General features: G+C 39.8%; 1 protein-coding gene across 1 annotated transcript; it reads left to right on the plus strand.

Moving 5' to 3' along the window:
- The first annotated feature begins 36989 nt into the window (after positions 1 to 36989).
- Positions 36990 to 102507, plus strand: LOC136877096 (uncharacterized). The gene is made up of 9 exons (XM_068228584.1): positions 36990 to 37106; positions 58286 to 58402; positions 62354 to 62489; positions 64731 to 64843; positions 66112 to 66228; positions 76720 to 76848; positions 86028 to 86081; positions 93373 to 93484; positions 102362 to 102507. Exons 1-8 carry the CDS (start codon positions 37049 to 37051, stop codon positions 93477 to 93479), a joined length of 831 nt encoding a protein of 276 aa, XP_068084685.1. The 5' UTR covers positions 36990 to 37048; the 3' UTR covers positions 93480 to 93484; positions 102362 to 102507.
- Positions 102508 to 103997: the final 1490 nt, after the last annotated feature.

Genomic DNA, 103997 nt, shown 5'->3' on the forward strand with positions numbered 1-103997 from the left:
CATGCTCTATGGTAGAGTATTGGCCTAGCAAATAAATAAATAAATAAATAAATAAATAAATAAATAAATAAATAAATAAATAAATAAATAAATAAATAAATAAATAAATAAATAAATAAATAAATAATCAATCTTGGCAATACACAGTATTGCCCTTAACTTACGTCGTAGACTGTTGTAACTTAGCTGGCTTGTGGTGCCAATTTGATCCCAAGGTTATTGTGAAGGCCAAGAGATAAATGACTAGTCCCATTTTACTCGAGCTACACTTGTGAGGTTGTTATGAGATAAATATATTGTATTACATATTTCAAAAATCGAGAAAACATTCACGTTGATAAGCATTAGTTTAATTTTCTGTAGATATATAGTATAAAAAGGCGTACTGTATGATCTTATAACGTTGTAAGCACAAAGAATAGAGCTTCAAAGAAAGAAATAAGTAGAAACAAATGAAAGTTCGAAATAGCCTATCTACAAAACTACCAAAAGTGAAGTAAAATACTTTTTTTCTTATGGAACTTTCCATTCTGACAGAAACTTAACAAGGAGGAGGAGCAGGAGGATTCTTGGACCATTTAAACCTATTTCATATAAAATTAAAAGCGTCTCGTCGGTGCCATCCCCACATCCACATTGCGCTGAATATCTTCACTCTCCAGGTCTTGTTGCACTCCATTTGGCTTCGTCCATCACACAATACGAATTTCGTTCATTCTCAAGTGAAAATTAGACATCTCTGTCAACTTCCGTATCAGTGTAATTAATTTCTGCTTCGTCTGTCAACTTACACATCGACACTTTGCAGTCTGAATCATCGACAGTAGTAGTTTCAGAACCGACTTTATCACCAAAAAACAAAAAACAAATTGGCGTCGTGGTGCCACGTAGTTCCCACTCGAAGTTAACTCTCGCGTAACAACTCTAGTTCTTAATCAACAATGGCTACTGGCAATCTGTCGTTGCAAAGTTTAGTGAAGTAAAGGTAGATTAGACTGTGTAATAATTGAGCATAAAAACATTGATAGTAATTATATTGCTACATTTTTAACGCCGCATCAACACATCGAAGGTTTTGGCGACGGAAGGAAGAAAAAGATCAGGAAGGTAGCGGCCGTGGTCTTAATTGAGTTACAGCCCAGCATTTTCCTGGTGTGAAAACGGGAAACCATGGAGAACTATCTTCAGGGCTGAAAACGGTGTGATTCGAACCCACCGTCTCCCGAATACAAACTCATTGCTAAGCCACCATATCCTGACGGGCAACTCGATCGGTTGTCAAAACCTTGGATGAGTCTATGTGAACCCACAACAACAGTTGAGGGATAAGTGAAATTTCTTTGGTGCCAGTGTTAGTACTGTTACCCATCATCAGGTCAATATACAGGAAGATCAAAAAGTGCCGCACGTGGAGGTCGTTATGCGGTTCCTCGTCGAATTTCATGACAAAAGTTTATCTTGCAAAACCTAGTCCCACCTATAGGTTTAATAGAAATGCGAGTTAAGGAACGATGCTCTGGCAACGCTGTAACGGCGTACATCGTGGCCAAGTATAGGTCTCATGAACTCGGCGCTCTGCCGGAGCTGTTTCATTAGCTCACTGAGACGGGATGTCATAAATGCCGGTTGTGCGGACGCGCCGATGTTCAAGTCAATGTTTTTCAGTTAATGTATCAAATTGTATCGAATGTACACCTCCACAATGCAGTATACTAATGTTCTGTCTTACCGTTACAGTTACCTTAATTTAAACATTCAAACATAACATGAACTTCCTGCAGACGTAAACGACCACTATTTTCGTCTATGGCACAAATAAAGCCAATACGTGGAACATAATAGTGGATTCAGTAACATCATCTCTATCCAATGCGGTACAAGGAAAATACAGTACAGTAGGTAGGCTACACTGGATTTTCCATTATGCTACGCACAATAATTCCATAGTGTACGTGTGACGTCCAGTCTATCTTCACAGAGCCGGCACGTACACTTACGAGCAACGTTCACTTCACAGCAGATGTTCAAAGCGACCATCTTGCATTTGCAAGCACTTCGCCACTCGCTAGAGCATACTTTGCCGGACCCTACGCAACACATCTGCATCCACCATTGCCGATGCAGCATGCACGCAAGCTATTAGGTCGTGTACATCCACGGGTGGAGTACAATAAGCATGTTGCTTTAAGTGTGGATTAAGGCCAGAACATTGGACCTCCACGACCAATCCATTTCCCTGGAAACGATTCATTTAACCAGTTACCACAGTCACTCTAAAGTGTGGCCGTGTACCATCATGCTGAAACCATAGCTGCCGCCGAACCCCAAGTGGAATGTTTTCTAAAGCGTCAGGCAAAGTATTGCCCACAAACGTACGATAGCGGGGCGCATTCAACTTGTCCGGCAAGAGGTAAGGGCCTAAAAGCACTCCTCCCACGATTCCAATCCACTGGTTTATGCCAAAGCGTGCCTGAAAGCCACGTTCACAGGTAACATGTGGGCTGTGGTCAGACTAATAATGGCTGTTGTGATGGTTGAAAATACCTTCCCGAGTGAAGCTACCTTCGTCAGTCCATATCACATACTTTATAAAATGTTCGTTATCTTCAACTTGTTGCAAAAGCCTTTCACAGAACTGTACTCATTGAATGCGGTCTTCTGGCCGCTGGTGTTGAGTTAACGTGCAATGATATGGATGCAGTTTGAGATACCTGGAGCTGCCTTGCAATACGTAAACGGGTACTTCGCCGAGGACATTGGTGAACAGCTTCAAGATTGTCGTCCTTTGTTTGTGGAGTACGTCTAGTCCTTGGACGATCTCTGTCCACTACTTGTGGACGAAGATTGCCGGTTTCCCGCAGGCGTTGCAAAAAGCGACGAGAAACATTCTTATCGGGATGGCGCTTTTGAGGATACCGTGCTGCATACTCACGAACAGCAGCTGAAGCTTGGTTATCGGATGCAACCAACACTAAAAGCATATCGACGTATTCGCCGTTTGTGTACTCCATCAGGAAGCCGCCCTACATGCACTTGACAGGAACCGTTATGGTTGTGCACTGTGTGGTTAGTCGACTCAGGCATTCAGTTGAATGGACCACATTGTCAGACTATTGTCATGTGAGTTACATGACGGGAACTAGGGACCTGACGTCACACACACAAAAGAAAGGAAACCTGACGTAGATTCGAGCCGTAGCTCCATGGTGCATATGGGTTTGATAACCCAACAGTTTACTCAGTGAGCTGCGATGGCGGGTATGGTAGAGCGGGATGATGCACGTTTCGCTATTATATTCCGATGCGCTGCAGAATGTGACAGTGTTGCCAGCTTCTCGTTTTCGACTTGTTTTCCAACAGCACCAGATCCCATTTGACAGTAAAAATTTGTTTTGCAATGGGATGAGGAATCGCATGCCGACCTCCAGGTGCGGCATTGTTTGTTCACCCTGTATTGTAGCTAAGAGACCGAGAACACATCAGGGCCAAATTCAATTAATTATTTGATTCTGGCGATATCGGAACTGAGGAGAACCCAAAATATATTTGTTTGTTTATAAACAGAAATGACGAGTAATGAAGAACCCTACAGAGGAATTACGTCTTCCACAAATCATGAAAGAGAAACAGAAATGTGTTACAGCAGTAAATTTACTAGTGCCTGAGAATTGGCTCATTCTGAGTATATGCTATTTTTTTTTACTCATAAAAACAGAAAATTAAGAGGTTGAAAGTTGATTTCGATTACAACGCGGTCGTGAAAATTAAATATTTATTTCGTAGTTTCGAAATATTTTTTCAATTTTTACCGAAAGAGACATTGATAATATTGGAATACTAGAAGTAAGAGTTCGAGATCAGACACAGTTCAGCAGAGTACAGCAACATCAACTACAAATGTCTTCTATGCACGTGATGCACCATTGTCGTGACATGTCGTGCCGCGGAGTCATCAGAGTAGCTTCCTATTCAGATGGGTCAGGGTAGATTCTTGAATCTGTGTTGAATTTTAAGGAGCGTTAGGAGTTAATGGGTCAGAATGCACTTGGTTTCAAGTAACACACCTTCGGCTATGCGAGATAAGATATTTTTTCGTAATCGAAATCGACTTTCAACCTATTAGGTCGTTTTACGTTCATATAGTACGTGTTGAAGAGATGTTAAATACATAACAGAAATGGCCAACCGGACACCAGTGGGATTCGAACCTACAACCACCCAATTTCGCGTCCTTTGCTCTACTTACGTAACACGACCTAATAGGTTGAAAGTTGATTTCGATTACAACGCGGTCGTGAAAATTAAATATTTATTTCGTAGTTTCGAAATATTTTTTCAATTTTTACCGAATGAGACAGGTCTTATGGCGATGATTGGATAGGAAAGGAGTAGGATGGAAAGGAAGCGACCATGGACTTAATTACGGTAAAGCATTTGCCTGGTGTGAAAATGGTAAACAACGGAATACTACCTTCAGGGCTGCCGACAGTGAGGTTCGAACCCACCATCTTCCGAATGTAAGTTGGTAGCTACGTGACCCAAGCCACGCAACCACTTGCTTGATAGTTTCCAACTTTAAATATAGTCTATATAGTCTATATGATACTTGGCATTTGGCCTGCAATCGTTTGCTTCTAAACCTTAATCTCTATTGCTGACGATATACTCGCCAGTACAGACACTGGGATCATACAAATTATCGGAAGGCTTTAGCAAATATAGAAAAATAGTGACGACATTCGCACTATCCTTTCACATATATACATACATACGTACGTACGTACATACAAGCATGTGGGAGGCATGACTGCTCCTTGGCTAAATGATCATCGAACTGGCCTTAGGCCCAGAGAGCCCTGAATTCAAGACCCGGCTGGGTTGTAGATTTTACCTGTTTATGTTGCATTCCACATATAAAATCCACACTACAACCCACCACGTATGCACTCAATTGTAAATATATTCCTCCGCACAGAATTAGCGGCAGGAAGGTTGTCCAGTTGGAAAAAATACATTAGGAAAAGGGTCAGGAATAATAATAATAATAATAATAATAATAATAATAATATTAATAATAATAATATGGCCTCAGCTACCGTGTGCAGACATTTCGATTTGACGCCATCTGGCTGTCTGCTCGTCAATTTCGACGTTCTGTTTTACTCTAGGTCCGCTAGATGTCAGATAGAGTAAACCGGATCTCTCTTGGGCGTCTATGGATGAGATTTAATTAATTTTGTCGGGTAAATACCAAATGTATCACCAGAGATCTTTTACATGCCGACATCGTACGGTATGGAGTGTCAAATGAACTTTTTTCCGCCCTTCAAAAATCCGACTACCTCTGCCGGGTTTGAACCCGCTATCTTGTGACTCGGAGGCCGACACTCTACCACGGATCCACAGAGGCAGCTGCCAGGAATAATAATCAATAGGGATCTATGCGGGCATGATATTCTAGTGCCTAGTCACTGATTTCTCAACAAGGGGGATGCAGTTCGAATCCCGGTCAATGCATGTGGGATTTTTAACACATCCCCATGGTCCGAATTCCGCGTAAAACTAGAGATCTCGTGGCTATTATCAATATATCAACAGTTACACAAAAAATACAAGACTACCAGCCACATGTGTAAAGTCAGTCTGCAATCTTCTGTGAATTAACTAAGCTCCTGTACAAGCCTGTATTTGCAACAATTAGCTCTGTGGTGTCATTTATTCCTATACTCTTATCTTTCAATTGTCAAAAGCTGAATCTAACCCTCTGATCCAGTCCATTAGTTTCCTAGGTAACCTAACATCATCCTCTCTCTCTTCACAATCCCACCAACGAAGCCGATTCGTACGCACAGCTTCAGCCATTGAGTTCATTCCTAACATAGCCTTTATATCCTAATTATGACTATCATCCTGCCATTGTTCCCACCTGTTTATGACCGCCTCTATAGCCTCGGTTAGTTTCACACCTCTTACCTTAAAATCATTAAAAACCGAGAGTAACTGTCATCGCTAGGATTTCGGTCTGATTTCCTTACCCTACATCATTCTCCCAAGTAACTTATCTTTCTCCATTCACTACACTTTACTGAACCACCGAATCCGGCTCAAATGTAAGCTCACCGGACAAAATAATTAGTCACTTTAGTGCGGACGCACAGATGGATCGTTAAGCCAGTACAAATTAGTGGCGTGCATTGTTCGAACTTGAAAAGGGTAACCAAGACGGAGTAACATGTGCCCTGCTGCATTTGCAATCACTACCACGCACGAGTGGAGCGTGCAGACCAAAATGCCCGAGTTTGCTCCAATTCGTTCGACAGGGAATGTTCGAAGCGAAGATTACTGACTAGGGAGGATGGCTTTGCTTGCTTTATCGACGTTGCAAGCAATGTGGTTCATCCAGGTATGATTAAGTCCTTGTTCACAAAGAGAAAGGTCGGGAATTGGGAGGTATAAAAGGTTGATGGAACGGTTGAATTAAGGGTTGGCGGATACAGATTGGGTCTCGGTCCACAAGTGGCCATAGTTGGTCCGTGGTCCGACAGCTCTGCACTCCGACCGGCCAACCGAACAAAAGGGCCGGTCCACACCTTAGGCTGTCCTGAAAATGGTTTTCCGTGTTTTCCCTTTCTCCTGGTGGAAGGAGCATGCAGTCTGTCTACCTACTCTGTCAGTAATTGTCAAACGTACGTTGTGCATTCCAGCAAACAATACAAGCAGCGAAACAAACAGTAGTAAAGCTGGAATGTTTTTAACGAGTCTTAGGAGTCCACTAGACCCAGACCAATTCAAAGACTTGTTACTCATTCATAATAATCTTAACAATAAATTATTAGTTTGTAATTGTAATGCATTCCCAACTTGGAGCTAGAATTTTTGCACTAGCCATATCTCTTTGGATAGAAAACCTTGAGCAAAGAGGACGTTTAAAATTAATTTTGAGGTTTATATTTGACTTCGAAGCCCCTGTGGCTCAGGCGGCAGCGCGTCGTCCCTCACCGCTGCATACCGTGGTTCAAATCCCGGTCACACCATGTGAGATTTGTGCTGGACAGAGCAGAGCTGGAACAGGTTTTCCTCCGGGTACTCCGGTTTTCCCTGTCGTCTTTCATTCCAGCAACACTCTCCATAACATTTCATCTGTCAGTCATTTGTCATTGCCCCAGAGGCTTCGGCAGCCGGCACATTTCCTATCCTTGCCGCTAGATGGGGGCTTCTTCGTTCCATTCCTGACCCGGTCGAATGACTGAAAGCAGGCTGTAGATTTTCGTATTTAAATCTATGTGATATAATGACATTAATTCGCGAAGTTTATATGAAATGTCTTTGGTATGGCTAGTAGTGAAATATAGGCCTGTAGCTTATGCATTAATAATGTGTATTTAGTTTCTATGTATAGAGCAGCGAAGTGCGCTAGCCAGGAGGAATACACGTGGCAGCACGTGAAATTCATTAACCATTTCTCCGACAGGAGTGATAATTACTACATTATTTCCAGTTTTTCTTACAGTACGAGGCATACCCAGCTCTGTATAGTGTAGAAACACAGTTGAAAATATGGGTTTAACTATTGATATTATCATGCCCAGTCACGAGTCCACCATTGTGGCTAGATTTTTTTGCACTAGCCATGTCTCCTTGGACAGAAAGCCTTGAACAAAGAGGAAGTTTAAAATTAATTTTGAGATATTTTTTTAAGATAAAGGTAGGCGAGATAAACATGGCAGAGTGCGGCTAAACAAGGACGGAGAGAAGCGAGCACATCTACCTGTGACTGAGACAGCGTGTGAAGGAGCGAGTATGAAGGGACATCGCTCGCCTCGCATCTGAGAAGCGGTCATGGCCATCCTCGACAAATATGAACCGAGCACAGAGCGTGTTTTGCATGACGCTAGCGCAGAGAACGAGTCCCGTGCTCAACCGCACGCGCACTCCTCTACATTGATGCTTCAAGCGGACAGTGTACGTCAGTGTGGGTAGATGTAAGAGTGGCAAACAGGGGTAATCGTGTTTGGTCCTGCCCATGGCCATATGGTTCGTGAAGTTGCTGGATTCGTTGGTGTTTCGCAGCGGACTGCTCAACGTGTCTACAAGCAGTGGCCACGAAACAGACGTCAGAATTGTGGTCGGAAAAAGTTCCTGACTGAGAGGGACCGGAGAAGCGTTTCTCAGCTGGTGAATCAAAATCGCTTCCAAACCCGACAGGAATTGCTGCAGTCATTAAATGAAGGTCCGTCCCAAACTGTTAGAGAGAGAACATTGCGACGGGAACTGCATGCAATCAACATTTGGAGTCGGTCACCACGCAAGAGGCCAATTCTCACACAGGCACATAATGCTGAGCGTCTTCAATGGGATAGAAATCATCAAACGTGGACAGTAGCTGAATGGCGGAACGTAATGTGGTCTGACGAATCACGTTACTGCCTGTATTCCAATGAGGCACGTCGTCGAGTGCGCCGAAGCGCAAATGAAGCACTTCATCCCGGATGTGTGCAAGGTCAGGTTTAAGTCTGAGGTGGGTCTGTGAGGTGTTCGGAGTGTTTTGGTGTCACGGATTGGACCCGCTTGCTGAGGTGATCATTAACATGAATCAGCATGTTTATTTAAACATTCTGAATGATCAGGTGTTGTCTTTCACTCAACATCTGCATGATGAGCATGCTATTTTACCCCGACTTTTCAAGATGACAACAGCGAAATTCATCGGGCTGAACGCATATATGACTGGTTTTATTAACACTCTCCCACCCTATTACCCTATTACATCTTGATTGGCCTGAAATAGCCTATCACCTGTCTTGAACTCCTTTGAAAATCTGTGGGACATGTTGGAACAGAGGGTAAAACGCCGAAATTTGCATTCCCGCAATTTGGTTGAATTGTGCGATAAAATCTTCAGCGAGGGGCTTAGCCTGGATGGGAGGTGCCTGCACGACCTTGTGGGTTCACTTCCTAAGAAAATCCTGGCGATTATCAAGTCCAGAGGCGGAGTTACACGGTATTGACAGATTTCTCCAGGGGTGAAATTTTTTTGTTTTGTGAGTGTATTGTTTCATCCATCGAGTTCATTCCTAACTTAGCCTATCTCTCCTCATTGCGAGTGAACTCCTGATATTGCTTCAACCTTATAATACATCCTTCATTCTCGTTGCATTATTTCTGTTACTTCTAGTTCATGAATAATATCCTAAGTCTCGTACAAGGAACTCGGAATGAAAACAGAGCCAATATAACGTAAACTTCGTCTCAGATTTAATTTCTTTATTACAGGATATCGATGGTCACAACTACATACCACGAATATAGCTCGCCTCACCTCTGAGAAGCAAAGTTCGGTTATGGCCATCCACGACATTGATTGAACTACAAATCCTTGAGCGGTGGATAAATGCCAAGGCTGTCTTCATTAGAGAAGAACCTCGAGCAAATCACGACACTAGAGGTAGATTAGATCAAAGGTATAATATGTAATGGCCCTGTGTAAGTTTGTAAGTAGAAACAATGTGTGCATATGACCTTCCGACGGAGCTTATTACTTCATAACTCACACATAATTCAGATGGTAACTTTTTTACGATGAAACAAACGCTCGAGTTGTAGATTGTACGTTAGTGATATACACCAAGACTATATCCTTCCGTGCGTTCAAGCAGACAAGGAAGAAACACGCCTGCTATTAAAAATAAAACGTATTCCTTCATTTTCAATCTACGAATTATATATATATATTCATTTATTTTCGTATTGCTGTTATTTGTATACAATTTAGCTGAAGGTGGTGGGTAATTTCAATTAAACTACTTGTGATGCGCATTCTCTAAAACTGTAAGTATACCAATTGAAACTGATTAAAAATCCAGCAAAGCTGATGCAGTGAGCTCGCAGTGGCGATCAACGATATTTGATTTCAAAGATCGTTCTTCCAGGCTTACAAGGTGAGGAGAATGTAGACGCGAGATGGTGGCGTATTTGCTGTATATAATAAATTACAGTATAACTCAAATTTAATTAATCAAAACCGAGCTCAATAGCTGCAGTCGCTTACAGCGCGGCCAGTATCCAGTAATCGGGAGATAGTGGGTTCAAACCCCACTATCGAAGCCCTGAAGGTGGTTTTCCATAGTTTCCCATTTTCGCACCAGGCAAATGTGGGGCAGTACCTTATGAAGGCCACGGCTGCTTCCTTCTTTCTCCAAGCTCTTTCCTGTCTCATCGTCGCCATAAGATCTATCTGTGTCGGTGCGACGTAAAGCCACTAGCAAAAAACTTCTCTCGTTATTGACCGGTAATGAAAGAAAGCTTTTAAAACAAATGTTATAATTTAAATAAAATATTATTTTTCAATTTGATTGTCAACAGGTATCCATCACAGATAAAAGTTGGAGTTCAAGATAAAGATAAAGTTGGAATTCAAGAGGACAAATTGGGGAAAAAATTCGTTTATAGGAAGGAGAGTTAGGGATTGGAATAACTTACCAAGGGAAATGTTCAATAATTTTCCAATTTCTTTGCGATCATTTAAGAAAAAGCTAGGAAAACAACAGATAGGGAATCTGCCACCTGGGCGACTGCCCTAAATGCAGATCAGGATGGATGGATGGATGGATGGATGGATGGATGGATGGATGGATGGATGGATGGATGGATGGATGGGTGGATGGATGGATGGACGGACGGACGGACGGACGGACGGACGGACGGTTTAATTTCTCCAACGTCAGCTCCGTTTCCTCAGTAAAGATTGCAGTGATGAGGTTATTAATAACATACAGCCACGACAAAAGAGTAAATCCGGCAACCACACTTACTCTTCCTCGTGTCGGGCATGTAAACTACACGGGCGATTACTTTCCAATCAGTTGCTAACAGAGTCCATGCAAAAGCAGCGTATAAAATATTCAGCCATCTAGGACAAACATTGATGTGGGAATTTAAAATGATCCCTGCCAACGCCTCTGTAAATTCACTTGACATGAATTTATTTTACCCTGGGTAAAGGAACGAGTTTACAACTATAGGCTTTAGGGAAATAGTATGAATTATCAAGGGTCACATCAAATAAAACCAATCATACAATTAATTTATACAATACAAATCTTGCATGCAGTCACTTGAGTTTTAAACGTAGGATCCGCAGTTGAATGGATAAACTCATTGTAACAGAAACGATGTTACTATGCTCTGAAACATTGTTATTCTCATTTAGGAGGTAACAAGAAATTAAGCATCTGGATATGCGAATATATTATCCTCCATTTCAGCGTTAAACGAAAACTATTTGTCCATTGGGATGCCAGTGGTTCATTTTGAATGGTCTTCTATAGATATGAATTAGATTTTACGTTTAAGATTAAATATTATGTTCTAAGTTGATAGGTTTTATACCTAGGCGTGTAGTAAATAACGATGAATATGAGCACAAGATGTAAATGTAACGAACAAGTTAAGTGAGTTGCTCAGCGCTACCGTACAGACAGATTTCATGTTAACTCCTTTCACAGTTCCACAGTATAATGTAGAGATATGTGGAGATTAAATGACTTTTAAGCTACATTTGATTAATATATTTTTTCGCAGTTTTAGCCATGTTCTCTTCTTGTTTGAAAATATTGATTTATGTTCGGAAATTGTCAGGAAGAGTCTTCCTTTATATGGAAATTTTAACCGTAATGTTGATAATTAAGTGAAAAAGTAATGTCCTTAAGTTACTACTAAACACGTTTTATCAAAATGGCAAATTTGTTCATATTTCCTGGAATATTCACCCTCTAATGGAATATATATATATATATCGCACGATTACACACAATTGGCTGGAACGATGAATTTCGTCCAGTCTTTCGTAAGTACTAGTAGATAGGGCTTTGCAGAACTATACGAAAGGATCCCAGAGATTGGTTAACATTTTTGAATGTTTAAAATACATTTTAATTTAAAGCAGTAGTCTTCGATTATTTAATATTAGTATTTAATAGAATATTTAAGCATAGCGTGTATTTTTATAATAATAATAATAATAATCTTCAAGCATATTTTCCTTTTGGCGTGAAATCTAAATAATACTAATGAAATAGTGATGGGTTTCGACTGTGATCTCGAAGAATCGATTCCATATGCCTGTGGAATTGAGTACCCGATTCCGGATCTGGTTCCGAGAAACTCGCAGCATGATGCAGGTGCGTAAACACATGTAGTACGACTGTATTCTGTCCTGTGTTTCATTCATGCAAACTACACGTACTCTCACTGTAGTGTCCTGAAGCTATGTGCTGTAATACGACTGTAATTTGATTAGTACTGTATACTGATTCTCCTTTGCAAACAAATGCAACTTAACAACTTTCCAGTCTGTCGAACACACAATTTAAATATTACACTACAACATACCTGTAAAAACACATTACTAAAAAAAGGATTAATAGTGTGTACTTTTTGTTGGTGTGTATTAATTTCACACAATACCACGTCCACCTCCAAGGGTAAATGGACCTTTGGGTCAAGGTGTCCCCGGTATAATATCCTGCTCGATCGAGGATTTTAACCTAATTTGGTTAATTCGTCTGGCTCGGGGGTGGAGGTGGGAGGGCGGGTGGGTTGGTATGGTAATGCTGAGTGCCTTATTTGTTCGTTACATTAACATTTTTTGTTCATATTGAGAGTTTTTGAATGCTTTTTTATTATACCCCTAGGTATGAAACCTATCAACAGTACATAATTTAGTCTCAAACTTAAAATCTAATTCATATCTACAGAGGGCCATTCAAAAGTATCCATCAGCATTAGAAACAGAGTTGCTTTTGGTTTCTAGGTAGTGCTGGAGCTGAAATGGATAATACTTGATGAACTCCTTACTATAATAAATTAAAGTTTATGAACAGAACGTCGATATCTTTAATGGATCAGCCAATATTTGAAGTGGACCACTCACAAGAAGACCTTTTTACCTATCGCCACCGATTTGTTCCATTTTCTAAATATGAGCAGGCTATGGTGAGAAATTTCACCGGTTCTAACTGCTAGGTACACTTCAACCCAGCTGCGAAAAAATAGAATTTCAATATTTTGAGAGTGCTTCTCTAGACCAAGTCCAGTACCTGACATATTTCCCCAACGAACGCGCACTGCAATGAGTAAGGTCTCAGTTTCACAAGCTCGTGACCCACGGATCGAATCTCATCTGCGTAGCACTCGTTTGTTCTACCATTCAGTTTGTACCTTATTTGCATTAAGCGCACATTCAAGATAAACGTACCTCGTATTTAATAATATTGATTGACTCATGTGCGTGTTGCCATCTGCTTCTCTGTGAGAATTTGGATGGCATGTAGTGAAGTATGAGTACCTTATTGTTCAACGTCGAACGTTTCAATAGTTACATAGGCCCTAAGTAAACTGAGTTTAGTATCACAGTGGAATTTCCAGCATTTGAGTCATTGTTGTTCTATGTTTGGGTAGAGGATTGAGACCAAAGCATTCACAAAATAATTTTACATACGTCTACGCCGATATATTTGCTGTCATTTATAGTATCCTGTGGTATAAATCGTTGTAAAAGTTGTGATGATGATAGAATAAAAATCTTCCGGGCTATTATACCGTGGTCCACTCCTCTCATTCCTTCCGGACGTTTCAACTACCGCTGCGGTAGTCATCTTCTGTGGCGTCGCCTAGGTACTCTCTCCTGTATCCTGCTGGTGACTGCGGTGGTTGCTATTGTTTTTTCTAACAGAGCGAGTCAATGAGATCCCCAGAGCGAAACAGGCCCTTTTGCTCACAGGTGTTCGTAGTATTTACAATGAGTGGAAAGAGTCGCGTAGTGATTACTCTAGTGGGGGAAAAATTGCTCTGTCCTATTGGCGTTACGGTAGGTCAGAAGTGAAACCCCTCAGCGCTGAGTTATTGGTACAGTGGAAGACGGGTCGTCTTGGAATCAGTAATTTTGATGTGAAATTAATTTAAAAAATGGGGATTAAATTTCCAAAAGGACGAAATGTTAAATTTTGTTATACAGGTGCCAAGGCCCGTATTATTTGTATCTAGTGTTAGACTTCTTGGTCCTGATTACCCGTTTTAGCAGGTCGATGCCATCAAATCCTGACTGGGTCGTTAGGATCCGAGATTTGGTCTTCTTAGTGAGTTTCGAAATTTGTTACATGAAAGGAGGGATGTTCATATCCCGATGAATGTCATAATTGGACTTTTACCATGTCATACGCCGCAGGAGCTTGTTTTGAAATGTCTGGGGCCTCACAGAGGTGTCTTTGGAATGTATCCCCAGGCCTCACACCCGTATAGTAGTGTAGGTCGCGCGCAAGAGAGGTAGAGGTTGCGCTTTTTGTCAAGGATTTTACTAAACAAGAACGGCCGCAGGGCTCTCATCATGACAGTAACACGCTGGAGGGCCAGGTCTACATTCCATCGCCACCTGAGGAACCGGTCCAGAACAAGGCCGAAATATTTGGCTTTGCTGGCCCATGGTAAGTCGCTATTTCTAATCTTAAGACGATCAAGTCTCGGTCCACTCCTACTGAAGAGAATAGCCGTGATTTTATTGCTAATACACCGGTGCCATGGACGCTTAATCAACGCTTGAATTTTTGAAGCTGTATCCCATAGTCGTCACCGTGTGATATAAATAGAGATATCATCTGCATATTGTTGGAGTTCGATCCCTGCTATCCTAGGGAGGTCATTCACATATAAGGCGTACAACATGGGTGACAGCGCTCCTCCATTGAGTACCACCGCGAGAAGGTGCTGAGGGGGAATTTTCGCCGTCACAAGTGACGAAAAATTGTTTGTTGTGGAGATAGGATTGGAGAATTTTGACTAAATATTGTGGAACTTTGTATCGATTCAACAGTTCAACAATTAAATTATCAGGGCCGATGACCTTAGATGTTAGGCCCCTTTAAAGAACAAGCATTATCATCACCATTAAATTATCATGCCAGACACGGTCGGAAGCTTTCTGCACGTCGAAGAAGACTGCTGGTACGCTCCGCCGTAGATTGAATCACCTTGTAACATATTGGATGAGGCGTAGAACGGCTAATGGAGCAGAACGTTTGGCCCGGAATACAAACTGCTCCAGGCGCAATGTGTTACTGGAATGAAGGTAACTTTTGAGTCATTTGAGAATAAGCCTCTCAAAAATTGTACTGAGGTGCGAAAGGAGGCTGATAGGCCGAATTTTGCGGAAAGAGCCTGTTCTTACTCGGCTTTGGAATGACACAGACTTTAGCTGTCTTCTAAGCTGTGAGGAAGTATTCAAGGTGGAGGCAGGCTGTGAAAATAGCAGCTAAGAAAATTATAGCCCTACGGGGTAGAGATTTAATGTCCTTAACATAGACCTTATCAGCCCCTGGAGACGTATTCTCGTTATGTCCTTTAACGATACTGTGCACCTCAGCAGGATCTATGTCAGTCACCTCGTCACGTCGTGTCAGAGTTCGTCTAAAAGCTGCGGCCTTTCAGACTACCTGTATTCCAGTTGCGTCATCATCGTATTTCGTGTTGTGAGTTGCACACTGCCTCTCCAGTGAGTCAACGAAGGCCTCAGCATTATCCAGAGGGGAAAACACAAGTCCACGGCGGCCATGGATTTCACGCCGAGGTTCATGTGAACGAGGCAGATTAAGAGTTACCCGCCAAAACTCGCGATCCGTGTCGTTTTTTGTGAGATTGCGGCAAAGAAAGTCTCACTTCTGCATCTTATTTTCCAGCAGTCTGGCGCGGACGATCTTAACGAGTTCATTGTATTCCGTCCGGTCAGCTGGGTCGCCGTAAAGTTTCCATCATTTTCTACAGCGGTTTTTAATCTTAATCAAATCCAGGAGGAGTTCAGAGAGACCCCTCATCAGAGTTTGAATTTGGATGCGAGGTAGAATTTCGAACCACAGCTTGGATTGCTCCCCTGGCGTTGAGGATCTGAGCAGTAAGATGCCCAACAGCCTAGTCAACATCATCCCTACTGGAGATGTCACAAGGCTTTAAGTTCTTGTCCACATGTGAAGTGAACTTGTGATAGTTCTAGTTATGAAACTGCATAGGTCGAGATGGCTCATTTAGGGAGCCCCAAGTAAGATGAAAAATAGGGATTACGATCAGAATTTAGCTCGTGAGGTACTTCAAGATCGTGTACATTGTTATAATATTTAGAAATCTTCACATCAATGACGTCTGGTAAACTATTCGCTGGGTAGATGGTTGGCTCCGTAGGGGAACATACCAAGACGTCATTCTCTCCCATATATTGTTCTAAAAATTTTCCCTTAGGATTAGACACCCTAGAGTTCCTGGCTGTGTGCTTGAAATTGAGATCTCCCACCACTAGGATTGGCAAGTGAGCAGGATTGTTTAAAAGAACATCCAATTCAACTAGGCTGAGCGGCTCTGAAGGTGGTAAGTACGCAGCAGAGATGCGGTAGTGAAAATTATGATGTTGAATTTCAAGACCGATGATTTCATGCACATGATAAGGGAGGGGATCCATCACGTGGCGAGTAAGACTGGACTTAATCAACACCGCCACACCCCCTGCCTTAGTCATGTTCCTGTCCTTGCGGTATACCGTCATATTTTTAATTCGAAACGTATGATGTTCCCTTAACCACGTTTCACCCACTAGTACGACATCTACATTATGGTCAGAAACAAAAGCTTCAAGCTCGTATTTATCAACAATAACACTTCGACAATTCCATGCACACAACTTAATGTCCATAGAAAAGAAAGAGTCACGTAGTCTAATGATCTGAGAAACACTGTACAACAGCATCAATCACAACCGTTATCTTATCTAGCATCGTAGTACACCCACGGAGTTTTGTCGCTGTGCCCCTGATAAGAGAGACGAGTTTAGGAAGGGTGACCTGGCGAACCAAGTCAACGATTTCCTTAATACCAAGAGGGTCAGAAGGGGCCAGCCCAGTGCTAGTGGAGGGGGTAGTGGAGGGAACTGCAGTGGGGGTGGCCTGGCCACCCTCAATTATCGCAAATGAAAATTGTGACGCGACTGGTCGAAAGGGCGGGACAGCACACATTTTCTGAGCTTTCAAGTACTCAGCCGCTTGTTTGCGTTCAATGGCAACCTTAAAAAGTTTACACCCTCACCAAGAAGCCGAGTGTTCCCCCTGGCAGTTGACACATTTGGCTGGTGCCTCCAGCGCGATCGGGCAGTCAGCAGCCAAGTGATTATCGCCACATTTAAGACATCGAGGGGTGAGGTGACAGTAGTTGGCCGTGTGGCCAAGCCGTTGACATTTATTGCACTGGAGAGGCCCCTCCCTACCCCGTACCGCTCAATAGTGTCCTTCACACCACACAGGTAGAGGACAGATAAAATGGTTCGTGAAAACTCGTCATTAGGAAGAGTGACGCTAATAACACTCAATGGAATCAACTTATTGGACGTGGCGTCCCGCCGTGTAAACTTGTACACGTCCTTGGGCTGGTAGTCAAGTGCTATCAGCTCTTCTTTAACCCAGTCCATGCTGATAGTGGACACGATATTCCGTGTAATGACTTTCAAAAGTCGTTGGCTTGGTAACTGATATCCGTGAAAAGGTGCCTTAGTGGCCTCAGAATATGTATTCAAAAGGGCATAATCGTGTTCATTGCCAACATGGTATTAGATAGCATTGCGAGTGTTGATAACCCGGAGTTCGCCTTGACAACGCTGATGCAGGTAGCGAAAGTTCTCCTGGTAGCGAGACATCATAATCCACAATAGGTGGTATGGACGCTTTCTTGGGTGGTAGAATGGGACTGTAATCGATTGACTCAGTCTCTCCACTAGGTGCTGCTGTGCCGTGGGCAGTCCCATTCCCGTCAGACACAGACCGTGTTGGCGCGGAACGGAAGACACTGGCCGAGGGTCCAGATCCAGGCTCACTATTGGTCGGCGCCTGGACCGGTGGTAATGCCTCGGAGCCGTTACTACCACCGGCGGGTAGGGTCGAAAGTGGTGCGAATTTATTTGAGGTTTTTAAAACAATTTCAGGTTAACCGGTAGTAGCACTTTTTGCGCATGAGCCTACCTTTGGTGAGACGTCGCTTATCCTGCTTATTGAGCCTCGGAGCCTGGTGTTGATGGGTGGCTGCAATGGATTTCAGGATAGAAGCCTGCTGTTCTATGGCTTCCCCCTCAGGAAGAAGATGAATCAAGCTACCGGTTGACAGCGGGTAGGTACTGGTACTAGGTTCCTGGGAGAACCCGATAGGCTCATTCTGAAGCCAGACTGATATTTTCTCAACTCAAATTCAACATGTCTTCCGTTCTTCTGTAAATAATACGAGTTAATATTCTACAAGCATGAGATACTAAACTGATGGTGCGGTAGTTTTCATCCTGGCACATTTTGAAGAATCTGATCCCAACTGAGGTTCCATGGACTAAATACCAGTATTAACTTAACAAAGAGAGAGGAAAACTGGAATCAAATCTAAGTTAAATTCTCACTTCCCTTCGAAATGCAACTCAGAAGCAAGAAAGTCGTAGTCTATAATCTGACTAAAGTTATTAAAAATGCAAGGGGAATTAGCACCGAGAAGCAAAAGGCGTACAAAACTCTCATTTTAATAGAGAAAAAGAGCCTAATGTTCTTGTGTTGAGAAAATAAAAGAAACATAACATAGAGAAGAGTGGTACAAGTAGGAGAAACAATTCCAGACTGAAGTGAAGCATCGTGGTACCCACATCAAATCCTGACGAGCTGAGACATCCTGGGGTAGTTATGGAGGTGATTTTTCCACAAGAATTATATAACGCACTGTGCGGGTAGTGTATCTGTGTGCCTGAAGTCAGAAGATGATGAACTCAAATTCCACGCTCGGCAATCCTGAATATCATTTTACATAATATCCCATTTAAACACGAGGCAAATGCTGGGTCTGTATCTTCCACGGTCGTTACCTCACAGGCTCAAACCTCGCCCGTTTAGAAAAAACCGAAAACCTGCATAAATTGTGTTAGTGCCATTAGAAACTGAAATAGATAAAGAGAAAGACAACTAATTACATTGTTGTCCGATACCATCTGCCATATTTTTAATAAAGGTACTTTTATTTACTTTTCGCTACTGGTTTACAGTTGCACTAACACATCGAAGGATTTTAGCGACGGAAGGATGGGAAAGGGCTAGGGTTGGGAAGATAGGGGCGCAGCATTTGCCTGGGGTGAAAATGGAAAACCACGAAAAATTAACTTCAGGACTGCGGACGGTGGAATTAGAATCCACATTCCCCCTATTTAATTTTATTAATAAAACTGTTCCAACTAATAAAACATATTTTCCTTCCGATGTCAAAGTTTCTGCTGAAATGCTCAGTGTCTTGTCGATCCTAGATACCTTTTGAGTCAGAAATCACGGTTCTACGGTTAGCCATAGAATTGAAAGAACCAGAACGTGTCTCACTCTATTATTCACTTCTCTGTTTTGTTATTTTATTCCTTTTTGTTATTTTTACGTCGCAACAAGACAGACAGGTCATACAGCGTCCATAAGCTAGGACTATAAAGGAAGTGACCGTCGCCTTAATCAAAATACAACCCCCAGCATTTGTCTGGAGCCAAAATGGGAAACCACGGAAAAAATCTGTGTTGCCGACAGTGCGGTTAGAACCCACTATTCCCGAATGAAAGCTTACAGCTACAGCACCAAACCGCGTAGCCAACTCTCTCAGTTTTTCCGTGTGTATTGACCGAATTCGACAGCCCCGCGACTTAAGGGTAGCAATTCCCGGCGAGGTCAGGAATTTTTGTCACGATCTGAGGGCTAATTCGAGGACCACTCAGCCTACGCGAGAATAATTGAGAACGCCCCTGTGGGTGTGGGCAGTAGAATAACACCCGCGGTATACCATGCCTGTTGTAAGAGGCGACTAAAAGGAGTCTCACGGGCTCTCAACTACGGAACGTGGGTTGGTGACCTCGGAGCCTTTAGTTGTGCCCTGACACAGCTTCCACTTACTTGTGCCAGGATCCCCACATTTATCTGTCCTATCCGAACTCCCTTGAACAACTCTTGTTCTTTACCGACCCCGACGGTATTAGAACATTAGAGCCCTAGGGAGTCTTCCATTTTCACGCCCTTCGTGGCCCTTGTCCTTCTTTGTCTGATACCTTCATTTTTCTAAGTGTCACACCAATTCGAATTTTTCCTCTGATTAGTGTTGATAGAGGATGGTTGCCTAGTTGTGCTTCCTCTTAAAACAATAATCACCACCATCTTATGATGAGAGCGACCTCGTTCTAGAAAGCAAAGAACAACAACGCGTCACCTCGTAATGTGCAGTTCTTCGGGCTGAGAAGCGGTCACTCTGCAGGCCAAGGCCCATCAGAGCCGTTGCGCCGTAGGGTTTGAGTTACCATGGCTACTTCGGCAGAAGTTAACAGAGAAGCCACACAGGTTAACATGTTTCCTACAGAAGAAGCGCATTCTGAGTGTCAGAGTTCCTCTGTCGTATGTCACTCTTTATGATCAACATCTACCAGCATCGCCTTGAATGTGGAACATTCTCGTATCAGTGGTAAAAAATACCGAGAGAGCGTGTAGGCTGAACACCTTGACTCACTTCATTTCGACAAATACTTTGAATGAAGGCGGACTCAGTTCACTCAATATGGTTGGACAGTTTGGAAGGTCATTCTCTTCTTGAGTTTTGCGGCCGAGGTGACAGGATCCAGCTTTATTCACCTAAAAATACAGGGTGTGTTTCTCTGTCAAAAGTAGTAGACCGAAAATTAATCAATTTGGTTTAAATAGAGATGGGCACTGCCCTGCACTGTTTATTCACACAGAAATAATTACAAAATCCTGCAAGTGAAGGTGTGGGACATAATTTAGTACTGACGTTATTTACAGATGAAGCCTTTACTTCCCATTATTCAACTTTCATGTAACTCAATAGTAACAAACTAACAACAATATTCCAGTGTTCATTTATATTTTTATTCTGAAAACATCCGATGAATAAATAATGAATAAATATATTGGGAGTGAACATTTTCTACAATAATTTTGTATTAATTTTTTATCTTAATCTGTTTACCCTCCAGAGTTGGTTTTTCACGCGAACTCAGCGAGGGATCCTACCCCTACCGCCTCATGGACAGTGTCCTGGAGCGTGAGACTTTGGGTCTGGGTATAAAATTGGGGAGGAGGACCAGTACCTCGCCCAGGTGGCCTTACCTGCTATGCTGAACAGGGGCCTTGTGGGGGGATGGGAAGATTGGAAGGGTTAGACAAGGAAGAGGGAAAGAAGCGGCTGTGGCCATAAGTTAGGTACCATCCCGGCATTTGCCTAGAGGAGAAGTGGGAAACCGCGGAAAACCACTTCCAGGATGGCTGAGATGGGAATTGAACCCACCTCTACTCAGGTGACCCCACGAGGCTGAGTGGACCCCGTTCCAGACCTCGTACCACTTTTCAAATTTCGTGGCAGAGCCGGGAATAGGACCTCCGGGGGTGGCATCCTTATTACAAACTGCCTTTCACCGTTCGGTCTGTAAGCCTATCTGAAATAACTAAACTCTTCCACAAACGTATAGTTGGAACCAGTTTTGTGCCTCGTTTAGTTCCATCCCTGTTATCATTAAATCTCTGAAAACTGAGAATAACCATCATCCCCTTTGTTTTCCTCTACTAGGGGCCGATGACCTCGATGGTAGGCCCCTTTAAAAACAAGCATCATCATCATCATCATCATAATGTTTCCCTCTACTCCTCTTACCCTCCGTGGCTGAGTCGATTATTCATCTAGGTAACATATCCTTCTTCATTCACCTCGCATGACCCCACAACTTCATCCATCAAATTTATTCCTAACTTACCCTTATCTCATCATGTCGAGTACCCTCCTACCATTGTTCTCATATGTTTGTACCTGCAATCATTCCCGCTACTTTCATGTACAATGCCTCAAAAAAGTTTTCGTCCTCTCCGCTATGTCACATTAATCCATATTTGATATGAAAAAGACAACCAGTTGACTTTCAATGTCTCTGTTTTATATAATGTTATTGGCCGCCTTTTAGTGATAAATAGCCAAACTTGTCTGTAGTTGGTAATAATGGCACATAATGTTCTAGCCCACTCCACTTGGAGGTCAAACAAATATTCGTCTGGCATACTAGGTACCAAGAAAACGAGCTCATTCAATGATTCGCCCTCCTTCAGTTTGTGTACATGTGCTGTGGTCAGTGTGCTTTGTTCCATGAAGTTGCGAGTATCAGAAGAAAAAGCATGGGACGGAAAGGGAAGGACACGACGGAGGAAGAACGACGGATAGCAGTACGGTGCTTCAAAAACGACAAAACTTTTAAAGAAATAGCTGAAGTAATATATATATACTGTTATATACAGGTATAATGAAACAAAAACATACACAAACAAACCAAGAACAGGTCTGCCTTCAGCCATGACACAGACTGAAAAACGTCAAATAGTGAGAAAAGTGAAAGAAGTTCCGAAATTGAGTGCTACAAAGATTGCTGTAGAGGTTTAGCAGGAAACGGGGAAAACATGTCAATCCACAGACAATGAGAAACAGTTTTCATGAAGATATGGAGACAGAAGCATCGTGAACTGCAAATGCAAAATCTCTCAGCCACTGTTAAACATGGTGGAGGATCTGTTCTCGTCTTGGGGGGGGGGGGAGGGGCGGTTATGAGTGCGAGTGAGGTAGGCGATCTGTGTTTTATTGAAGGCAACATGGACCGCAGACATTATATCAACATAGTAAAGTCACATCTTCCACAGAGTGTGAACAATATGGGTCTTACAGGTGTCTATATCTTCACACAAGACAATGACCCCCAAGACGCAACCCTGAACACTAAACTCTGCTTGCTATAAATCACACCTCGACGGATGGAAACACCTCTGCAATCACCAGACGTCAATTTGATTGCATGTATGGCACATTCTTGAAGAGAATCTACGGAAGTACAAGATATCAAACTAAAATGATCTTAGGGAGTTATTAATGGTGGAGTGGAAGAAAATTCCGAAAAAAACTACAGAAAATCTTGTGAGATCCATGCCAAGAACGTTGGGTGAGACAATATAGGGGAAAGGAGGACCCACAAGGTATTCAGCGCTTATTACAATACGTCAAAACAATTCCTTATGTGCGGGATACGAATATATTTTTGACGCGAATGGAGACCATTGTGACTTTGTCTATTTTTTATATTTTTGTTAACAGAGGAAACAAAGTTTTTTTAATATGTAATGTATTCGCAGGACATAATAAATAAACCTGTACTCAAGTCAATCTTATACTTTAATGTTCTAAACTTTACTTGACCTGTAAACCTCGCAAGCCTAGTTAGACGAATACTTTTTTGAGACATTGTATGTGCGCCCTTCCCGCGTCCAAGTACGACACAGTAAAAATTTCCCGGCAGCCAGATGTAATCTCAGGGTATTCCTTCTTACAAGAAAAATATCTAACTTTTCTTCTTAGGCTTAGATTAACGTGAATTCTGAGAAGAGACAGGGAACGCATGCGACAATCATCGATGAACGTCTCCATCCTATCGCATTCATGAATAAATCAATCATTCACCGGATAAATTTGACGTAAATCATATGATAAATATCTTACAACTCTATCTATAATCAACCTCTACAAATCATCACTCATTTGATAAATAAAAAGTAATAACAGAATACATTTATTAAATTAAGCATAAATGAAAGAATAGACAACTAGAATCGTCATGAAATTCCATCATCGATGAATAAATTAGTCATAATTCACAATAATATACATCTAACTCAGCGCTGGCTTAATACAAAATAATAAACTGAATCCATTGGTTCTGAAATGAACTTGTGTTTCTTAACATATTATTATGTCTGAGATTTAAATCAGTCATTCAATTACCGTGTAAATAATTAATTAATTAGTTTGCAAGAAAGTTCATGATTCAAATCAATCACAATAACATAATGACATTGAACTTTAAAATGAAATATTTCCTTATAATTGATAATTTCCTGTTTACGCAATCTGAACTCGTTATTAAATTTGTTCTCTGGAGTATAAATATTTTCTGACGATTGACGGGCTAAGGTTACTATCCCTATTGCCTACCAAAATCTAGGCTCCTATCATACTAGCCTATAATTTGAAATACCAGATAAATTATTAATCATCACTCAAAATATAAAATAACCTACAACATTTCGAACTAAACAATTCTTAATTTGTTACTATAAGGCTCAATATGCAAACACTCACTTACTAGACTCATATTCAACATATCATGTTTGTGGAAGTAATTCCGCAAGTATTTACTTTATGATATCTCGGTACTATATAACTACGTTGTACATTATGGCTATACCGACCTAATATATTTCTCACTTCACACATGTTACGAGAATGTGTCATAAGACACGAATATTTCAAAATCAACAGCTGTATTTGATATTATGGTAACTCTCTAAACTATACATATAAATCCACCATTTAAACCTTCCTTTGTGTTATTCCCACGGCGTATTTCCTTCCTTGTGCTTGTATCGCTTATTTGATCCAAACATGACTATCTTAACTTTTATCGACCATATTTACGTCTTATAATCACCTAAATTCACATTACCATTCTCAAATTACTTCATATAACTTCTTTCTCAACTATTAAACCCTCAAACAATTCCATATCATCATTATCAATACCATATTTCATCATTCATAACCTCTTCCAACATAAATGTGATTACTAAGACGGGCTATTCTCCTTTACATAAATACTTCCTTAAATGGATCAGTTCTTTTCTCATATTACGATGCTTAACCTTAAATATTTAATCATGCATCTAGTAACATTATTTGACAAGGAATAACTCGTATATATATCACACTTCTTCTCATACGATCCACTTATGACGTAAGCATTACCTGAATGATTTCACGAGATCCGTAAATGATATCTAACATTTGCAAATCTTTATATTCAGCTGTTTGATACTTTACCTCCATTCCCATAATCCTAATTACTATGATAATCCACTTATTTTACGCATAGCCAATTCCCACGAGATATCGATCTCATTATATACTAACTTAATATTGTATCAACAAATTATACGTAACACACATCACTTCACTGTATCACCTGCACTTCTAAGTATTCCGCACCTATAATACCTTATACTATATGCATAAGCCTAGCTAAATTAAGAATTAAAATATTTATAGTAAAAACATAGCTCGTCATTCATCAGGTAAGCCGTCAGTAGCTCTCTTTCTGCGTCACATGGCTGGTCATCACTGGCCACAGTCTGAGGTTCGGTTGGAGACCTCCTCTCACATTAGGTATGGTCAGCGGGCCGGATCATACCTCCCTCCAGGTTGGTCCATCTCGAGTTTATCAAGACATGTTCTTCATGGTACAACTGTCAATATTATCAAACAAGTTCGACAAGTAAGCGTTCATTTTAATGATTTCTTAGAATAATATTCTCCCTTTTAATATTCTATTTGTTTTTCTTTGCGCTATAGCCAATCAATTATCTATATTTGTATAGAATCTTCGGTCTTATCTCAGAAGAATCTATTATTTTAAATTATTTATCTTCTGAAAGTTCAATTTATTCCTTAATTCTTTTTCTTAAAGAATGATTCTTTCGTATCTTTCTCTTTCTTCAACACTTCTAGATAATTAGTTCCGATGAGCTGCTAATCTTGCGTATCGGCTCTATCGGCACGCGTATTTAAATAAATACTCATATATTACGCCGTCCTTATATTTTTTACTGTGCTATAGCAAGTACCTTGCCGCCTTTTCTTATTTTGAAGCAGTAATTCTTCAGAAATTCCACTGTAGTCGTGATTATTCCTCTCTTTCAATGCAATAAAAGCGAGTTACATCCTATCGCCTCGGGTTCAATTTTTCAAATGTGTGTGTTAATAATATAAAAAATCCTTGTTTTTTTAACAATTCACCTGACATTGCTCTGATCTCCACCGCCTTTTAAATGTACATGACTCAAGTTAGTCATGGCCTCCTAATGTATTCATATCTCAAGATTCTCTTGTATATAATCTGGGCCAGTGTGGTCTATACCTTTTCTGGACGCCATTTTGTAACAGTCCTAAAATGCAATGGGCACATATGTTACATCCAGTATATGAATAAGATATCCCGAGTCCACCCAGCATTTGTGCACTGTATATTAAAGTCGTAAAGTGTCACTTGGTATACTTCCAGCTTTAGAGAATGCGCATCACAAGCAGTCTACTTGAAATCACCCACTTCTTTCAGCTAAATTGTATGCAAATAAGAGTAATACGAAAATAAATGAATATATATTATTCGTAAATTGAAAATGAATGAATACGTTTTATTGTTAGTACCAGGCACGTCTCTTCCTTGTCTGCTTTAACTCAAGGAATGGATAATTATAGTCTTGGTGTGTATCACTAACGTACAATCTACAACTCGAGCGTTTGTTTCATCGCGACACGTGATCACCTAAATTATGTGTGAGTTGAGAAGTATCTGAAGGACATGAGCACATATTTTTTTCTATTTACAAAATTACATAGGACCATTTCATTTTATATCCTTGATTGTTCATGGTAAGAAGAATATCTAATCAACCTCTAGTGTCGTGACTTGCTCGAGGTTCTTCTGTAGTGAAGATAGCCTTGGCATTTATCTGCCCCTCTGGGATTTGCAGCTCATTCAGGGTCAAGGATGGCCATAGCCGAACTTTAGTTCTCAGAGGTGAGGCGACCTATGTTCGTAGTACGTAGTTGTAACCATCGATATGCGGTAATAAAGAACTGATAACTGAGACGGAATTAACCTTACCTCACTCTCTGTTTTCATACCTACTTCTTGAACGAGAGCCTGAGTGAACTCAGGATGTTATTCATAAACGGAAAGTATCGTCTGACTCGTTGGTTGAATGGTTAGCGTAATGGCGTTCGGTTCAGAGGGTCCCGGGTTTGATTCCCGGCCGGGATCAGGGATTTTAACCTTCATTGCTTAATTCCGGTGGCTCGGGGGCGGGGTATTTGTCCTGTCCCTAACATCCCTGCAACCCACACACCACACATAACACTATCCTCCACCACAATAACACGCACTTACCTACACATTGCAGACGCCGCCCACCCTCATCGTAGGGTCTAACGTGCAAGGGCTGCACTCGGCTAGAAATAGCCACACAAAATTATTATTATTTACTGGAAGTAACAGAAGGAATGTAGCGAGAATCACGACTGTATTATCAGGTGAAAACAATAGCAGGAGTACGCTCGCAATGAGGAGAGATAGACTTAGTTAGAAATGAACTCGATGGATGAAACAATGAATTAAAAAAAAAGTCACCTCTGGAGAAATCATTACAATGATCATTTAATACCGTCTGTTAGGAAGTGAATCCACAAGGTTGTGCAGGTACCTCGCATCCAGGTTAAGCCCCTCGCTGAAGATTTGATCGCGAATTTCCACCAAATTGCGGGGATGCTGATGTCGGGGTTTTACTCGCTGTTCCAACATGTCCCACAGATTTTCAGTGGGGTTCAAGTCAGGTGATATTGCAGGCCAATCGAGATGTAATAGGGTGGGAGAATGTTCACATAACTAGTCACATGTGCATCCAATCCGATTTCGGTGTTGTCTCCTTCAAAAATCGGGGTATCAATAGCATACTGACCACGCAAATGTTGACTCAAAGGCAACACCTGATCATCCAGAATGTTTAAATAGTAATGCCGGTTCATGTTAGTCGTCATCTCAGTGAGTGGGCCCGATCCGTGATACAAAAACACTCCCAAAACCTCACAGACCCATCTCCGGCTTGAATCTGACCTTGTACACATCCGGGATGAAATGCTTCATTTGGGCTTCGGCGCACTCGACGACGTGCCTCATTGGAATACAGGCAGTAACGTGATTCGTCAGACCACATTACGTTCCGCCATTCAGTTACAGTCCACGTTCGATGATTTCTAGCCCATTGAAGACACCCAGCTTTATGTGCCTGTGTGAGCAATGGCTTCTTGCGTGGTGACCGACTCCAAATGTTGATTGCATGCAGTTCCCGTCGCCATGTTCTCTCTCGAACAGTTTAGGATGGACCTTCATTTACTGACTGCAGCAATTCCTGTCGGGTTTGGAAGCGATTTTGATTCACTAGCTGAGAAACGCGTCTCCAGTCCCTCTCAGTCAGGAAATTTTCCCGACCACAATTCTGACGTCGTGTTTTATGGCCACTACGTGTAGACACGTTCAACAGTCCGCTGCGAAACACCAACGAATCCATCAACTTCACGAACCATATGGCCATGGGCAGGGCCAAACACGATTACCCCTGTTTGCCACTCTTACATCTACCCACGCTGACGTACACTGTCCGCTTGAAACATCAATGTAGAGGAGTGCGCGTGCGGTTGAGCACCGGACTCGTTATCTGCGCTAGCGTCATGCAAAACACGCTCTATGCTCGGTTCATATTTGTCGAGGATGGCCATGACCGCTTCCCAGAGGCGAGGCGAGCGATGTCCCTTCATACTCGCTCCTTCACACGCTATCTCAGTCACAGGTAGTTGTGCTCACCTCCCTCCGTCCTTGTTTAGCCGCACTCTGCTATGTTTATCTCGCCTACCTTTATCTTTAAAAAATTATCTCAAAATTAATTTTAAACTTCCTCTTTGTTCAAGGCTTTCTATCCAAGGAGATATGGCTAGTGCAAAAAAATTCTAGCCACAATGGTGGACTCGTGACTGGGCATGATAATATCAATAGTTAAACCCATATTTTCAACTGTGTTTCTACACTATACAGAGCTGGGTATGCCTCGTACTGTCACAAAACTGGAAATAATGTAATAATTATCACTCCTGTCGGAGAAATGGTTAATGAATTTCACATGATGACACGTGTATTCCTCCTGTCTAGTGTGCTTCGCTGCTCTATATACCGAAACTAAATACACATTATTAAAGCATAAACCATAGGCCTATATTTCACTTCTAGCCATACCAAAGACTATTCATACAAACTTTGCGAATTAATAAGTCAGTACATCAAATAAAGTTAAATACTAAAATTAACAGCCTGTTTCCAGTCATTCGACCGGGTCAGGAATGGAATGAATGAAGTCTCCATCTAACGGCGAGGATAGGAAATATGCCGGCTGCCGAAGCCTCCCGCACGCCTCTGGGGCAATGACAAATGACTGACAGATGAAATGTTAATGGAGAGTGTTGCTGGAATGAAAGACGACCGGGAAAACCGGAGTACCCGGAGAAAATCCTGTACCACCTCCGCTTTGTCCAGCACAAATTTCACATGGTGTGACCGGGATTTGAACCGGGGTATCCAGCGATGAGAGGGCGACGCGCTGCCGCCTGAGCCACGAGGGCTTCGAAGTCAAATATAAACCTCAACATTAATTTTAAACGTACTTTTTGCTGAAGGCTTTCTATCCAAGGAGATATGGCTAGTGCAAAAATTCTAGCTCCAAATTGGGAATGAATTACAAACTAATTATTTATCGTTATGATTGTTATGACTGAATAACAAGTCTTTGAATTGGTCTGGGTCTAGCCGAATCCTACGGCTCGTTAGGAACATTACAGCTTTACTACAGTTCCTTTCGCTGCTTGCATTGTCTGCTGGAATGCACAACGTACGTTTGGCAATTACTGACGGAGTAGGTAGACTGATCTCATGCTCCTTCCACCAGGAGAATGGGAAAACACAGAAAATCATTCTCTGGACAGCCGATGGTGTGAACCGGCCCCTCTGTTCGTTTGGCCGGTCGGAGTTTAGAGCTGTCGTACCACGGAACTGCCATGACCACTTGTAGGTAGAGACCGACTCTGCATCCGCCAACCCTCATTCAACCATTCCATCAACCTTTATACCTCCGAATTTCTGTTCTTTGCTCTTTGTAAACAAAGGCTTAATCATATCTGGATGAACCACGTTGCTTGCAACTTCAATAAAGCAAGCAAGGTCATCCTTCCTAGTCAGCAAGCTTCGCTTCGAACATGCCCTGTCGAACGAATCGGAGCAAACTCGGGAATTTTGGCTTACACGCTCCACTCATGCGTGATAGTGGTTGCATATGCAGCAGGGCACACGTTGATAACCCGTCTCAAGTTCGAACAATGCACGCCAATAATTTGTACCGGCTTAACGATCCATCTGTGCGTACGCACTAGAGTGACTACTTTTTAGTGCAGGTTACTTAGGAGAATGGTCCCAGTCATGGAGGGTAAGGCGATCAGACCGAGGTCCTGGCGATGACAGTTACCCTCGGTTTTTAATGATTATAAGTTAAGAGGTGTGAAACTAGCCGAGGCTAGAGGGGCGGTCACAAAGAGGTGGGAACAATGCTGGATGATAGTCATAATGAGGATATAAAGGCTATGTTAGGAATGAAGTCAATGGCATACGAATCGGCTTCGTTGTTGGGATTGTGAAGCGAGAGGAGGATTTTAGGTTACCTAGGAAACCAATGGACTCGATCTGAGGCTCAGATTCATCTATTGACAACTGAATGATAAGAAGTATTGGAAAAGGAAGACACCACAGGGCTAAATATTTCAAAGACAGGCTTGTGCAGGAGTTCCGTTAACTCACAGAAGGTTGCAGACTGACTTTACACATGTGGCTGGTAGTCTTGTGGTTTTGCGTAACTGTTGATGTATTGATAATAGCCACGAGATCTCTAGTTTTACACGGAATTCGGACCACGGGGATGTGTTAAAAATCCCACATGCATTGACCGGCAGCATTCCCCTTGTTGAGAAATCAGTGACTATTCACTAAAATATCATGCCCGCATATATCCCTATTTATTATTATTTCTGACCCTTTTCCTAATGGATTTGGTCCAACAGGACAACCTTCATGCCGCCATTTCTATGTGGAGGAATCTATTCACAAATGAGTATATTTGTGGTGGTTGGTAGGTGTGGTGTGTTATATGTACAGAGATGTGCATCATCAATCCCCGAGCCAGTGGAATGAAACATAAACAGGTAAAATCTCCAACCTAGCCGGGTCTTGAATTTAGGGCTCTCTGAGCGGAAGGCCAGTACGCTGACCATTTAGGCAAGGAGCAGACATGCCTCCCACATGCATGTATGTATGTATGTATGTATGTATGTATGTATGTATGTATGTATGTATGTATGTATGTATGTATGTATGTATGTATGTATGTATGTATGTATGTATGTAGTAAAAGGATAATATGAAAATAGTCGCCATTTTTCTACATTTACTAAAATCTTGCGATAATCTGTATGATCCCAGTGTCTGTACTGGCGAGTATATCGCCAGTAATAGAATAAAATAATAATGTTATTTGCTTTACGTCCCACTGACTACTTTTTAAGGTCTTCGGAGACGCCGAGGTGCCGGAATTTAGTCCCGCAGGAGTTCTTTAACGTGCCAGTAAATCTACCGACACGGGGCCGTCGTATTTGAGCACCTTCAAATACCACCGGACTGAGCCAGGATCGAACCTGCCAAGTTGCGGTTAGAAGGCCAGCGCCTTAACCGTCTGAGCCACTCAGCCCGGCATCAGTAATAGAGATTAAGAATTAGAAGCAAACGGTTGCAGGCTGAATGCCAAGTATCTTATAGACTATATTTAAAGTTGGAAACTACCGAGTAAGTGGTTGTGTGGCTTAAGTCACGTAGCTACCAGTTTGCATTCGGGAGATGGTGGGTTCGAACCCCACTGTCGGCAGCCGTGAAGGTGGTATTTCGTGGTTTACCATTTTCACACCAGGCAAATGTTTTACCGTTATTAAGGTCATGGTCGTTTCCTTTGCATCCTACTCCTTTTCTATCCAATCGTCGCCATAAGGCTTATCTGTATCGGTATTTTTTTTTAAAGCTCGAAACTAAGAAAAAAATTGAAATTTCTCGACCGCATTGTAATCAACTTTAAACCTTTAAACCTATTAGGTCGTGTTACGTAAGTAGAGCATGGACGCGAAATCGGGTGGTTTTAGGTTCGGATCCCACTAGTGTTCGTTTGGCCATTTCTGTACATAACATCTCTTCAACACGTACTACATGTACGTAAAACGACCTAATATGTTGAAAGTCGATTTGGATTACGGAGAAAATATCTCATCTAGCATAGCCGAGGGTGTGTTACTTGAAGCCAAGTGCATTCTGACCCATTTACTCCTAACCCTCCTTGAAATTCATGACAGATTCGAGAATCTACCCTGACCCATCTAATATTTGCTTTACGTCGCACCGACACAGATAGGTCTTATGGCGACGATGGGATAGGAAAGGTCTAGGACTGGGAAGGAAGCAGCCGTGGCCTTAAGTTACAGCTAGAGCATTTGCCTGGTGTGAAAATGGGAAACCACGAAAAACCATCTTCAGGGCTGCCGACAGTGGGGTCCGAACCCACTATCTTCCGGATGCAAGATCACAGCTGCGCGCTCCTAACCGCACGGCCAACTCGTCCTGTCCTAACCCATCTGAATGGGAGGCTACTCTGATGACTCCGCGGCACGACATGTCGTGACAATGGTGTATGACCTGCACAGAAGACATATGTAGTTGATGTTGGTGGACTGTGCTGAACTGTGTCTAATCTCGAACTCTTTCTTCTAGTATTCCCATATTATCATCGTTTCTTAAATTTCTGTTTTGGTGAGTAAAAAAATAGCTTATACTCAGAATGAGCCAATTCTCAGGCACTAGTAAATTTACTCCTGTAAACAGTTCATATTTCCCTTTCACGCTTTCTGAAAAACGTCATTCCTATGAGGGTTCACAGACAAATATATTTTGGGTTCTCCTCAGTTCCGATATCACCAGAATCAAATAAAAAGGAATCGATTTTGGCCCTGATGTGTCCTCGATCTCTTAGCTACAATACAGGGTGAAAAAAAAATGCCGCACCTGGAGGTCGGTATGCGATTGCTCATCCCATTGCAAGACAAAAGTTTCTATAACCAAATCGGATCTGGTGCTGTTGCAAAACAAGTCGAAAACGAGAAGCTGGCAACACTGTCACACCCTGCAGCGCATCGGAACGTAATAGCGAAACATGCATCATCCCGCTCTACCGTACCCGCCATCGCAGCTCACTGAGTAGACGGCTGGGTTATCAAAACCACATGCACCATGGAGGTAGGGCTCGAATCTACGTCAGGTTTCCTTTCTTTTGTGTGTGTGACGTCAGGTCCCTAGTTCCCGTCGTGTAACTGCGTTTGTAAGCATGGCATCCTGTTGTCACATGACAATAGTCTGATAATGTGGTTCATTCAACTGAATGCCTGAGTCGACTAACCACACAGTGCACAACCATAACGGTTCCTGTCAAGTGCATGTAGGGCGGCTTCCTGATGGAGTACACAAACGGCGAATACGTCGATATGCTTTTAGTGTTAGGTGCATCCGATAACCAAGCTTCTGCTGCTGTTCGTGAGTATGCAGCACGGTATCCTCAAAGGCGCCATCCCGATACGAATGTTTTCCGTCGTCCTGAGCAACGCCTGCGAGAAGTCGATAATCTTCGTCCACAAATAGTTGACAGAGATCGTCCAAAGAGTAGACTTACTCAACAAACAGAGGACGACATTCTTGAAGCCGATCACCAATAACCTCGGCGAAGTACCCGTTATATTGCAAGGCAGTTCCAGGTATCTTAAACACTGGTTGTTGACGTGTTGCATGACGAAAAACTGCTTCCATATCATTACATGTTAACCCAACACCAGCGGCCAGAAGACCGCATTCAACGAGTACAGTTCTGTGAATGACTTTTGCAACAAATTGAAGATAACGAACATTTTATAAAGAATGTGATATGGACTGACGAAGGTAGCTTCACTCGGGAAGGTATTTTCAACCATCACAACAGCCATTTTTGGTCTGACCACCACCCACATGTCACCCGTGAACGTGGCTTTCAGGCACGTTTTGGCATAAACCTGTGGGCTGGAATCGTGGAAGGACTGCTTTTAGGCCCTTACCTATTGCAGTACAAATTTAATGGGCCCCGCTATCGTACGTTTCTGGGCAATACTTTGCCTGACGCTTTCGAAAACGTTCCACTTGGTGTTCGACGACAGGTATGGTTTCAGAATGATAGTGCATGGGCACACTTTGGAATGACTGTGGTAATGGGTTAAATGAATCGTTTCCAGGGAAATGGATTGGTCGTGGCGGTCCACTCATCTGGCCTCCACGTTCCTCGGACCTTAATCCAATAAATGTTTATTACTGAGGACACTTAAAAGAACCTAATAGCTCACGTGCATGCTGCATCGGCAATGGTTGATGCCGGCGTGTTGCCTAGTTTTCACTTGAGAATGAACGATATTCGTATTGTGTGATGGATGAAGCCAAATGGAGTGCAACAAGACCTGGAGAGTGAAGATATTCAGCGCAGTGTGGAAGTGAGGATGGCACCGAAGAGACGCTTGTAAGTCAATTTTATATGAAATAGGTTTAAATGGTCCAAGAATCCTCCTGCTCCTCCTCCTTGTTATGTTTCTGTCAGAATGGAAAGGTCCAGAAGAAAATATATTTTCTTCATTGTTGGTAGTTTTGTAGATAGGCTATTTCGAACTTTCATTTCTTTCTGCTTATTTCTTTCTTTGAAGCTCCATTGGTTGTACAACTGTATAAGATCATACAGTACTGCACTTTTTTACTATATATCTACAGAAAATTAAACTAATGCATATCAACGTGAATGTTTTCTCGTTTTTTGAAATATGTAATACAATATAGTTACCGGTATCTCATAACGACCCACAAATGTAGCTCGAGTGAAATGGGACTAGCCATTTATCTCTTGGCCTTCAAAATAACCTTGGGATCAAATTGGCACCGCAAGCCAGCTAAGTTACAACAATCTACGACGTCACTTGAGGGTAATCTTCTGTATTGCCAACGTTGATTCTCCATTTATTTATTTATTTATTTATTTATTTATTTTTATTTATTTATTTATTTATTTATTTATTTATTTATTTATTTATTTATTTATTTATTTATTTATTTATTTATTTATTTTTATTTATTTATTCATTTATTTATTTAATTATTCTAGCGCTCTTGCAAGTCCAATCCTTTACCATAGAGCATGAATAGACAGATATTACATTTTACGTATTTCTTCAGGACACTTTCAACGGGAAGAACAATAAAAATAAGACTAAATATACCCGTCGAGTTGGCTGCGCGGTTTTTTTCACGTAGCTGTAAACTTAATTTCGAGGGGTTTACCGCGACTCTTAATATGACATCATCCGCAGAGGTAGCTGGACTTGTTCTAAATTTTATCTAGACTTGTTTTGTAACATGGTTCATTAGTGCTCGTACCTGTACTTGAGGTTGTGGAAGCGAAGAGTGAAAAGTGTTGGAAGTAGCATTTTAACACAGAATAATATTCCATCTCAGAGGACCTATCTAGTCAACAGCGAATCGAGATCAGCGTTAACAACAGCTGTATACCTCATGTGTATACTCTGCGATGGTCACAGTTATCATAAACCATGGTTAATGTAAGTATAACTTCAGAGTGTGAAATATACGTCTATTTGTTTATTACATATTTCGTTTACTTATTTGTCCATTTTAAAATTATTATTATTATTATTATTATTATTATTATTATTATTATTATTATTATTATTATTAATTCAACGTGATAACAATTCTACGTCTTATGAATTGTAAACCACGTCCAGACAATTCTCCTATACTTCAGATCAAAGGGTTAAAGTAAAAAATAAAATATAAAAAGGAAACTTATCGATCGTTAACATGCTTTTTTTTTTTTTTTTTTTTTTACAATTCCGGAGTATTCATGGACGAAGTAACTTCAGCCTATTCTTATCTTTGTAATTCAGCACCCGGCTAGTTCGCCGTGCGGTTACAGACGCGAAGCTGTGAGCTTGCATCCGGGAGATAGTGGGTTCGAACCTCACTGCCGAGGTGCCAGAATTTTGTCTCGCAGGAGTTCTTTTACGAGTCAGCAAATAGACCGACACGAACTTGAAGTATGTGAGCACCTTCATATTCCACCGGACTGAGCCGGATCGAACCTGCCAAGTTGAGGTCAGAAGGCCAGCGCCTCTACCGTCTGAGCCGCTCAGCCCAGCATAGTCTTCCGGTATTTACTGGTTATGAACCAATTTGACCATGATCCATTTGAGGATGGCATTACATCCATGTGGGCACAGATTTGTTTCCTATTATTTCACTGCATACTACAGATAGTTGCCTAAAGTTGCTATCTAGTGAGTATAGCTAGCGAACATAATGAAAATTGTAAGGAATGTTAAGAATAATCGTAGTTCAAAAAACCGTGTCGTGCTTTGTAACGGTTGATTATTTCACAGTCAGGTCATCACGTTTACATTTGGTTTCATATATTTTAAAAATATTTCTTGAGTAAAAAAGTAATTAAAAGTAAAGAACTGTTAGTGGGCTGCTGTCAATATTCACTTTCGAATTGCGGCAAAAATGTTCATATATCTACTATAAATTTCGAAATCGATAGTCGTATAATTTTGTATGGTAGCTTCTTAAGTTTGGAAAGTATTAGTCAGACAGTGGTGTAGCATTTTTCGAGCGTAACCTCTAAAAAGAATATTACTCTAGTTAGAATGCTAGTGATTACCTACAACATTTTACTTCTTATAACTTGTAAACTTATAAAGCAGTCGCAGTTATAAATAACATAACGGAATGGTTCATGTGAGTCCATAGTTTCGCTTTCGGCTCTCGGTCACGTGGGAATGGAATAAACGATTCAAATGAACGAATCATTTTTGTGAATCGATTCAAATGAATCGGTTCTTCAAAATGAATCAGATGCCCTATCTCTAGATCAATCACCTAGAATCTAAACCGATTGGTAGTTAGTGTGTTGGTAAGACACATAAGCGCATCTAGCGGCGGTCGCGAGAGTTAAGCGGAAAAAAGAAGGATTCCTTCCGTCCAATGGCCCCCGTCCCTTTCATAAGCAGCGGCAAAGCTATACTCTCGTCATTGTAATTTCTGCACTCCGTCATGGCAAGGTCGGCATTGCGAACGTCCTGCGTAATACTACTGGCCTTCGCCACCACCAGTAAGTGACCACATTCTTAACATTAGTCGTTTAAAATGACACGGGTTCTGAATTGTGTAGCACATTCTTTCTGTTTTTATGTCATCAAGCTGGTGTACTATATTATACTAACATTAGTGTGCTTCTTTTCGTGTGATTCGTGTCATGAAGTTACTCTTTGATCTAAATTTATTATCTGCCTTCCCAGACACAGCGCGTTTCAGTAAAGGCAGAAAAAATTAAAAATGAGAAAAGGTCATTCTACTGAACATTTTGGGACAGGGAACCTAGATTGTGAGGGCGCTAGCTTAAGAAGAAATAGATTTAAACATGCCTATCACTGTTAGTCTTCGGTTTTCCGAATTATTTTCACTCGTTTTTACATATATTTATTTACGTTTCGATTTTACATTATTTGAAGTTACATGTTATGTAATTTAGTTTTTATATAATTTTAAGTTATTACTGTACAGTGACATATCATTGACGAACCTGAGTAAACGTTCCATTTTATACCTCACAACGATTGCTCAAAATGACGACCACCAACCTCAGTGAAAGCAATACATGGGCTTACGAGTTTCTACCGCACCCGGAAACGGTAATAGTGATAGGCATGTTTAAACCCATATCTCAGATTTTTCACGTTCTAGGTTCCCTATCGGAAAATGTTCAGGACATCATCTCTTAGTTTCTGTTTCGTTTCTGCACACTTTTACTGAAATCATACGACTGTCTACATTTATCTTAGTTCGATTGATTGATTGATTGATTGATTGATTGATTGATTGATTGATTGATTGATTGATTGATTGATTGATTGATTGATTGATTGATTGATTGATTGATTGATTGATTGATTGATTGATTGATTGATTCATTCATTCATTCATTCATTCATTCATTCATTCATTCATTCATTCATTCATTCATTCATTCATTCGTTCGTTCGTTCGTTCGTTCGTTCGTTCGTTCGTTCGTTCGTTCGTTCATGATTAAGCGTTCTAATTTAAGGTCACTAGCTCTAAGGACCTCAAATTCTCGATAATACGGATGGCTTGATGCAATAGGCAAAGGGCCACAGAGAGAAAAGTATAGGATATTATGTTCTCTAGTCCTCCGATACTCCAACACAAAAAGGAAAAGACTAGATCAAGGAATATTAGCCCAGTATCCACGAATTTGTGCACTTAATATTATCCAGAAATTCAAAAAGTAAATGAATATATATTCTTAAATTTTGCATCAATTAAGTTTGAACTTGACCCAATGTTTCTAGGAAGTAAAGCAATTTCCATCAGCTGTCGGTGAGATGCATCTTAGAATGATGCAATTTAAAAGTCACTTCTCTCAATTTGTAGAACCTGAATGTCTTCTTATGTTGGAACGATTCGTGTACATAGGGTGTACTCATATATTCAGCAATCCGAAATCGACCTGTAATACAGTTGTTCATAGGATCAACACATTCATATTACCAAGGTAGTTTTGTACCAATAAGAGTTATACCAAATCCTTCTCGGATTTGAAATGATATCTCCACACAGAACCTACACCGGTAATTGTACAGCAGATGATATACTGTTGCCAGCCCACTTCAACATTCTGTGAAGTAGCTTTGATAATACACTCTAAGAAACATTTCTGGAAAACTAATTACACAAGAACCTCGTTTATCCGGATTAAGAGGGACCGGAACTGATCCGCATTTTCGAAAATCCGGATAATCCGGAAAACTAAAAAACAAATACAGCAGCTATTATATAATATATTAACATAAGTTGTACGGTAATACATTTGTTTCAATTGTACAAAAAAATATAAGAACACTTTTCATACATTTACGACTCTGTTTTCTGCACTAAAAAAATGTGTGAGCTTTTCCTGTTTTACATTTGTATAGCGTTTGCGCGCAGCACGATCACGAAGACGTTTTACTAAAACAGGTCTGCTGGTGTGGTTTCAGTCTGGGATTCTAAATAGGCCATCAATTCGTCCAGGTGCTTTGTTGCATTTGCATCAGTAATTGTTTCTTCTGATGGAGCGCCGGTTTTATTTTCAAATTCAGCATCTCTCTCGTCATTACCTGCCGTGAAACAAGATGCAATAATTTATTCATCTGTTATTATGCCGTAGCCTGAATTACAGGCATCTTTCAACTAGTCATTTACGTCGTTCACATCTACGTCCGAGCATCCGGGAATGCGTGCAAATGTGTCAAGGGACTCAGAAGAGTCCACGTTTTCCCAATATAATTTCCAGGTGAATGCCGGAACGGTATCTTTGATAGACTGCGGCCGACTTACTTCCAATTCCTGTCCTTAATTATCCTTGTCGAAAACACATTCAAGAAGATTCAACCCCGTAAAAGAAATACTGTGCAAGTAAAAATAAATTGTTATTATTTTCGATTCCTGCATGTCGTAAAAGGCGACCGAAGGGGGACCCAGGGACTTTCATCTTGTGAGCGTGGATTGGAGACCAAGGACCTTATAGCTGAGTCTGGCATTGCTTCCAGTTACTTGTGCTATGCTCTTCGCTTTCACCTTTCGTATCTGACTTTCCTTGGTCAGTTCTTGTTCTCTTCCTACCCGGAAGATATTGGGTTATCAACACCTACGGAGTAATTTATTTCACGCCCTTCGTGGCTCTTAGCCTTTTTTCCGATAACTTCATGCTTTGTTGTATCGGACCTCTTCCATTTTCCTTCTAATTGGAGTCATTAAGGGCTCGTTGCCCATATTTACTAATTATATTATTAATTTTATTAATTTATTCATTTATTAATTAATTTATTAATTATTATTATTATTATTATTATTATTATTATTATTATTATTATTATTATTATTATTATTATTATTATTATTATTATTATTATTATTATTATTATTATTCCCGGCACCACAGCTAAATAGTTAAAGTGCTGACTTTTGGTCTAACGGTTTTCGAGTTTGATTTGTGGCCGGCTTGGAAATTTTGACTTTAATTGGTTAATTCCTCTAACTCGGGGCTGAGTTTGTGCTGTCTTAGTGGTGGTGATTATTGTTTTAAGAGGATGTACAACTAGGCAACCATCCTCTATGTAACACTAATCAGAGAGAAATAATGGAAGGGGTCCGACACTTCGAAAAATGAAGGTATCGGCCAAAGGAAGACAAGGGCCACGAAGGGCGTGTAAATGAAAGACTCCCTAGCCCTCGCAAGCCTAATAGCGTCGGGGTCAGAAAAGAAGAAGAGTTGACCAAGAGAGGTCGGATAGGATAGATGAAAGTGAGGAGCCAGGCACAAGTAAGTGGAAGCAATGCCAGGACTCAGCTTAGGGCCTCGTGGTCGCCAACCCACGCTCCAAAGTTCATAGCCCCTGAGGCCCCTTTTAGTCGCCTCTTACGACAAGCAGGGGATACCGTGGGTGTTATTCTACCGCCCCCATCCACAGGGGGATGTGCTGTCTTAATCATTAGAATTCATCTTAGGTATTGCCCCATTCTCTATACGGCGTCAACTCGAAAGACCTGCACCAGGCCTCTTCGGACGTAATATAATATACTATGATTTATGAGCGCAGTTCTTCTGCCTTCCCTCTGGTGAGGTCAATAATAATAATGATAATAATAATAATAATAATAATAATAATAATAATAATAATAATAATAATAATAATAATAATATACTGGGCAAGTTGGCCGTGCGGCTAGGGGCGCGCAGCTGTGAGCTTGCATCCGGGAGATAATGGGTTCGAATCCCACTGTCGGCAGCCCTGAAGACGGTTTTCCGTGGTTTCCCATTTTCACACCGTAACTGAAGCCACGGCCGCTTCCTTCCCATTCCTAGGTCTTTCCTATCCCACTGCTGCCGTAAGACCTATCTGTGTCGGTGCGACGTAAAGGGAATAGCAAATAATAATAATAATAATAAGAAGAAGAAGAAGAATATTAATAATAATAATAATAATAATAATAATAATAATAACTATAGATGATTTACCACAATGATGAGATCTACAACGGAGATAAGACAGAATACTCATCAGAACACAGATTCTCTCCTGTCACTAACAACCAAAACCCTATTGTTGCTTTTGTTTCATAGTCACATTGATTCAGAATATTAGTCTATTATTTGCACCTTGGGGATAAAAGGACATAAGAACGAAAAGAAATGAGCATGAGGGAGTGCAGGGCTGAGCTAAGAAGAAAGCCCGCCAGGGTTAAGAACCATGCAGTCCAAACGAACCCAAAAATAGAAAATTCACGAGATGGACACTTTTACGTGTTATATAAGTGATAGTGAATTTGTTTTACATTTTGAAACTCTTACCTGCAGTCATCGGCGTGATTAACAATAGTACGCTACACGTTGTGAACATCCTTCTTCATGTACCACCAAGTGTGTATGTAGACTGGCCTCGTCCTGTAAGGAGTGTTATAATAATTTGGGTCCAGGGGAGAAAACTGTACCTCATGATTTCAAATTATGTACTGTTTCAGTATTCTTAGGATATTACAGTAGTTTGAAGGATTGATGAAATGGAACATCTCAGATCCTGCTCCTTAAGCCTGTCTCAGAACGTAGTATCTGGACAACCTCACACATGAGGTTTCTACCTCACAGCTGAGTCATTGACCTACTTCGAACGCTACAGATTACTTGGCGAGGCTAAAGTTGCAAAGACAACAACAACAATTAAAAACTATGTTTGCAATGTGGCGAAAGGTTAGGAGATGAGTTTTCCATTTGAACGTTTCCTTCTTTTCTTCTTTATTCCTTAAAAAACAAATCTCTTCACTTTGTAGCTTTCTTTGCCACTATTGTCATCCCTTCTCTACTGAACTTCGTGGTACAGTCCGTTACTCGTTATTATTCTATTCCCATGATAACGGGTTCGATCCCCGCAGAGATCGGTAGGATTTGAGGGTGTTTGTTTTTAAATCTATAACTGTGTGGCTATTTAGTGTGTCGAAACTAGTTCAGAATAAAGCAATTAGAAAATACTTGATAAAAACAAATAACAGATTATATTTGAAAAGACACAATCAATTAATTTTAGTATTGCTTTATTCAGTATAAAATGTTCTTAAATGTTTTCTTATTCAGGTATATACTAAATTTATTTTATCGTGAGTCATTTTTGAAGAATCTCGCAGTTACAGATTAAGCAAGTCGAAACTGAAAAAAAAAAAAAAGGCGTCCACTATGGCAAAAAACTGGGGAGTTTAAATGAACCACTTGATGACGTTGAATAACTGCCGTAGGACAAATTCTGACATCTCAGTATCTATTAAAATCAGTAACACTAGAATGTAAGTTAATAAAATAATAATAATAATAATAATAATAATAATAATAATAATAATAATAATAATAATAATAATAATAATAATAATAATAATAATAATACAGTAGACCTTGTTAATTCGAATGTCTTTCGATTCTAATTCGTGAATAATTCGAAGTTCTCCTCTGTAGCGTAGTGGTTAGTGTGATTAGCTGCCAGCCACGGAGGCCCGGGATCGATTCCCGGTTCTTCGACGAAATTTGGAAAGTGGTACGGGGGTTAGAACTGGACTCTTCAGGTTCAAATTAACCATGTTTTACATTATTGTAATTATCTGTTCTCTTATTGGTGTATTTTTGTAGTATGATCTGCTCATTCCTACCTCTGGTTCAATCAGTTGCGTTTAGTGAAGTACATTATCTGGTGTTGAGATAACCCTGGGCAAAACAAGAGCTCAAGTTGGCTACAGTCTACGGATTATGTTGCGTAACCGTAAGTTTAATTTCGGGAGATGGTGGGTTTGAACCACACTGAGGGCAACCTTGAATATGTTTTTCCATGGTTTCTTATATTCACACCTGCACTGATGTCATGGTTAATATCCAGCTCCTTGGTTGAATGGTCAGCGTCGAATCCCTCTGGTCAGATGATTCGGGTTCCATTCCAGAAATTTTAATCATGTGTGATTAATTCCTCCGACTCCGGACTAAATCCACATGTATCACTCGCGAGCCCACCGGGGCTGTAAGAGAAATGGAGGAAGAAGTATCACCATGACTAGTACTTTCCCATTCCGAGAATTCTTCTCTAAGCATAGCACCACAGAAAATATTCCCTGTTAGAGCGACGTTAAGAAGTAAAATTTATTCTAGGAACGTCGGTGGGTCAGAGGTCATTTTCACACCTTTCTTAAAAATGCAGCCTGAAGAAGCAATAGTAACGTTATTTGTTTTACTTCCCACTAACGAATTTTATCCTTATCGGAGACACCAAGGTGGGGCAATTTTTCTTTTAAGAATTTTTTTTGTGTGCCGGCTAATGTACCGACACGAGACTCACAAATTTACTTCAAGTACTATACCACTGAATGGAGCCGGGTTTGAACCCACCAATTTGTGTTTATAATGCCATCTTTCTACTGTTTGAGCCGCTCAGCCCGGCAGCCTAAAAAATCTAGTATTACTTTTGAATAAATCCTGATCCTGCAACTATGGGAAATCGTAAGAGAAGATGCACAAATTAAAGAACTTATCAGCAAGCTGCATACAAAATAAGTGATACAAATAAGAGTGAGTAAAAAATTTCGACATATTTTCAAAATGATAGCACTGTAATATTTTGTTAATAATAATAAAATAATCATAAAGTTACAAAAAAATTAATAAAATAATTGAAATAAATTAAATTAATTAAAATAATGAATCGAAAAGTAGGTAGTATGGGCGCCAGAGTTCACCAGAATGAATCCCTCAAATTTTGATAGAACATGATAAACCTTTCTCTCCCAGGGCGTGTACATAAAAATCCGCGTACTGGTACATCTGCTTGGGGCCTTACCTACCCTTCTGAAAACCACTAATTAGGTAGGTACCACACCTACGTTCATCAATAACTCCACTGATTCTAAAATAACTAACTATATTCTCAATAACATCCGTGCATGAGCACTTCATTAACTTACCAAAATATACATATAATACACACACAAAATATTGCTGGAAAACTCCATATTTACAACGAAAATAATGAAAACAGTGCGAAAACGAACGCGAAGACTAAGCCACAATTTGCAGTTAATCCATTCAACAATGCACATATATGTATATAAGTGCCCTTCACTATCTCTGTGTATCAACACAAAGGTACTATACCTCATAATACTGTGTTCACTGACTCTAACACTTGTTTTAAAGATATATTAACTTGAGCAACACACGCTTGTCGTTTTAAAATGTAAATTCTGGAAAGTCTGAGATATAGTATCTCCCCGCTTTCACCAACATAAAATAAGAAGCCGCCACAAGTGATGCAATACCCAGTGCCTAAGCACTTCACAATTTGTAGGTCAACCACGTTCCACAAAGATAATAACAGCCACGTTCCACAAACGTTTGAAGTCCATTCAACTCCAGTGGGAAACTGGGAGTGAAATTTCTAGATCCTAATGGGTATGTAGGAGATAGGGATCTGCGCTCTGATGGCCTTCACTTAAACCGCAGTGGTACGTATAAGTTAGGAAATTTGTTTGGAAGGGTAATATGGGGTACATTCAGGGAAACAGGGTGGCCTAGGGAGCGGTGATAAGGGAACAGGGAACTGGAAATCAAGTGGGGATGACATAAAATTGTTAGTGTTGAACTGTAGAAGTATTGTAAAGGAAGGAATAGAACTAAGTAATTTAATAGATATATATTTACCAGACATTGTAATAGGAGTTGAATCATGGCTGAGAAATGATATAATGGATGCAGAAATTTTCTCGCGGCACTGGAGTGTGTATCGTAGAGATAGGATAGGAATGGTGGGAGGGGAAGTATTCATTCTGGTGAAAGAAGAATTTGTAAGCTACGAAAAAGTTAAAGATGAGGCACATGAAATTCTAGGTGTAAGGCTCATTTCTAAAGATAATAGGCAACTTGATATATTTGGAGTGTACAGACCGGGAAATGGTAGCACTGACGCGGATTCGGAATTATTTGATAGGATAGTCGGCTATGTGGGAAACGACATGGAAAGAAATGTGATTGTAGCGGGAGATCTGAATTTGCCAGATGTCAATTTGGGAAGGAAATGCGAACGACAGGAAGCATGACCAACAAATGGCAAATAAGTTAATATGGGAAGGACAGCTGATTCAGAAAGTGATGGAACCAACCAGAGGGAAAAATATCCTGGATGTGGTGCTGATAAAAAACCTGATGAGCTCTATAGGGAAACTGAAGTAATAGATGGTATTAGTGATCATGAAGCTGTTTTTGCCGTAGTCAAAAATAAATGAGATAGAAAGGAAGGTCTTAAAAGTAGGACTATTAGGCAGTACCATATGGCTGATAAAGCAGGCATGAGGCAGTTTCTAAAACGTAACTATGATCGGTTGAAAACGGTAAATAAAAATGTAAACAGACTCTGGGATGGGTTTAAAGAAATTGTTGAGGAATGCAAAAACAGGTTTGTACCTTTAAAGGAGGTAAGCAATGGTAAAGACCCACCTTATTATAATAGAGAAATAAAGAGACTAAGAAAGAGGTGCAGACTGGAAAGAAATAGAGTTAGAAATGGCTGTGGAAGTAAGGAGAAATTGAAGGAACTTACTAGTAAATTGAATCTAGCAAAGAAGGCAGCTAAGGATAACATGATGGCAAGCATAATTGGCAGTCATACAAATGTTAGTGAAAAATGGAAGGGTGTGTATAGGTATTTTAAGGCAGAAACAGGTTCCAAAAAGGTCATTCCAGGAATAATTAATGAACAAGGGGAGTGTGTATGTGAGGATATTCAAAAGGCAGAAGTAGTCAGTCAGCAGTATCTAAAGCTTGTTGGTTACAAGGAAAATGTCGATATAGAGGAGGAGACTAAAGCCAATGAAATATTAAAATTTACATATGATAACAATGATATATACAATAAGATACCAAAGTTGAAAATTAGAAAAGAGGCTGGAATTAATCAGATTTCTGGGGATATACCAAAAAAATGGGTTGGGATATAGTACCATATCTGAGGTACTTATTTGATTATTGTTTGGTCGGAGGAGCTATACCAGATGAATGGAGAGTTGCTATTGTAGCCCCTGTGTATAACGGAAAGGATGATAGACATAAAGCTGAAAATACAGGCCAGAAAGTTTGACATGCGTTGTATGTAAGCTTTGGGAAAGCATTCTTTCTGATATATTAGACATGTTTGTGAAATTAATAACTGGTTCGATAGAAGGCAGTTCGGTTTTAGGAAAGGTTATTCCACTGAAGCTCAACTTGTAGGATTCCAGCAAGATATAACAGATATCATGGATTCTGGAGGTCAAATGGACTGTATCGCGATTGACCTGTCCAAAGCATTTGATAGGGTGGATCATGGGAGACTACTGGCAAAAATGAGTGCAATTGGACTAGACAAAAGAGTGACTGAATGGGTTGCTATATTTCTAGAAAATAGATCTCAGAGAATTAGAGTAGGTGAAGCTTTATCTGCCACTGTAATAATTAAGAGGGGAATTCCTCAAGGCAGTATTATCGGACCTTTATGTTTTCTTATATATATAAATGATATGAGTAAAGGAGTGAAATCGGAGGTAAGGCTTTTTGCGGATGATGTTATTCTGTATAGAGTAATAAATAATTTACAAGATTCTGAGCAACTGCAACGTGACATCGATAATGTTGTGAGATGGACAGCAGGCAATGGTATGTTGATAAACGGGGTTAAAAGTCTGGTTGTGAGTTTCACAAATAGAAAAAGTCCTCTCAGTTGTAATTACTGCGTTGATGGGGTGAAAGTTCCTGTTGGGGATCATTGTAAGTATCTAGGTGTTAATATAAGGAAAGACCTTCATTGGGGTGATCACATAAATGGTATTGTAAATAAAGGGTACAGATCTCTGCACATGATTATGAGGGTGTTTAGGGGTTGTAGTAAGGATGTAAAGGAGAGGGCATATAAGTCTCTGGTAAGACCCCAACTAGAGTATGGTTCCAGTGTATGGGACCCTCACCAGGATTACCTGATTCAAGAATTGGAAAAAATCCAAAGAAAAGCAGCTCGATTTGTTCTGGGCGATTTCCGACAAAAGAATAGCGTTACAAAAATGTTGCAAAGTTTGGGTTGGGAAGAATTGAGAGAAAGAAGAAGAGCTGCTCGACTAAGTGGTATGTTCCGAGCTGTCAGCGGAGAGATGGCGTGGAATGACATTAGTAGACGAATAAGTTTGAGTGGCGTTTATAAAAGTAGGAAAGATCGCAATATGAAGATAAAGTTGGAATTCAAGAGGACAATCTGGGGCAAATATTCATTTATAGGAAGGAGAGTTAGGGATTGGAATAATTTACCAAGGGAGACGTTTAATAAATTTCCAATTTCTTTGAAATCATTTAGGAAAAGGCTAGGAAAACAACAGATAGGGAATCTGCCACCTGGGCGACTGCCCTAAATGCAGATCAGTATTGATTGATTGAAATTGCAGTGTGTTTAAAAGTTCATTCCCGTGTGTCTTGTGAAATTTCACTCCCGTATCGTGTGTACTTTCTCGACGTTTCAAGAAATGCATATATAGACCTCAGCTCTTCTATGATACGTCGAGATGTATCCTGGTCAGACAATCATAAGTAGATCCTCTTGTCAAGACCACACCCTGAACCCCTCTCAGATCCCAACACAATAACAGCATCAACAGACTCTGGGTTGTTTCACATGAGTCATAGAACTTCCATGACTACATCATCAACAAGTCCACCTCATCAGGCACTGGGATGCCCACATGAGTCAAATTTCCCGAGTAAAAATAGCAATGATTTTCCCAGCCGTTGTACAAAACAAATCACTCATATGACATATGGAGAACTTCCAGCATGAGATATTAAGAATAAAATATACAAATGAACTAATAATAATAATAATAATAATAATAATAATAATAATAATAATAATTAATAAATCGGATACCGACAATAAAATTTCTCACTTCTAAGTACAGTGCGAGGGTGTGATATATGTACTATCACAGCACATTAAACTAGTAATATTTGGAGATTCACGTTGTTTGGAGAATGAGGAGAAAACACATTGGCATGTTTGATTGTGTATTTTTGGTAGTCAGCCCGAAGGTTGGTCGGATCATCAACAGCTTCACCATCAGCTGCCATAGATGGCTTAGGCGTCAATGAAGAGATGTACAAGCGAAATGAGGAATGAAATTGTTTTCTCGTTGCTTTCCTCGCCAGGCTAGAAATTGGTATTATATATCACTCTGCCAACCCCACTGAAATGCACGCACCAGTCCAGTGACATTTTAGCATCAGTTATAACAGTGACTAGCTACATAAGAAATAGCATTACAGGCATCGCTCATAACTCAGCCACTTTCTCATTGTTAAAGTCAAGGGTGAGTCTGAGACAGGAAAATTAAAGCAGCAATATTTTTCTAACCTACCGCACTCTAAACACATGTCCCGCCAGTAAAGGCATGTTTGATAGTAGAAGAGTGAAAAGCCGGGCTGAGTGGCTCAGACGTTTAAGGCGCTGGCCTTCTAACCCCAACTTGGCAGGTTCGATCGTAACTCAGTCCGGTGGCATTTGAAGGTACTCAAATACGACAGCCTCGTGTCGGTAGATTTACTGGCACTTAAAAGAACTCCTGAGGGACTAAATTCCGGTACCTCGGTGTCCCCGAAGACCGTAAAAGTAGTTAGGGGGACGTAAAGCAAATAACAAGACAAAGACAAAAGACAAAGTCACCTCCATACAGGATATGAAGGCCCTTGGAGGAGTGGAAGGTAAAGGCTTCCACCATTGTTAACCGCGGCACGTGATAGGGTAGAGTGGTTAGCTCTACGCCCGGCCGCCTTTTCCCCCAGGAATAAACCTGGTACTCTTTTATGGTGTATGCTGAGTGAATCTCAGAGCCATATGCACCCCCGTAAGTGGAAATCTCCTTTCTTAAATTTTACGACTTCCTGACGGGGATTCGAACCCACGTCCTTTCGGGCGAATCGAGCACACCTTTACCACCTCGGCCAGACATCCCCTAAAGCAAATAACATTATTATTATTAGAAGAGGAAACATAGGAATATAAAAAATAAAAGCTCTCTTTTACTCCAAGATTATCGTCAGTAAAAATGACCGTCAGAATGTTGGATCTGCTCCTTTCCAGATTACAAACTACTCACAGAACTCAAATATCCTATCATTATCATCTTCAAACAGTATGTGAAGTAATTTTGGGCGAAAAGGGTTGAATGTTACGTCTTTTAGGATTCTCTGCAGGCACCTTCGAGATATGCCCAGCTGAACTTGTGAAGAATTCCTAAAAATGCTTGAGCAATCAATTCTTCTTTACAAACATAACGTGGCCGACCAGATCTTAATGCACCTCTAATGTTTCCCATTCTTTCAAATTTGAGGTTAAGTTTTCGCAAATATTGCCGAGCTGGTAATGGTACATCAGGAAACCTCGTAATAAAGGCGCTATGCTTTTTGGAAGTCTCTTTGTCATACTTCCACCATAATTGAAGCATGTAAATTCGTTGCTCATTTGTAAACTTAAGTTCCATTGCGAAGAACGTTACACACAATAGAACAGGCCAGAACACAGATTCCAGTCGATAATAACTACAGCAGCCGACTCACGACCGCTGATGGAAGAATTAACGTGTTGTTGTGGTGCTGCCAGCTACTGTTACCGAATTAAAACTAAATCTAAACATGTCTTGTCTCCTTATTAATTACTGTGTAAGGGGAAACTGGCTTTCGCGCCACCTTGTATTTGTTTGTTTGCTTAACAAATTTAGAATATAACATTTCAAACGTTACAGGAACGTTTAGTAGAATGGAACACCAGTTGGTGGAGTTATTGTTAAGACTACTGAAAACACAATGACACCAACAAGATTGTTTTCAGAAAGGACACTCTAAGCGTAAAAAGTTGTGTTTGGATTCGCACAGAAAGCGATATTATCGAAAAATAAGAATGTGACCTACTTTATCAGGAATTAATCAACACTCACATAATTTCTAAGAATCAGAAACCACTGCACGAGGTGCGTGCCAAACAGCAGGTTCTATTTTCAACGTCTAGCACATAACCACGTTCTTAGATCTTTTAATTTTATAAGGTTGTCCGTGACAAACATTCCCTGTGTGAGTTAGGGCGGTAGAATACACCTACAGTAGGCCATACATGTCGTAAGAGACGACTAAGAGAGGCCCCCAAGGGTTCTGATCTTAGGAGTGTGGTTTGGTGGCCATGAGACTTCTAGCTGTGTCGTACATTACATGTAGCAGGTTCTTCACCTTTATCTTCTTATCTTGTTGTTGGGTAATTATGTTTTTACTTTACTTTTTTATCACTTGTAACGCCAAGCTAGTAGTAAGCCGTAGTGTTAAGCACTGGAAATACTTAAGTTTTGTATAGATTTATATATGATGATGCTAGACTTAGAATGTTAAACAGGTAGTATTTCTTGTCATATTTTCGTTCCATGGAATTGCTTGTTGTACTCTTGTTGCTGCTGTTGTTGTTGTTGGGACATTATAATAAAACTTTACTTTATTACCACACTACTGTAGGAGATCATCTCCACTGGGGTATTTCCCAATTACGATGTATTTTTTAATAATAACAAGAAGAAGAACTCTTGTTCTATTATCACCCCAATGGTATTCGGTTTCCAAGGCCTGAACTACCTTTCATTTGCACCCCCTTTGGGGTCCTTCTCGTTCTTTTGCCGATACCTTCATTCTTCGAAGTGGGGTCTCTTCTATATTTTCCACCGATTAAACTTAAGAGAGAATGGTTGCTCAGTTGTACTTCCTCATAAAGCAACAATCACCAATTCCTGACAAATCAAATTGGAAAGATAATTTCCGCAAAGACGTCCCATACAAGCGATTTTAAGGTGCCTTTCACTAGTTTTGCTGTGTGAGACGGCACATTGTCGTGTAACAAAATCAAGTTTGCCATGCCTTCTGGCCCACTCCGGTCGTCTTTCGATAAATGCGTGATTTAAATTAATCATTTGTTGGTGATAGCGTCGTGCATTAATGGTTTCGCCGGGCTTCTAGAGTTCATGCCACCAGAGTGTGCACTGTGTTTCACATTGAAATCACTACGTTTAAATTGTCGAAACCATGTCTCACATATCCTAATCGATGGAGCGCGTTCACCATATGTTTCTACCAGCAAACGTTGACTTTCACCCCCTGCGGATGGGGGATGCACATGTAGAATACACACGCGGTATCCCCTGCCTGTCGTATGAGTCGACTAAAAGGGGCGACCAAGGGATGATTGTCTCTGAACCATGAAACTAATTGTGATTAGTACCACCACGCGCAGAACATCATGGGTCGCTTTTGCTTGCGCGTAGTACCACTATATTAGGTACCAAATAGGTTTGTGATTAGTAGCACACAGGAGCACCGTGCGGTCGGCTTTTGCAGTACCTGTCATTAGTACCACCATATGAGCACGACTATGGGATGATAGCTACCATGGTTCTGCCTTGCCTATGATTAGTACCCACTATACGAGGAACACCACGGAATAGTGCAGGTCCCTGCGGTTAGTACTCTCATGTGATGAACACCATAGGGTTGCGTTGCCTGTAAATGTCGCCGCAATGTGAGAAAAACCATAGGACTGTATTCTATGTCGAATTTCATAACCTGTGAGTTTTACCATAATGTGTGGAATACCGCGAGTCTCTTCTACTTTTGATTAGTACCGCAACATGACAAATACCATGGTTCTAGCGATCAGTACCGTTATGAGGGGCCGATAACTTGGATTTTGGACCCCCTTTAGACTGCAAGCATAATCGATTTGGTGTTATGGTATAGCAGCAGTCCCTTGGTCAGTAATCCTATTGTCCTTTCGTCAGTTTCTGTGAATGTAAGGCATTGCGGGTCGCATCCACTGATTGTTTTAAATTCATATCCATTGATTCGTTCTTCGTCCTCGATGTTAGGCCCCTTTAAACAACAAGGATCATCATCATCAAACGTTGAATTTCCACATCCTTTTTCTTTTGATTAAATAAGAAAAGCAATGCGTGCCGCAAATGTTTTTTCAGGCACAATCGTCGAAATGATCACTGAACGATACAACACAGGTGCTAGTGTTTGGCGGACTCAACTTGTGTGTGTTGGTAGGTTAATGTCAGACAAACAAACTGACGTATGTGTCAAATTCATACGCTGCGTACTGTTCGCTGGCGCCATCTCTTAGTGGAACCGGAAGAGACTTATGCATACACCTGGTACGTCAAAACATATTTATAAGATATTAAAACGTGAAACCAGTCCGAAAATTCTATATAAGACAGCGAATATAAACTGTACTTAACTAATCCCTAACCACGATCTGTTCACGGAACATCTTCTGGATTCACGTCTCTACATCAGGTTCTAAACTCTAGACTCCGACATTTGAACCGGCACACACAGGGGTATTTAATGCAAAACAATTGACCGTAGAGGACATATTGTTTGGATAATAAGGTAGTTACATACATTATACAAAGAATAAAACAACATAATGGGATTAATATGAGAATCATTATTTCTTAGCTACAATACTATATATTATTCAGATGATGCTTTCCAGTCTTGTTTATCGGAGCAGTCTGTTACTATTGGGGACTTCGCTTCATCATCATTTCCAGCTTGAGGGATCTTTTTAATGTATCCTGCACTTTTAGAGCAGTAAATGTAGTGTTTCTTTCAAGAAAGGTTTGCTGTTATTCTTTGGCTTCGGTCTCGTGCCTGTTATTAATGGCTCAGATGTCAGTAGTAGCCTGTCAGTTATGTCCAGTTTGCATGTTTCTCGTGAGAATTTCCTAGCAATACTTTGTACAGGCGAAAGTGTTTATTGCGGGCCTCAGCTGCTTCTTCTGATAAACTGCCTGTGGGTAAGAGGCCATGTTCAATGACAGGCCATGCACCAAAATCTTGTGTAGAGAGCAGCGGGCCTAATCTTCTTTACTTTCACTTTGCAAGGGCTTCTATTCATAGTCACCAGCACTCTTCCCTGCATTATTTGAAGCGTTCTCTCTAAGTAAGTCATTAAACGTGTATTACCAGAATTGTAGAAGTCTAAGGACCAAGCTTGATTTATTTTATACAAACTTATTAGGTGAGAACTTCGATCTCCTGGCTTTGACGGAGAGCTGGCCAAATTCTTCTATTAGCAATTATGAGCTCTTTGATCAGAGATATAACGTATTTCTATGCGATCGTAATAAAATATCAACAAGGAAAAGAACTTGGCGGAGGTGTTGTACTGGCTGTCAACAACAAATATAAAGCCTCACAGGTAGACATAGATGTTTCAGATGAGCATGTATGTGTTAAACTTATGAGGGATTTTTTTTTTTTTTTGCTAGGGGCTTTACGTCGCACCGACACACATAGGTCTTATGGCGGCCATGAGGGAAAATATTGATAGTATTTTTATTTGTGTGGTATACTTTCCGTCTAGTACTAAATTGGCTGCATATAATGAATTTTACGAAGGTATTGAATCCAGTCCTATTTTAAGTAGTAAACAGTTAGTAATATTAAGAGACTTTAATTTACCACATATTATTGCAGAAAACGATATAACGTGTACATCCGTACGCAAAAATAATTTCTTAAAATTCGTGTGATTAAGAAATGTTAACGGCGTTGTTAATAACAATAGCAGAATGCTTGACCTAGTATTGTCAAATATCACTCCCATTACTGTCCATAAAATCTTCCATCCTCTCGTACTAGAGGACAAATATCACCCGGCCTTAAACATTACTTTTTGTTACAAAAAAGGGAGCAAAATGTAATGATGCGGGAAATTAAACTGCATACAAGTGTTACAAGGCAGATTTTGAATTGTTATACAGAGGACTTTCGCACATAGATTGGAGCTTTCTGGAAAATTACACTGATGTTACCCAGGCACTAGATATACAGTATATATATATATTTATTTATTTATTTTATTTTATATATTTTTTGCTAGTTGCTTTACGTCGCACCCACACAGATAGGCCTTATGGCGACGATGGGACAGGAAATGGCTGGGAGTGGGAAGAGAGCGGCCTTGGCTTTAATTAAGGTGCAGCCCCAGCATTTGCCTGGTATGAAAATGGGAAACCACGGAAAACCATCTTCAGAGCTGCCGATAGTGGGGTTCGAACCAGATATATTTTATTCTAAATGTTATTATGTTATACGTTCCTGTGTTCCGGCAACCGTCAGGAAAAAGAAACGATACCCCTGTTGATTTACGCAAGAGATAGTAAGGAATATTAGGCGGAATGCGTACCATCACAGGAAAATGCGTGAAGAGCAGTAAAACCAGACTTCCTATTTCTTGAAATTCAAAGAATTGAGAAGAAGTGTTAATAAAGATATAAGCATCGCGTATAAAGCCTATATCGGGCAGGTAGAGCATGAAATAGGTGTAGATACTAAGAACTTTTGGGCATTCGTTAAAAGTAAGCAAAGGAACCCCTATGTCAGTGAAATGAACTTCAATGGAAAAGAACTATTAAGCGACAAATCTGTTGCTGACAGATTTGGAGGCTATTTCTCATCTGTATACTCAGAGAAACGGGGGTGGTATGATTTACCGAAATATGAGAATGCCTAAATAGATCCATTGATGAATGTACTAAATGTTAATGAAATTAGTATTACCGAAATTCAAAACGCAATACATAATATGAAACCTAAAACAGCCGCAGGTCCAGATCTAATCCCTCCGTCTATAATTAAATGCTGTAGAGATATTTTATTACACCCTCTCTCAATTATTTTTAACATTTCGCTTAAAAAAAACTGAAGCTTTTCCTACAAAGTGGAAGATAATGCGAGTTAGTCCACTTCATAAATCCGGGGATAGGTCAGTAGGTCGTTAAAAGTAAGCAAAGGAACCCCTATGTCAGTGAAATGAAATTGCAACTACAGACCCGTTGCAATTTCTTCCGCATTAGCAAAAGTCTACGAACAAACCGTATATCGGCATGTGTTCGAACATGTAGAAATTATCATCAGTGACTCCCAACATGGCTTCAGACCGGGGAAATCGACAACGACAAATCTGTTGGAGTTCACTTATGAAGTGTCGGAAGCCAAGGATGCAGGAGGCCAAGTTGATGTAGTTTTCACAGATTTTAGAAAAACATTCGATAAAGTTGATCATGATGTACTTGTAAATAAATTAGCTTATTATGGACTCTCTCACAGATTAATAAGATTATTTACATCCGATCTCTCTGATAGACAACAATTTGTGTCTTATAAAGGATTTAAATCTGAGTATTACAATACTCGATCTGGTGACCCACAGGGCTCATATCTTGGACCATTACTCTTCTCACTACTTATTAACGATCTTCCTAAATGCATACAGAGTTCAAACATATTGATATTCTCAGACGATGTATATATTTCCAAAACCATTCGTTCTTCAGAAAGACCTCAATAGCATATCACATTGGAGCGTTATTAACAAGTTAGATTTTAACATTAACAAGTGCCATGTAATGGTATTTTCCAGGAGTAAAAATACAATTTGTCACTCGTGTAATATTTTGAATACTAATCTGTCATCAGTGAATTCTATCAAGGATCTTGGTGTGCATTTTGACGCTAAATTGACGTTCTCACTACACATAAACGAAGTTGTTGCAGATACTTACAGAATATTTATTTATTGAGAGATGCACACGTGACTTCACAAATCCCGAGGCAATAAAGCTATTATACAACTCCTTTGTAAGAAGTCGGCTAGAATATACATCGACCATTTGGAATCCCACCTTTAAACTATATGAAAACAAAGTTGAAATTGTGCAAAACAAATTTCTTAGAAACCTTACGTACAAAATAACTAATCATTACCCTAAATTTGATTCATATGACAAAATGAAACAATTTGGCTATAAGTCCTTAGCAAAAAGACGAGTAATTGCAGTTCTTCTATTTGTCTACAAATTATTTAACAATCTTATTGGTAGCTCTAACTTGTTCTCTCTGTTCAACTTGTCTGTCTCTAATCCATCTATATGCCCAAAACATGTTACTTTCTACTGCTCTAGATCAAGAACCCAACAACATAGCAATTCACCAGTGTTAAACTCAACGAAAATATTTAATAAATAGCACAATGAGTACAGACTAGATATATTTACAACTACATACACAACCATAGTAAAACAATGTAAAGAAATAACTTAGTTGTTTTCTGTTCTAAGTTAAAATCTCACTTTGCTGACTCCAATTGCTAAGCTCATAACTTTAGTTATCTTTCTAGTTTCTAGTTATGTCATCTTCCTCATCATCATTATCTTCGATAACATCACTACCATAATGTATAATTTACAGTACTAATGCAACTTTAAAGCCGTTCGTGAATCATTTTAATTGTAATATTCAGAATACCTTGTTACTTGTAACCGAATATTTGTAATATTATGTTACTGAAGAAAAGGGTATATTTATTTCATTTATGACTTTATTTTACAAGGACTTTTATAAGAGATATTATAATTTTAATTTAATATTTGTTTTTATCTAATGTAATAGTACATGTATATGTGTTTAACATGATTAGGTTTGTACCTGTCTGAAGCACAATAAATAAATAAATAAATAAATAAATAAATAAATAAATAAATAAATAAATAAATAAATACATTAGATAAATACATAAATAAATAAGCATAGGATGCCTAGGATATAAATCAAAATACATTCTTGGAGTTTCATCAGTATAAGCGGAAAATGTGTCTATGTCTGTCTGACGTTCACTGGAAGTACCTTCGTAGCTTCTAGAATAACCCTAAATCGATGGATGAGTAGCATATCGTGACCTGTTATTTCTATTGATGTTTCAGGATCTTCAAAATATCTACTGCTGCTATTTACATCATTGCTATTGCCATAGCCTGACTTGGGAACATCTACAGTTAATCCCAATCGATTTCGAAACTGTTCATTCGTGACTCTTTTCCCCTCTTGAACAATGTCCTTTTCAGCACTTGAACGGATTTTCCTCTTCTTGATGTTTATTTTATAGGACAAATGCAACAGAAATTCGAATAGTCTAATTCGGTCATGGAGTATGGACAGGCCGAACTGAAGAGCTTCTGTATTTACCACTTTAGTTTTTGACAAGTTATTGAAGTATGTTGCGGTAGCCTTGCAAATGTAGCATCTCATTGTCGACGCTGTCTCTGTTGCTGCATTGCTGACCTTTGCACCTACCACAGTAAGCTGCAATGTGAGTGTTATGGATAAATCACCCTCTGTTCTTGATATTTTTATTTCTATTAATGTTTCAATTTGACTGTTTATATAAACAATTTATTCCTCAGGAACATCACCTGTTTCATGAATAAATCAACTTCTTATTGGTCTTCAATAGCGACGGGATGATGGGGTAGGATTTTTCCAAACAATAAAAATTGGGAGAGATTTAATAGGCGTCATTTGAACAATTCTGTCTTGCTTCAGAACAATCAGTCTTCACTAAATATATTTCCTTGTACTGCCCATGAGAAATATTTTTTACTCATCAATTATTGTGTTCAAGAGCACTCACTACACCAATATAGCAAGCAAATTGCAATACTAGTATAATATAAAGACTGTGTTACTCAGTTCACGGTGATCAGGCAGCAGAAAATGTACTTACTTCAGGGGATCCTAGCTCTCATTATGCATTCAATTTTGTTCAACTAGGCATTCTGTAGTGATATCCCAGAGTTCAGTAACGTCATAGTACAGAGACAACAATAATATAATATAATATAATATAATATAATATAATATAATATAATATAATATAATATAATATAATATAATATAATATAATATAATATAATATAATATAATATAATATAATATACGGACCACAGCCCCTGATGTTATTACTCTCACTAAAAACGTCCGTGCTAAATGCCAGTGAAGTGTGAAAATGTTCTTTCCAGAGGTTTCAAAAATATGAAATATGATGCATATACTGGATAAGGAGAGCCCGAAACAGTAAATAATTTGTGATAGGCAGATAATAGGAGGGCACTTGTTGTAGAAATGCGTCCTATTCGGAGGTCCCGGCTTTGGTTTCCAGGTAGTTTGATACTTATAATCCTAGTTATTTTAAAATTATTGTAACTACAATTACATTAATTCTTCTGTAAAGCTATAATAACGTATCATTTCAGTTCGCTCTTCGGACCTGGACCTGCTTCATTGTGACAACGTGCCAATGAGGGCCTATTACAGAAACATAGGCTGTATTCCTGAAGGAGACGGGCCATGTCCAGCCAGCTACAACTGTGGTATGTTAGTCTTGTTATAAAAAATGTCATTTATAATGATTCATAGACTATGTCCCCTAAATTATCCCAGGAAAAACCTCTGTTAAAGGAACTTCCAATATGTTATCTATCTATAATATTATAAAAGGAAGTGTCTGTCTGTCTGTCTGTCTGTCTGTCTGTCTGTCTGTCTGTCTGTCTGTCTGTCTGTCTGTCTGTCTGTCTGTCTGTCTGTCTGTCTGTCTGTCTGTCTGTCTGTCTGTCTGTGCGCGATGCCCAGCAAAATCTACAGCACGTAGAGATCTGAAATTTTGAACATAGGTAGATGGAAAGGGGTCCGAATGCACCTCGAAGCCGTAATTTTCATTTTCGCTTTCGATGGTGAGTTATGAACGAAAAACCATCGGAAAACGTGCATTGGGATATGACAATCCAACGTGCTGTCACCAAGATTAAATGCATAGAGTCGCTGTCGCTAGGCAACGTACATAAGATAGGCAGAGAACACAATATTCAAGGAGCCATTTTACGTCCATGGCGTAGGTCTTATATGGTGTGAGGGAATATGACGCTGTTGATGATGATTCGTCCGTCGGATCGGGACGTTAAGTCTTGAGCTATTCGAGAGGAGTGGCATATGTGCCGGCGCCGGGTTTCATCCTCTTCATTCTTGCTATCATATATTATGCCATTCATTTCTTTCAACAAGCAACTTTTATAAGAATTACCCGATGTTCTACACATTTACAAGTCAATCGACTACACGGCAGAGCTTCGAAAGACTTGGAGTCACCTGGAGTACCCTCGAACATCTTAGAGCGGACGATTGTGGCACCAATTATCCTTCTTAAGAATAAGAATCCTGCCCTCTGCAATGAACACGACTCTGAAATATGACTGATATTATTGAAGTCATTCTCATGATTGGGCATGCCGCGAGCGAAGTAATATTCATTCCTCGGATTCGAATAATTTCTTCGGATATACAGTTTAAGTTTACATCTCTGCAGTGTTCAAAATAAAATATCTCTGTGTAATAATAAAGCAAGCATAATTTTCTTCTTCTTCTTCTTACTAAATATAAAAATGGATGTATGCATGCATGTATGTGTGTGTTTGTGTGTGTGTGTGTGTGTGTGTGTGTGTGTGTGTGTGTGTGTGTGTGTGTGTGTGTGTGTGTGTGTGTGTGTGTGTGTGTGTGTGTGTGTAAATGACACATCTCCTCCTAAACCACTGGAGCAATCTCATCCAAACTTGGTACACTTATGACTTTTTATCTGGAGACGAGCACTGTGGGGGTAAGCCATCCGTAGCTCCTTTAGGGGTGGAGGGTCATGGGGGGGGGGGCAAGGTCGCTGAGATGAACAGTGACACTCCCCATTTTTCAAATGTCAAAGTTCAGCTCCCTTTCGCATGGGGGCGGGGGGGGGGGAGCGAGTGATATATTAAATTAAACGAAAATAGTGTCGAATACATAGTTTTTGGGGGTCGCCGAAGTGAATTGTATACTCTGGATTTTTAGTATCAGGAGACAAACAACGTGGGGGTATGAAAGCCCAGGAACCCTTAGGGGCGAGGGGCGAGGGGGGTCAGATAAACAAATTAACGAAAATACTGTCGAATCCATACTTTTTGGGGTCGCTGAGATAAATATTGACACTCCAGAATTTTTTTTAAGTTCGAGTTCAACCCCCTTTGGGGTGGGGGCGAGGGGGAGTGATATATAAAATTAAACGAAAATAGTGTCGAATACATAGTTTTCGGGGTCGCCGAGGTGAATTGTACACTCCGGATTTTTAGTATTAGGAGACAAACCACGTGGGGGTAAGACAGCCCAGGAACCCTTAGGGACAGGGGGGGCGAGGGACTGAGATATAAAAATCATCGAAAGTAGTGTCGAATCCATACTTTTCGGTGTTGCTGAGATGAAAAGTAACATTCCGATTTTTTTAAACTCAAAGTTTAGCCCCCTTTAGGGTACGGGAAGGGGGAGTGAGATATAATAGAAATCGAATATACTGCCGAATCCTTAGTTTTTCGGGTCGTTGAGATGAATAGTAACATTCCGGATGTTTAAAGTCTAACTTCAGCCCCCTTTGGCATAGGAGGTGATAAAGGGTGAAAAAATAGATTGTCAGAAATGACCGAGATAATGGACGTGTGTATGTTCCAGTATGACTTACTACCTGGAAAACGTACTGTGGGAGTAAGACGCCCCTAGAACCACTAGGGAAACGGGTAAAATATTATCCACACTAATAAATGGAAGTCTGTTTGGCGCGATCTATATATCGTCGCTGCCGGGACAAAACCTCCTATGTGAAATAATTTTAGCTTAGAACTTTGACTGGTAATGTTCTGTCGTCTAAGGTGCAATATCGTGTGCATATTGTCAAGGCATTCTCGCTCTTCACAATGTATGTGCTGCGGGTCAGTATATCTCCAAAACCTATTATCACATAGGAGGTTTTGTCCCGGCAACGACGATATACTGTACTATATATATATAAATTAAGTCATAAAATTGAAACCAGACGTAAATTAGTGAGACCATTCTAGGCATCTTAGAAATTTAAAACTTGGTACCAGACAACCTGATGAATTCAGGATCCCTAGAAATATCTCAAATTCTCATAATTCTCTGAGGGGTACATGCTGGGAGATTCAAACCTGCATAAGAACACAGTCGGTGATATTTATTCAGAACCTACAGGTTTTATGGGCTTAAAAACTTCCTTAAAGTCCTGATTTTTAACCCACTCATATCAAGATAGCAGCACAATCTCCCAGACAAGTTAGAAAATTGAATTTTGGAAAAATTATAGCTTTCAGCATGTAATCGACGGAAAAATTACGAGATGTTTAAAAATTTTATTTTTTACCCCCGAAAAAATATCGAAATATGGAGGCAATTTTAATGACGGTGCAGTCCTTCCTTTCGATGTATTTCGTGGCTAAACGGTAAGTCGTATCACAAAACGGATGGCACAATCTCCGTTCAATTTAGAGTGAACTACAACTTCGGTCCTAGGATCTTTTGTCGTATCTCTATCCCTTATAGATTAAATTTTTCTCTATTTCTGGATTTACCTAAATTTTGTACTTTGTACACGTACAATTGATGGCTTGATTCACTTATAGGAAACATGGGATCATCAAATTCTACACGAATATTGGCCCACCCAGTAGCCATATGTGAGCCAAATTCTATGTTTGAAGCTGTCGCATAAGTATCTGAAAAGTAACGCACTGTGTGAAAATCTTACACAAATTTCACCCTATTCAACGTTTCTAAAACATAATGAATTGTGGTAGACAAGTGCACCTGTCGTCATCATCACAACTCGCACTTTACATTGGAAACATCGTCTGCGGACTTCCTTGTGCTTTTTCTCGGATAACGCCAATTTACATGCAATTTAAAAATCATTATTCACTTCATGTCCAGTAATTTACTTCGATATCCGAATACAATCTGGAATACCGTAGCGAAGCACGGGTACAATTGCTAGTATTAAAATAAAATCTGACTTCAAAATCACAGAAGTCCTTTTCAATCTTAGTCAAGATAGCTTACTCTTCATTAGGTTTTTTAATGATGGAATTTTGATAAATGCAGATGTGTTAATATGTTCACCGTCACTTGAGCACACACCCATAACGTCGTAGTTCGCTAATCAAATGTACCGTGTTGGTGTTTGTAATAAGTATTATAAATAATATGCACCTTAAACCCCTTTATGTTGCTTGTAAATTCGCCTTCTAGTCAAGAGCAAAAGTGAGGTAGATAACATCAGTCTCATCCCAGATAGAGTAACGTACGCTGCGGTACGTTTCCTACAGATTTTATGGCAGAAAATACAGGCGGACTTTACGACATACTCTTTGTATTTGTGCTGACAGTAAGTTTCCAAATTAAATTATTATATACATTGGAATTGTATTTGATCTAGATAATGATGTTGCTTACAGATGATGTGGTGAAGAGAATTAACCCAGGTGGAGGCAAGTGCAGGTATGGGAACACAACCTACGAGAAGGGAGAAACTTTCAAGAGCAATGAAAAGTGCACTGATACTTGTCGCTGTGTTGTGGAGGACAACGGCGTGTGAGTATTTATGACATAAGAGGTGGTGGTGGTGGTGATTATTGCCTTAAAAGGAAGTACAACTAGGCAACCATCCTCTATTAACACTAATCAGAGAGAAAAATGAAGGTATCGGCCTAAGAAAGACCAGGGCCATGAAGGGCGTGAAAATGAAATCCTCTAGTGGTCGAATACCGTCGGGTATGACATGTGGCAACTGTGATGTAATTCAAGCATGTCTTGCTCTCAAAGATGTTCACGTACTTTGAATTCTCAATTCTTCCTTTCTGTCCATCGCGTTATCTTAAAACCTTTATGGATCGTGATGGCTATCTGTGTCACAATGTGTACTTTATCCATTTTTACGACCGGATGCCCTTCCTTACACCAACACATGTAGAGGGGATGTGTTCGACTACGACATGTTTGGATGGTGTTTATGTCTAGCTGGAGGGAAGTGTATTAAGATTCACACAAATGAAAGAAGCATGACAAATTATAAAGCCCAATAAACGTTCGCTTACAGAGCTCACAAAACTTGAAGCTTCCCTCTAGCGTATACTGGATGTGAAGTGTTTTACTTTCCTATCATGTAAAGTTCATTGTCTACCTAATACAATCTTTGGCATAAAATGGGCTTATCCGTAGATACTTAATAAACATTGTGAATTATAATATGAAAAATTCTTCTAAAAATGTACATTCTGTTATTTTGATCGAAGCAACTTCTCTACAGAATTCTAAAAACAAACCAGACCCACGAACATAATCTATTGAATTAATACTTTTATATTTCCCAATGCAGTCGATATGAAATTTAAAGTTTGTGTGTCCCAAAAACATATCTGAGTTCGACGGGAATTTCTGGAGAAAGCTATTGCGCTCACAAACATTTACAAATGGACGTTAAGATGATCAAATTGTTCCTTAAAACATTACTTGTCAGAGAGGTGAATATTTACAAAATCTTGTAAATCGAAAGCTCCTTTAATTCATATAAATATCAAACATCTTTGCCTCTTCCATTCGTGATGAGTAACACCTGCGTTCCCCATTAATTGTTCGCACAAATTGAGCGCAGCGATCTGTTATTTATCATTATAACTCATCCCGGAGGCTGGCTGGATCCTAAAAAGCTTTACCGTCAGCTGTCATGGACAGCTTAGACGTACTAGAGAGAAGAGGAGTGATTTCCTTCTGTGCTTTCCTCATAGAACCAGAATATGTCTGCTAACCCACTGAAATGTTCATACTAACACACCGTATGGGCTACACTTTTACATAATTCGCAGCAGGGGCTGGCTGCATAAGAAACTATATTACTATCATCCCTCATACCTCAATCATTTTCGTGCTATCAAAGGCAAGGTTGAGACTGAGGTAGATCAATGAGAGACATTTTTCTAGCCCACATGAAAGACATATTGTATTTTAAGCACTATATATCACCAGAAAGGGTTCAGGGCTTCGATCTCGTAAGAGCTTCCACAACTCTTACCTAAGGCCATCTCTCCATTAGAGTAATAATTTCCAGGATTTGAGGAGAAAATGTTTAACGGGACACAAAAAGGATCTAGAAAAAGTATTAGCATAATTTTAAGTACTCTCTTTAAATCATACGGCTTCTCGTTGATATCTCTATTAGTCTTCATATTGTAGCTTTTTGAATTTGACGCTGTAAAGTGAGCGTGGCATCTGAATACCTTTAATCCTTATACCTACTGCATATTAAATAAGGTGGTACAAAGTACATTCCCTGTGGTTGAATTACCGGTAGTTACTCTAAAATTATGCAAGAGTTCTTTGACATTTGTAAACCAGTCTTCACTCAAGAAAATGAAATAATGTAGTAAACTCGTCTAAATAGTATTGTTAAATAAAATGTGGAGAGAAACAAGTTAGTTTGTTAAGTCAGATTCCCACCACCACCACGTTCTAAAATAATGTATTAAACAGAATTAACAAGTACTCTATTTATAAATTTTAGTGAGAAACAAATATCAAAAAGTTATGAAATCATTGCCATGGGTAGATTCAGGGGTATTTAATTATGCAATCCTGCAGGAATAAAGTATTCAAGAAAGCAATTATAAAGCTATAACTGAACAAATTAAATTACCAGCTGCTCCTTAAATGCACTATAAGTGATAAATATTTCCTGGAATTGTATTGTTCCAGAGATATATTTCGTCCAACAATGTCAAAATATTGTTATTATAACACCTTCCTAACACGTCTAAAATTAAGCTTTTCTTGTTTCAGAATCTGGTTCCAATGCGGGAGATACACTGACTGCGGTGGTCTCCTTGAGTTGCCTGAAGGCTGCTATGACAAATTTAGCCGTGATAGCTGTTGTCCTGAAGACACACTGTGTCGTAAGTATGATGGGTTCTTCTAACAATGGATTGTTAATTCAATTGCTTCAGCTCCACGGATGTCCTTCACTTGTACAATGATAAATAAAGGTGTTTGTCTCAGTTTGAATAATAATAAATGCTTGCTTCTTGATGACAACATCAAAACTTATTTCTTAATGTCGTAGAAAATTAACACTGAAATAATTACCTATCTCACTTTTTTCTTAATTCTGTGACATTTTACTGTAGTTTTCCAAATGGCCGTTAGGTTAAAAATACATTCAGCGAGAAAAAATAAAGCATAGTAGGTTAGAAAAAGGAGGGCAACCAAAGGAGGTTTAGAAGACGGGAAACAGCACCGCAACTAACTAGATATCTGTATATCAAGAAATCTCTGTCTAGATCAGCAATAATATATTACAACACAATAATCATAGCAGAATGCTTCAATGCAGTTGAATGTTCGGATATGGTCAAAACTGGAGAACGTCATGAAGTAGAGAAGAAAGAAAGGGAAATCGTCCAGAAAGGTCCTGGGCTAAACAATTACAAGGTCAATATAGAATGAGAAGTAGAACAGAAATGTACATATTCACATTGATAAAACTACAGATTCCATGAGAAACAGGAGCGCATTGTTCTATGGGAACTTGGAGATCATAGATTCCAATAGACTAAAAAAAACTGATTTTAATTCATTGATCTGATACCTAAAGAAACATTCACGTAGTCCCATGAGACCAAGAAAAATCTACAATCGATGAACATTTACATCAAAACTCAATAATAGACAAATTTTGTTTAGGGACTTAATAGTCAACTTCTAGGATTTCCAGGAAAACGCCAACGCTAAGAACTGATCAGAGGAATGAAGAGAAACTGCTAGACAAAGAATTATGTAATATTGGAGAAAGAAGCCATCATTATTAAGTTATTTTGTATATTCCTAGTGCGGCTCTAAACAACGAGAGAAACATATTTCCTGTCGAATGAACGTGAAACTGAAAATAATGTAAAACTATAATGAGGAAGCTACTAAAAACCAAACCAAACACCATGGTGCAGAAGTCCCGAAGGGCCATGTTCTAACAAGCGGCCACTGCTCAGCCCAAAGACCAGCCTTCAGATCCAGGTAAAGTGTCTGACCTGGCCGGAAATCGCATCCGGGGTCTCAGGCTAAAAGGAAGGAACGCTACCCCTACAGAGCGGGGCCAGCAATGAACCAACTCGCATGACTATTTAAATAAAATATGTTTCATTTAAATAACATCACATTGTTGTTTCAGAGAACGACACATCTCTTGCGAAATGCGAATATGGAGGAAAAACTTACTACGAGGGAATGAATTTCAATCCAGACGACTTCGAATGTGCGATATGCAACTGCCAAAAAGGATTTAACGGTGAGTGATGGACACAAATTGATATTTTACTATCCAATGTATTGTAAATACTAATATATGGATGAACTATTTCGACATTCCTTCCACTATCCAGGGTAGAAATTGCTTCTAACCAGTGTGATCAGACATGCTACTTTGAAAAATATTTTACTTTTTGGTGTAAAATACTCTGTGTATTCTTGTTTTCACTCAGAAGTGCCATATTGTGTTCTTCCTTTGCAGCGTAAGAAAATAAGATATTCATTCAACTACTTTATATCTAGTTATTACAAATACAGCATGTAAGCAACTCTTTACAGTGATATGTACAATTATTGACGTGATGGTAAAAGTCAAATATTTGTATCCACTCTCGAACAATTAGCGAAAGTAAACTACAGTACAATACCAAAAATCTGGTAGGTTCTATTCCTGACACGGCCGTGAGATTTTTCGCGTAATAACGTCGAATAACATCTAGCTTCTATGGTCAAGGTACTGTAGTCGGTCGCAGTGTGGTCACGCTCGCTTCTTTACGCACTGCTTTCTGGCGATCGCTGTATCTCCCTTGCCTTTGAGTGGCATCTTTTGGGATTCACCACGATACCTTCTTTGCTGCCGACTACACCATTTGGACATGCGAGCCGTGGAAGGGCCGACAGAGCTAGTGCCCGCTCGAACGGCCTCCGTGCGCTCGACTTTTTAGCATTTCCTGCACATTCTGGTCTACTCAGTCCCCATCATAGCAAACTTTTCCTGGATTTCTTGACCCTCTCTATCACTTTGAACACATTTCTTCAATGTCGATTTAGACAATCGGCCATTGTAATGCGATGTTACACTAATTCTCAGTTAAAATGCGTTTCCGTGCTCCCAAAATCCATACCAAAACATTTGATTAACTCTTTAAGGACTAGTTTTCAAACATCTGCAATTTACCCTTCTCCTGAGATATTTTTCACGTTTTATGAAACTAATCTCTGTATGCCTAAATATCTTGGAAATACATTTGTTCTCTAGTCTGTATTCAGCAAAAGATATAAAATTAGATTTCCAATGTCTCGCATTTCACAACTGTTTGCTGACAAAGGCTATAGGCTACTTCTAATATTCTCGTCGATATCTGACTGGGACTTGCCATTTCTTCTTCAATCAACGAACGACTTGACCCCACCATTATTGTATAAAACACGCGATACTTGAGACTAATCGAGACAGCCATTGAAATACAAAAACCATTGTTCACTCTGCATCGATGAATAACATGAACTCAGGGCTTAAATTTAAAATCAGAAAGACAGACGTCTCCAAATATCGTATTGTAGAAGGGATCGTGCATGTTCGTTCTTACCAACAGAGACAAAACTCTCCTAACGCACCGGTACGCTCATAAGCTAGATTATGCATGCAGTAGCACGTGCTTAGTAATTTAAAGGTCAAATATCACCATCTTAGAAAATAGGTTTACTCAGCGATCTAAGGCAGTTTATTGTAAATGAAATGAAATGGCCAATGGCTTTTAGTGCCGGGAGTGTCCGAGGACATGTTCGGCTCGCCAGGTGCAGGTCTTTGGATCTGACTCCCGTAGGCGACCTGCGTGTCGTGATGAGGATGAAATGATGTTGAAGGCGGCACATACACCCAGCCCCCGTGTCAGCGGAAGTAACCAATAATGGTTAAAATCCCCGACCCTGCCGGGAATCAAACCCGCGACGTCTGTGACCAATGCCCAGCACTCTAACCATTTAGCCATGGAGCCGGACGCCGTCTATTGTAACTTATCAATATTGAACACTGCATGTAATCATAACTCGTTCCAGTGTATGACTCTGCACCAAAGCTTTCACTCCTAATTTCCTTGCACTCCCCACTCCCTGCGCAGCACCTCTCCTACCTGGCTCACCTAGTCTCATAGAGGAGAATATTTACCATGGGTTGATATTTAAACGAACTAAATCCATCAATAACTTCCTATAGTGCGAAGACTTCAAATTCCAAGCGAACTACGCTACACCAACTTTTCTAGCCTGCACCCTACCGGCAGGCGGGCCACGAAATACGGTTCGGATTAACAGAAAGGGCTGATTTGTGACAAAAATACGAATAAAGTTGAGTCAGTTACGGTAACCTTTGCGTTGTGCCATTTGCTCATGGTAAGTCATTCAGCATAACCAGTTGTCGTCATCCCGACTACAATGGAACAGAAACTCTTGGACATGTGTTCTGCGGCCTTCTGTGAACCATTCTGAACACACACGTTGCACTGACGATACACTTCGTCCCACACGAGCAGAAATTTCCCGGAGGAATGCATCACGTTCTCTCATGCCAATAATGTGCCCACTTTCAAACTCACTAATTTGATGGTACAGTTTTCGCATACGTCTGAGAGGCATCCTGCACGTCTGCTCAAGTCACACTGATCCATTACCTTCGGTTTATAGCGACAACGAGAGCCGAAGGCACATTTTACCAGTCAGTGGTGGTGCGCCGATACATCGATGTGGACCTTGAACCTCAGGGCCGACATGATTCAAATGCTAATAATTTCTTCAGAACATTTTAATGCACGTTTCCTGTGAATATAAACTTCCTATCTCCAGTCTTTCAAGGTGTCCTGGTTTTTATGGGCACGAGTTTATTTTGCCATTTGGCAACATCTGATTATTAGAATATCAACGAACATTTCTGTCCCCCTTCTAATACGGCAGTGAGGATTTTCAGTTAAATGACGAATGACTACTAGGTATCGTGTAGTGACTACTAGAAACTCTTCACATTATATAATTCAATAGCGTAAACGAACTCACTACTTATATTGCCCAGTGTGCCTCATTTTGGCGCCGCCATTGATTTTTGTGGTTTCCCTATATCCACACAATCTTAGGTAGTGCAATTTGAGGATCCAACCAGCCTATGGACTGATAACCTAACAGACAGACAATCCAAAACTGTACAACAGGCGGTTAGTTGTTTCCCTTATCTTGCCAAGATACCGGGTATGATTCCTTCCGAAATGTGATATTTAAGGGTGTTTAAATGTGACTTTTCCATGTTATTGATTTCCAACACATGCAAAAACTACTGTGGAACGACATTTTGAAACCCCAGCTTCTACTAAAATGCAGACAAATTCTTTCTTTTTCTTACTTAATCCGCTTAGCGTCCAGGGTTGCCTTTTTACCTCCGACTCAGTGAGGGATCCTACCTTTACCGTCTAAAGGGCAGAGCCCTGGAGCGTGCGACTTTAGGGCGGGGGATAAAATTGGGAAGGAGGACCACTACCTTCTCGGTGGCCTCACCTACTTTGCTGAGCAGGAGCCTTGAGGGGGATGGGAAGATAGGAAGGAATAGACAAGGAAAAGGGAAGGAAGCGCCCGTGGCTTTAAGTTAGCCACCATCCCGGCATGTGCCTGGAGGAGAAGTGGGAAACCACGGAAAAACACTTCGAGGATGGCTGAGGTAAGAAGAATCGAAAAATCGAACACTCGTCTACTCAGTTCACCTCCAGAGGCTGAGTGGACACGGTTCCAATCCTCGTACAATGTTTCAAACTTCATGGCGTAACCGGGAATCGAACACGGGCCTCTGAAGGTGGCAGCTAATCAATCTAACCACTACACCACAGAGGCGGACCTATGACAATTCAACTATTATTGTTATTATTATTATTATTATTATTATTATTATTATTATTATTATTAATGCTAGTGGTTTAACGTTACACCAACTCAGACAGATATTTTCGTGACGACAAGATGGGAAATTATTAGGACTAGGAATAAAGTAACCGTGTGAAGTGGTGGGAAAATCAGAATCCACGAAAAACCATCTGCAGGACTGATGATTATGCCAGTCGAGCCCACCATCTAACAGCAATATGGCCTTATCGTGCTGCCAACTAGCTCGATATTATCAGGGAGCTTGAAGTGAATTCTGACAAAATCATGAATTGTTCTGGCGTAGTATGTTCAGCTGTTGTAAGAAATGAAACAGTTGTTATTACATTAGTAATGCTGGAGCTTAGAGTGAATGTGTACGCGTAATTACTGGATATTTAGTGACGGTGGCGTGCCAGATGCGACCCGTGCCACTAGCGACCGCACAATCTGTAACCGTGCCGGAGCGACCGACGTTGACAAGCAAATTGTCATTTGATAAGTTGTGTCATCACCCAAGATAAGGTAAGCTAAACGAAGTGCAATGCCATTTCAGTAAGTCCTATAAGCAGCTACTGCCCCTACTGTGCATAACACTTCTGGGGGAAACTCGTTTTACAACACGAAACATAGTGTGCGTTTACGTCTTTTCCCACCGGGCGAGTTGGCCATGCGGTTAGAGGCGCGCAGCCCTGAGCTTGCATCCGGGAAATAGTGGGTTCGAATCCCACTGTCGGCAGCCCTGAAGATGGTTTTCCGTGGTTTCCCATTTTCACACCAGGCAAATGCTGGGGCTGTACTTTAATTAAGACCAGGGCTGCTTCCTTCCCATTACTAGCCCTTTCCTATCCCATCGTCGCCTTAAGACCTGTCTGCGTCGGTACGACGTAATGACACAAGCAAAAAATTATTTACGACTTAGGTCTACTTACTTATCGTGTCCTATTAGTACCAGGAGTGTCCGAGGACGTGTTCGGCTTGCCTGGTGCAGGCCTTTATATCTGACCCCCGTGGGCGGCCTGCGCGTCTGGATGTAGGATTATGACCATGAAGTAGGGAGAGATGAAACCCGGTTTCGGCACGTAGCCTACTCCTCTCGAAAAATACCAAGGGGTCTGCTCAATGCTTTACGTCGCCATCCGACGGCCGAATCACCATCGAAAGCATCATATCCCCTCACTCCATCTGAACAATGCGAAAAGTTTTGGATTTGAATCCAGGCTTTTGGCATGTAATCTAGTGATTAGAAACTGTCTACCACCAATTTTCGTACCCTGCCGGCCAAAATTCTGATAGTGAATTTTTTTTCATCCAGGCTGAGTGGCTCAGACGGCTCAGACGGTTGAGATGCTGGTCTTCCGACTCCAGCTTGGCAGGTTCAATTCTGGCTCAGTCCGGTGGTATTTGAACGTGCTCAAATACGTCAGCTTTGTGTCGGTGGATTTACTGGCACGTAAAATAAGTCCTGCGGGACTAAATTCCGGTACCTCGGCGTCTCCTTAAACCAAAAAAGTAGTTACTGGGATGTAAAGACAGCAACATTATTATATTTTTCTTTGGACCAACGGCACTCGAACTTGCTAACCACGGTGTCAGACCTTTATTTTAGAAAATATCAAGTTAGCTACTTATAAGCAATCTTCCCCTTGGTGACAGATCAATTGTAAGTGATTGATGGGTCGCATGCAGCACAATGCTTATCAACTCGGTCGCTATTGGCACGATAATGGCCGGGTCGCATCCAGCACGGTCGCATCTGGCACGAAACCTTAGTGACTGATAAAGCATTTATCTCACGTACGACTCACTGGTTGAATGGCCAGCGTTGAGGCCTTCAGTTCAGAGGGCCCCCGGCTTCGATTCCTCGCCGGCTCGTAGATATTAATCTCCTGTGATTAATTCTTCTGGCTCTGGGAATGGGTGTTTGAGTTTGTTCCAAAACTCTCGTCTTCATATTCCCACACCACACTATCAATCACCACAGAAATACGCAATAGTGATTATATCCCTCCACAACTGGGTGGCGTCAGGAAGGGCAGCCGGCCGTAAAACGGGGCCAAATCCACATGTGCAATACAGTTCGCACCCACGACTCCACAGTTGTGGGAAAAGCGGTAGAAGAAGAAGAAGAATGCGCAGTTATCTCACATTCTTGCGGATCTGAATTGTAATAGATGATTAATGGCTGCCTCTGACAATTAGATTGGCCGATTCTTAATCCCAAGCTCATAGTTTCGATCCTGGCCGAAGTAGTGTATTTTAAAGGGCAGTAAATAATCTAGAGACTCCATCAAATACGTCGGCGTGTTGGTCTAATTATCCGATGGTGTATGATGCTGTAGGATTATTATTATTATTATTATTATTATTATTATTATTATTATTATTATTATTATTATTATTATTATTATTTGTATCAATTTAGGAAGGCTCGGCTTGTGCCGGTAACATAATGGGCTGACTCGGCCTAAGCAAGGAGTCGCCCTCGTGATTATGAAACTACAGGTACATATATGTACAAATATTTACAACAGAAATAATTACAACATATACATTTTATACAATAAATACAAACAACTTCAGACTTCTTATGCCCCCGTTTTTGGAATCTGTTCTTCAGTATTACTGGAACTGCGGCCTGGAACTTCATGCTGTTTGGCGTGAGTCAGAGGAAAAGTCGTTCCTAGGAACTTTCTCACAATGTGGCAAGTGCTCAGCAGGGTGGCTTTCTGTAATTCTACGTATGTGTGATGATGCAGGTTTAATGCGGCCAGAGAGCTGTGCAAGCATTTTGGAATAACACCGGTACATGATATTACTATTGGAACTGTGGTGACTGATTCTAGTTTCCACAGGCGTTGTATTTCTATTGCCAGTTCTGTGTATTTTGATATCTTTTTGGCTATTGTTGTTTGCAGATTGGAGGTGTTTGGACAAGCAATTTCTATAAGGGATGCGGATCTTTTTGATTTATCGATTAGAATATTATCTGGCCTAATGTTGCTTAACGTGACATCAGTTATGACTTCTCGGTCCCATAGTAGTTTATATGAAGAGTTTTCGAGAATGGGTGGAGGGTATATTTCCAATATGCAGTTGATGACTGAAGAAATCTACATTTTACAGAAAGTTTCAGGTGAATGATTTTTGCTACCTGATCATGTCGGTGCTTATAATCGGTGTTGGCCAAGTGTGGGCAACCAGAGATGACGTGCTGTATGCTTTCTGTAGTTCTGGAACAGCGGCGGCAGTTATCTGAGACAACTGTTGGATCATTCATGATAAATCTACGGTAGTTCCGTGTAGCAATTACTTGATCTTGGATGGCCAGAACAAATCCCTCTGTTTCTGGGAAAAGACTGGAGTAGGTCAGCCAAGCGTGCGACGCAGGTTTGTCGATATGAGGCTGATCCAGTTCATGGGGGTATTTCCCGTGAAGAGGTTTTTGCTTCCACATGGCCATATTCATCTCTTTTGTAGGTGGGGTAGAAACAGGCATTTCTGGCGACGACAGATTGAGAGGTGTATAGTTTATATCAGCTCTGCAAACAGCACGATGAAGACACGATATATCAGCTCTCGAGTGGAAATATTCTCTTAGACTTGATATCAGATTGCTGTGTAAATTGACAATGGATAAGAAGCCCCTACCACCTTCTGATCTCGGGAGTGTAAGACGTTCGGTTGCAGATTTAGGATGGTGCATATGGTACCGGGTGAGTGAAACTGCTGTTTTCGCTTGTAACTGCTGAAGTTCTGTTTGGGTCCATTTTATCATACCAAAGGAGTGGTACGGCGTACGTATTGACTGCTGTGATAAGATGTTTAGCTGTCAGTTTTGATGATAGTACCTTGTTGAGACGTGTTATATATTGCTGCGCGACATTTCTCTTGATGTCGGCATGTTTCATACGAGTGCTGTGATGAAAACCGAGATATTTGTACATTTCTTCTTCCTCCAGCTGTTGTATGGATTCGTCACTTAAACTAGGTGTCCCTTGTGCTGAGTAGGATCTTCTGATGACAGTTTGGGTTCTGCATTTGTCCAATCCAAACCGCATGCCTATATCTGAAGAAAACGTCTTGGTAATTGAGAAGAGATGTTGGAGATGGGGTTTGGTAGAGGCATACAGCTTAATGTCATCCATATAGAGTAGGTGGCTGATTTTGAATAGCTCTTCTCGCTTATTCTTAATGCTAAATCCATACCCACTTGTGTTCAGTAGGTAGGATAGTGGATTTAATGCCATGCAGAACCATAATGGACTCAGTGAGTCCACTTGGAAGATCCCTCGTCTTATTGGTATGGGTCTTGTTGCAACACTGCAGTTTCTTAGAGAAACGTGAAGTGAGGTGTTCCAGTCTGCCATTACCGTCTCCAGGAAGTGAATGATTGAGGGGTCAACTTTTTATAGTTTCAAAACATGTATGAGCCAAGTGTGTGGTACTGAATCAAAGGCCTTTTGATAGTCAATGAAGCACTTGTATAGGTTCCTGGATTTATGGTGTGCTTGTTCCAGGACCACAGTGTCGATAATCAGTTGCTCCTTGCACCCCTTGGTATTCTTCTTGCAACCCTTTTGCTCCTCGGCAATGATGTGGTTTTCCTCGCAGTGTTTCAGAATTCTGTTGGCTATTATAGATGTAAATATCTTATATAGAGTATATAGACATGTTATAGGCCGATACTTCGCTGGATTTTGCAGATTTTCATCCTTCGGTTTCAGATATGTCATGCCAGTGCACAGGAAAGCTGGGAATGTTGCCAGGTTGTCTAAAAATTTCTGGAAATGTTGAGTCAAAAGGAAATGAGTACATGTAAATTTCTTGTAGTAATAATTGTGTATACGATCAATGCCTGGGGCCTTCCAGTTCTGCAGTTTCTTGATGCTCTGTTGTATTTCTCCGATCTCAACAGGCTTGGTTGCCATATGCTTCACTTCATTAGTTCTATCTTTCAGTTCACTGATCCAATGGGCTTCCGCATTGTGCTCTATTGGGTTTGACCATACTCCCGACCAATAGCTGTGAATTTTTTCTTCGCTGGGCGTATTTCCATCTTGTGCTGCATCTTGTGTTCTCTCGTTCAGATTGTTGTAGAACTGTTTCTCATTTCTTTCAAACATTGCGTTCTGTGATTTCCTCTCTGTGGTGTTTTGGTATCTTTTGAGGAGCTTGGATAATGCGGCCAACTTTTGCTTCATGGTTTCGAGGGTTTCTTGTAATACTGTGCTTCCAGGTTCCTCCAGACTCTGCCTTGAACTGATTTTCAGAATTCGAATAATTTTGTTATTTAGGCGTTTCCCTCTTACTCCATTCTTGTATTGCTGCAGGCGATTCACGTCCTGGCGGATTTGGATGATGCGTTCTTTCAAGCGTTTTGCCCAAGGTGGTTCTCTCAATTTTTTCTTGACAGACTTATTGTTAGGCAAAAATGGCTTTCCATTGTTCAATCGTACTGCGGCAAGTGCTGCACAGTAAATAGCAGTATGTACTTCAGGGAACGTCTGATGCTCTTTCATATATTCTGGCAAGACTTTCGAATTAAGATCTTCAATGATTTTCCCAAACTGTTTGGATGATTGGTGCCTTGGCAGTATGGATCGTTGTGCAGGATCGGTACCAGAATATTCTAGAAGGGCCTTGTAGAATTCAACATGTGTCTTGTCATGGAGGTCAGAGTTATCTGAAAGTATCACTTCGGGAGTACTTGTATGTACTGTTATATCAGTATCAGGTGGACTGTTAACCGTTGAGTCAGACTCGGTACTTTCAAGGTGTGGAAAGAACTCTTGTGTTACTTCTTGTCTGATTCTACTAAGAACAGGACCCAGGATCAAACTGTTCTTGATGATTGATCTTCGTTGATCTGCAATGCGCTGTTCAGTAACTTTCATTGTAGGGTACTGATTTGTAAAGGCTGTGTGTAGTTGTTGCCTATATCCTGCAATTTCAGTTTCAAGACGCGTTATTAGAAGATATCCCCGCATGATAAATTCATTCCTAGCATTGTTCCATTTAATGCGTTTTTTGGGCTTACTGATACGAGAGTTCGTACTTGGAACAAAAGCACTCGCACCAGGTGCGGTATGATAATCAGGTTCTTGTGTTCCGCCATGATCGTCTTGAGCTACTGTTGCTTGTTCGGGTGACCCGATGGGAGGCCAGCAGCTTACGCTCCCAGCTTACGCTCCCACCACCACCGGCTCGCATGCTGTCATCTCTAGCGGTGGCTCCAGAGATGCCCTGGCGTACCCCAGGCAGCGGCATTTTCCGAGGCACAGTTTTAGAACTCTTCATAGTTGATTTTTGCTTTTTATAACCTACAGCCAGGTGAGGTGATGTTCAGCTGCTCCATTGGAGACGGACGCTGACCACTTTGCCGCTTGCTGCAAGTCAGACGCAAAGTGGATTTGGGTCGGTTCTTCCCCCCTCTCTGCCATTGGGATATGTCCTCTTCTGCCGTTGAAGCCGTTGACCATTTTTCCTGACACCTCAGTTGATCCGCGGGTGCTTATTTGGCGAAGCCTTATTCACACCTGTCTTGCATATCTACAGGAGCTTCCCCTATCAGCCATTGGGACGCGCCGTGTCGGGGTTGAGGGTCCCCACCCCAGTGTCTTACGCAGGGTTATGCCTAGCTCTTACTAAATTCAGAGCTAAACCCCCACGTAAGCTGACCGGGCACGGTTATTATTATTATTATTATTATTATTATTATTATTATTATTATTATTATTATTATTATTATTATTATTATTATTATTATTATTATTATTATTATTAAATAAATGATTGTGAATTATAATCGAAATAATACAATGCATATAATTTTTTGATTTCTCCCATACAGGTACCATAGAAGAGCCATGGTGCACACTTTCAAGTTATAACTACGTTCTATTTCGCGCCACAGACATCCAAGCGGGATGTGTTCCTATCTTCAAACGATCTACTTGCTACGCCCGTGATTGGCGCTGCCGTAAGTAGTGCAAATAATTTCATATATATGTGCATGCATACATACAGAATTATAGACTATTATGCATCCAAGCGAACAGTCTGTATCCTCTGTGGATTTACTAAACGCCGCCATAATGCTCTCTTTGTAAGTAGCTCCGTGGCCTCGTTTAGTTCCATACATTTTATTTTAAATCATTCGAAAGCAAGTGCTTAACCAACGTCGTCTTGGTTTCCCTCTACTTCTCTTACCCGCCGTGGCCGAGTCCATTATTCTCCCAGGTAAACTGTTCTCCTTTTGTCTCATTGACCCCATCACCAAAGCCGAGTTATGCGTACAATTTCATCAATCGAGTTCATTCCTAATTTAGCCTTTATCTCATAATTCCGACTACCCTTCTGCCACTGTTCACACCAGTTTGCACCAACTATCATTCTCTCTGCTTTAATTTCTCTTACTTCTAACATATGAATAAGATATCCTGAGTCGACCCAACTTTGGTCGGTAAAGGATAGTTTCGTCCGGGAGCTGATTTCTTTCTTACAGAATCGTGTCGTTCGCAATTGCGAATTCTCTACATTAGCTTTGCTGCAACTTCATTCAATCTCACTTACTGCATGACCCTTCTGGGAGAATGTACATCCTAAATGCTTGAATAATGATCTACCTGTTCCAGTCTTGTATTCCAACCTGACATTCAGTTCTCTTAGCTTTCTTCCCTACCGTATCACTTTAGTCTCAGATAGGCTAATTTTCATATAATACTTGTTGCATCTATTTTCAAGATCCAAGATATTAAATTGCAGGCTTTCAGCACAGTCTGTCATTGAGACCAAGTCATCAGCATGGGCCAAACTGCTTACTACATTTCCACCTAATTGAAACCATTCCTGCCACTTCATAAGTTTCAGTAGATGATACATGTAAACTATCAACAACAAAGGTGTAAATACACTGTATATACATTGATCCAAGACCTCACTCTACCATCAATTCTCACTGCAGCCCAACTGTCAACATAAATGCCTTTGATTGATTTTAATAATCTACACTTAATCCCACAACATCTTCTCCCTCGGTACTCTGCCATATGCCTTCTTAAGATCTGCGAAATATAACTTAAACATAACTGTCTATTTCTCTCATAGCATTTTTCAATTACCTGGCATATACAGCAAAACTGATCCTGACAGCCCTCCGTGGTCTGAACCCACACTGGCTTTCATACAACTTACTCTCAACCACCGATCGCATCCTCCCTTCCAAACTGCCAGTGAACACCTTGCCCTGTATACAAACTAATAAAATACCTCGATGGTTGTTGCAATCCTTCCTGTTCCGTTCGTTACAGTTAGGTGCAATTACTGCTTTCATCGAATCAGAAGGTACCTTATTGACATTCCTTGCTAATCTAATTACTCTATGAGGCCATTCCATCCCCCCCCCCTTCCTGATATATTTCACCATTTCAAGTCTAATTTCATCTATTCCTGCTACGTTATGACCTCGGAATCTATTTACCATCATTTCCACTTCCTCGAGTGTAATTTCACTTGCATCATTGTCCACCTCCCATTGAACTCTGCTGTTCGCTACATCAATAGAAGGATTTCATTTTACGTTGAGATCATCTTCAAAATATTGCTTACACTTGTCCAGTGATTCCTTGGGATCTACTATGAGTTTACCTGATTTGCCCAAAACGCTATGCATTCCCTCTCTCCCTCCCACGGTTCGTTATTACTGTCCGGAATGGTTCCTTGCTGCTTGACCTAGTCTTTCCAAGTCAGTACCAACATCTTCCCATGACTTCGTCTTCGATTAAACAATTATTTGTTTCGCTCTGTGTCTGTTATCTACGTACTTATTTGTCTATTTGAGTACTTGTTTAGAGCCTTTTCTGATACGCCTTCCTTTACGTTTACCAAATGCCCTCCCTTCATCCTTCCACCAAAATGTTAAATTCTTCCCATTTTCTTTTATATAAATTAGTTATCTCAAGGCATTCCCTCGCTGTTTCTACAGCAGCAACCCTGTATCCTACACGATCTCCTCCTATATTCTGAACCTGTTTACTGTTTAATGTTCGGAATTTTTCACTAACCATATCCATGTACTTCTGTCTAATAACCTAGACCTAGAGATGTTCACTTCACTAAAGATCAGAGAGTACTCTGTATCAACGAAAGTTCTCCGAAATACCCCCACATCTCTAACAGATTTCCTGAGTTTGAATTCGCTTATGATATAGTCTATTACGGATCTGGTGCCCCAACCTTCTCATGTGTAATGGTGAATAGCCGAATGCTTGAAGAATACAGTTGTAACTGCTAATCTCATACTAGCACAGACTAGAACAGAAGTACATGAAGTGCTTTCCATTTATATTATCTTCCATATCTTCCCCACATTTACTCACACGTTTTTGTATCCTTCACTTCTACTTCCACCCAGGGACTTGGCCGTGCGGTGAGGGTCGCGCAGTTGTGTGCCTGCATTCCGGAGATAGGGGTTCGACCCAACTGTCAGCAGCCCTGAACATGGTTTTCTGTGGCTTCCCATGTTCACACCAGGAATATATTGGGACTGTGTCTTAATTAGGATCACGGCCACTTCCTTACAACTCCTAGCCCTTTCCTATCCCATCGTCGCCATAAGAAGTATCTACTGTATATCGGTGCGACGTAAAGTTCTCTGCACCCTCAGATTGTGAATATACTGAAACAATTCTCGTCCTAATTCCTCTAACTGTTAAATATCCATATCATTCGCTTATGTATAGACCTAATAGAAAGTAAGTTGCACGGAATTGTATTCCTGATGTACAGTCCTATCTAACATTTGTTAACACCATTTAATGATAATTAACATTGACTACCTCTTCCTCGTTATCTCCCGAACCCGAATTTCATTCACTCCTAACACATCTAGATGCTTCATCTTGCTGACTCCGCCAATTATACTTTCTTTCTTCCATTAACTCCATTAATATTGATAGCTTCCCATAGAATTCCATCCAACTCCATTGTTGGACGCGCTTGTAGACTGTGGCTGTAGAAAGTGCTCTTGTATTATCGTAGTGATAAAGTAGTAAAAACCTACTGAAATTTATTTTGTGTGTGTGTGACCCAATTAGTGCTATTTATATTGGTGTTTAGTGCTTATTGGTAAAATTTAATAGTAGTTATATTAACTTAAATGTTATAATAAGTAGATCAGTTGGTGTTCGGTCGTTTACGTGTTCTAGCTTCATTAGGCTAACTAGGTTTACTTTGTCTCAAATTTAGATTTAGGAAATAATTTAGGTAATGATACCAACTTTTAAAAATTTAAATATCTGTAGGATCGTTGGTATAATACTTACAAAAATAGGTTATTATAGGGAGTTGTATCTTCCGCACCTTTGACATTCGTGCATAAAATAGACAGGGTATTTCCTATAGATACCCGTTCAAACTTTCACGAAGGTAACAATTTATTTAATCAAATAACACGATACGCATGTAAAGTTTGATTTTAAAAAGAAGTTAAGGAGAGTGTACGGTATTTCACTGGAGAATTACATAACAGTCTTAGGATTGTTGACAATTGTTTGCTACATTCCGACAAGAACAAAGCGCATAGGGTAGTTGAGAAAACGAAAACAAGAATCAGCTGTGACTGTATTCCGATTAATTGTGGTCCGAAGTCCCCGGCGTACTTTGCATTTCGCACCTCAGATTATTCAACGAGTAAATATGAATTATCAAATTCCCACAACTCCGTAATTGCAATTCAAATCTCCAGCGTAGCTTTGACTGAAGTTTTTGAGAAATTATTGTTGAGATCTTCTTATTTTTAAGCATTTACAGTAAGGAAAATTTGTAATCTCTATGCCGCGTAGTAGGAAAAATAATAACAATCCCCAGCTGTAATAATCATGTAACTACATTTAAATTGTGAATTGTAGTGTAGATATTATATTAGATAGTATCTTGCTAGCCATATTCGTGTAGATCCGTGTGTACGGTAAACCGGTAGATATTTCTATTGTATTGCAGTATTTTATTAGAAATTGGCGTGCTTCTTTTATTATTGTGAAATATTAGTGTAATAGAGGTATCTCTGTAGAAACTCCCTTACTATAACTCTGTTGTTGTGGTAGGATAGGCTTAACAGCAGTTTAGAATTGTGTAATTCTTGTGTATTGATTTCGATATTCAGTGATCAACGGTAGTTTTCAATATGATACGACTAAGTAGTATTATAGTGTAGTAGTATATTAATCACCTTGTTGTCGTGTGATTCTTGTGTACTAATCTAGACAGTATTTTTTCCTTTCTTTTCTTCTTTGCACAGAATAAGACTTTTGCATGTGATTTTATTCTGTATAGAGTAATAAATAAGTTACAAGATTGTGAGCAACTACAAAAAGATCTCGACAATATTGTAAGATTGGACAGCAGGCAGTGTTATGATGATAAACGGGGTTAAAAGTCAGGTTGTGAGTTTTACTAATAAGAAAAGTCATTTCATTTTTTTACTGCGTTGATGGGCTGAAATTTCCTTATGGGGATCATTGTAAGTACCTAGGTGTTAATATAAGGAAAGATCTTCATTGAGGTAATCATATAAATGGGATGGTAAATAAAGGGTACAGACCTCTGCACATAATTATAAGGGTATTTAGGGCTGTAGTAAAGATGTTATGGAGAGGGCATATAAGACTCGAGCAAGACCCCAAATAGAGTATGGTTCCAGTGTATGGGACCCTCACCAGGAACACTTGATTAGAGAACTGAAAACATCCAAACAAAAGCAGTTCGAATTGTTCTGGGTGATTTCCGACAAAAGATTGGCGTTACGAAAGTGTTGTAAAATTTGGGCTGGGAAGACTTTGGGGAAAGGAGACGAGCTGCTCGACTAAATGGCATGTTCCGAGCTGTCAGTGGAGAGATGGTGTGGAATGATATTAGTAGACGAATAAGTTTGAGTGATAGTTTAAAAATAGGAAAGATCACACTATGAAGATAAGGGTGAAATTCAAGAGAACAAATTAGGGAAAATATTCGTTTATAGGTAGGGGAGTTAGAATTTAGAATAATTTACCAAGGGAGAAGTTCAATAAATTTCCAATGCCTTTGCAATCATTTAAGAAAAGGCTAGGAAAACAACAGATAGAAAATATGCCACCTGGGCGACTGACCTAAGTGCAGATCATTGATTGATTGATTGATTGATTGATTGATTGATTGATTGATTGATTGATTGATTGATTGATTGATTGATTGATTGATTGATTGATTGATTGATTGATTGATTGATTGATTGATTGATTGATTGATTGATTGATTGATTGATTGATTGATTGATTGATTGATTGATTGATTGATTGATTGATTGATTGATTGATTGATTGATTGATTGATTGATTGATTGATTGATTGATTGATTGATTGATTGATTGATTGATTGATTGATTGATTGATTGATTGATTGATTGATTGATTGATTGATTGATTGATTGATTGATCTATATGGACTATGAAGAATATCTGTTCCGCCATTTACGTGTGAGTGAAAATGGGAAACCACAGAAAACCACAGCCGACGATGGGGTTCACATCCACTCGCCTCCCGAATTCATAGCTTGGCTTCATAGTCGTAGCGTGTAAAAAGCATGGCCACTCTGCTGGTTTGTCTAACGTAGTATGTTTAACAATAAATTCGACTGTTCCATCTGTTCCTACCTTTTGTTACCAGCAATTGCCTGCTTCAAGCATGTCTTTTACTTCCCGAGTTATCGTGTCTACTTGTGATAAACATGTGATAATTATGGGAACTGAAGTAATTCGGCCTTCACTTTCCTTGAAAACGTCGGAGAGATGTAAGAAAAATTTGGTCTGCAAACTCGCTTTCAGTTTGCAATTTCTGTCACAGCATAAGATTTCTGACACCTCGATTCAATTTCCCTCACTATTCTGCCATACTTATTTGTTGTGATTATGTATGCAATATGCACACATCATTTTGGATATTTATGAACAGTTTCATTCTTAGACAATGTTATCAAGTTTTCAGCAATCATTTATTAGTTGTACCTCCGTGGCTCAAACAACAGCGCGCCGGCCTCTTACCGCTGGGTTCCGTGGTTCAAATCCCAGTTACTACACGTGAGATTTGTGCTGGACAATGCGGAGGTAGGGCAGGATTTTCTGCGGGTACTCCGGTATTCCCTGTCATCATTCATTCCAGCAACAGTCACCAGTATTTCATTTCATCTGTCAGTGATTACTCAATGCCCCAGAAGAGTGCGACAAGCTTCGGCTGCGGGCACAATTCCTATCCTCGCCACTATATGGGGGGGGGGGCTACATTCTTTCCATTCGTGACCCGGTCGAATGACTGGAAATAGGTGGTGTATTTACATTTATTAATTGGCACAATATAATGTTGTTAGTATCGTGTGCAATGAAACAATCCAAATTCTTGAATTTCGTCAGAAGAAATATTGAAAGAAAATTTAAGATGACTTATTTGTACTTGCGGATGTATTTTCCCCATACACTTAGTCAGTCCTAAACTAATACACTATTGATAGTAATAGCTACACCTAAACAATGCAAAAGATAGTAATAAATATAATAACGATAATAAATGTAGGCATATTGATAAAATAGTAACCTATTAAAAACATATCATACAGGAATGATATTGAATTAGAGTCACGACATAATGGAAGTAATGTAAAAATAACAATTTAAAGCAGAAAATTCACTAATTAAAACTACCATAAGATAGGAATTGATTATATCGAAACATCGCCTTCAGTATACAGAACAAGTGAAAAAAAGAATTAAGAATAGGAAGAAAACGAGCCATAAAATGAGGAGCGAAATGATGACGAAAAGAAAGGAGGAAGAGGATTAGGGTTTCAACTAGATGATTCATTCATGCTTTCCTAATAGTTCTTCAAAGGGCATGCCTCTAATGGGCATTGGCAGGAGATTCCATTGTCGGGCTGCGGTAACGGTGAATGATTTAGTGTAGGTTGTAGTTCTGTGTAGAAGAAGGAATGAACTCAAGGTGTTTGTTGTGGCTTGTGAAGAGGAGTTCGAGGCGTTCACGAAGATAGGCTGGTTGTGACAGTTACAGAATAGCATGCAAGAACTAAAGAGTTTAAAGCGGGCCGCACTCTTGAGAGCGAAGCCTCCCTTGTTCGAGGCACTCGTATGACGGTGTGGCATAGTCAGCGTAAGGAAGACGGAGAGAGAGAGAGAGAGAGAGAGAGAGAGAGATGGAGATGGTAGGTTCGAACCGCAGCTTCGGCAGTCCGAAGATGGTTTTCCGTGGTTTCACATTTTCACAGCACGGAATTGCTGGGACTGCCAGCAGCACGGCCCCGTCAGCTTCCTTTCCAGCTCACTTTCGTATCCCATCGTCTTCCCGCCTAAGCTTGTGAGACATTACACCGACAGCAAAAATTAAAAATAAAGAGCTACTTTTTGGTACTTGAAATTAAGAAGGAAGTAACAGCCCATTTTGGCCTTGACCTACCTAGACGGCAGCTGCCCAGCCAGATGTCACAGTGGCACGTGGTCAGCGTAACGACACTCTCCTACTGCTTGGCTTTTACTGCCTATCGTGTCCAGCTCCATGGCTAAATAGTTAGCGTGCTGGTCATTGCCACAGGGGTCCCGGGTTCGATTCCCGACAGGGTCGGGAATTTTAACCATCATTGGTTAATTTCGCTGGCAAGGGGGCTAGGTGTATGTGTTGTCTTCATCATCATTTCATCCTCATCACGACGCGCAGGTTGCCTACGGGATTCAATTCAAAAGACCTGCACCTGGCGAGCCGAACTTGTCCTCGGACACTCCCGGCACTAAAAGCCATACGCCATTTCATTTTTACTGCCTCTCGTATGAGCCAGCTCATCAGTTGGTATCATGAGTCTGAGAGAACCCCGTTCCAGTCCCCAGTCTAGAATTAAAACATCTGGACTGACCAGTAATCCAACCCGAAGTATCCAGGTAAAAGACAGGCTCTACCCCGATATCATGGAGCTGGCTAACATCTCAAATAGCCAGGATTTAAATGTGTATTCATTTTTATGTTATTGATTTTACGTTCCAGTAACAACTCTTACGGTTTTCGGACGCACCGAGATAGCGGAATTTTGTCCCTCAGGAGTTATTTTTACAAACCAGTTGATTTACAGACACTAGGCTGACGTAATCTAGCACCTTCAAATACAAACGGACTGACCTGGGATGGAACTTGCCAACTTGGGCTCAGAAGGCCAGAGTTTTATCATCTGAGCTACCTAGCACGGCCCAGAATTTGAAATAATAATTTCAGTGTCACTGTGACTGATCTCACAGACCAATTAGTGTGATTTCATGAGCACATCATTTTAAGGTCAAGGAAAAGGTGATGTAGTGTAGTACCAGAGAATGTCTCGGAGAACTCCCAGGCATTATTCTCTCTGCCTGCTTCCCTCTTGAGAAGACGACGGTCTAAAGAATTTGAACCCTTAACCCGCTCTCCGGAAGTGCATGATAACCAGATCCGCTAGGACGGTCAACACACAAGAGACACCGTTAGCACTTTGACGTCTATCGACCAATGCCAGGAATTGGGCTTTTCTAAATAAGGTGATTTAAAGACAAAAAGTCTGAAAATATGACCTCCCTTGGCATTCGAACCTGAATCCCCACTTTTTCACTCCGACCGCGATGGGATGAGGTTTGCGAGCCTTGCGGAGTCTCATTTTCACTCTCTTACATTTCTATTGCCAATATCTTCATGCTTTTTCTTTTCTTAAGGTTAATATTAGGAGAAGATTAGTGCCTAGTTACAAGTACCCTTATGACAATAGTTACCACCAATACCTCTGGAGACGTCTGCTTTGGATTACTACGAAAATATTTGACGATATCCAGAGTGCTCTCTGTTGACCAACTCCATAAACTATGTATCCTATAAATGTTTCTTTCTCTTTCAGGTTCATAACATTCTTGTGTCAGTTTACTTGGCCTGTTATTTATTGCGCGTGATCACCCGTCCAAATTAATGTGAAACTATATCACTTGTTGATCTACTTAGAGGTTTAAGTTTTTTATTAAATTGCTGTATTTATTTATTTGTTTAATTTATTTATTTTTATTTTATTATATAACTTCCCATGGCATTAATTCTCCATTCATTTCCCTTCACAGCCAAGAACGAAGACCTGGTTGTCTCTTCTTCAGCTATACCAGACTCGACGTCAAGTGAGTTTACACCTTGTATATGTTTACCACCTTCTCTAAGGTGTAGAAATGTGAATGTTCATCTAATTCGAAATAAACTTAATACATTATTTTAAAGATATAATGATTGTCGAATTTCAAATCAGATGTCAAAAGTGGATAAGGATGGTTGGGATAGTTATCTGCTTGTTTGCCTCATCTATGAATGTAGCTAATACACTGTGAATTTCTCCTTAACCTATAAAACTCCCATGAATCAATTTATTTCCAGTCCAGTCAGGTACTGTCCATCGGATCCAAAAGAGACTGTGACTTATCTATATATTTATTTATTTCGTATGGCGTATAGAGGGTACAGAGGAACTGTATATATAATATACACTTAAAACTGTATACACTTAAAGTAGATAGAACAACAATCGGACAAAGGATCAATGGATGGTAACATAACTTATAATTTAATGTCCAGAGAATTTAGCCAGTTCACTGCCTCTTCACTTGCCGCATGAAGTTCGTGGTATCCTCCCTGGAAGCTCCGAAGTAGGCACATCATTACAACATGGTGGACTGTCTGAGCCACGTCTCCACATTCGCAATGAGGGCTGGAAATTTTTCCCACTTGTGGAACCAGAAGTTGCATCTTCCAAGACCGGTCCGCACTCTGTTCAACAAAGCCCAGATTCTTCTTGGCAAGTTGAACCCAGCAAGTTTCATACAAGGGTCAGATATCAACCCTAGCTGGTCAGGGTTTGAAGCAGCCCACTCTTCCCTCCAGGCATTATTCATGTTGTACTGTGACTCAACCAGCCTCCTTCCTAGTTGCCAAGATTGATGTCGAGATTGTAATCTTCCATGCTTCTGAGGGTTGCAGTCCTGATGAATCGGCAAATCGGCAAGAGTGTATTTGCAGTACATTTTAACCATTATATATATATATATAACTATCATGATACCCGTGCTTCGCTACGGTTTTAAACTGAAAGTTATTATTCAAAGATTTAGATTTTGGAGAGTCCACTGTCAGCTGAGCCTGTAAAATATGCCCTCAATTCGTACGCCAAACGGTTTTGGGGTAATTATTATTTATTTTCTGATCTAACGCTCATTTGAACCGCATACGGAATAATTTGAATGTTTTAAACCCTATCTTATTTAACTTCTAGGATGTAAAAGCGACCAGCCTGTGTTATTTTGAATTTCTACGTCTAACAGTAATGGAGGGTTGAATAGTTTTTAAGGGGTGAATGTTTTAGAATATTTATTAACATCTAGGATATAGAAGACCACCCTTCATAAAAAATGTTCGTGCCTGAAACTGTTTCGGAAGAATGGATATTGTGTTTCTGAGAGTCAACCACCACCTAAAACCCTTAGGGAGAAATATTTTGAAGGATACGATATTTTGCGCCTAGGATATAAAATAAGACTCTTCTCTTAAAATAACAACTTTGGTCGTCAAACAGTTTTGGAGGGATGAATAAATTCGTTTACGGAACTAACCTCATGTAACACTTTAGCGGTAGAATTTTTTAAAAAAAGAAATCCCATTTCACACCTAGGATTTAAAATATATACCGCTATTTGGAATTTTGTCTTCATACGTTAAACCGTTTCGGAGGAAGGAATGAATATATTTCTTTACGGATCTCAACCCCCATTTGACTCTCTGAGCAGTTAAATTTGTTACAAACCTTCTGTTATTTAACACCTAGGATATCATTTAAAATGTTAACTTCAACGGTTTCACATAAATGCATAGTTTTTGCCATCAATCCTCACCTCTCAGTCAAAAACCCCTTAGTGGTCCATTGTTTTAAGTCCACTTTTATTTGTATCCTCATAAGAATAATTCAACTCCTTTTACAACACCCTTAAGTTGATTTCCCTCCACCTCCCTCCCCTGCCAAAAAATACGTGTGTCTTTGTGTTTTAAGGGGATTTCAAATACCAGTTTTCCCGTCCGTAACATTCTTCGTTTTCGAGATGTACTGTAAGTACCTTCAAACAAACATTTCAACTCATTTTTCAATTCATTTATCGCCCGCCCCTTAATTGGAATTTCCTAAAACAAAAGAATACGTGTTTATTTTCAAAGGATATTCAAAATACCAATTTTCACGTCTGTAATATCTTCAGTTTTGAAGATAGCAGTATCCTAATAAAAAACATTCAACCCCGTTTTTCGGATATTCTTACAACCCCCACTCCCGAAGTATTTTTGTGAAACAAAAAATACGTTCTACTTTATTTTTAATGAGATTAAAAATGCAAACTTTTCACGGCTGTAATATGTTAAGTTTTGAGATATACTGTAGATATACTCATTTTTAAAATTTACCCCCTTTAACACTTCCCCTTAAGTAGATTTTCAGAAAAAAGAATTCTGCGTGTTCCTTTACTTTTACAGCAGATTCCAAATACCAGTCTTCATGTCTAGGAAATGTGAAATTAAAATTTACGTTTTTGTTATATCTTTATTCATCATTTTGAAACGCAATAGGAATATGAAATTCGATTCATAGTACATTTAAAAACATATCCATACCCAGCACATAGCCGTAGGATGTACACTTCAAGCATTACTAAAAGAAGGTACACAAGAACGTTACATATTTTGGCATACCTTTGTGGATACCAATATAGCAAACAGTGGCTCCCTGACTGTCGGATGAAACTATATATTTACAACGATTTGTTTTGTAACAACGTTGTTGTACAGGAGTGAAACCTGTGTGCAATCAGGATACCTTATTCAAAATTTAGAAGTAACAGACTGGAAAGCAGTGGGAATGAGTCATTGTACAAACAGGTGGTAAGAATGACAAGAGGGTATTCGCTATGGTGACATAAGAGGTATGTTGGGAATAAACTCTAGGAATGAAGCTGTATGTATCGAGCAGCTTTGGCAGTTGGGACACGTGAGACGAATGGAGGAGTATATACTACCCAGGAGAATAATGGATTGAGTCTTGGAGGGTGAGAAAAGTAGGACTTCATAGAGACTACGGCTGGACTAACATCTAATGATTTAATTATAAGACATATAGGACTAAACGATGGGTACGTTCTGCTATGATTTGCTTCAAGATATTGAGCTGAAAATATAAAATTTGAGAAAATGTTTAAAGAAATTACGTAATAATTTAAAATGAGATACTGTCTTTTATTTTCTCTCTGAATCACAAAGTACTGGATCAAATAAGCTGAAATTCGATATGGATATAAATCAGATATTCAGCTCAAATGCCGGTCAATTCTAATTTTTCAATAGTAAAGTAACCTTTTCTAAATAGCGGTCATTAATACGTAGATATGTACCGAAATTACGCATGCTTTATCCGCTAAAAAGTATGGGTAAATGGTTTATCCAATCACCGAACAAAGCCCCATTTGTGGACTTAAAATTCAGGTTTATACAAAAAATATAATATGCATTTTCCTTGTAATTGTAAGAATTACCTAGTAAATTCGGCTTTTATGTGTTAAAGCACGCTTTTCACAACCACAGCACCGCCAGCGCTGTCTAGTTAGGTATTTGGCCGGTTTTTGTCAGATACTGGTAATTCATGCAGGGTACTAGAGGTGCGAAGTTTGCTGATCAAAAATTACACGTCAGCAAAGAGTATAAACAAAAGTCACTGAATTTAAATAGTGGGAATATTACAGCGAAACTTCCCCACATGACAACCCCTTAAAGCCAACCACCCGTATTCCCGATCACTTTTATCCGGCATGGAATGATATTCTCGTACAAGTCCAATGCACTCCACCGCTTCCTCCGATCAATTACCATGAATTTTATTCATAAATCAACAAAATATATTCTATCCGACGACCGGAAACTACCATAAAAAATATTTACGGTATGGTACTGCACATATCTGTACATACCTATATGCAATATTCCTGGAATATCTGATTCTCATTGCTACTAGAGAGCAGTGAGTGCGTAAGAAGAAAATGAATGTTCTTTCACAGCACAAGTCAATTTCTTTAATAAAGGAGAGTAATAAAGGAAGATCTCAGTGAGATGTAGCAAACGAGTTTAATAGCTGCAAATCGTAAACGTTACTTCAAAGAATAGGAAGGAAATGCATTATTCATGGGGTTGAATCGAACCCGTGCTAAGACATTACCCGTAATTGAGCAATGTTGTAGGGAAATGCCTTCAAATTTGTTTCTGATCTTACAAAAATCAACAATGTTAGGCCTTTCAACGTTCAGTCTGCAAGACTCTGTGAATAATCTAAACGCTACCACAATCCTCTACTTGTAACTAGTTCTGCGGCCTCGTTCTTTAAATCATTGGAAACTGAATCAGACCGTCGTCGTCTTGGTCTCCCTCTACTTCTCGTACCCTCCATGACCAAATCTATTATTCTCCTAGATAACCTATCCTCCATTCTCTTCACATGACCCCAACACCGAAGCCGGTTTAAGCGTACATCGTCATCAACTGAGTTCATTCCTAACTTACCATTTGACTAATTCCGAGTACCCTCCTGCAATTGTTCCCACCTATTCTTCTGGAGATCATTCTCGCTAGTTTCATCTTTGTTACTTCTAACTTATGAATAACATATGCTGAGTCCACCCATATTTCATTTCAGTAAAGCAAAGTTGGTCTGAAAACAGACCGGTGTAAAGATAGTTTCGTCTGGGAGCTGACTGCATTTCTACAGAATACTGTTGATCGTAACTACGAATGCACTGTATTAGCTTTTCTGCACCTTCATTCATACTCACTTTCTATACTATTATCCTGGGAGAATACACATTCTGAATACTTGAAATTATCTACCTGTTCCAGCTTCTTATTCCCAACTTGACATTCAATACTCCTAAGTTTCTTACCTATTTATATCATTTCGTATCATTCTCGTTGCACCTAGTTTTAAGAATCAAGATATTAGACTGCAGGCTTTCGGCACCATCTGCGATTAAGACCAAGTCGGAGTCTATTCATCATCCTTTCCAATTCTTCGAGCGTAATTTCACTAAAAACATTTTCTTCCTCTCAGTTGCTCTGTTGTTCGTGATGTCAACGTTGAGAAGATTTCCAAAATATTAGTTCAGTAAAGATCAGATAGTGGTCTGTAATCATCGAAAATTCTCCGGAATACCCGCACACTCCTAACAGATTTCATGAATTGAAATTCGGTATGATATAGATCACATGATATATGATGTGTAGAGGTATGCTTGAAGAATCTATTCGTAACTGCTAATCCCATACTAGCACAGAAATGCGGTAAACGCTTCCCATTCTTATTATCTTCTATATCTTTCCCACATTTACCTATCACCTTTTCGTTTCCTTCAGTTATATTTCCAAATCTCGCATTGAAATCGCCCATTACTACTACCCAATCCTTGCTTTTGACACTGTCTACGATATCACCCAGTGCTTCACTTTAAGTGTAGTTAATTTCTCAGCAAGTAACGGATGGTTAGATCAATTTCGTCTGTGACACAATATCGCCTTGCGAGCAGTTTGCAGAATATCCGGTAACCCGGGGATTATGTATCATCTAGTCGGCTTCTAGAGGTTCCACTATTTTAATCAAATTCTAAGTTTGAACCATTTCATTTTTGTCGGTCTGTGAAGCAGTCGTCTCTCTGATAGTGGGCTCGATCCTGACTGGCGTCGGTGGCAACCTATTACGTCTAAATGTCACTATCGTTAATATTCAACACGTTAAAGAATTTTTGTGGGATAGAATTCCGACACCCTATAATCTCTTAAAATTCGCAGCAATTGTAAGGGTTCTTTTACCTTGGTTTAGGACTGGAAAGGAAGCAACCGTGGCATTTGCCTGGTGTGAAAATGTGGAAACTACGAAAAATCATTTTCAAGGTTACCGGTAGCGGAGTTCAAAACCGCCATCTCCTGACAAGGTGACAGCCGTGAGACCTAAATCACGCAGCATATACTTGCTCCGTCAACTGAAAGGATGTTGGACAATTAACACTATATATTTTCTGTGGCATTAAGAACCTCTTTCAGGTTAAAAGTGCATTACTTAAATTTTCTCTAAAACATTGATTTCCACACCTTTCTAGCTTGTACCTCCGTTGTAAGCTCTTCAATGATCATGCCCACCCCTCCCCCTCCTACGCACACACACACACACACACACACACACATACAGTCATTAAAATAATTCTCAAAATCATATTCCCAGAAGTACAGCGTCTAATGTTCACAAAAACTGGGATGTGTGGCGAAAATAAGAAGTAAGCATAAATTGAAATAAAAATAAGCATAGGTTAACCAACTGTCATTATCATGCTGCTCCTTCAACCCCCTAGGTATGTCTGATGAGAACTTTAAAAGGAAATGTAACTGAATTAGCTAATATTATCTATTTACACTCATTTCAATTTGCCTTCGTTTCTTAAAATCAACTTTTTTTTTTCAATTTTGCCATCGCTGCAAGAAAACAACTGTCACTCACAAATTTTAATGTTGCATGAGGTATATTAATTTATCTGTTTATCAGATCACATGTCCCATTTTCCTTCTGAGTAAGTTGTCTGCCCCCCCCCCTGTAAAAATCTCACCCCCACCCCTGTTTGGAAATCACTGCTTTCAAGACATGAGCAGTCGACGGGAGATTATTATTATTATTATTATTATTATTATTATTATTATTATTATTATTATAACTCCCTCTGTGCATTAGTGGTAAAGTGCCGGCCTCCGGATCCCAAGATAGCGGGTTCAAACCCGGCAGAGCTAGTCCGAATTTTGAAGGGTGGAAGCAAGTCCATTCGACACTCCATGTCATACGATGTCGGCATGTAAAAGATCTCTGGGATTTTGTTTAGTCTGCCATCTACTAGTAGGTTTAGAATAAAACGGAACGTTGATATTTACGAGCAAGCAGCCAGATGGCGTAAAATTAAAATTCTTACACACGATACCTGAAGCCATTCGATTATTATTATTATTATTATTATTGTTATTATTATTATTATTATTATTATTATTATTATTATTATTATTATTATTATTATTATTATTATTATTATTATTATTATTGTATTTATGCGAATAATACCCGCATATTTTTAAAAAATGAGGCACGAAATTGGGGTGCGGGTTTTATTTGAGCCTATGTTGGCTTTTTTCAAATCAGCCTTCCTAAAGTTAGGGCGCGGGGTTTATTCAGTGGCGGGGATTATTCGCGTAAATACGGTATTATTATTATTATTATTATTATTATTATTATTATTATTATTATTATTATTATTATTATTATTATTATTATTATTATTATTATTATTACTTGTTATGTACTTGTTTCAGTGTCCAAATGTACATTCGGTAAGCTTGAGCTGAAAATAGGGGAGAAGCTGAATGGCGAAGCTAATTGTACCTGCATCATTCCACCCCATGTGACCTGCACAAAGTGACCCAGGTAAGTTGCCCTTATCAAGACGTTGCTGACAGTTAATTCAAGAGGACAGTATGAGTAACTTACTATGTAACTAGATATTAAACTTCAAGTGTTAATAATATGGAAAAACAAGCAAAGTCATCTCTGTATAGAGAGTGTCTGATACGGTATATATAGGATATAATATGGTACCATAGACGGTTGATCTCTTCGGGGCCTCCTTGATAAATATTTCATTCCCAAATTTTAATAAAACAGCTAATACAGTAAAATAATAAAATAATACTAGTAATCTATATAAATAAAGTTGTAGGGGGTCCACTGTCCGTAATTTCGTTTGTTTTGACTTTTTTTTCAGGTATGTATCCCGTTTAGGTCAACTCAAGACCGAATCGGTGGCTTTTATTCTTCGCGTCTGTTTGTTTGTCTGTTACACCATCACGGCGAAACGGCTGGATGGATCTCGACCAAACATTATATTTAGTGTATACTGTATAGTGTATATATAGTGTATGGAGGGTTTTTGGAAAACCAGAATAGTTTTCCTCAATTTTCCCTTGTACTATTGATATCCTGAAAACTCCGTGTACTGTATGTGAAACGCTTCTTCGTTATAAACAACTTTTGTTATGTTCGTAATTTACCTTCCCTTTCAAATAGCGGAGAAAATTACTATTTTCTGCGGATATCATGCTTGGCATTGAGTGACCGACAGACCGACAACGAACCTACAGGTTACAATGGCAACGTCTCTGACTGCTTCCCAGCAGGGAAGTGGCGTATTGCTATTTTCGTCATCATTCCTGAAAATTTGTGGTTGTTCCTTAGGTAGAAAGCAAGAGAGGCGTCAATCGGCCATTCTGCCGGATATTGACAGAATATCGTTGGAGGTTATAACCGTACTCGAATAGCTTGAGTAATAACACCATTAGTCATCTTCTTATCTGTTTACCTAAGAAATCCTGCGCCTAAAAATCTGCCCTGTTAACCGCTTTCTTATATCAGTAACTTATACCATCATAGTTTATTGGAGACATTTGATTTTCCAATACATCCACTTGGTATTTACATATTTGTGCTATCCGGCTGTCCTCAGTTATGCGAGTATGTATGCGAGTGCTCATCCCGAAACCGGGACACTCTTTTCTTTGAGGAAATATTCCAAGCTATGCAAATGTATAACTTTTGGCCCCGGAAAATATCGGAATATGGATGCAGTTTTAACGACGATGCAGACCTCCGTTTCGGAATAATTGGTGTATAAACGGTAAGTCGTATCACAAAGCAGAAAGCACAATCGCCTTTCAATTTGGAGAGATCTACAACTTTGGACCTATGACATTTTGTCGTATCTCTACCCCTTATACGTTAAATAGAACTGCATTTCTCGAGTTCAAGTTACTTTTGCACTTTTTACACGTATATGTTATCGTATGGCACACTTATAGGAAAGGTGCAATCATGACGTTGGGCACGCATATTGACATGACCAGTGGCCAAATGTTCGCCAAATGTTATGATTCCAGTGTCACATGAGTCTCAAGAAAATAAAGTAGTATGGGAAAACTGTACCATATTTCACCCCATTCAATGACTAACTGAATCTAACCCATAAATATAGGAGATACGAGAAAATGTCATAGGACCAACCATGTAGATCACTGAACGAGGCGTCTGATGGTTAAGTCGGTTTGTAGATGCAATTTAATATAATCTTACTCACTGCCTTTACAGTAATTTACGGAGAAATCCGTATACAATGTAGAATACCGTTGCTAGTTAAAAAATACAAACAGCTATCAAATCATTAAGTTTACATTAAAATTCCAGTTGCTTTAGAGGAAAACCGTGTTACAAAATATGAACATGGTTAAGCAATATAATACGGCACTAAAAAAAGATTTTCCTTTTTTTTCCGCAAACTGCCATATTCAGTAGAAGTAATGAGCTGTTCTTGTGCCGCTGAAGTTCGATGACTGCCTTTAAGCAGCTTTAATTGAAAAATGTCCGTTCAGCATAAGCATATCTTATCATGGAACTCCTGTAAAATGTCAATGCTGTCATGATATTTGGAAATATTCATTGCACATTGTTTTAAAAAATTAGGTCTCCCTGCGGGTGGGGTCGGTATACCGGCTACTGAAAAGGGATCCACGGGCTCTGAACTATGGAGCGTGGGTTGGTGAACACGGGGCCCTTAGCTGATTCCTGGCATTGCTTCCACTTTTTTGTGCCAGGCTCCTCACTTTCACTTATCCCACTTAACCTACCTTGGTCAACTCTTGTTATTTTCCAACCCCGACGCTATTAGAGTACTCGATGAATAGGGAGTCTTTCTCTTCTACACCCTTCGTGGTTCTTATCTTTGTTTATCCGATACCTTCATTTTTCGAAGTGTCCCTTCCATTTTCCCCCTGATTAGTGTTACATAGAGGACTAGCAAGAGACCCGTGCTTCGGTACGGTTTTAAACTGAAAGTTATTATTCAAAGTTTTACATTTTGGGAAGTCCACTGTCAGCTGAGCCTGTAAAATACCCTCTCAGTTCGCACGTCAACGGTTTTGGGGTGGAGGGATAATTACTTACTTTCTGATCTAATACTCATTTGAACCACACAGGGAATAATTTGAATGTTTTAACATTATTTTGTTTAACTTCTAGAAAGTAAAAGCGACCAACCTGTGAAATTTTTATTTTGTACGTCGAACAGTAATGGAGGAATGAGTGCTGTTTTATTTTAGGGATGAATGTTTAAAAATCTTTATTAACATCTATATTATAGAAGATAACCCTACATGTAAAATTTTAAGTCCGTGCCTTAAATGGTTTCGAAAGAATGGGTGTTATCTTTTTGAGAGTCAACAACTATCTAAACACCTTAGGGAAGAAATATTTTGAAATATTCGATACTAGCAAGATACCCGTGCTTCGCTACGGTATTATACTGAAATTTATAATTGAATGCTTAACGTTTTATATATAATCCACCGAAATTCGCGATCTGACGCGTTTTCTGACAGAATCCGCCAAAATTCGTGATATGACTTGTTTTCTGAGAGATCACGGCAAAGTTCCTCCAACGCTTCAATCTTTCCTTCCAGCAATCGATTTCGTACTTCCCAGTCTAGGTCCGGATATTCCACCCTAAATCTTTGCCATCGTTTCTTATAAGCATTTTTAATATGGATCAATCCCTTGAGGAGATCCGGCGTGGTGTCGTCTTGGGTGCCTTGGCGGTGCTGAACCATTGGCCGGACTGCATGCGTAGCCATTACCCGGCCAGGACCCGTTTCCAGCGCGGTCCGCACATTTTGACGCCGGTCCAGAACGTTATTATTATTATTATTATTATTATTATTATTATTATTATTATTAGGGTGGGTGATATTAGTTGAATTTAGGTTAATATTATTGTTATCATTGATGTTCTGGTCCCCGCAGCAAAATTCAAGACCGCTACTTGGTGGTAAATTATATCTGCTGCCATTGTCATTGCTGACAATGTGACCAGCACCATTGTCGCGCGTAGGCAAGTGTGCGGGATTTCTGGCGATATGAATGCTTCCGTGCATTATTGACCTTATTATAGAAGTGAACAATTGCACGGTCAATTTCATTCCTATCGTTTATTTCAAATCTGTTTAAACTTTTATGTATATTCCAGGAGAATCTACTGCAATCTAACTGTAAGTTCCCCAAAGGAAAAGATGGCTCTTGAAAACGAACCCAGGAAAGATTGAAAATGTTCGGTTTATGATCAGAATTAAGTACATTATGAACAGTAAAATCAATTGGTACCAACTCATTTTTCACCCCACCGCCGTTAAGTTGATTTAGCTCCCCCCCCCCCTCCATGCGTGTTTCTTTATTTTTAAAGGAGATTCCAAATACCAATGCTCGTGCCTGTTACATTCAGTTTTGAGATATAAGTATCCCCGTAAAAATAATTCACTTCTTTTCACTTCCCTTCGCTCATATGTGTCCTCATAAAAGGAATTCAATTCCTTTTCACCCCCGCCCGCCAATATGTTTTCCCAAAAATATGCGTTTTCTTTGATTTTAAAGGAGATCCCAATACCAATATTCACGTCTGTAACAACTTGTGTTTTTATTAGATGCGCGTATCCTCATACAATTAATGAAATTAATTTTTCAATTCTTTTACCCCTCCTTCATTGGATTTTACGAAATCAAAAGAATACGTTTCTTTACTTTTAAAGCAGATTCCAAATATCAATGTTCACGTCTGCAACATCTTTCGTTTCTGAGATAATAATATTTTCATACAAATAATACAACTAATTTTTCTATCCACCCCCTCCCTTTAAAGGGATTACCGAAAACCAAAAATACGTATTTCTTTGTTTTTAAAGGATATTCCAAATACCAATTTTCACGCCTGTAACATCTTCAGTTTTTGAGATATAAGTATCCTCATAAAAATAATTCAACACTTTCTTCACTTCTTTTCACTCCCTCTTAAGTGGATTTTTCGAAAAGTGATACGCGTTTCTCTACTTTTAAAGAAGATTCCAAATACAAATGTTCACCTTCATTTTTTTTAGATATACATATCTTCATCAAACGTACTCAACTACTTTTAAGATTCCAAATATCGGTACCAATTTTCACGTCTGTAATATCTTCATGTCTGGAGATACCAGTATCCTATTAAAAATAATTCAATAATTCAATAATAATTCAATTCAATTCAATAATAATTTTCAGTCATTTCACCCCTCAATTGTTTTTTCGAAAACAAAAAAGGACGTGTTACTTTATTTTGAAAAAAATATCAACTTTCACGGCTGTAATATATTAAGTTTTGAGATATACTGTAAATGTGCTCATTTTAAAAATTTACCCCCTTTAACACTTCCAATTAAGTGGATTTTCAGAAAACAAATTATACGTGATCCTTTACTTTTCAGGAGATTTCGAATACCAATTTTCACGTCTGTAACATTTTTATGACCGTAACGTCTTCAGTTTTTTAAATTTAAGTATCATCATAAAATGTATTCAACCGGTTTTTCGCCTTTTTTCACCCCCTTAAGGGTATTTTCCGAAAACTAAAAAAAACACCTCTTTCCTTTAAGGGAGATTCCATATACCACTTTTCACGTCTTTAAACTGTTAAGTTTTTGAGATATATACACACCCATTTTAAATTTCACCCCTGTTCACTCCCTTAGTGACGTAATATCAAAAATCGTCTCTTATTGAGCCTCTACATTGTAATATAAATGTATCCTGAAAATTTCATTCCTTTCTGTGCAGTAGTTTTGACTCGGCGATGACGAATCAGTCAATCAGTCAGTCAGTCAGTCAGTCAGTCAGTCAGTCAGTCAGGCAGGCAGTCATGACATATCATTTTATATATATAGACGGTTGCCTAGTTAAAGCAACAATCACCACTGAAGAATGAGGCTGTATGACACCGAAGGAAATTCGAACAGCAAAGCTGGCCACTAGGGGTACGCATATGCGTCAACTGTGTCAACAGGTGTCGAGCTGCATGCCTCTCATCCTTCATATCTACACTTCATGGACTGTGTGAAAGACAAGTGTTATTCGCACGACAATCATTATTTTAAATATACACAGCGCTCGCCATTGTCATTCAGACAACTCAAAATTTTTTTCGTAAACATATTCGCAGTTTGCACATCCACATGATGTACTACATCGAGTCTAAATTTGATCTGCTGTGTTGGAGCGCCCAGCAGTGCGGGGTCCATAGGCGGCAACCTGCTCTGCTTATTGGGTAACCCGGCACTCCGTACAAGTTATAAAAAGCCTAGGATAATTGGATGGAAAGACTTCCACTATCCCTCGACTCTAATTGGGGGGGGCCGAGTAGGCTACAACTCAGGAAAACCGGGCGAGTTGGACGTGCGCCTTTCTTTAACTGTAAAGTTGTTTAAAAATGGCGGTAACCTTACCTCACTAAATAAATATTACATTTTCATATTTAGTTTATAATTCTTCTCTCACTTCTGTTCGACCGTTCGTCTAGCATCACTTTCTGCCATTGAGTTGTATGGAAGAACATGTTCACTCATGTTATAAGTACGAGGGCTGTACAGGACCTAGACAATACGCTGACTAGCTGTTGAGTGCGTGACGTCACAGCGCGGAAGATTTGAAAAGTGTGCGGCGCGATGTGGTGTGACGTCACTTGGCGGGTGATTTGAAAAGTGCCCGTGGCTTGGATTGACTCCAGAATTAACCTCATAGGGTTCTCAGCCTTACAGACCCAAGTTCGAAGCACAGGCTATGTGCGTAAGACCGCAGGCTGCCCTACTAGGCATCAAAAAGCTGCTACATATTACTCTTATTGGGAACTAACAATGAAGGGCAACCTCAAGGTCTGATAACTAAAGCATGGCTATACATCTCTTTTGGGCACTACAGGGCTTCTTTCGGGAATTATAGGACGTGTTCTGAGAGATATAGGACCACTTGGACCAATTTTGATGCTATAACGCTACTTTTGGACATTGCGGTGCTTATTTTTGGCATTATGGGTCCTCTTTTAGGTAGTATAGGGCTTTCTTGGAGCGTCATGCAACATATTTTAGATGCAATGAGGCAGCTTTTGGGTACTATACGATCTCTCTTGCGGGCTATGAGGTATTTTTAGATGTTATATAGCCTCCTTTGTGTGCCATAGGGCTTCTATTAGGCACTATAGGAAATCTTTTAGCCGCTCTGGGCTTCTTTTGGGTGCTACGGAGCTTCTCTTGTTCAACTAACGTTACATAAAGTATAGCCTGAAAATACCGAAAGACGCATTTCAAGAGAAACCTTAGGTCACATCGTTCACTTGGGAAAGCTCATTCTCTCACGAACAATCCCCAGACTTTCCTATTTATAAGTTTTTCCACCGAACAAATAGTTCACACCGATATTATACTCGTCGAGTGGACCCTTAATCTGAGACACAATTATTTTCAATCTACTTGAACAGTTCATGAAATTACTGCGCTATCATTTAATAAGTCCATCAGTTAATCATAACACTCCAACTTCGGCCAGAATAACTTAGATATAAAACTGTGATTTAATAACTTAGATGAAAACTTACTGAAGTAAATTAATAAACGCATGAACGAACTCTGTACAAACTGAACAAGTAAGCAAGTACGAAAATATTTACATTAATATAAAGAGGTTTAATTGAATAACTATTAAATTTTCAGGATAACTCCAATGAAAGCAAATAATTACATGAAAACTGTTCCATTAAGCTCATAATTATGGAAGAAAAATTTGTTTCCTGTAAACAAATCGTAACATCTTGAACACAGTCGGCAGCCCTTAAGATGGTTTTCCGTGGTTTCCCATTTTCACACCAGGCGAATGCTGGGACTGTACCTTAATTAAGGCCACGGCCGCTTCCTTCCCATTCCTAAGTCGTTCCTGTTCCATTGTCGCCTTAAGACCTACCTGTGTCGGTGAGACGTAAAGCAAATAGCAAAAAACAGGAGTGGGGAAGAAAGCGTTCGTGGCCTTAATTAAGGTACAGTTATCTAGTATAAGAATGTATGCGTACAGTTTCTCGATATGTTATGAAATGTAGTAACGAAAAATATAGGAACATGATTTATTAGTAAACTACTGTAGCCTCATGGCAGACGATATGTTACAATTGACTGAACATGGCACGCTGCTGACAAATGGTTCTTATTATTCAACACACTAAAATATTTGAAGAGGAAGGTTGGCTTCTTAAAGTTGTAAGGTTATGGTTGTAAGATGTAAAGAAAGGATATCAACAAGGGACGTTGCTCGACATATGCGAGTGAACCTAAGTATTGTGATTTGGACCTGACATCGTTTCATGTCAACAAATATTGTTGGTGGAAGTTCATAGAAGTCTTCCGCGCTATCAGACTGCAGACGATAACTACTGTACCAGACTGTTAGTATGCTGCAGTTGAATGCTGCAGGACTCAATGCGGCGTTCGTGGTGACGAGAAGGCGCTATTTGACCGCAGTTTGCTTGTTGTAATTTGCATTCCAAATGACCGTGAAGAGGTCAAAATCTCAAACCGTACCTCGACATAATACAGCATTTTACAGATGGGAAAAAAGTCATGCTGAACGGGGTTCCCAGAAATGGAGTTGGGTGTTGTTCATCGACGAATATCTCATATGTCCGAACCCAGACAGGCAATGGCACACGTCTCAAATAATGTGCAACAAGTTGCTGGCTTACTCCTCTTCAGGGATGACACTACACTGAGTTACTGCATACTCTTTGGGTTCAGAGCATACAACAAAACAACCATCTAGCTAACACAATTCGATTTGTGGTAATATATTTAAACAAAACCACCAGCTTTGGAAAATTTTCCACGGCGATCAAGCACATAATTCGTACGACGAAACAATATTCAGTCGTAATCAACCTCTTTTGTGACCTTAATGTCTTCGCCTTTTCTAGCCTTTTCCCCAGTTGTCTGCCGCCGGCACTAATGTGAATTAGGCCTCTCTTACAGCACGATACTCTTCCTGGTGCCAACGCCATTTGGAGGTATGTATTTACTATGGCGTGTTACTGTGGTGGTTAGTAATGTGACTGATATGTTGTGTCTAAATTAAGATTGTGTATACATACGATCATAAACACCCAGCTTTGAGTTGGAGGAATTAACTAATCGTGGTTAAAATCTCTAACCAGGCCCGAAATCGAACATAGGGCACTTTGAATAAAAGGTCACTGCGCTAACCATTCACCAAGGATCCCGACTCCTCTTTCCAGAACTATTGTTACAACAAATAAAAACTATAGCAAAGTGATTTTGCTTGTGGCTGAGTGTTTACAATAATGTTCCCACCACTAAGGAGAAGAAATTATAAATATGACACAGAACACATTTTTCTTTTCAGGCTGTATCACATGAAGCCAGCGTACATTCATCGAATTCAGACAGAAGATATATTTATGTCAAATTATGTTGTGAAGACAGTTCGAATTTAAATACTGTAATAGATTAAAATTGTATTTTAGTTATTAACAAATAAATTTTCTAAGTTCCCCACAGAGTCTATCATTCACCCACCTGCTATTTTCCCTGCGTATATCCTCATGAGCGGTCTCTGCCAATCAGACTACATAAGAATAATCAAACAACGATAAAGCAGAGTCCAACATTTCAGAAGTCATTAAATTGTTTGGGAAAGAAATGCCACAATACATTGTATATTCGCGACATGTAGCATATCAGCAGCGTTTACGAGAGCAGACGAGATGATCTTGCTCCAGATATCAACCAGATTAACGGTTACAGTAAGTCATGACGTATGCGATCATTATAAAAATATCATCATTATTATAAAATTGAATTATTAGTGCCAGTCGGTTGTTATGGTGATGCTTTACCTTCCAACAATACTAGCATGAGAAAAAAAAATGATGACAGTCAATAGATATGGGCAGTAAAAGATTTGTCACGAGGGGGAAAAGTGATATGAGTCAAGCTGCCAGGTTGCAAAACTGATGAGGGTCAGCCAGGTGCTCCTAGAATTCCCAGCTGTTTTGTTGTTTTTGTGTTAGTGTTTTGTTTTGAGGTTATCTTCTTTGTGTGAGTTGCCGTTTCTCGGTGTGTTTTACTTATTATTACGAGTTAATAGAACTTAGGATTAGTTTTAAGTGTTTTAAAACGGGAATCTGGTGTCGAAGAAAGTTGTTACAACCCTAAGAAGAAACCTAAATTAGGAAACATGACTGATGTAATGAAGAAAGTTGCTGGCACAAATCCATGAGCTAGGACCAAACTGTCACTGTTCTAGGTTGTAGTCTTAGATGTAGTTGATGCAAGTTGTAGTAGTTTATTATCAACAAGTTTAAGAGGATTAGAGATTACAACCAACAAAAGTTATATCTCGGAAGCCTCATTACAATATCATTGATAAAACAGAGACGCCTCGTAAAGAGGGGCCCTTAAACTATTCCTACAGCTACAAAGTAAGATGGGTGAAACAGGGCCTGTTATTGAAATGTCTATTTGTTACAAGGTACTTTTGTCGCTTCATGGGATTACGCCAAAGCGCGTCCGTGTCCAAACCCTGCAATTAATGTTGGTAACTGAAGGGCACATTACGAGAGATGAATGAGGCTCTCATGATAATAAGCCTAACAAAGTAACAGACGAGGCCAAACGCAAAATCCATGAGCATATTTCCTATCTGAGAGGTCGTAATTTACCCTATAGTCTTAGCGATTCTAAGAAAGTATATCTGCCAAACACACTTGGCATAAAAAAGTTACATTCCACGTACTCTGAAAAATATCCTAACCACCCTACAGCTTATGACACGTATAGAGATTTTTAATACAAAGTATAGCATTGGTTTTGGGTACCCTCGTACTGACTCATCTAGTACATGTGACGAATTTAGAGTAAAGGAACGAGACTTCCAAGTGAAAATCGACAATGCAAAAGAAGAAGACATTAAAACTGTACAAGATGAAATGAAAGAAATAAAATTACCCATAAATTTCAGTTAAGGAAAGCTGAAGCAT

The sequence above is a fragment of the Anabrus simplex genome, chromosome 1 (genome assembly GCF_040414725.1).
Source record: "Anabrus simplex isolate iqAnaSimp1 chromosome 1, ASM4041472v1, whole genome shotgun sequence".
Taxonomy (NCBI): domain Eukaryota; kingdom Metazoa; phylum Arthropoda; class Insecta; order Orthoptera; family Tettigoniidae; genus Anabrus; species Anabrus simplex.

What these genes read in the sequence shown, in the direction of transcription:
- LOC136877096 (XM_068228584.1), top strand. Translation starts at nt 37,049, where the DNA reads ATGGCAAGGTCGGCATTGCGAACGTCCTGCGTAATACTACTGGCCTTC. An exon ending in TCCAGCCAGCTACAACTGTG is followed by an intron (nt 58,403 to 62,353) that starts GTATGTTAGTCT and finishes TGTTGCTTACAG; the next exon opens with ATGATGTGGTGAAGAGAATT. An exon ending in CGCCCGTGATTGGCGCTGCC is followed by an intron (nt 76,849 to 86,027) that starts GTAAGTAGTGCA and finishes TTCCCTTCACAG; the next exon opens with CCAAGAACGAAGACCTGGTT.